Here is a 140,513-nt window from a genome sequence, read left to right on the forward strand (position 1 = left end):
GCACGTGGAGGCAGAGGTAGAGGGGATCCCGAAAGTTTGAGGCCAGCCTGGTCTATGTAGACAGGGTCAGGCCAGCCATAGCTACGTAGCAAGACCTGTCTCCAAACAGAACAGATTTAATGACTGAAAATGTGATTATTTGAGGATGACATAAACCCATTTGTCTATTTTTCTCTTTTGCTTGTGCTTTTGGGGGTCTTAAAAAAAAAAGGCATGGCCTGTTACAACGTCTGATTTGATTTGGACCTTTTAAAGAGCTTGTGAAAACAGAGACGGATATAGAGAGGGGCATCTGAAGAGTGGTAATGGCTGCCAAACTTGAGCTTGTGCTGAGGATGTGAGTCGTGTGAATTCATGAATCATAGGTTTGATTTATATGCATTATATGGTGAGATCTTATCTCAGAACAAAATGATAATAACAAATATTCACAAGTTTAAAATTAGTCACTGGGAGTGAAAATGACTACTTACAACAAAAATCAGCATTCCCTTAAGAAAGAGAACCTGGGCTTAGGATGTAGCTCAGCCACAGAGCACTTATTTACCCAGCTTGTGTGAGGCCCTGAAGTCAATACCAATATAGATGGGGTTGGGGCAAAACAAGTTATCCATAATAAACAGCATACACAAAAAACATTTCTAGGCATGTATATAAGAAGGAAAGTTGCTCAAGATTACAAGGAAAAGCTGCCAGTAGAAAATCATCCAAGAGGTCACAGATGTTGGGAGTAACAACAAGAACTTTGAAACAGCTGTTGTTGTGGCTGCATTGTGAGACCCCCAAGCAAGACCACCACCGAGCCAATATCCGATGCAAAACACACAGGGGTTTATTGATAACAAGCAAGCCTGGGCTTGATCCGTGTCCAACACTCGACACAGCGGGTGGAGGAGGACGGCCCTGAGCTCTCAGGATGAGGGGTTTTTAAAGGGAAAAACTGCAAGCAGCGTGGTACAAGTCTTGACATCATATGATTGGGTGAGGGTGTGTAACCTTCCAATTTACTGACTGTGGGTTACAGTTATCATTTTGGAGCAGGCCTGGACAAGTCCCAGGCTCTGTCCTTGAGCTGCTATGGGGGCTAGCTGGCCTCACACGTTCACATTGACCGATGCATGTAGCTCTAAGTTGGTGACGGATCCCAGACAGTAAACAACTGGCTGAACCTTGAGCAGTCAGAGTACGTGCAGAAAGGGAGCTACTGCAAGGGCTGTCTTTTGTTCATGGCCCTCCCAGAAACTGCTTGCTCAAGTCTCAGGAAACTGAAATTGAGGCCTGATCTCTGAGAGAAGACTGAGCAGCCTGTTATGGCATCTACTTGGTCCTTTCACTGTTAGAAATACGTAAACACTGGTGGGGAAAGTCGATTGTCATAGCAACTAAAGATACAGGGCTTTCAGTGGGAAGCCATTTAAAATGGAAGTTCCTTCAAAGGTCCAAATTAAACAAGAAGTCACCACAGGCAATGAGATTTATAGAGGCACAATTGTCAAGAGCTGAAGCAGACAGAGGGATTTAAACCAAACTGGAAGACTCCGGCAGGGCAGATGTGCGCCAACGGAGGTAAGAAGCAGTGGAGGAGCAGCTCTACAGTGTATCTCTCGGACAAGGGAGTGATGTCCAGAATAGCCTAAGCATTCTAACAACTCGACAGGGGTGGAGGATATGAGCCAATCTGATTAAAGATGAACAAATGACACGAATAAACGTTTCTCAAAAGCAGATATAAAAGTGGCCAATGTGTAAATGAAAAACTGTTCAGGATCAGGAAAAGAAACTAAAGTCTACAGTGAGACTTCCTCCCACCCTGGGTTGAATGATTATAAGCAAAACAGCAGCAGCAACAACAAAAAGAAATGTGGACCAGATGCAAAGAAAGGAGAAGTTATATGCATATATATATACACATATATAAAATGTGTGTATTATATACACTTATTATATTATTGTTTATATATGTAATAATAGATGTCTATGTAATTATATACAATGATACATAATTATCTGTAAAATAATGATTATATAATTATATTATAAACCATAATGTTGTTTTATTATATTATATATTATATAATATTACTGCTTATATGCATTTGCTATTACTGTATATGTCATATATATATATGTGTGTGTGTGTGTGTGTGTGTGTGTGTGTGTGTGTGTGTGTGTATGTATACACAAAGGTAACTTAGGGCCCTGATGAAAACAGTGTAGGGATCCTTAAAAAGCTTAGTATAATAAAATTACCATTGTAACAAAATGCCCATCCCACCCACCAGTTCTAGCCAGTGTCTCCTCACAGTAAACAAAATTAATGTCAGCTAGACAGACCTGTTTACTGCTCTTTGCTGCAGTGATGTTCACAATAGCTAAAACACAGGATCAAACCAGGTGTCCATTGTTAGAAAAATAGATCTTGAAAATGTGATAACATACATTTGGAGTATTACTCAACCACAAAAGGATAAAATTCTGTCATTTGTGGCAATGTGGATCAAATGAGGTGGTATTATATTAAGTGAAATGGAACATGGGAAGACAAAAAACACCATGATCTCACAGATAGAAGCTTAAAGCATTGATTTCATAGAAGTTGACATTATGGCCACTAGTAACTAAGGAGGGGTCAAAGAGGGAAAAATCAAAGGGCTCTGGTTGTTGGGGGGTATTTGTTCACACCGTGAAGCCTGTGTTAGCATTTGTGTTAATTAGATAAAATTAACCTTGGGTCAGGAGGCTGAGTTAGCAACTAGTTGACAGAAAGTAATCATAGAGCATCTGAGTGCATCTGGAAGAGATAGAGAGACACACTGGAAGTAGTAGGGAGAGATTTTGAGTGGCATGGGTTTTTTTGTTTTGGCACAGCGGAAGGACAGGCTTTTGGGAGCCGCCAGCAAGGAGAGAAGGTCAGCTAGTTGCTTGTCAACCTCGCTGAGCTCACAGGTTTTCACCCCAGCCTTTGAATCTCAAGGCTTTTTTATAAATAGAGGGAGAGAGCTCCCTTCAGCTGCAGAGACAGAGCTGGTGCCTGCAGGAACAGAATTCCCACCAGGCTGCGGCCTGAGCTGCTGGGCCACTGCCAGAGAAGCAGGCTGGTAACTGCTGTGTTGCAATTTCTGGCTGAAATAGCAGTGGATTAAGGCGCAGCCACTGTGCCCAAGATAAAACAGCATCTGGTTATAGTACTTAAGTGCAGTTCTCTGGAGGAAATGGCTCTAGTGTTGTACAGCACAGAAGGGCAATTAGCAATGATTTAACATGTGCTTTGCAAATGACTAAAAAGGAAGCATCCAAGGGCTCCCAGCATGAGGAAATGGACAATGTTCAAGAGGTTGGGTGTGTTAGGTACCCTGACTCCGCTATTGCACAGTGTGTACATGAAACCAACCATCATGCTGCACCCCCCTAAATATGTACAACCAGAAAACTCAAACAAAGAAGGCTAGAGCTAAAAATTAAACATCTGAAATGGGAACAAACCCCACCGCAGGACAGGTAAACAACAGATTGGTAGAAGTGTCCTCGAATGTGAAAAGTCTTTTATAGACGTCATTACCTGCTTGAAAACTGCTTTATAGACATCTAGCAACAATAAATACGTTAGTTTGTCCATTAAATAAAATGTGTGGGCCAAGTGTTATTGATCACTAGGAAAATGTAAATTAAAGCAGAGATTTTTATAGCCAATAGAATGGCCAATTTGTTGTAATGAACAATGATTAATATTAGCAAAATGAAGGACTTGAACTCCTGAGCACAGACAGCTGGCAGAGTCTCCCCACAATGCAGATATCCTAAACCATTCAACCCAGGCCCATTATGACCCAGAAATCCCACAGACACCCCAAACAATTAAAAATATATTTCCACAAAGTACAGAAGGGGTTACCATGGCGACTTTGTACTAACCAAACACGGACCAACAAGAGGCTGACTAAATCACAGCTGGCAATTTGGAGCATGAAGTCCTAAGAGCCAGTGATCTCAAGAGTGAGCCATGGCTCACTGCTGCTTTGCAGGTGAACTTCAAAAGTCGTGTGTTGAGGAAAAGTCATGAGACATGAAAGAGTGTAGGCTCCATGAGTCGGTTTGTGTGAGACTGTACAGTGAGTCACTGTGGGTAGAAAGTAAGAGGTACATGAATGCTCACAGGCTCCAAGAACTTCAGGGGACTGTGGAGAGTGCATGCTGACCAAGGTTGTGGTGACTTGGATGCACAATTATAAAAACACAACAAAGTCTGTAGCCAAGATCTGGCGTCTCATTGTACTTTTTATTTCAAGTTTTTTAAACATGAATTCTTTGGGTTTCCCAGAATTAAACAAGAACCTCTGTATGAACAGTCATTGCCAACGAGTCTAGAAAGGTGGAGAGTCTCAGGTCCTTCAATCCTGTTCTGCATGTGTTCGTGAGAATTCCTATATGGCTGAAGAATTAAGTTTTAATGTATATAACTGGGAAATGTACATAAACTTTCTTCCATAAAGGACTATAAATGTACTTAAATACTAAAGACCTCTAAAGCCTCAGAATGGTGTCCTATAAAAGCCAGAAAGGCTTGTGCAATGGTATCTTTTCATGTGAAAGTCAAGAGTTGCTTTCCACTCTGAAAAAGAGCTGTATAGTTTTCTGGGGATGTTTCATTAAAAACGTATCTCACACGAATCCCATCATGACACAGCTCAAGGATTGTTCATCTTAAGAAATCAAAAAGGCTGGAGGTGAGAACTAGAATTTCATCCATCGATGGGCTTCATCATGGCCCTTGAGTAAATTTTAAATCGTATTTCAGAGCCCTTGAACTTCATCTGGAGCAGTGACTGGATATCACGTTACTGTAAAATTTTCTAAGTCAATGAACAAAACTATAAACAAAGTCAGTGGCCCTAGAAACGTGTTGATAGCGATCAGTTCCACAGTGTTGTTTTGACAGAAGCAACACACTTGAGGTGATATAATTGATTACTTCCTCCCAAGCAAGCCAACCTCAGGACTGATCCCTAGATGGAATGAAGCGAGCCGGACAGCGATGCCTGCTGCTGACAGACCAGGTCCGGGTTCCCAGCCCTCCCCTGGGGCCCATGGAGATTCCAGGAGTGTCCCTTAAAGATGGTTTTGTCTCTTTCACCAGGTGTTTTGATTTTGCTGTCTTTTGATCTTCTAACTATGGACCTGCTCTGACTCTACAGGCCCTGGGAAGAGCGTGAGGCAGGTGTGGAGGGTCCCAGTCCTGCTATGCCATTCAGCCAGGATGCTGTTGACCATCATTCTTGCTCTTGTAGAAGACAGCGAGCATCTTTACGCCCTTAAAAATCAACATACTGTTGCTACAGGGAAAACCCTACCCAAAGGGGGAACTGAAGTGACTTGTTTAGAAGTCCTTTGAGAAAGGTTTGCATTTTTTTAACTTTCTAACCATTGAACAAGAACTCCGCATCCCTCATGCCTCTCCAGCTTGGCAATCTCATCCTTTCTGCTTTCTACGGTATTTTAGATACTCCGTCATCACGGAATGTCACAGTATTGGTTCTCCTGTGACTGGCTTACTTCATTAGCAGGAGTCCCCCATGTGTAGCAGGTAGCTGGATTTCTTCTTTTGTAAGGCTGAAAAGCACTTTGCTGTCTGTTTGTGCCAACATTTCCTTGTAGACCATCTGATAATTAGGCTGCTGTGAAGAATACGGCAGTGAATGTCCTTGCAAAGCTGTGTGGAATCATGATCAAATGTCTTAAATGTATGCAAAATTTTGAGTTACTAGAGCAAATGCTATCTCTGTTTTAAATATGCTGAATAATTTGCACATGCAACTCAAAATAGAATGTATATTCTAGATGCGATCCCAGATGAGAAAGAGAACATAAGATAAACACCATGGACTTTAGTCTGGGCCAGCAAGTAAAGGAGCCTGCCACCAAGCCTGATGAAGGACAGAATTTGATGCTGGGGCTCACGTGGTGGAAGGAGAAAACTGACTTTCAAATGCTGCTCTCTAACCTTCACAGGCACACTAATCAGAAGAGATAAGGAAGGATATTACATAGTCGTCAAAGAAAAAAATTCAAAGAGGACATTGCAGTTCTTAATATCTATGACCAAACACAAGGACAACCAAATTCCTAAAAGAAACACTATTACAGCTTAAGTCACATATTGACGCTCACACACTGGTAATGGGAGACTTTAGTACCCCACTCTGGCCAATAGACAGGTCATTCAGGCAAAACTAAGCAGAGGAATGCTGGAGCTCCCTGATATCATAAACCAACACTTCTCAACCTTCCTAATGCTGTGACCTTTAACACAATTCCTCATATTGTGGTGACCCCCAACCATAAAATTATTTTTTTGCTACTTCATATCTATAATTTTGCTACTGTTATGAATTATAATGTAAATATCTGATATGTGACCTCAAAGGGGTCATGACTCACAGGTTGAGAACTACTATCATAAACCAAATAGACTGAACAGATATTTACAGAATATATTACCCAAACACAAAAGATTATACCTTCTTCTCAGCACCTCATAAACCATTCTCCAAAATTGACCACATAATTAGACACAAAGCAGATCTCAACAGATACAAAAAAACTGAAATACACCCTGCATTTTATCTGACCAACACAGATTAAAACTGGGTATCAACAACAACAGAAAGATCACAGACTTATGCAAACGGAAAAACTCACTACTAAATGCAAAATAGGTCAAGACAGAAATTAAGAAAGAAATGAAAGACTTTGTAGAATTGAATGAAAATAAGTACAGAACGTAGTCAAATTTATAGGACACAATGAAAGCAGTTCTTAAAGACAAGTTCATAGCACTAAGTACATACATAAAAAAATTGGAGAGATCTCATACTAGTAACTTAACACCACATCAAAAGCTCTACAATAACAACAAGGATTCAAAAAAGGAGTAGATGGCAGAAAATAATCAGGGCTGAACTCAATAAAACAGAAACAAACAATAAGAACAATTGGTTTGTTCTTTGAGAAAATCTATGAGATTGAAAGACTCTTATCCAAATTATATGAACAGAGCGGTAATGAACATGGTTGAGAAAGGGTCTCTATGGTAGGATGAAGTCGAGCTGGTGCCTACACAGAGCCTTCATCCCTGTGTGCTGGCATCTTTGGTACAGGAAGGTACTCTGCATGCTACCAAAGAAGAAATGTAAACTCCAGCCCAACCTGTGATCTAAACTGGTATCCTGCCTTCAAGTATGCTAGGGTACTGTAATGGTGGCACAAAGTTTGAGCAAGTATCCAACCCATATCTGACTTAAGGGCCACTCCAGGAGATGGATTCCATACTGGACACTGCTTGGGGGACCAAGAACCTAGACTAGATAGTCTAGGAATCTTAGGGCAAAACCACATACGACTGATCTAAAATATACATACTCATAGATCAGTGCCTTGCTCAGCCATCCTGTTCCTCCTGCAGCAGATGGGAACAAATACAGAGACCCACAATTAGACAATATGCAAAGAGTGAGAGATCTTGAAACACTAAGCACAGGGCCTGCACAGGTCTGCGCCAGGTCCTCTGTGGATATAGTGTGGCTTCCAGTTTAGTGTTTATGGAATTCCTGAGTGTGCAAATGAGTGGGTCTCTGATTCTTGTGCCTTCTTGGGCTCTTTTCCTTCTGTTTGTTTAATTTGTCCAATTACTGTTAGTTTTGTTTTATCTTATTACACTTTATCTTATCTTATTTTATTTTATTTTATTATTATCCCTTAGACTCCTGTTTGTTTTCCAATGAGAGACAGAAAGGGAGTGAATCTGGGTGGGAGGAGAGGTGGGGAGGAACCAGGAAGAGTGGAGGAAAGGGAAACTATAATCAAGATATATTGTGTGAGAAAAAAAATCCATTTTCAATTAGAGGGGGAAAAAATCAAATATTCAGACAGGTACGACAGCTCACACCTGTAATCTCAGCACTCTGGAAGCTGAAGCAGACATATTGTTATGATTTGAGATCATCTTGGGCTATTGGCTGGTGAGTTCCAGGCCAGTCTGGATTACAGAGTGAGACACTATATCAAAATACATATAATAAAATAATTATAGAAAAAGAGGCCATAAATTCTTGAGCGAGTTTTGGGGGGAACAAGGGAATAATTTGAGGAGGGAGAGGGATGAGTGTAAATATGTAAATATAATGTACTCATAAATGAAATTTTCCAATAAATAAAAAAATGAAGAAAAGCAAAACCTCCTTAAATAAATTCGAGAGGAAAAATGCCATAGAATAGTGCCACCTTGTGGCCATATGTGATATAGCATGTAAGTAAGACTCGAGTTTTCTTAAAACCAACATCACCTAAATAATAATTGTGACAAGTACATTTAGCTTGAACAAAATTTAAGAAAAACATCAATAACACTGGTACTCTATGTAATTGTAGTGAGGATGAACATCCTCAGGTAGGATGACGCATGAGTGGAGTGAGTAGCCCATTTGAAAGACTGGGACCATATACTACAGTTTTGGTGTTCAGTGTTCCTCAAAGGCTCTTTTAAAGGTTTGGACCCCTCAGGGTGCTGAAGAGATGGCTCAGAGGAGAGTGTTTACTGTTAAAACTCCAGGAACCTAGTTCGAATCCTTAAAACCTACATAAAACGCCAGGTGTGGCCACATGTGCCGATAACCCCAGTGCTTTGGGAAGTGGAGACAGGAGGATTGCTGGCCACCTGCCTAACTCAGGGTTCAGCGACAGACCTTGGCTAAAGGGGATAAGTCAGAGTTATAGACTGTGGTACCTGGCACTCTCCTTTAGCCTCTAAGTATGTATGAGCGTGTATGCCTGTACATGCGTGTACACACACACACACACACACACACAGAGAGAGATTTAGGGCCCAGTATGTGACATTAGTGAGAAACAGTGAAAGATTTAGAAGGAGAGGTTCACTACTGGGAGGAAGAGTTAGTTGTCTCTGTCTCAGTCTGTCTGTCTGTCTGTCTGTCTGTCTGTCTCTCTCTCTCTCTCTCTCTCTGTCTCTCTCTCTTTCTCTCTCCCTCCCTCCCCCTCCCTCTCTCTGCCATTGATTAACAGCTCCTTCATCATGTACTCTCACAACTCCAGCACAGACCCAAAGGCAGTGGGACATGTGACCCTAGAGTGCACCCCCAGAAAGAGTTAGCGGAAATCAGCCTTTCCCCTTTCCAAACTGAGTGTTCAGGGGCAGGAAGATCAGCAGGCGAGTCCAGCCTGAGCTACAGCCAATCATGTCTCAAAACTCAAAAAAAAAAAAAAAAAAAGAAAAAAAAAAAAAAAGAAAAAGCTTTTCCAATATATTCCATATTATGCTTAGAAGATTTCTGCACTGGGTGGTTTTCAGTTTTGCACCAGCCAATATCTCATTTGTCTCGACATCAAAAGTAAGAAGAGAGCTGGAGGATAGCTCAGCGCCAGAGTGAGTGGCTCCAGGGTGAGTTCCTGGCAATCTTTTAACCTTAGGTCCTACCACTTCAGTCCCGCTGGCCGCTGTAATTACAGGGGTGCATCATCATGTTGACAGAGACACAAGCTCAATGGCTTATTGCAGATCACGTGACTGCCGTTCATTTCAGTCTGTCAGTCTTTCTGGAGCACGTTAGTCCATCTTAGGTCTCTCATGTATTACAAGTGGGTTGTTCGGTGATATTTTGTTGGTGATTGTTTTTTGTTTTCTTTGACTTTTTGTTTGCTCTTTGACAATGACATACATGTAGGTATTGATCATGTTCCCCAACCTCTACCTCTTATTCCCCCTATTCTTTTTTGACATGATTTCACTTTATATGCCAGGCTGTCCTTGAACTCACTATGTATCTCAGGCTAGCCCTGAACTCAAGACCCTCCTGTATCATACTTCAGAGTGCTGGTATTACAGGAATAATCTACCAGGTCCAGTTATCAATAAAATCAGTTTATTGAATTATTATAGTATCCCTCTCAGGGCTTCATGGGAATTTGTGGATTGACGGGAGAATTAGCACCTTATGATTTGAAGTCTCCCCATGCAGAAGCATGCTGCTGCTCTTCTGTAGCTCTTTCTTTTTTCTTTTCTTTTCTTTCTTCTTTTTCTTTTCTTTTCTTTTATTTTTTTTCTTTTTTTTTTTTTTTTGGTGTTTTCGGGGGAAGGTTGTTTGTTTGTTTGAGACAGGGTTTCCTGTGTAACCACCCTGGCTGTCCTGGAACTTGCTGTGCAGACCAGGCTGGCCTTGAACTCACAGAGATCCTCCTGCCTCTGCCTCTGGAGTGCTAGGATTAAAGAAAAAAAGTACCTGACCTGAAGTGTATAAGTAAAAAAAAAAAAAAAAAAATGGAAGTAACTTTGGAAGTAACTTTTGAAAACAGACCATTACAGCACACTTTCCATGGGATGTATTCTAAGAATAAATGAACATGCAAATAAATCTTGACTTCATGGAATAGGTTCATTGTTAAGGCATGTGTTGAAACCTGACTGTCTTTAGTACACTGTTGCAGTCATTTCCATACAAATTGACTGCTTGATAGACTTAATGTTCAAATATGGGATGCCAGGTTTTCTAACAGAGAGAAGGGAGAGAAAGATACAAGATAAGGGAAGGAAAGAAAGAAGCCTATGTTGCCAGCAGTGATGGATGAACACGTGATTCCCTAAAGCTATTTTCTTCCTCTGTCCACTGAAAGCCACTAGATTCGGTAGTACTACAGTAGCAATGAACATGCAAACATTGGGGACTAGGGTTTGCAAGCATGCACAATTACTTAGAGGAAACAAGAATATCTAGAGAAATGATTAATTCCAAGTCTGGGGAGCGGAAAGTCCTAAGTAGCCCTGAAATTTATCAGACTAACAGAGTCTGAACCTATTACCTGTAAATTCTATGAGGATCTTCAGATCCCTGGATCTACTATTAGATCTTAGAACTAATGCCACCTGATGGTTTAGTCCATAATCCCAACACCAAAACCGACCTATTACTACATCACCATCCCTCCTGGTATTTCACCCTAAAGTTTAGCCCTTAGAAGTTCATTTACATTATGTCCATTGTTGAAAAGTGTGTGTGTGTGTGTGTGTGTGTGTGTGTGTGGTCCCCCACTGAGTGCACATGTGGAGGCCAAAATTCAATGTCAGGTGCCGCTATTGCTTCCCACCTTATTTTTTGAGACAGGGTCTCTCTCTGAACTGGAGCTCACCAACTGCTTAGACTGGCTGGCCAGGGGTCTCTGGGAATTGGCTGTCTCTGCACTCCCCACCCCTGTCCCAGCCAGCAGCACTGGCTGCTACACTGCCTCACTTGGCTTTCACGTGGGTTCTGGGAAGCCTAAGTCACACCCTCATGCTGGCACCAAGCACTTCCTTGGCTTAGCATCTCCCCAGCCACGGTTCCCGGATAATTTTCTAGTTTCTCATTCAGAGCTGCTTCTGATGAAACCTGGGTCAGCTGGCTGCTGTACTGAAGTGGTACTGCTTTTCCTTTGGCCACCTGTGCCTTTCCTGCAGGTCTGGGGCTCCTGTGTGGGCATCAGGCACTTTTTAGAAGGGTCGATGAATGCTGAGAGCTCTATCCTTCCTATCACAGCAGTGGGATAAAGCCCTGCTTTAAGCATGCAGGTTGTTAGGCAGGATGTTCCTGTGATGCTCTAACCTGCCACACATCATCTCCTTTTCATCAATCCTTTTCTTTCCTGATGACCTCACGGTCCTCACTCTGAAATACCCTATATCCCAGGGTTTCTCCCCCCGTTACTCTACTTTTCTGCCCATCCATTTTTTTTTTCGAGACAGGGTTTCTATGTGTAGCTTTGGAGGTTGTCCTGGATCTCACTCTGTAGCCCAGGCTGGCCTCGAACTCACAGAGATCCACCCGGCTCTGTCTCCTGAGTGCTGGGATCAAAGGTATGCGCCACCACCACCCGGTTTGCCCTTCCTTTTTTAAAGATGGGGTTTCCTAGAACCTCAGTCCTCTTTTCTTCATGCAGCTTTACCTGTCCACATCCACAGCTTTATCCACAATATCCCAGATCCAACATTATATTTCAGATGGACGCTAAGTTGCTGTGGGATGTTCTTTATGGCAAATGTGTTGCTCTGATTGGTTAATAAATAAAACACTGATTGGCCAGTAGCCAGGCAAGAAGTATAGGTGGGACAAGGAGGAGAAGAATTCTGGGAAGTGGAAGGCTGAGTCAGAGAGAAACTGCCAGCTGCCACCATGACAAGCAGCATATGAAGATGCCGGTAAGTCACGAGCCATGTGGCAAGGTATAGATTTATAGAAATGGGTTAATTTAAGATATAAGAACAGTTAACAAGAAGCCTGAGCCATTAGGCCAAACAGTTTAAATAATATAAGCGTCTGTGTGTTTATTTTATAAGTGGGCTGTGGGACTGCTGGGGCTTGGAGGAACCCGGAGAGAAAACTCTCCAGCTACACTAAGTGACAAACATATTTTATCAACCAGCTTCTTGTAATCTTGGATTGAATAGCCTTCAAACCAGACTTGTTGCTTACACTCTTCATCCTCGGATTCCCTATCTTCCGATGTTGCTCATCTTGGCTGCATGCACCACTGGCCACTAGTCATCTAGGGCAGATGGTCCTGTCCGGTTCAACTCCCAGGTCTCCCTGAGTGCTGCTATGTCCTGTTTCCAACCTCTCTGCTGTCTTTGGCTCCCATCATTCCTTCCCAATCTGTTTCAATGGGCTCCTTCTCCTCTTCTAGCCTCCAGATGGACTACTCAGTCCTACATCAGCATTCTCCTCTGTGCTTACTCACTTTGATGAAATGCGTATCTGAATGCAGATCACTTTGCAGGATTTCCTGGTTTCCTCATGATGCATGCTAAGGATTAGGATCCCGAGAGAGCAAGACCTCTCTGATCTAACATAGGCTTTTTTTTGTTTTGTTTTTTGGATTGAGGGGGTGTTTATTTTATGTTATTGATGATCTTGTGAACCCCAGGCTGGCCTTGAAGTTCATCATGTAGCTGAGGCTGCCCTTGAACTCTTGACCCTCCCACCTTCACGTCCCTAATGCTGGTGTTGTAGCAAAACGTCATCATGCCTGGCTCAAGACACTGTGTAGCCCAGGCTAGCCTAGAACTCTCAATCTTCTTGATCTCCTGCGTGCTGGAATTGCAGGTATGTGCCATCACTCCTGCCCAACATGTTTTTTATTTCAACTGCCTGCTTCACTGTAAGCCATGACAGAGTCTGTGCTCTCTGCCTTGACACCATTTCCAGTGGCAAGGACACAGTCTAGTGCCTAACCAGGTATCTCTAAATGAGCCCATCACTGCCTCTTCTACCCCACTTCTGGCTCACTCATCCTTTGGCCAGGCCTTTTGTGTCTTTTTGCAGTGACACCAGTGTCCCCTCCTCTCATCCTGAACTAATTGCTATTTGCTCATTTTGTCACACTTTTGTTTTCTTGGTCTTACCATACCCACTGTCTAATCCTGTACTACTGTATGTGTTCTCTCCCTCCCCCCCCCCTCTCTCTTTCTCTCTCTGTGTGTGTGTGTGTGTGTGTGCGTGTGTGTGTGTGTGTTTTGAGTGTAACAGTCCTGGCTGTTCTGGAACTCAATTTATAGACCAGGCTGGTCTTGAACTCACAGAGATCTGCCTGACTCTGCCTCCCGAGTGCTGGGATCAAAGGCGTGCACCACCACTGCCCAGCAACATTCTCTTAATGAATAAATGAAAACAGACTTAGGAGCCACATGGAAGGAAAATAGACCCACAGAGTTGAGCAATATAAGGACCTGAGATGCAAGAGCATCTATAGGAACAAGCACCCAGAAAGCACAAGGCCTCTCCCAAGCTTTTCAGCCTGAGGACCAGATTTAATGAATCAAGACTTTACAGAATGAATCTAAGGAAAACCAAAATAAAAAGCAAGCCAATTGAATTCTGATGATGTGACTGGAAAAGGTAATCAAGACTCTCCTTTCTAGGCCAGCCTGGGATACATGGTGAGTTCCAGGCAAGTCCTCACTTCTCATCAAGGAAACTTCTCTTTTCAACAGCCAGAGACCACTACAGAAAAGCATAACCAATCAAAGGCAGAGTAATGGAGTGCAGTCCCAATGGATCCATCCATGAAACAACTCCAGTTCCCTAAGGCTCAAGGAACACTGCAGAAGCAGGGCTGGACCGATCCCGAGAGCCAGAGGGTTGGGGAATGTGCTGAGACTGTGTCTCCAATAATGAAAGCTGCACCCACAAAGTCTCCCCAATGTGCCTGAAGGGCTCTCTAACAGGCCTGAGCACCGCAAACATGGCACCAACAGGTTTTCCCTTCACCCTTCTCTCTCCCTCTCTAAACTGTTAGATCACACTCCTAAAGCTAGCCACCAACGTCTATTCCCTTATTTGTCCACTGACTCATTCCTAAGACTGGTCACCAAGGTCCAACCATCAAAACACCAAGGTCCAGTCATCAAAATTCATTATTTCGACTAACCTAATTAAAATACCCAGTTAGAACTTACCAGTCCTAGCTCATTCTCACACAGACTCCCTCGCCCTTTCCTCCTCTTAAAACTGACACTTGCAAAGCTCTTTGCTGCCTTTTCTGCCCCTTTCAGATTCAGCCACCTTGTCTCTCTGCCTTGCTTAATAAAGGATCTCTTTGTGTTTGGTTTGTGTTTGAAAATTGGTGTTAGAGTGTGGTCTGTGCCTAATCTGGGGTCCAGAGGGGAGCACCCCACAGTACTCAGGTCCCTTCAATGACTGTTTAAATATGAGCTGAACAAGGACAACAATAGATTTGCCAAAATGTACTGGGCTGGGGGTTGGCTTGGGGGAGGATGGGGGAAGCCACAAGGTCTCAACACTGCACAAGACCTACAGGCAACGAAGGAACGCTGGGAGTGGGAGAAACAGTCCTCCCCAGGGAAGAGCACATCTGTTTTAACCGATACCAAATGACCATCCCTGAAAACATACACACAAGTAACTTTATACAGCCCGAGCAGGTTATGTCTAGAAGTATTCATGTGTACACACCTATGCCTGTCACAACAATTGATGAAAAAACGAGGCCATGAATTTGAAAGAGCGAGAACGATTATTCAGGAGGGTCTGGAAGGAGGAAAGGGAAGGAGAAAGGATGTAATTATAATCTCAAAAAGAAAAGAAAAAAATGAAAAATGAAATGATTTTCAAGAGTCAACTTTCTCTTTGTGAACATTGTCTATTTTTCTTCAGATCTGGCTGGATGCCTTTAACATGCCCACACGCTGCACGTTCGGGGATCTCTCTGCTGCTTCTTCCCCTGTTTTCAGTGCATTCATTTAGCTGTTCCTGTCCTAGCTCATAGTCAACACTTTATGTACAGAACTCAGTGCCTTATTTATTAATATTAACATATGACATGTAAGCTGTGCAAACTACTTCATATAAGCTATGCAAAATGACTTGATACAGAATTAAACATTGCCCTTTAAAGATAGACTTAGCTTGTTCTGCAGTATTTGATGAGTAATCTGTTCATTTTAAAGTGTCTAACATTTGTGTGTCAATTCCTCCTTTGGCTTACATATTAATATCAAGTCTGGTTTTTAACCTGTAGCCACACCGGGTTTGTGCATGGTGGGTGAACTATTCCTCCTTCGTGCCAGTGGAACATATACAGGGACATTTCCAACATGCTACATCATGTGTATCCAAGTTCACTATGCCGTGCTCTGCCGTGTCAGTTTCAATATACTTCCCACAAGATCTGAAACCTTACATTGTGAAAGCCAACAACATCTAGAAAGTCCCTATTATAGAGGCGAATTATATAAATATGCATATTTTCCAGGTGACGATTGTATAATAAAAAATGTTTTAAGAATAAATAAACGCTGTTAGTCATTTAAAAAAGGTGAATGGGTAGAGTCCCTTCGCGGAGGCGAGGCCTACGGTGGTGGGCGGGGCGTGTCGCGCCCGACCCCGCCCTCCGTGGGCGTGGCGTGAGCGGGCAAGCCGCGCGGGCCGGCGCGCCCTGGCCGTTTCCTAGGATACGAAACACACACTGCGCTGGAGCTTCACAAGGGAGCGAACGAGGTAAGCTGCCGGCGCTGGCGGGTAATCCCGAGCAGGCTGCGGGACCCAGCCCGACCTGAGCATCGAAGTCGCCCGGCATGTCGCCTCGGCGCCCTGTCCAGCCAGGGCCACTCTCCGCCGGGAGGCGGGACCTGGACGCCGGTACGGGCCGGCGGGAGGGAGGAGGGTCCCAGGGCGGAGCGGCGGGCTGGGGGACGGGAGGACGCGGGCAGAGGCCTGGCTCTGCGGGCTCCCTAAGCTTCTCAGGGTCCCTCAGGCTCCCCAGGACTCTCCCTAGGGTTCTCCAGGCTCCCTAGGGCTTCCAGGACTTGGCGCTGTCCTCTCTTGTCACATCTGCAGAGGGATCCCTAGGTTGAGCTGGTGCCCTGGGTCCCCTACTTATCTTCAGGGTGTTCCGGCTGAGGGGGAACTACTTTTAGGAGTGAGGCTCGGGACTGGTCCTGAGGGGGAAGCGGAACTGAGTCCATATCTCATAAAGTGGAATTGGAGGGAAGAGAAAGAGAAGGTCCAACTCCAGACCTCCTTGGTGCATTCCAGGTTGCAAGCCGGTGAAAGCTGAGCCCCTCGGTGGCGGTGGCGGCCTAGCTGTCCTCTCCAAGCCCAGGAGATCCACCCTTCCGGGTCAGACCCCCTCCTCCCAATCCTGTGACATCTGCTCCTAGAGACTTAGCTAAGTCACAAGGATCAGAGTGAGCCAGATAAAGCCTGGCTCTTTACCGCAATTGGGCCTTTAGTTTAGACACAGCTGTGGAGCACAGGGACTTCTGTCACTGCATAATGTCGCTTGTTGTCACTATGTCACTCGTTGTAATGGCAAAGGAGTCTCATAGAGGTCACTTATTTTAATCAGAAAAGCAACTAATGGAGTAAAAGTGATAGCGGGAACAGGAGTTAACTTTGAACCTGTGAACAGTGACGACTAGGGAGGCTTCCCTGAGGAAGGCCCCCACCCCTCTGCAGAGTGTGGACTCTCTCTCCGTGCTGTGGATTCATTCATCAATTAACTTTTAAACAATATGTGAATGTTAGCACGGAGCTATCTTTGTGGTTTTACAATCTGAGGCAGAATCTTTTCCTGCCTGGGTTGGTGGCTCAATCTGTCCTAACACTTAGAAGGTGAAGACAAGAAGACCAAGAATTCAAATCTATCAATGAGCTGCTAGCCAAATTCAAAGCTGGCCTGGGCTACATGAGGTCCAGACTAGGGGTGGGGGATCTCTTCTTTTCCCATTACAATAATCCCTCTTTTGATTTCTGTAAATATGTCTGCCACTTGACTAGTGTGGAATCTTTTTCTTTTTCTATTTTGCTTTTAGCTGGTACAGCAATTCTTAAAATGCTATAGTTTTGTTTAAAAAGTCAATGACAGCCTTAGAGTGTTATGATACTGTGTTCTCCTAAGACATATTCAAACCTTAGCTGTTGAGTGATTGGCAGGCACATTTTACCCTCCATCTGCCCTCCACACTAATCCTTTTTAATCTTATTTAAATCCCCTATTAGCTAGTACAGAATTGGCAATAACTGTGCATTTAAGTGGTAATTGTGCACTTTGGTAAAAGTAAATAAGAGAGGATGAATATTTATTCAGGTTTTATGGTTGGAACTCTAAATGAATGTCCTTTTTAAGGTCAGCATGGAACATTTGTTTAGCCTACAGGAGGGTTGATGCATGTTATGGCTGAACTGTTGAAAATGCTGAGTCCTTAATACTTGTGCTGCGTTCATAGATTTCCAGCAGTGTTGTATGTGGATGAAGACCTGAGGCCTGGGAGCTGTGCTTTTCCTTAAGTCAGATACACTGCTTCTTTTTTTTTTTTTGTTTGTTTGTTTGTTTGTTTGTTTGTTTTTGTTTTTCGAGACAGGGTTTCTCTGTGTAGCTTTGCGCCTTTTCCTGGAACTCACTTGGAAGCCCAGGCTGGCCTCGAAATCACAGAGATCCTCCTGGCTCTGCCTCCCGAGTGCTGGGATTAAAGGTGTGCGCCACCACCGCCCGGTGATACACTGCTTCTTGAGCAGTGACCAGTTCAGGGCTTTGCTGTGTTCCACAGGGGAAAAGTAGTGAATGATATGCAATCAGTGAGGAGGTGCCTGGGAATGTTGATTTCTGTCTTCCGGAATGGGAACATGCTTGCCCCACACCACACAAGCATGAGGTCCTGAGTTCAGTCTACAGAATCCATGTGAGAAACCCAGACAGACATGGTGACACACGTGTTTGTAGTTTCAAGGGCAAAGACAGATGAATCTTCCTGGTCATCTAGCCTCGCCAAATTGGCAAGCCTGTGACCAATGAGGGACTCGGTCTCAGAACAAGGTGAGCAGCATCCAGGACACCAGCGGCTGATCTCTGACCTACACACACACTACCTTCCCATCTATGCTGCCTTTTATTGTGTCATTGTCCCTATATCTTCAGAGGATGGGAGGAACGGGAAACAGCTTCCACCTCCCCAAAGAGCTGTTTATTTTATAATGAAGATGGCTCGGGAGAAGCCTTTCTAAAGCAATGTTAGGAAGCCCAGGACACAAGCATGTTTTACCTAGAGTAGATGAGGTTTGAAATTGATGGATTCTCACAGATCTGACCTTTTAAATATCTAGTGGCATCCGGATAATCTCTACTTTCTCTCAAACACATCACCAGGAAATGGCTACGATCTCTGTTGACTGTTCCTTAAGTATAACTATAGCCTCCTCTATCACTGTCCTCAAAATAGAATTTTCATTTCCATTGTTTATTCGGAGGTTGGTTGGTCTGGCTTAAAAATGAAGTTTCTAGAATAGCCTTGCCGAGAATGGCGCAGCTTCCCGTGCCATGCAGAGAGCCGTTATGACCGAGGGTCTGTTTGCTGTGTGCTGGGCACAGGGAGGCAGGGCGGCCCTCCACTTCAGCGTGGTGGTGATGGTGCTTGACGGTCTCAGTCCTGGAAGGGTGAGGAGCAGTCAGTTCATCTTCCAGGTTGTGAAGTGGGTGCAAAGTGGGGTTGCTGCTTGTCCAGGGACCTTCCTACCTTCTATTTCTACTTCCTGGACACCACCCCTGAGCCCAGCCTCTCCCCTACATCTTTGCTCATGAGTGTTCCCTCTTCTCCTCCCTTCTAAAGCAGCATGGCCCTTTTCCGGACCACCTCCGTGGCTCTTCCTTCTCATGCTCTCAATGCTTTGTGCTCCATTAGCTGTTATCAGGAAAATGATTGGGTTAAAGGATGTAGTTATCACACTGTATATCTGTGGGAGTGGAGTGTGTACAGAGGCCAGAGATGAAGGCCCGGTGTCCTGCTTTGTCACTTTCCACATGAGACAGGGTTTCTCAACTGAATCGGGACTAGGCTGGCAGCCAGCATGCACCAGGGATCCTCCTGTCTCTGCTTCCCAAAGCTGTGGGGTCACAGGCACGTGTGAGCACACCCAGGTTTTCCTGTGGGTGCTCGGTATCCAAACTCAGGTCCTCAGGGTCCCACAGCAGTTGCCCTTACCCACTGAGCCATTTCTCCAGTTCCCACACCAGTGTATTTCAGAATTAGATTTTCAAACTTGCATTTTTAAGATTTACTTCTTTTATCTTATGTGTATGAGTGATTAGCTTGCATGTACGCCTGTGTCCTGTGTATCCTGTAACTGGAGTTGTGAACTGATAAGTGGGGTGCTGGGAATCAAACTGGGGTCCCCTGAAGGAACAACAGGTGCTCTTAATCACCGAGCCACCTCTCCAGCCTCAGAATTACATTATTTTTATGACAATGCTTCATGTAGACTTTTCCCACCTTAACCTTTGAGGCCCTGGTGTCTCAAACTTTTCTCTCTTCGCTGCTTTTAAAGGCCTTTTAAGCATCCCTCTGAGAGTCAGGATGATCCAGGTGCAGCTCCAGGTTTCGGCATGGAGAGTGTCTGGTACCACAGGCTCCTGTCCACTGACAGCCACAGGCCCCTGTCCTGTGACAGCTGTATGTAGATGTTTCAAGGAGAGGAACTGGGCTGTGAGTCTTGTGGTTGTGCTATGGTACGGTGGCTGTGTAGCTTTGGAACAAAGTGGGTGGGTGGTTCCTCTATGAAGTGCAATGACTGTAAAGCCAAAGAATGGAGGTTATAAGTTGGGCATCACACTCAAACCAGAGCTTCGAGCCTGACTTGAGTATCAGACTGACTCCGTCCTAAACAGTTCATTTAATTCCCTGTGGGCTGGTTTTTACATTCTTCCTAATGGAGGAATGCTGTGATACAGCTTTCTGCCTAAGTAAATTCTCTAGTTGTTACTTAACCAGAAAGGATCAGTAAACCTCTCTGGAGAGCTCATTTCCTGGAGACAGGCATGCGCCTGTGAGCAGGGGTAGCTGGGAGACAGGGCAGCGATCTGCTGTTCTCTGATCAACCGCAGAAGCAGCTTGAACAGAAACAAGTGTATTTTAGTCTGTGGGATGGCCAAACCAGCACAGCACACTAAACAGAACAAGCATCCCCAAACACCATTCCGAATTGTGTTTGCTCATGCAGGAAAAGGAAAAATTAAGAAAAATATGTTTCAATTAAGAACCATCTACAATAATGTTTTTCTACATAAATACCTTGATGTTTTGATTGGTATTTGTATATATAGCATAAAGACTGTTTAGGAAAACTCACTTTTTTCCAGGCAAACCAGAAGCCATTTGATGGCATTCCTTAAGACATTTCACTAAGCATACGATGAGGAAGACGAAGAAACCCTAAATATAAATGGCATTGTCTTAGTTAGGGTTTCTATTGCTGTGAAGAGACACCATGACCACGGCAACTCTTATAAAGGGAAACATTTCACTGGGGCTGGCTTATAGTTTCAGAGGTTTAGTTTATTATCATCATGGCAGGAAACATGGCTGCATGCAGGCAGACATGGTGCTGGAGAAGGAGCTGAGAGTTCTACATCTTGATCCACAGGCAGCAGGAAAGACTATGCACAAGGCCTAGCTTGAGCATATATGAGACCTCAAAGCCCACCTCCACAGTGACATACTTCCTCCAACAAGGCCACACCTACTCCAACAAGGCCACACCTCCTAATAACGCCACTCCCTATGGGCTAAGCATGTGAGTCAATGGGAACCATTCCTGTTCAAACCACCACAGGCATCTTACAATTGCAAGGTCTTACCATGGAGTTGCACAGCCTAACTGTTTCCATGTGTCTTTGAAGGCAATGTTCCCATCGGAAGAAGAAGTGTTAAATTCACAGATACTCCTGTGAAGGAAAAGCCTTGTAGCATTCCTAATACACCCCTGGAAACAGAGAAGCATGTGGTTTTGCTGTGCGTGTGTGCATTCATGGGTGATTTGGGAAGCCTTGGGGACTTTGACAGCTATGACACATCCTCGTTGGGCCTCCATTACTGCCTGTCAGAGAGAAGCATCTCTGAGTTTTACCTCATGGAAGTCAAAGTGCCATAGTGGGGGGAATGTAATCCTGGAATGAAGGGCCAAACTGGAAGGGATATTTAAAGCAAGCTGTCTTCTGATGGTGCTGTTTGGGAACTAAAAGCACAAAGCCTCTAGCACAGTGAGAGACTTCTAACAGCCAGGAATTATCTAGAGACATGTGTTGAAAAGCAGTTCCTTGAAATGCAGGCTGAAGGTAGAACACTGGAGGAAATCAGTGAGCATCCTTGCTACATAGTGTACAGTTAGGTTGTGCCTTGTGCTTATTACAGTTATAAAATCAAGATCTACTAAGACTCTGACAGAACCATCTTAATATATTCACATCTGTGGTTTTGAAGCCCGCAAAGGTCTGGAAAATGAAATTTTAAATATAAAGTTGTGTAAACTCAGTCATAACAGTAGGAGCTGCATGGCATGAGGCCGTTCCAATCTCCGTCTGTTTTGCTGTTATTCTTTCCATATATTTGTCAATCGACAGGTGTCTGAGGATGCTTCTTGAAGGCATCAGTGGCATAGATATGACCACCATATTACTTTTTTAAAATATGAAAATGTCTATTCCATACTCTCCCGAGAGTTTCACATAAGTATTGGTGAGCTTTTGTTAGGTTTATGTATGTCAATAATGTTCTCATTTGACTGCTTAATAAATACAAATTAGCAGATAATCCAGAAGTAGGAAGTCAACATTTTTTGCATTGTGCTCTAATCCCAAAAGTAGAGAATTGCACACCTTACCCTCGTGTGAAAGACCACACTCAAACCTCAAGCTCACTAAAACTTCATATAAAGTTACCTGCAAAGTATGTATAGAAGGTGTATGTGAAACATGCATGCATTTCAGGTTTAGAATTGGGTCCCATCCTGAAGCTACTTCAGTATATATAAGCAAATATTCCAAAGTCCAGAAACATTTAAAACCTGTATCACTTCTGATCCTACACCTTGTTAGGAGAACACCTGGTGTGAGGCTACACTCGGCCCCTTGGATTGTTTTAATACATTTCTGTTTTTTTGAAATTTTTTAAAAGCGTGATATAAAGCAGTTAAGTTTCTGAACATATTTATTTATTGGTTTTTTGAAACAGGGTTTCTCTGAGTGACAGCTCTGTATGTTCTGGAACTCTCCTTGTAGACTAGGGTAGCCTTGAACTCAACAGAGATCTGCAAGCCTCTGCCTCCCAAGCTGGAATCAAAGGCATGTACCACCACCACATGGCCTGAATTTGTTTTTCAAATAACAGTTTTAAAGTAAATTTCAGTCATTCAAGTCGTAATGAAAAACTCAAGTTCAGTCACCACGCGTCTGAGAGTGGTTCCTTTCTGAACTACTTCCAGTTGGTCACTTGAAAAACTCTAACGGCTAAATGCAGAAAGTGACCATACTCTGGATTCTCTACTGGAGAGGGAAGGTGCTATGAAAGGTCATGATTGAATCAGCAGAGAGCATTGGAATAGGACTCACCGAAGTATGGTGTTCATCTTCAGTATGGATATGGAGCTAGAATATATGGTATGTTAACCTTAGGTATTTCAGAAAGAGAGGTCTGTGTGTGCACCCAGCATGTGTGTTTGGAGAGAGCACTCGGATAGTAAGGTGGGGTTAAAAGCTCAGAACAGGCGAATCTGTGGTCTTAGCTCTCTGTGATTTTGGTGCAGACACTATCATTCAGAGTTTCTGCATGGTTAGTGGGGGGACCTGTGGTTCTTGGGTCAGTCTCCCCTGTGATGTAGGACAAGGTATTCAAGCTTTCTAGACTTATCAACTGTCCCATCTGCATCACAGAACTGTTGGGGGACCTGTATGAGAGTGCTCTGGGAGTTCGCCAAGTGCTGTATACTGTTGTTACTAGAAAAGTCAAAAAAGCTGGGCTTGGCAGTACACACCTGTAAATCTCAGTACTCAGGAGGCATAGGCAAGAGGATTGCCCATAAGTTGGAGGCTAGCCTGATCTACATAGTATGTTTCAGAGATAAAAAGCAGAAATAACTGGGTGCTGGTAATATTCGGCTTATCTCCTTCTGTAGGGTTTGCATACATAGTCATTCTGTTCTTGAGGTATATGAATGATCATCTCGTGTTTAACACCAATTATGTTATCTCCCCTGGAAGGAGAGTGCTTCGATACTTGTGTGTTAGCCCATCTATTAATTACATGACCGTTTTAGTCAAAGGAGGAAAAGACAATAGTGATCCTGGATTATTCGTTGGTCACCGTTGCTCTAGTGACACATGATGCAACTGTGAAGCTCTGTTTCTCCTTCCCATCCCTCACAAGCTGCACTTGGCCTGGTGCTGTCGGCATTCTGCCTCTCTTCTTCATGCCAGGACCCAGGACCCAGCGGTCTGCTGGGACGTCGCACATTCCTGACCACACTGCTTCTGTTCATAGTTTATTGGCCAGAACAAGTCACATGACCAAGTGGGGCCTGGAGTGTATACATTCTTCTGCCATATGGGCTGTGGCCAGTCAAGGGAGGGCTGTCAGATTCTGTGCAGAAAGTGTAGAACTGGGTTCTCCCACCCTGTGTTAATCCTATTTCTTGGCTAAGGTACAGACTATACTAGTTTCAGTGCAGATTAGCAATCCTTTAGAGGAAAGCGCTTGCCGTCAATGAAGGACATAATGACTTTGAGGGACCTCATAGCTTTATTTCTATGACTTGGATACCTGGAAGATGGGAATTCTCAGGTGAAATGCATGCCTATCGTGGAGGGTGGGGCCATCTTTCCTGAGTGCAGGGCAAGGTCTTCCTTGAGGGAGAGGGTGAACTCACCTGCTGCAATATCCAGTGAGGGGCAGGACCAACTATCCCAGGGTCAGAGAAGGGCAGGGCGGCTCAGCACAGCATGGCTCCAATGACCCCATGCTAACACCGGCCATGGACATCACCACAGACCCCAGCTGCAGCAGGACCATGGACCCAGACATGGCCCTCAGCAGCAGCTTGGGAGCCCAGATGCCACCACAGCCCCCATGGCAACACAGGCACCTCAGATTAGCACAGCCCCAGCAGCAGCATGGCCCCCAGGCATTAACATGGTCCCGGGTGGCTGGCTAGACCCCGGGCATCCATAGAGCCCTTGGTGGCAACTGGAGCCATGGACACTATGCCCAGACCCCAGCCTCCTGCTCAGAACCCAGACATGGCCCTAGGCAGTGACTTGTGCCTGAAAGTCTCCAAGGCTCCAGGTGGCAGCACTGGCCATCCAGATCAGCATGGCTCCTGACACAGCGTAGTCCTCAGACACTGACATGGTCCAAGGTGGCCAACCAGACTCTGGTCCTCTGCATGGCCCTCGGTGACAAGAGGAGCCTCAGATGGACATCAACTCAGACCCTGGCTGCTGTAGGGCCACAGACCCAGACATGGCCCTCTGAAGCAGCCCTGGCCCAGATGACATTATGGTCCCGGGTGACAGTGCAGGCCACTCAGATCAGTATGTCTCTGGTGGCAGCATGGCCATCAGATACCCTCATGGCTACAGGTTCTAGCCCAGACTTCAGGCATCTATGTGGTTTTTGGTGGCAACATGGGCCACGGACATCAGTACAGACCCTGGCTGTGGTAGGACCATGGACCCAGTCATGTCATTACCATGGTCCCAGATGGCACTACAGGTGGCCATCCAGACCCGCATGGCCCTCGGATACCAACATGGCCCCAGGTAGCAGCCTAGACCCCCGGCATCGGCACAGTCTTCAGTGGCCTCAGGAGCCACAGACATCAACACAGACCCTGGATGTGGCAGGGCCACAGACCCAAACATGGCCCTCAGCCACAGCCCTGGTCCAGACAATACCAAGGCCCCAGTTGACAGCCCTGGCCACCTGAATCAGCCTGGAACAAAGCAGTAGCACAGCCTTCAGACACCAACATGGTCACAGGTTGTAGCCCATACCCAGGGCATCTCTGTGGGCCCTGGCAACAGCCTGAACCTCGGCAGTGTGGCGTTCAGACACCAATGTGGCCCCACCACAGGCCCCTGCACGGCCCCCAGTGACAACAGGAGCTACAGACATCAACTCAGGCCCCCTCAGCAACTCCAGGGCTCTGGATCAAGACCTGACCCTTAGTCATAGTCCAGGCCCAGACATCTCCCTGGACTCAGGTGGCCAGCTGGCCATTCTCATCAGCCAGTTTCTCACCACCCTCCTCTTTCAGGATCCTCCTCTCTCCCCAGCCCACAGACCATTCCATCTCTCCCTCTTGTTCACCTCCCCACCCTGTACTCTCTTACCACAGTGGTGCCCAACTGCCCAGCGTCAGGGCTCTTGGTTGGGTCACAGGTGGCACTTGGTTCAGTACTGCCCGCCCCAGCCATAGGGATGGCACGAAGCTGTTGCCTTTCCTGCATAGGGGCCTAGAGACCTTAGGTAGTACTTGGTATGATGGTACCTGATTGCCTGGTGCCTCTGGCTTCTGGTTGCTTGTGGCCCCCACAGACCCAAAAGTCTGGGGAGGAGGGCGGCATCTGTGTCCATTACAGATTCAGGCCAGGGTGGAGCCGGCGGATTGTGTAAGAATCATACATCTTGCAGGCAACAGGAAGCTGAATAAGACACTGGGTGGTAGCCTGAGCATAAGAAACCTCAAAGCCCACCCCCACAGTGACACACTTCCTCCAACAAGGTCATACCCACTCCAACAGAGTCTAATAGTGCCCCTCCCTATGAGATTATGGGGGTCAGTTACATTCAGACTAGCACACATGCATGTCTAACTATGCATAGGCATGAGATAGTAAGTAGTGGGTTTACCCTAAAAGTTCACTTGAGGCCACAGTTTTGCCTCCCTGTGCATGCACACCACTTCAGGCTACATCAGCCCTCCTATTCTTTATACCCGATATAAATTGGGAATATAGTTCAACAGAAACTATTAAGTTTGATCCTTAATAGGGGTGGAGAAATCTATACTGTTGTTTAGAAATGAAAATATATGTAGCCTGCCTGGTACAGGTGGAAGTCCAAGGGGGTGCTGAGTCTGCTAGATTCATTATTGGGAGAGGGTGTGTGTGCATAGTACATGCAGGTGAAGGAAGGAACTGGGGTGCCGAGTACATTATTGAAAGAGTACATTTGAGTGTGCGTAACCCCAAGTCAAATAGAGTCTCAGGCTAAACAGCATAGTCTGTCTACGCTTGTCTGCCTTACATATGTATGTGCAAATGGGGTTTGCATTTCTTTTTTTCTTTCTCTCTTTTTCTGTTTTTGTTTTTGTTGTTGTTGTTCTTATTTGTTTGTTGTTCGAGACAGGGTTTCTCTGTATATCCCTGACTGTCCTGAATCTTACTCTGTAGACCAGGCTGGCCTCAAACTCTTAGAGATGCACCTGCCTCTGCCTCCTGAGCGTGGTGATATATTGTGCACCCTAATAAAATTTGCCTGAAGATCAGAGGACAGAACAAGCCACTAGATTAAACCTAGATGCCAAGCAGTGGTAGCACATACCTTTAATCTTAGCACTTGGGAGGCAGAGATCGGTCTGGATCTCTGTGAGTTCAAAGCCACCCTGGATTACATGAGATTGACTCAGTCTAGGAGAGAAACAGAGCCAGGCAGTGGTGGCACACACCTTTAATCCCAGCACTTGAGATCTCATGCCTTTGCTTGGGAAGCACACATGCCTTTAAATGCAGGAAGTGATGGCTGGGCGGAGAAAGGTATATAAGGCATGAGGAGACAGGAACTGGAGGCTTTTTCAGGCTGAGGAGTCCTAGAGGTGAGACGTTGCTGTGGCTTGTTTCTTTGTCTGTCTGATCTTTCAGCATTTACCCCAATAATCTGGCTTCCGGTTTTTTATTAGAAAGACTGGTTAGGATTTCGAACAACACCTGAGTGAAGGGATTAAGGCTTGTGCCACTACCACCTGGCTCTTATTTTTCTGTATGAATGTTTTTCTTGGTTTAATGTAAAAGAAAGTGGCATATTATTTAAATAAAGTAAGAAGTTCCTTTATATTATCATTCTCTTCATATAAAACTAACTTGTCTTATATTTATCTTACCTAATTTGGACAGTTGTAGCCTACTGGAAATTTTTAAGTAAATAATATAATTTGAATTTAACAGACTAGATTAAATGATACAAAAATTGCTTCAAAGAATCGATATAGTTTAGATGTCTGATTTTCCCTGGCTCCTTTGGAACAACATAGATTATAGCCAGTAAAAAGAGAATCACATGAGCATTAAGACCACCTTGATGAACCATAGACAGACTGCCCAGTGCAGGCACTGTGAGTCTGTGTGGGTAGACTTCCTTCCACACAGCACAAATGGCCTATGACAATGGCCTTTTTATCAGCTTTAGTTTTTCTGTATCTAGGGTGCCAATAAATGTGGTGTGGGACCTCTCTAATGAAAACATTTTCGGTGTGGTTTTTCACAGGGTGTCCATAAGAATGGAAGCAGTGTCTCTTTGCCAGATTCCTTATCGCTGTATCTCATGAGTCTACCTGATCTCAAGGAAGAGCCATATTTAATGATGACAAGCCTGTTGCCAGTGTAGCAACAAGAAGGAAAAGGACCAAAAATAAAGAAGTATTTAGATTTCTATTCCACGAGGAAGAGATCTCCGTGAACAACCCTGCTGCGTCACCTTTTCCCAAGATGAACCGATACACAACTATGAGGCAGCTGGGGGATGGCACGTATGGGAGTGTGCTTATGGGGAAGAGCAACGAGTCTGGGGAGCTGGTGGCGATCAAGAGGTGCGTGCGCATGCGCGGCACTGCGGCGATTCCGCGGGGGTCTTGGTGTTTGTTTCCCTTTGCTTGAGCACCTGCAGCATAGGGAGAGAGTCAGTTCAGACCACAAAGTAGTTTGCCTGATGAGGAACGCTATTCTAGGAAACAGAAAATTACCGAAAAGGAATATACTTAAGTGAAGGAAAAGTCCGTATTACTTTTAAGTTCTGCTTTATTCAGATACATTAATAAACCACGTAAGTCTGAGTGCTCCGCTTTTTATGCCTGATACATTTGGGATAAAACTGGAAGTAGTGGATGTTTCTCTAGTTTAAACATGGGGAGCAAACCAGAACCTACTGTTTCTTTAAAAACAATTGTCTTCAAGATAAGGTTGGACTTATAATGTCAAATTGAATCCTGAAAAGGATATGGCATGTCACCATTCTCAAGAGCAGACACTTTTAAAATTCTGAAATCAATTTTTAAAGAATCAGCATCTCATATTTACATGTTGGAATGAGTGTAATCATTTTATTAAACTAGTTTTCTTATATGGCTTTATTTGAATTGATTTTTACCTTAAAGCCATCATGTTATTTGTCTTTTGGAAAGTAACAACTTTCTAGAAACCCATCGTACTGAAAAGTACCTTTGGGTAAGTCCTGAACTTCATCAGGCTATGTCATCAGCTCCTTTATAGAGTCTGAATGACTAATGAAATTCTAATTCCATAAGGGTCCTTCTAAAATAATAGCCGTGACACCCTTCATGTCTCATGCTGGGTCATAGATAACTCATAAAAATAAGAATATCCACTAAGTTTTCAATATGCATTGTAGTACAGTCGTGTGTACTTGATGGAAAGGCATTTGCGCCACAGAGAGGCCACCAAGGCCATCCACCTGTGAACAGCTGAGTCAGGGTTTGCACCCAGGCTGCGCAGTTCTACAGCCCACATCTTGACCTCCCTCTGTCAGTTCCTTACCCGATTCCTCACATGGGCACTATAGCTTTATGAGGCCCTGCATCATAGAAGTTAGGCCACTCAATCAAGGAACTTCCAGCTTCCTGGTGATCTATAAATCTTCCACAGGAGATGGTACCGTTTCCTCTTTTCTGTGACAAAATGCTAGAGGAAGACAACTAGAGAGGAGAGACTTGTTTGTGCCTCATGATTGGGGAAGGAATGCAACCCGTCATAGCAGGGAAGGCGTGCCGACAGGCTGCTCACATTACCTCAGCTGTTATGAAGTAGAGTGAGATGAATTCTGACGCCCAGCTCACCCTTTTTCCTTTTGATTCAGCCCAGGATCCCAGCCTGTAGGTTGGGGCCACCCACATTCAAGATACGTTTTCCTCTTCAGTTAAATTCTTCTGGAAACATCCTTATATATACGCACCCAGAGGTGTGTTTCCTAGTGATGCTAAGGCCAGTCAAGTTGACAATGACAATTAATTATCACAGAGGTCACATGACTAAATGCAGTCATGGACATAGTTGGGTGGTTTGGTTTGATTTGGTTTGGTTTGGGGGAGGGTTTTGTTTTGAGACAAAGTCTAACTGTGTAGCCCTGACTGTCCAGCACTCACTATGTATCTGGCTGTCTGGAACTCACTATGTAGACTAGATTGGCCTCAAATTCACAGAGATCCACGTGCCTCTGTCCCCTGAGCACTGGTACACACCTCCCCGCCTGGCACATAGTTGTTCTTGTTTCTTGTACTTTTGGTGACTAAAACTCCATTTACATAAAAATATACTCATCTGTTGTATGAGTAGGATAATTACTTTGTTATGCTAAACAGATTTCTGCTGTGTCTAATGGGGAACAGGGTAAGTATAGGGCAGAATGGGAGAAAGACTCTGGGGTCAGTCCCCACCCACCATCCCTGGCCCAACAAGGAAAATAGAAAGACTACTCTAAGTCTGGATCACACGTGGGTTTTGTTTTGTTTGTTTTCCTTTCTTTCCCTGATTTAAATTATTTCATGGCCCCTTACCCAAAGATGAAGTTGTAATGTAAAAGTTATTAGATTAAGTCTTTTGCTGGATTTCCTAACAAACTTTGTAACTGTCACCCTATCCCACTTCTGAAGTATAGTGTTTCTTTTTTCTTTTTTTGGTTTTTCGAGATAGGGTTTCTCTGTGTATCCCTGGCTGTTCTGGAAGTCACTCTGTAGATCAGGCTGGCCTCGAACTCAGAGATCACTTGCCTCTGCCTCCTGAGTGCTGAGATTAAAGGCGTGCGCCATCACCACCCAGCTTGTGTTTATCTTTTAAGCTACAGAAAGGAAATATGCGTGGGGGACTTTTAAAAGGAAAGTCACAGTTAAAGTGATAAAAATGGTTAAGAACTCACTGAGGAGGGAAGTTTGGCGGGGGCAGCAATGCTTGTGTTGATGGCCAGCAGAATGGCAGCTGGACACGGCACACCTGAGCCCAGACTTGGCACCATAAGGCATGAGCAACAAAGGAGGCAATTTCCTTCTGTGGAGGAAGGGTGGTCCCCAAAGTGAAGCCATAATCAAGAGCACCAGAGGTGGTGAAATTTGGTTCTTGGGGCTTCAGTCCTGAACATTAAATGTCCCCTCATTTATTTCAGGATGAAGAGAAAGTTCTATTCTTGGGATGAGTGTATGAACTTGCGAGAAGTTAAGGTAAAGAAGTCAACATATCCCCCAACAGTACACCATATCCAAGGACAGCAGCTGAGATTATTGTAGACAGTGGTTTTCAACCTTTTGTAGACAGTGGTTTTCAACCTTCCTAGTGCTGTGACCCTTTAGTACAGTTCCTCATGTTGTGACTCCAACCATAAGATTATTTCCATTGCATAACTGTAATTTTGCTACTGTTATGAATCATAATGTAAATTACCTGATATGCAGTATCTCTGATATGTGACCCCCAAAGGGGTTGTGACTCACAGGTTGAAAACCATTGTTCTAGACTCTTCCAAATGCCTCCTAAAGATAACTGCATCTATCCCCTTCCTTTCCATTCCTCCTTTTTCCCATGTTAGCGGGGAACAGACAATAACCAGGCCTCCTCCTACTTAACAATGACCTTAGAACTCACATATCAAGGGAAAAGTCAGCTTTTTAAATCGGCATGTAGTACCATTCTCTTGTGTTTTATGTTGTGTGGCTTGGGTGAGGTTTTAGATACTTTGTGTGGAGTCTGACGTGGTAAGTCAGAAAGAAACAGTTAGATCTGCTTTGGAATATGAAGAGGAAAAGTGGCCGGTTAACACTCCAGGCAGCTACTGTCCAGTTGGTTGCCTCTTTTCCCTTAGTACTCATTGCTTAAATCATTTAATATTTGCTTTAAATTAATGCTCCAAGATCTTTTAGAATTATGTAGCTAGTCACATGTAATTTATTAATGAATCTAAAGGAGATAAATGGTTACCTGAGGTAACTAGCTAGCACAAATAAGGTCCTGCACGTCTATAAATTTGCTTTAAGAATAGTACTGCTCTCCTGTTTTACAGTCCCTGAAGAAACTCAATCATGCTAATGTGATTAAACTGAAAGAAGTTATCAGAGAAAATGACCATCTTTATTTTATATTTGAATATATGAAAGAAAACCTCTATCAGCTAATGAAAGACAGGTATGTCTTTATTTTATGAACATTATATTTTCCCTGTCATTTCTTCCCATGAATTCCATCAGTGAATCACACTTGATGATATGCTGGTTTATAACTCAAAGAGGCAAATTTAAATGAATTGATCCAGTTATTTCATCAAATGGTAGCATTTGACACTGAAGAACCAGCTATGACGTCACTACCGCTCTTCTTCCCCTGTAACTCCTTAGCAGCTAACATAAAGACATCATATAAACTTACCAACCACCCCTCCCCTTTTGAACGAAGGGAATCAGTAGTCTTACATTCAAAAGTAAAGCTGGCTTTAGGCAAAAATGAGGACATTGTCTTCATTGTCCTTTCAAGCATCTTATGAAAGAGTTGAGAATAAGTGAAGAGTAAAGTAGCTTTCCAGAATCAATGAGACAGGAGCTGGGGAAATGTCGGTGAAGGCCCCGCTGGACAAGCGTGAGAACAGAGTTCTGATCCTCAGGAGCCACACAGAAAAGCCAGGTGGATGGCTGTAACCCCAACATGGGAGAAGGGGGACAGGACCTCATCTGTTAGGCAGTCTGGCCAATGAGTGAGCTCCTGATTCAGTAAGAGACTGTTTCAAAGAAGCAAGGAGGAGATAATGGAGGAAAGCCTCCAACACTGACCTCCAGCCTCTCCAAGTAAATGCACACATTCATACGTCCCCCCTGCCCCCCACCCCAGAGAATAAATGCACACATTCGTAGTCCACCCTGCCCCCCCAGAATAAATGCACACATTCATACGTCCAGAGGATAAATGCACACATTCATATGTCCAGAGGATAAATGCACACATTCATACGTCCACCCTGCCCCTCCCCCGAGGATAAATGCACACGTTCGTAGTCCACCCTGCCCCCCCAGAATAAATGCACACATTCATACGTCCAGAGGATGAATGCACACATTCATATGTCCAGAGGATAAATGCACACATTCATACGTCCATTCTGCCCCCCGCCCAGAGGATAAATGCACACGTTCGTAGTCCACCCTGCCCCAGAGGATCTGATGAGCTCGTTCATTAGAGATAAAAGAGTGATGAAACTTAATGGTACAGCCCAAAGGAGATTCTCACTTTAATTTTCAGATGTTGATAATTTTAGTTGGTAGTCTGACTAAATTTTGCACTCTTAATTCAATTCTCATTGGGACCTTATCATGGATATTATCTAAGTACCACATCTAAGGTAGTAGCCACTGGACTCATGTGACTTTCAAGCCCTTAAAATGATTAAATTGATCTGTGCTATAATGCAAAATAAATTATACACCAAATTTGGAAACTTAGTATAAAAATCATTAATAATTTTATATCAGGCAGGTATGGTAGCTTCACACCTGAAATCCCAGCACTCAGGGGATGCAGGAAGGAGGACCAGAAGATGCAGAGTCATCTTGAGCTATGTAGCATCTTCAAGGACAGCCTGGGCTTCATAAGACCAGGTCTCACAAGCCTGAGAATAAGGGCAGTAACAACTTTGTATTGAGTGTGTGTTTAAATAAACACACTTTTTAAACTAAGTGCAAAGATAGACATGGGGGAGGCCAATAAGTGGGCACTAGGAAGTGAAAAGTTCTGGAGGTTCCATGGTATAATAATAGTTGTATAATAAATTAGGTAACAATTACAAATTGCATAGTTCAAAAGGTAGTAGAGAGAATTTGGAAGTTTTTACCATAAAGAAACATAAATACTTACCCTGATTTAAACAATATATAATGTATACACATATGAAAATGTCACATTATATGCATATTTTTGTATGTTTTATATTTATATAAATACACATTTGTAATACTCAGGCATCAATCAAAATAAACTTAAAAATAAAATTTTTAATTAAGTTTAATGTTTCCTTCTTGTTAAATGTAGCTGCTAGAAAAATTAATCAGGGCTCATATTTAGCTCTTAACTGTATTTTTATTGGGTGGTACTGATATGCAGCATAAAACTGAAGCATGGTGGGACGTAGTAGGAGAACACTCGGGAGGTTGAGGCAAGAAGATGGTAAGTTCAAAGCCAGCCTCAGGCGTACAGCAAGACCTTATCTCAAAACAATGAGGACCTAAAATATGCAGGTCCTACTTCTCAAAGTCTACTTACTTGTTTCTTGATACTGATAGTTTTCCAGGGTAGTTTGCTCTTATTGAGACAGTTTAGATTTTAACTCTTGAATATTTGTATAAGACATTTGCTGTTGGAGTTGAGGTTTTCTGAAACATTAAAACAAACAAACAAATCATTATTTTCACATTTTGAACCTACAGCATTTAGCACAACTCTGTTAATTATACTGTTAGCCAACAGAGGCTACAAGGCAAAAGGAGTATCAGCCATCTTCATTTTTGGTTGGTTAACAGATATTCATTTCTTCCAGAAACAAACTGTTCCCTGAGTCAGTCATCAGAAATATTATGTATCAAATACTACAGGGGCTGGCCTTTATCCATAAACATGGTAAGTTGCTTTGTAGTCGCATTTCCCTGTGGCTGTAGGGTATTATCAAGACCACACATAGGAATAGTACTGTCATCTGCTAAGTTATGCTAAACACACTGAGGTTGTCATCTAAACATTATAATTTTTATAATTGTGTATAGATATCTATTATCTATAACAGACTTTTAAGAAGTTTGATCATCAATCTTCTGCCTTATACCCCTCCCCCAAAACTCAATCAGAGAAAGTTGAAAAAAAAAAAAAAAAGAAAAGAAAACAACAAATTCTCTCTTGTGGGGTTTGGGGCAGGTTAGTGAAGGAATTCTCTTTTTAGACAGAAGTAGAAGGTAAACAGTTTTATTTGACAGGCTACACAGAGAACAGCAAGCATGGCGATCACGTGTATGGCGCTAGGCTACAGGGGACCCATCTTGGAGAACCCCTGGGTGGTGTGCCGGCTGTTTCCTGATGTGGAAAGAGGGCAGCAATGGGATTTGGGGTTGGGATTTGGGATTGTGGCTGATTTCGTTTTCTCCATCATTCTGATTGGACAGGATAGAGCTGTGGGGTTTTTGTTTTATTTTTTGTTTGGTTGGTTTTGGTTTTGGTTGTTGTTGTTATTTTTCTTCTGTGTAGGGGAAGCTTTCTGGGGCAGACTTGCCCTTGGGAGACCTCTTTCTGTTCTCTCAATGACGGCCTTCTATCCAAACTTACTTTGGAAAAGATTAGACGCCTTTGATCAAGCATGGCTACCCGTGGGGATGTAAATAATGTGCCGTGCCTGTGTGTCATGTTTCATAGTGTCCTTAGCGTTTACATTTTTTATAGTTTACAGTTACTTCTATTAATGGAAGCTGATATTTATGTTCTATGAATCTCTTACTCATTTACTTTTAGTTTATGTGATTTTGTTTGTCTATGGAACCAAAATAAATATTGGCTCAGAAATCGAATATGTTTGCTGTTAATGAGAGTCTGTTTAGAATCACTGGCCATTTGGATATTTAGTTAGACAAGATTTGTAGGTTTGTGTCACAGTATCGCTGCACTTGGAACCTAGGCGGGCAGTGGTTTAAAATGTTGACGCTTAGCGAGCCGACACAAACCTCTGCAGAATGCCTTTGGTCCTAACCACAGTTCTTCTCCCTAGTGGGGTCTTCAGAATCGAACGCCTGAGCCCGCCTTAGGGAAGAATCCCCTTAAAGCTTACTTTCAAGGACAGCCCTCACAGTTTTCCTGTTCCTGCCCATTTCCTCCGGGCTGCCCATTAGCCTCTGTAACTGACCATTATTTCATATACAGAGTTGGTAATAATGAGCATTTTCATTACCGGGTTTTTCAAAGACTTAGCCGTCAGGAAAAAATAAACTGTTAAATAAATGAGGAGATTAGTTAAAATGTCGGGGTCTCTTTTGTCCAGCGGACTTTTCAAATATGTGATTAAACTCAGGGAGTCCTGTATTAAGCCGCAGGAACGAGACCAGCTACACCGAATCAAGCTGAGTCAGGAAGCGATGGCCAAGCTTCTCCAGTGCCTTTTCCTTCTCGTTTGTCACACAGCAGTCATAACAACACATCCGAAGTCCATAAGGTTGTGGAACAGTAGGAGCCGGTCCCAATGTGTCAGGATCTCCCCCTCATATACATCTACTAAAGTCACAAATTAAAAATACTTGTCAAATGGGCAGTTGTTTTTAAGGACCTTATATGTTGTGTGCAGGTTTCCGTACCGTTACTTCTTCCACAGAAGGCATTTCCTCTCCTAACCCCATGTTGCTAGTAGGAGGGCTTGGTTCTTTTTATACAAACCAAAAGGTCATATGATGATGATAATAAACAAGATAACTTACTGCATTTTTCCTCTCTTGCTTGCACAGGCTTTTTTCACAGGGACATGAAACCGGAAAACTTGCTTTGTATGGGTCCAGAGCTGGTGAAAATTGCTGATTTTGGACTTGCAAGAGAATTAAGATCACAGCCGCCATATACTGACTATGTGTCTACCAGATGGTAACGTTTATGTCTAAATTTTCCTATGTTAAATAGTTAATTATCTTTCCAGAGGGTCCAAATTTGGTATTTAAAATGAAATGTCGAGATTTTATGTTCTTTACAGAGAGGGAAGAATTGGCTCATGGCAATTCCGATAATGAAATAAGAGAAGGAAATAAGATTTCACTCAATCATTCATTCAGCAAATAACACTGAACACCTACTGTGTTCTGTGCTACACATTACTGTAGGCACTGGGAATACAAGGCCATGAACAAAACAGAAGAGAAGTCTCTTCCCCGTGCAGCTTACATGACAGCCAAGCACAAATATGCTAAATAGTATGAGTTACCAAAACCCTGTCACGGTCCCAACTGCCTATCAACATAGCGCATTCTACTCAATGGAAAACTATTCAGCAGGAGAAAGGGACAGTCTACGATGACATGCAATACCATGGCTGCTTCTCAAAAGCCACACAGAAAAAGAGCTTCTGTATGAATACCATCATTTGTACAACGTACAAGACTAAAGAAAGCTGCCAGTTAGAGTAGTGGTTTCATGAGCCTTTGAGGATACTGGTAGCATGCCTTTCTTGATATGTTTGTTGGGCCCATGAGTGTGTTCTATTTGCGGAAAATTCATCAAGCTATACTTGAGAGTTTAAGTGTGTTTTCCTGTATATATTTGTAAAAGCAAGTGTGCATGTATATCACATGGCAATACATTATTATAAATGAAATAACATGGAGAAGGGATGGGAAGTGGAGTCGGTGAGGAGGGAAAGAATGCTGCTGTTATAATGGAGTCTCGCTGACAATAGCCCTGAAGGAGACACTAAAACAGATGCTGAGAGTGAAGGCCTTGGGACAGGAGCGTGTCTTAACAAGTTCTGCAGAGAGCAGAATCAGTGAGAAAAGCAGTTGTGGGAAGTGAGGTCAGAGCAGATGAGGGGTGTCTGGTCACATGGGGCCTTTTGTACACCATATGAGGACTAGCTTTTTAAAATTGTGTTTGTTTTATTGGTGTTTTGCTTGCATGTACGTTTGTGTGAGAGTGTTGGATCCCCTGGAACTGGAGTTACAGAGTTGGGAGCTGCCATATGGGTGCTGGGAAATGAACCCAGGTCCTTTGGAAGAGCAGCTGGAGCTGTTAATGGCTGAGCCATCTCTCCAGCCCCGAGGACTGGCTTTTGAACCTACACAAAGCAGGGAAGCGTGGAACAGCTGTGTGGAGCAGTGTGCTGTGCTTGGCTGGGATTTACAGCCATTCCTCTGGCTGCCACAGTGAAAGATTTTAGGAAATCAAAGACAGGAGTAGGGAGACTCTCAATCAGGAAGCAAATGGTATGGAGCTGGACCTCCTGGCCATGGAGGGGATGAAGTGTATGGGATTCTGAGTCTGTATCAGATGGGGTGGGGTGGGGGTGCTGATAGAAAGGAATCAGAGACTCAAAGGTTTTTGTCTGAAGGATCTAAAAAGATGACTCACTGCTAAAAACTGGGGTGAATATCTGAAAGTCGACCTCTGGATTAAGGACTGAGAGCTGGGGCAAGGGCTGAACTGGAGCCATATGCTTATGAGTCCTCAGTGCTGAGGACATGGTACAGTTGGAGAAGAGAGGAGATCTGAAGACCGAGTCTAGATCGAGAGAGCAACTGGGTGTCCTGATTTGCCTAGGTCAGTCTTAGCCAGTGTCATTAGCAACTGCTTCACTGAAGTAAGCTGGGGTGGACCTGGTAGACCTCTGCTGTGTGTGTGTGTGTGTGTGTGTGTGTGTGTGTGTGTGTGTGTGTGAGAGAGAGAGAGAGAGAGAGAGAGAGAGAGAGAGAGAGAGAGAGAGAGAGAGATCCTTGAAGTCTAACCTGGTGATGTTAGAGACATGCCTGACATGAACCAAGCCTACACCTTGGCACATGGTTAAATATAAAAGATGAGTGCAATTTCCCATCTCCCCTTATCCAACATTTTCCCAAAATCATGTGACAAAGTTTATAAGACAGAAGTGGTCCTCCACTTGCTCCTCTGGTTGGGGTGTTGGCAGAAGTACTTGATACTGCTACCCTCTAGCAGGCATAGGGAATGCCAGCCACCATGCCACAAGCCTTTGGAATGTCAGTTGGTGACATCATGGCACACAAGAACTAAGCACTAAGTGCTGCCTGAATGTTCAGTCTTCGAGGAGTATTACATCGTATGAACCTACAGCAATTTCATTGTTTGATGTTGTAGGTTAGGTTGTGTGTCCTCTAAAAGATATTTTGAACCTTGAACCCCATGTATATGACCCCACTTGGAAATTAAGTCTTTGTAGATGTAATTAAGTTAGACCAAAGTCAGATAGGCATAAGATGTCTTCGTCACAGCCTGGAATTGGCTTTGCCCTAGACCCTTCCGAGGTCACAGCCATGCCACATCTTGACATTAGAATTGTCGCTCTGGAGGTGTTAAGAGAATAAACTGGTGTTTTCAGTCATTTAGGTTGTGGTACTTTGTGGCAGTATCCTTGTAGTGAGGAATGCATGCTTTCTGAAGAAATTATTTTGAATGAACTCTCCCATCAACAACAGTCTCCAAAAACAAAGTGTATCTTTAGTGAAAAACTGGTACTTTTCTGTTTATCAAGAGAAGCAAATGCAAATACTCATTGGCATTTGCTTTCTACCACAAGGGGTCATCATTGCTGATAAAGGGCAGACCAGAATACACCAATGTCCCAGGTAGTGTCAGGATACATTTGAAAAGTTAGTGAATGGAGAAATAAACTATATATACACAGTGGAGTTGTAGGCATCTGTTAAAAAGAATGAAATTATGTCCTAAATTCCTAATTATATTTAGGAAAATGGATTGAGCTGGAGATCATCGCATTAAGTGATAGAAGCCAGAAGATGTGGTTCAATGGATATAAAAGCACAATGTCAAGCCACATGGATATTTCCTCTACATTTGTAGCCAGCTCCAATAACTGTGGTCAGGAAGTAGGTGTCACACCAAGTCCCTGATAGACAGAAGGCACTTTGTCCTTGGGCCTTGATGGAAACTCGGAGCAAACAGTTGACTCCTGCTGTCCATCCACCTGCAACATTACCCTGGAAACAGCCTTTTCCATGTTGTTTTCTGTTTCCACAGGTATCGTGCTCCTGAAGTGTTACTAAGATCGTCGGTGTACAGCTCTCCCATTGATGTGTGGGCTGTGGGAAGTATAATGGCCGAGCTCTATACCTTTAGACCGCTTTTCCCAGGGACAAGTGAGGTTGATGAAATCTTTAAAATTTGCCAAGTGTTAGGGACTCCCAAGAAAGTAAGTACTCTAGCTTCCGAGTTCTCACGACCTTTGAGTACTACTCCTTGCCACTTTGCTTTTTCATTTTATGACTTCTGTTTCTCACTTTAGCAGAGATGTGTGATGTTTTCAGTTTCAAATAGCTTTATATGTTAATGGCTGTCTTACAAGCATTTTTTTTTAATTGGGGAGCAATAAGGAATGCAAGAAGTCAGAATCCCACCAGATTTGAAGGGAGAAAAAGGTGGTTGCTTTTCCTTAAGAAATGTAAGGGGAGAGTCTGCCTAGAGCTTAAGTTTGGACTGACGATCCTGACTCCAGGATAGCCCACTGAGACTGTGCTGCCTGTTCTGTGAATGCCCATCCCTCATTCATTAACCCTTGGGACCCTAGACCTTATTTTCTCTTAGCCTTTTTTCTGGTTTCCATTTTTATCTCTGCTATGGTTTTAGGTCTACTGAATTCTGAGTACCTCTCCATGGCTATTGCCTTTGGGGTAGACCTTACTGTCTAAGATGCAATTAATAAATATAACATGGAATTATAGCCTAATGAAGCCAGCACTGGCCTCACAGTTGACAGATAAATGTAGATGCTAAGGCATGAATGACGCTGATGACCATTTTCCAGCTCCAAGTGCTTTAACAGTAGACTTGCTCTGGTGTGTAGGGATCTTCATAGGACGCAGCCTCTTTATAACGCTTCTGTCCTTATTTATTCAGTCACTAAGTTGTCACCAAGACTAAAAACCAGAAAGAGTTTGATATTTGGAAATCTGTAGATGTACTCTTTCATTTTTACCCCCTCTCAGTTCCATGTTCTTTTCATAAGGTGTAGAGTCTGGTATTTTATTTACACATTTATTTATCTGACTCAGAGTTGAAGTTTCCCCACATGAACGGTTTCTATGTCACTCCTGTGTTTTTATATTAATTACAAAAATCAATTTTCTCTTTGCATATATCCTTAAACAGAGTGATTGGCCAGAAGGATACCAGCTTGCCTCCTCCATGAATTTCCGCTTTCCTCAGTGCATTCCTATAAACCTGAAAACTCTCATTCCCAATGCCAGTACCGAGGCTATTCAGCTTATGACAGAAATGTTGAGCTGGGATCCAAAGAAACGACCAACTGCAAGCCAGGTGAGGAGTTCCCGGGGACAGCTTCTTAACTAGTGAGGGTTTTTAAAAAGTATTTGTTTCAAAAAAAAAAAGTATTTGTTTCATGTGTATGTGTATATGTGTGTGCCTCAGTATATGGATGTGCACCACGTATGTACAGGAACCCACAGAGGCCAGAAGAGAGCATTGGATCCCCTGGAACTGGGGCTGTAAATGGTTATGAGCCACCATGTAGGGGCTTGTAGCAGGCTTTTCCTTGGGCCACCAACCAGCTCCCAAATCATGACATGGAAACGAAACTTATTATTAGTTCTGAATGTTTGGCCTTATCTTATGCTTGTCTCACTAGCTCTTATAACTTATTTTAACTGTTTCTCTTCATCTACATTTTGCCTCGGGGCTTTTTACCCTTCATTCTGTATGTCCTACTTCTCCTGCTTCTTCCATGTCTGGCTTGCTGGCCCTGAGTGTCTCCCTCTTTCTCCCTTGTTTTCTTTCTCTTCCTCTTCCTCTTCCTCTCCCTCTCTCTCCTTCTCTCTCCTTCTCTTTCCCTCTCTCTCCCTCTCTCTCTCTCTCTCCCTCTCTCCTAGATTCCTCCTCCTACTTATTCCCTCTGTCTGCCAGCCCCACCAATCCCTCTACTGCCTATTGGTCATTCAGCTTTTTATTAGACCAATAAGGTGCCTTAGGCAGGCAATGTAAAACAGCAACACACCTTTACATAATTTAAACAAATGCAGCATAAACAAATGCAACACACCTTTACATAGTTAAAGTGATATTCTGAAACATAAACAAATGCAACACACTTTTACATAGTTAAAGTAATATTATATTCCACAACAGGGGCTGGGAACCCAACCCATGTCTTCTACAAAAGCAGTAAGTGCTTTTAACCACTAAGCCATCTCTCCATCCTCTAAATTTGTGAAGTTTTGCAATTTTAGATTTGCAATTTTACAAAGGCATCGATTCTTGACCCATGTTTTACCAAGATCAATAATCACTGAAACCCAAGACACCCACTATATGCAACAAAGCAATAGTGAGCCATGGGAAATTTGGAGAGTATTGCAAATGGAGCCACAGCATGATGGTGTCATGTGGTCCCAATGAGCGAGAAAGGAGGCCAGCACTAATGATAAGTCTGGTGTGACCTTTGAGTCAGGCAGATTCCTGTTCTCAGCAGCACACAGTGGACTTCTTTGGTTGAGGGGCAGGATTCTTGTTCACGGTGTGTATCAAGAAACGAGACGTGGCCGAGTGGTGGTGGCATGTACCTTTAATCCTTGCACTCAGGAGGCAGAGGCAGGTGAATCTCTGTGAGTTCAAGGCCAGCCTGGTCTACAGAGGGAGTTCCAGGACAGGCTCCAAAAGCTACACAGAGAAACCCTGTCTCGAAAAACCAAAAAAAAAAAAAAAAAGAGACTGCAGTATTGGGGTTTAGCTTTTGACTCCCACAAGAGGGTAGCATTGTGGCACTTTGTGCCACAAATCTCATCATCTTTAAAATGTCATCCCTTTATTTGCCAAAGGCTTAACAACAACCAAAAAAAAAAGAAAGAAAGAAAGATGATTAATTTTATTATATTCTTTAAATTTAGCATAAATTTCATGTGAAAATTACCCCTCCCTCATTAAAAAAAAATGAACTTAATGTGTTTCCTAAAGACTAGCTACAACAACCAAAGAGCAAGAGTAATCCAGGCGTATCTGAGCACAGACAGGTAATCAGAGTGGTGGCTGGAGTGTGGTTGCCCCGTGCTATAGAATGTTGTTCTAAGGTGTGTTACTTCTGTTTATGTTGCATTTGTTTAACTCCGTGAAGCTGTGTTACTGTGCCTGTGCAAAACACTGATGGTCTAATAAAGAGCTGAACAGCCAATACAAAGGCAGGAGAAAGGATAGGTGGGGCTGGCAGGCAGAGAGAATATACAGAAGGAGAAAACTGGGAGGATAGAAGAAGGAGCCGGAGAAGGAGGAGGACTCCAGGGGCCAGCCACCCAGCTACACAGCCAGTCACGGAGTAAGAGTAAGATTTACAGAAGTAAGAGAACGGGAAAAGCACAGAGGCAAAAGGTAGACGGGATAATTTAAAGCTACGGAAAGCTGGCAAGAAACAAGAAGCTAAGGCTGGGCATTCATAATTAAGAATAAGCCTCTGTGTGTGAATTTATTTGGGAGCTGGGTGGCAGGCCCCCAAAGAGCAAAACCCTCCAAGAACAGCCCTGTGAGATAATCACCACAGCAATGGTCCTGGCATAGGAAGAAATCACTAAAGATTGTGCGTATCTACTTAAAAACCAAGCCATTAAAACCAACAGAAAACAAGAAAGAGGGGCCAGCGAGATGGGTCAGCAGGTTCAGGTACTTACTGAGGTCCTGAGGTCAATCCCGAGAACCTGAATGTGGTTGTTTATAATTTGGTTAGAGAAAAATTCTCAATGTGTTCACCTTGCCTAGTTTATTTAAAAAGATGAGACAAAATCCAAGGAATGTGCACCTGTGGATTTAGCAGTGTGCTTCAGTTCTGGAAGGCACTTTCTCCTGGGAAGTTTGTCTTTTGGCTACAGGGTTCTCAGCATTGCCTAACCTTGTATCTCCTACACAGATCCTACTTACTTGGGCCTCATTAGTGCAGAGTTCATGGTTAGCATGTATAAGACCACAGGTTCAATACCCAGAACTCCCACCAAGAAAATCATTGTTAATAATGAGCAGTATGCCCTACATTAAGGATGCACATGATTTAAACTTGGAAACATTGATTAGTATGACATTTTGCATGTTATTTTCATGCTTTTCCAGGCACTGAAGCACCCATATTTTCAAGTCGGTCAGGTATTGGGCCCTTCCGCACACCATCTGGATGCAAAACAGGCTTTAAACAAGCAGCTACAGCCACTGGAACGAAAGCCATCTTTCTCTGAACGGGATCCTCAGCCTTTGCCAAACATACTTGATCAGCCTGCCGGGCAGCCCCAGCCAAAACAGGGCCACCAGCCACTGCAGACCATTCAGCCACCACAAAACACAGCAATCCAGCCACCTCCAAAGCAGCAGGGTCACCAGAAACCACCACCAGTGATGTTTCCAAGTATCGTCAAAACCATGCAAACGGTGAGTAGCCAGGAAGGATACCTTAAATGGCGTGGCCTACAGTTTGGGTAGGAAGTGGCCAAGAACCACACTTTAGATTGTTGGTGCAATTCTAACTGTGGAGTATGTGTGGCACTTGTTCTGGGTCGAAGCCCTTGATTTTCTTGGTTGAGGTTTGGCAAGAGGTAAGGTAATATTTTAAGATGACGATGAGAAGTTTCCAGAATAAAGGAATAGTATTCATATGCTGCAGGCATCTTTTAAGAATTCATAGAAGGAATTGGACACTCTAGAGCACTGATCCTAAATTTTAAGGATTTTCCCAAGGATTGCATACTGTTTTTCACTGATAATGAACACAAACAGACTGGAAGGTTTTAAAAATATATTGTTTTAATATATTTTTAAATTTTTGAGATTATAATATGATTACATTATTTTCTCCTTCCTTCCCTCCCTCCAAACCTTCTTGTATCCTTCTTAGTATCTTTTAAAATCATGGCCTCTTTTTCATTATTGGTGTGTGTGTGTGTGCGCGCGCGCGCGCGCGCGCGCGCGCGCGTGTGTGCGTGTGTGTGTGTGTGTGTGTGTGTGTGTGTGTGTGTGTGTGTGTGTGTGTTCCCAAATATATAAATACAGCCTGTGCAGTCTGTACCTGTATGTTTGTTTTCAGGGCTGACTATTGGCATTGGACTTCTTCCCACACAGATCTTTCCAAACACTGTGTCTAGTTCCTGGTCCACCCCTTACTCTCACCATCTTTAAATGAGCCCTCCCATCCCCCACTAATACCAAACCCCTCCTAACACACTGCTAATTTCTGTTTCTAGTGTTGTTGTATAGCATTTCCCCCTTCTACTGGAGTGTAAGCTCTGTGACATCAGAAATATGTCTGATTTGTTTACCAACATAACTCCAGAATTTAGAAGGTTCCAACCTTCCAAAACCGAAGGGTCACTCAGGCCACGGAGCGCTGCATTTCCTTTGCCCCCTTCAGAAGGCCATCGGATGCTGGTGCACACTGAGAGGAAAGAAAAGGAAGTTCGTATTTATTAAGCAGTTTCTAAGAACTGTGCACGGTGTTCAGCCCCTGGGCTTATTCACCAAGTTAAAGTGCCTAATAAGTAGCCCTTCATCATTATATAGCTAACATATTCCAGAACTGGGATGGAATGTTCTATCCATGAGAATTTCTGAGTCTGTTTTGCTACTAAATGTTTCTGCAGATCACATATTCTGTACTTCAACTTGCATATTCCATCTCTAGGGTTCAAGAGTTTAAAATTTCAGTTACCTCCCAAACTTGCTATTCTTGAATACTGATTTTCTCTCCTGGGTTTAACAGTCCTGACATCTGTGGGTTTATTTAGTTGTCTCTTTCTTCTCCTGTATCTGCATGACGAACAGAAAAGCAGGATGCTCTTGGGCAGCAGCTAGAACCTTCTAGGTAGGCATAGATCTGCTGATCACTGGTTAAATTATCAAACAACATACTGATCCACATTCACTGGCCTCTGATTGTTCCATGGTTGAGGGGATTGTGATAACCCATGACACCAGTTTGACCAGTGCTCCCATGTACTCCCCACCACATCAGATGGAGTCACAGCTCTGTGAAAAATGGTGGCTTGTATGATCCACCAATTTCCTAGAATTTTTGCCCTCATTCTGTAACAAAGTATTGATGGATGGATTGCAAAATTTCACTTTCTCTTTTAAAGGCATTACTTATATCTGCCCCCTTCCAGTCTCTCCAGATGTGCAGGATCACTCTGTATTTCCTGACATGGCTCGGCAGAATCGGCATTCTGCTCACGCTAAAAGGCAGTCCAGCTGAGGACGGTTGAAGCTCAGCTGTGTTGATTCTGTGCATCCAGAGCTTTGGATCTTTTAGCCCTGTTTGTTTTGGAAAGTGTTCCTCCTGGCTAAGTAAATGATGGTGCAGAGGTTGGCAGGCATCATTTCCTGCCATCCCATCCAGATGTCACCAGCTCCGTGCACTTCTGAGCCCTTCTTCCAGCATCCCCCTGCCCACGGCGCAGCCAGCCTTCCTTCCCTGCTCCGTTCCTTATTTTGAACTGTGTGTGTGTTTTTCCGTCACATGCCTCAGACCACTTTCTGATCAGTTTATAGGAAGCAGCTCACTGTCTGTCCTGGGCCACAACTTCTCCCTCATTCCTTGTTCCTGCTAGCAGGAACACTATTCAAAGACAATTAGACATAAATTTTAAATTTTTAATATATGTATTTATTTCTTGGGGAGGGGCACTCGTGGCGTTTCCAGGGCAACCTGCAGAAATCTGTTCATTCTTTCCATCCTGCAGTCCCTGGAATGGAACTCGGGTTGTCAGGATTTTCAACAAGTGACTTTACATTCCAGGTCACCCCAGCTGAAAGACACAGGGACTTGACAACCACAGTCTACTCCATAAGGCTATTTCCACTTAAGGAGAAGGGCAGGAAGGCTCCCAGCCAAGTCTCAGTTTTTTAGAGTCTGTCTATGAGAGGTCAACCCAGAACCTCAGACCTCTGGTACCCAGTGATGGTTGGTTTGAATTGTCAGTGTGACACACTCTAGAGTCATCTGGGGTGAGAGTCTCCATTGAGGGACTGCCTCGATCAGGTTGGCCTGCGAGTATGTCTGTGGGGAATAATCTTGATTATGTTCATTGATGTGGGAAGAGCCAGCCTGAAACTGGGTGGTACTATTCCTTAGAGTCCTGTACTGTATTGAAACAGAGGAAGCAAGCCGAGCAGCCTGTAGGTGGACATGTATTTATTCTCTTTCTGCTCCTGACTGAATGCAGCTAGCTGCTTCAGGTGCCTGCTGCCCTTTTCCTCTATTTGGGGGGTGGTGGGGGTGTGGTACTAGGTAGCTGGGTTGGATCTGGGCCGTTGTGTATGCTACAAGTATGTTCTACCACTGCCTCTTTACAGTACCTTGTCTACATTTACATATGCTTGGATACACAAGTAGTAACCATCCCCTACAGTTATCAACTGTATTCAGTATAATAGCATGTGAACATATTTGTTGTCAATGAACAGAAAGCATCACTGGGGGCCTGGAGCATCTAGGTTTTCGTAAGTACATTCTGTGACATCCACACGATGACAGTCACCGTGGATGCATTTCTCAGAACCTGTCCTTTCATTAAGTGACACCTAATTGCGAAGGGAAGAGGAGTTGGGAATTGAGACCCTTGCTGTCTAATGGCTTGTGTGAGTCTTAGATAATCTAGGACTTTAGCGGCTGACTCTTTCACCACAGAAGCCAGTCAACACACTGGGCCATAAAGGAGCCCGGAGACGCTGGGGCCAGACTGTCTTCAAGTCCGGGGACAGCTGTGACGACTTTGAGGACTGCGACTTCGGAGCCTCCCATTCCAAGAAGCCGAGCATAGGTGCCTTCAAGGAAAAGAAGAAGAAAGAGTCTCCATTTCGGTAAGAGTGTACGTTTTCCGGGGAAATGTATCTTGCCACACATCACCTTTATTTCACCATGCATCAACCTTATTTCACCCATTAAATATGACAACAAAGAATTAATACTTTCTTCTACAAACCCCAGAAATCTTAATTCATACATCCAGAAAGGAATGTGAGAATCTTGACTTTTCACAGTAATGAATTATCGGTGTGTTCATGTGTGTGTAGGGCAAAGTTCTTATTCAGCTTTTATATTGCTCTGCGGGTTTTTTTTTTTCATTTCGTTTTGTTTTTGAGACAGAGTCTAGCTATGCTGCCCAGGCCAGGTCTCACACTTGTAGACTGGAGTAGTCCCCCACCCTGTCTCCTGAGTACCTCAGACCACAGGTACAAGCTAGCCACACCCAGCTCACTCCAGGGAATTGTGAATGTCTTTATTCCCACCTGAAGTTCACATTTCTGTGTACAGAATGCAGAACACCACATACACGATTTTCTGATGATGTTAAGGGTTATTTATTAGATTGCTTCTTGTTAAAACATTGGAAAATCATTTCTGAACCTTTCCCGGAAGTTCAGCAGGTCCTTGTTGTCAGGAGTTAGGTTGTCCTTCCTGCATTACTCGGCTCTGATTAGGGAAGGGCTAAATTTTGTTGAACATTTTGGGAACATACTTTCATTTTCGTTTCTCCCTGGAACAAAAACAAAGAAGGGCAGCCATGTCACCAGTCAGAGGAACGCTGGCATTGCGTAGCGCAGACATCTTCTCTTTGCAGTTTGTATACCTCTGATGACACATAAAAACCCTGTCAAGGGCACACACGGGTGCGTCATTCCTCTGAAGACACATAAAGACTGTCAAGGGAGCACATGTGTGGACCACTCTAGCTCCTAATCTAGACTCATACATTTCCTTCCCTACGGCACTTGAACTTGGGAAGAACCCCATTCAGTCCCATTAGACAGGAGCCATACTACTCGGCCACTGTGGGTTTTGTGTGGTCCTCGGATAGAATCTGAGGTGCTAAACAAAGGCAGAATGAGGAGGTCGGCATAGGCCGCTCCAGAGGCTCTGCTGGAGCTCTGTGTGCATCCTTCTTCTAAGGAGAAAACCGCTGGACATTTCACTGGCTGACGCCTGTAGTCCCAGCTGCTCTGGAGTCTGAGGAAGAAAGATACAAAGGTTCAAGGCCAGCCTGGATTATACAGTTGATACTTGGTCTCAAAAAATAAACAACCCAACAACAAAAAAGCCCACCCCATAAAAACAGGTCAAAACAATAACAACAACAACAACAAAACCAAACCAAAACAGGCTTGATGACACATACCTGTTATTCCAGCACTTGGCACCAGTGACAAGGGCATCTGGGATCAGAACTTCAAGGCCACTTACCTACATAGTGAGTTTAAAAAGCCACATTTTAAAATAACAACACACACACACACACACACACACACACACACACACAGAGCAAGCCTCCATGTAGCACACACTGTAATTCCAGCTACCATAGAGGATAAAAACCACAAGTTCAGAGCTAACCTGGGCAACTTAGGGACATCTGGTCTCCAAATGAGAAAGGGGTTGGAGTGTAGTTCAATGTAGAGTGTTTGCCTTGTATGTACGAGAGCCTAGTTCAGTCCCCTGGGAGAGGTGGGTGGAGGATAAAGCATGGGGAGAACTTCCGGAAGTAGTAAAACTACAGGGGAATAAGAGGGCAAGAAGCCAGATATGGTGACCCATCCCAATCAAACAGTGCTGCTGTGTCTAGAGCTCCTCTAGAATGGGCGGCCAGTGTCCTGCCCAAAACAACCTGCCTAGATAGAAATGACTTTAGTGGCGGGTAGAGGTGGCCGTGGCTGCCGTGTGGTCTTCTAACATTATGACTGAAGCAATTCCAGAAGAGTTCAACTAGATTACATACCCATAAACTGCTATAGAGGTTCTACCGCATCCTGTCCAGTCAGAAATGGGCTCTGTGCTGGCAGAGATATGGAGGGAGTTGGCATTCAGCAATCCCGACAGCAGACGGCCTCGTGCTTTGCATCAACTCATTTGAGTCACTGAAGGAGATGGGGGAGAACTACTGGTTTTCACACTCTGACTGGTGCTTTGTGTTGACTTTCAAGGTTTCCAGAGTCGGGACCGCCAGACTCCACCCACAAGGGGGAAAACAGGAGTTTACATGCGGCTGTTTCCTTAAAGTCCGATACAGACTTGTCAACTGCTTCAACAGCTAAGCAGTACTATTTGAAACAATCAAGATACCTTCCAGGTAAGTAGAGAAAATTTACCACTTAATAGTTAACCACTTAATCCAGCACTCAGAGGTGCTGGAGGATTAGGAGGATTAGGGATTCCAGGCCAGCCCGAGCTATCTGATACCCTGGTTCAAAACAACAAAAATGTTTAATGTTAGTCAGAGTCTTGATAGGGTAAAGTGCCTTGGTATCTCTGGAAGGGGGCACCAGAGAAGGAGAAGCAGAGTCCCAGGACTCCTGGGAAGCTATGCCTCTTGCCATGAGCTTCTTGTGTCTGTGACTAAAGGAAGTAAGTCTGTTCAAAAATACAGAGCCGAGAGCTGGGAAATAGCTCAGTGGCAGTACACTCGCCTAACATGCACAGGCCCAGCTTCTACCCCAGCACCATCAGAGAAAAAAAGAAAAAGAAAATGCAGAACACCAAACGATTCGCCTGCTTCCCCAAAGCCTCTCTAAACAATGCTGTCCATTTATTTAGTACGTGTTCAATTTTATTAAAGTAATTAGACACCCTCATCACAAGTTTTTACAAAACATAAATTTAAAAAAATATTGTGTCCTAAACAACATGCTGTATGTGTTTACAAGCTGCTTCTGGCTGCTGGGAAGAACAGGCTAGAGGCTCTAGTAGATGAAGAGACAGTCAAGATGGTATTGCATGTGTCCACAGCAGAGGCAGCAGAGGTGGAAGTGGGTATGATGCAGATGTGGTGGTGAACAATGGGCTTTGCTGATAGGTAAGCCTGGGTGAAGATATGGAACAGCAGGAAAGAGTAGGTTTACATGTGGGAGGAAGTGGTCCCTTGTGGATGGTAGAAACTGATGATTCAGGAGAGGACGGGATGAGTAGGGGGTTGCAGTCCTTCAGGAAGTGCGAGGAATCAAGAGCAAGCATTCAGGTATCCCAGAACAGATTTAGGGGGACTACTCCCTGTTGAGGAAAATACAAAGTAAGGAGGTGCTGTCACATGCCAATAACCCCAGCATTTGGGAGGCAGAGGCAGGTGGGTGCCTGGTCTACAGGGTGAGTTCCAGGACAGCCAGGGCTACAGTACAGTGAAACCCTCAAAAAACCAAAAGGAAGAAAAATAATGTAAGGGACATTTCTATGAAGTTTAGTGGTCTCTGATGGTAGGAATGACCTACCGTAAGTCACTGGCAAAGGATTAGGAGCTCAAAGCACCCCTATTTTCATGTTCCACTTCCCAATATGGCTTTTAGGAATATAGGTCAAGCTGTCCGATATGTCCTATCACTTCCTTTTTGTGAAGAAAGACCTAACAGATTCCACAAGTTACTTCAAATGGGAAGTATAGCTGTAAATGAGACCTGAGAATTGGACTCAATGACAAAAGGTTGTTTATAACTGAACTTGAGCCTGGAACAGGCTGGAGTGTCCTGAGATCTTCCCTCAGGCTGGATGAGACTGGGTTAAGTTCAGGCATTTGAACAACCATTTATGATTATCTGGTCTGAACCAGCAACTCTGAATTAGCAGACAAGGAACAGGAGAGAAGGCCATTGTTGGTGCCTGTGTTGACTCATAGTTTTTGTTTGTTTGGTTTTTCGAGACAGGGTTTCTCTGTGTAACGGCCCTGGCTGTCCTGGAACTCACTCTGTACACCAGGCCGGCCTCGAACTCAGAGATCCACCTGCCTCTGCCTCCTGAGTGCTAGGATTAAAGGCATGCGCCACTTTGCCCAACTTCCATAATTATTTTTATAATTGAATATCTTTATAACTAAAAAAGAATAATACATTGAGGGCCTACTTTTTAACCCTAAAGCCAAGTACATGAAAAGTCTTAGATCAGTGGTACTCAAACCTGTGGGTCTCGACCCCTTTGGGGTTACATATCAGATCTTTACATTATGATTCATAACTGTAGCAAAATTAGTTATGAAGTAGGAGTGAAATAATTTTATGGTTGGGGTCACCACAACATGAGGAACTGTATTAAAGGGTCGCAGCATTAGGAAGATTGAGAACCACTGCCTTAGATCAACCCTCAGGATTATAGGAGTCAGTTGGACCCTATGGTTGCGAGAAAGCCTGACCTCATCCTAGGACTGATGGATCTGTAGCACTGGCCTTCAGGAAAGAGATGCCAGTGTTGTAGGTGTGACCTGCTACCGACCAGCGTGTGCACTTGGAGTGAGGCCTTGAGGGCCGGTGTGTACTGCTCATAATGGGACCGAAGTCGCCTGACCTCTCACCCTGTAAGCCTTAGACACTTAATTACTGAAAGATGGCTGTAGATAGAGTATGTAGCAAAAACACTAACACTTCTCAGTCTCAGTGGTGCCCCCTGGTGTCACCCTAAAGCTAAGACTCGCTCCAGGAGCCAGTGTCACCACTGCTGGACACTGGAAGGATTCATTCCGTAGCACCTTTGAAATCCTGTTCCGTGGAACCGTCTCTCTCCCCCTCATCACTCTCCATCGTCCCTCGAGCCTGTTAAGTCTGTGCGCTTTGACATTCCTGGGTTAGCCCCCCTGATCCAGTTTAACGTGTGGCCACAGAGCCCGCTCCCCGCTCCGCTCTGCACCACTCTGCCCCGGCCGCCTCTGCACTGTGCATCTCTTAGCCCTCTCCCTGGATAGACAGATCCTTAGCTGACCCTGATGCCCCACCCAGGAGCACACCCCTAAACCTGATTGTGGTCATGGCTTAGCTGAAAATTGCTTTTCTTACTTTTTCTCACTGATTTTTAGAGTGTGCATGTGTGCACACACAGGGCAGAGGATGACTTGTGAGTTCTCTCCTTCCACCACGAGGACCACCCAGGTCAACTTCAGCTCTCTCAGCTAACACAAGAAGCACCCTTACCTGCTGAGCCATCTTGCTGGCCCAGAACTGCTTTTTTGAAAAGGAAGACTTGGTTGCTTCAGTTATTGGCCTTCTTGAGACCATATTTTTCTAAGCAATTTGACACTCCTAATCATCCAGTGAATAATAGTGTCGCCCTCCATATTAGACTGTAAGAGCCCAAGAGCAGAAACTGGTCTGTCATGCTCAGTACTTTTCTCCTGTCCACTGCTAGGCACACAGTAGGTGCTCTGCCAGTATTTCCTAACAGACTTCTTAAACTATCCTCGAGGCAAGAAATCGTTATGTAGTGATGTATTGTATCATTAGCACATCGAACTGTATTTCTGCCTCTTCCTAGTTGGTCCATAGATGTCCAGTCAAGGCTCATCCACTCACAATTTGCAATTCTAGCCTGTATCTGTTTCCAATAAAATCAGAATATTTGTCTTAAAAACTTGAATTAAAACAGTTATCTTCAGGTTGGAAAGATGGCTCGGTGGTTAAGAGCACTGGCTGTTCTTCCAGAGGACCTGGGTTCAATTCCCAGCACCTACATGGCAGCTTACAACTACCTGTAACTCTACCTCCAGGAGATCTGACACCCTCACACAGACATGCATGCAGGCAAAAAAAAAAAAAACAAACCAAAACCAAAACCAGTTATCGTCAATAGTGGATGTATTCACTTTAAGGAAAGTACCTGCCTGGGGCTAGTGAAGTCAAAGAGGAGAACCTAAAACCACCACCTTCTTAAACCAGCATGATGTCTAATGACACTCTACATATTTGCCTTTATACCCACAGATAAGTGTAGTCCTCACCCCTCATCAACGAAACCTCTTTGCAACAAACAGAGACCACTACAGAAAACCACAACCAATCAGAATGCAGAGCTGTGGAGCCCAGTCCCACTGGACACATCTGCTACACAACTCCCACACCTAAAGCTCGGAGAACAGTGTGTAGGAGGGGTGGGAAGATTGTGAGAGCCAGGGGACCAGGGAGTCTGCTGGGAGACTGTGTCTCCTAGGAATGTCAGAAGCTACACCCAGAAAGTCTCACCAACATGACTGCCTAACCGTGAGCTGAAGGACAATAGACATACCTGAAAGGGGGGGGGGCAGGGAGACCCTGAGGCCGCAACCAAAGAACCACAGGCAACTAAGGGATGCGGAGAGTGGGAGAAATCGTCTTCTCCAGGGAAAAGCACACCAAACGGTTATGCAATACCAAATGGTCAGCCCTGAAAACATACAAATCACATTATACAGACTGAGCGGATATATTTAAGAACACACAGACACACACAGACACACACAGACACACACTCACACACACACACACACACACACACTCACACACACACGTACATAAATGCATGTAACAGTGAAAAAAGAGACCTTGAATTTGAAAGAATACAAGAGGGAATATTGGAGGATTTGGAGAGAGGAAAGGGGGAAATGATGTAATTATATTAGCAAAAAATAAAAGGAAATGTAAAAAAAAGTTTTTTTTTTTCCTGAAATCTAGAGTAAAATTCTACATGGTTCAAGATATCCTACAGGCTGTAAAATACAGTTTAACTAGAGTGCCATTTTTTTTTGTTCAAATGATTTTAATTATTGGAATGCACAAAAATTTATATAAGTAGAAAGGTTGTCTTTCTTTGTTTGTTTTGGTTTTGGGTTTTTTGTTTTTGTTTTTGTTTTGTTTTTGTTTTTCAAGACAGGGTTTCTCTGTGTAACAGCCCTGGCTGTCCTGGAACTCGATCTGTAGACCAGGCTGGCCTCGAACTCACAGAGATCTGCCTGCCTCTGCCTCCTGAATTCTGGGTTAAAGGCATGTGCCACTATGCTCACTTTTATAAATAGAAAGTTTTCAGACCAAAAATGTACCCATTTAAGATTATTGCCATGGCTGCATTAACAAAAGAGTTTGAATATTCATAAGCCATTCTTTATTGAACAACATTTATGAACACTGTGTTCACTGAAAGAGATTTCTAATCTCCCCCACTCACATTTCCTTGTGTGAGTATGTGTGGTGTATGTCCATGCTTGTGCAGGTGCATGTACCTATGTATGCACATGTGGAGGGCCGAGGTCAACTTCGGGTTTCTTCTCTCACGACCTTACTCTTGGAGGTACTGAACCTGAGCTCACAGGTTATCTAGACTGGCTAGCTAGCAAGGCTCTGGAACCTTCCTAAACCCACCTTTTAGTGCTAGGATTACAAGTGCGCACCACTGCAACTGGCTTTTTACCTTGGTGCTGGGGACCCAAATCCAGGTCCTCAAGCTTGTACAGAGAGTGTTTACCCACTAAGCCACCTCCCCAGGACCACACTTCCTTTTGAGTAAACTTTTTTTTTTTTTTTGAGACAGGGTTTCTCCGTGTAGTCCTGGCTGTCTTGGAACTCATTCTGTAGCCCAGGCTGGCCTCAAAGTCACAGAGACCAGCCTGCCTCTGCCTCCTGAGTGCTGGGATTAAAGGCGTGCACCACCACGCCTGGCTGAGTAAACTTTTTTTTTTTTTTTTTTTTTTTTTTTTTTTTTTGGTTTTTCGAGACAGGGTTTCTCTGTGTAGCTTTGCGCCTTTCCTGGAACTCGCTTTGGAGACCAGGCTGGCCTCGAACTCACAGAGATCCGCCTGGCTCTGCCTCCCGAGTGCTGGGATTAAAGGCGTGCGCCACCACCGCCCGGCCCTGGCTGAGTAAACTTTTTAATAAAAAAAAAAATGTATTTTATTGCACCTTCCTTTTCAATCTCAATTTTTTTAGTTTGTATAAAAATATGACATTTCATGTATGTCCAAGGCTGGCCTTGCTCAGACTTGCTCCTTCCTGACCTTTCCTTGCTCCTGACTCCTCCTGTCAGCCCTGTCCTCCCCTTTCACCTACTGCATCTTCTTCCTCAGGTAACTGCCCATCGAAGCTCCATTTGTAAGTGTTCTGTCAGAAGCTGGATCCACAGGGGTTAGTCCTATAAGAAAGGGAAGCTATTTATTCAACTAGTGCTTCCTCCAAGAACCAATCACGTGCTCTTCAAGCTCCGTAATTCTGGTTTCAGAAGAAACACTAATTTATGTCTCATCCACAGGAAGTCTTCCTAAGGAAGTCAGGATGTGAGCAGGGAAGTTCTGCCTACCAGGGAACAGTTCTAACTCCTTCAGTGATGACATCAGCATTAGCTAGGAAGGGCTTGTAACCCACAGGCTTAGACCCTGTAAAGTGTCCACATTCCAGTTCAGCTGAGTAATAATCATTCAAAAGCAAACAGACTCAGGATGTGCTCAGACCTTTTAGAAACACGTTGGAAAGACTCCCTTTGACCAATAGCACAAAGCCCAAGACGGAACTGACATTTCAGACTTCAGAAAAACATAATAAAAACCATCCTTCACAGCTGATTGGTAGTGGTGCACACCTTTAATCTCAGCACCCGGGAGGCAGAGGAAGGCAGATCTCTGTGAGTTTGAGGCCAGCCTGGTCTACAGAATGAGTTTCAGGACAGCCAGGGCTACACAGAGAAATCCTGTCTCAAAAAACCAAAAAACAAAAACCATCCTCTTCCCAAGTGCATCTTCAACACCCTTTCAACCCCAGGAGATGAGCTGTAGGTATTTGCTATATCCTGTAGTAAGAACTTCTTGGGTTTCCCTAAGTCCCAGAACACATCTTTCTTCCCTGTTATGCCAGCTGTTTACCAAGGGTCTGGCCCAATATGCATTTGAAGCAAGTAAGAGATATCATGGTTTTGCAGGAAAATGTTCCTCCTTTTTTTTATGAGGTATCTCACAGGAGTGTCAAGTGTTTATTGCTATGTATATTGCAGGTGGTGAAGTATATGCTGTCAGTATTCTAGGTTTGTGCTCAGGGCTCAGGACCGTGATAGAGTTCACTAAAGGGAGCAAACATTGGCTATGCTTTAACCTATATTTATCCCTAGCCTCCCATCCCCAGGATGTCTAGACTGTGTTTAAACCTATCTTCCTTTGAGTTCACATTCACGCTCTAACCTTGAAAATGACTGCTTTGTTCTTTTTAGGTGTGAACCCCAAGAATGTATCTTTGGTAGCCAGTGGCAAGGATATAAACTCACACGCTTGGAACAATCAACTGTTTCCTAAGTCATTGGGATCCATGGGAGCAGATCTTGCTTTCAAGAGGAATAATGCAGGTAATAGATACATGCAACCTATCAATGTTGGATGTTTGGTTGTAAATATACCACGGGCATTGTTGTCCAGTGGAGATTTGTGTGACCCTGGGGGATAACGGGGTACGCAAAATTATCCAAATCATTCTTGAACACAGACAGTTTTCAGTTTGTCAGCCCCTCATCCAGGGTCCTTCCTAAGTGGCTCCGCCTTCTTAGCAGACCATGTTAGTTCTCCCACTTCACAAATGGAGAAGACTTCTCACTGGCTAAGTTGAATAAAACTCTTCAAGGTCCCAGTCAAAGGGACAGTTGGATATGTTGAAAAAGGAGGTAACCCTCATGAATGGGGAGCTAATCCTTATGAAAGCTGGATTGCTGCTGGAAAGATCTAGAGTTTGAGGCCATCCTGGGCTACACAGAGAACACATTACCTTCCCCTCCAAAGTCAAGGGGTTTCTAGTCTTTAGCATTTAGAAAATTAAAAAAGGACATCATTGAACTGTTTGCTGACAAGGAATTAGAAACCATTGTCATAAAGCACTACAAATTATGGTCCATAAATTTCCAGTGCAGAGATTCTCAGCAAAGTATTCCCATTAACAAGGTCTCCCCAGGCTTCTGTCTGTAAAAGTGAAAATCAAGACAAGAGAAGAGAGCTAGGGTTGAGCTTCACCTGCTCTAACAAACACTCACTTCCTGGAACACAGACAACTTGAAAGAGCACACCTCATTAAACTGTGCTCCCAACAATATTTACCTTCCATGCCTAGTAATCAAAATGTATAATATTTATCTTTTTTATTAGTTATATGCAATGAATCATTATAATTTAACAATATAGAAAATGTATTTACTACGGTTACAGAAATCTACATTTTTTTTCTAACATACACAGTTTTTGAGTGATGGGTTTATACTTTTAGGCTGAAAGTTCTATTTGGATAAATCTGGAAGCTAAAGTATGATTTAGGGGTAAGGGATGAATGTGAAATTTTCACCCATGAAAAGGTGCTAGCTCATGTGCTTTTCCATCAGTGTTGATGGACTTTTACTCGTTATGACATTTAGATTTCATTTAAAAGAGAGATAAAATTGGTTTTACAATGTCCATGATGATGATGAAAAATTTTAGATATCAACTGAAAAGTGTTGAAGTGTTGAGTTTTTTAAAATGTGAATAGTATGGGTGGCTTAGTTAGGGTTTCTATTGCTGTGAAGAGACACCATGACCATGGCAACTCTTATAAAGCAAAAACATTTCATTGTGGTGGCTTACGTCTTCAGAAGTTCAGTCCATTATCATCAGGGTGGTGAGCATGGCGGTGTGCAAACAGACATGGTGCTGGTTACATCTTGATATGCAGGCAACAGGAAGTGGACTGTGACACTGGGTGTAGCTTGAGCATTGGAGACCTCAAAGTCCCCCTACACACACACAGTGACACACTTCCTCCAACAAGGCCATGCCTATTTCAACAAAGCCACATCTCCAATAGTGCAACTCCCTATGCAATTATGGAGGTCAATTACGTTCAAACCACCACAGCTGGTCAGAAAAGTTTGATGATAGTGGTCACAGCACATGAACTGTCTAGTAACACTGATGTCACATCACCACCCAGGACTTGTTCACATAAAACTCTGCTCTCACTTCAAATGAAGGAAGAGGTAGTTTATTCTTGAGCCACATAGGAGTAACCATGGCTGGGAAACAAATTCAGGTTGCCCTGGGTAACATGTTCCAACCTAAAAGTGTTACATGAGATTTCATCAATTACACAAGAAATTCATAAGTCAAGGCATTTGCCAAATACATTGATGGGAGGGCAAGTGTGTGTGTGTGTGTGTGTGTGTGTGTGTGTGTGTGTGTCTGTGTGTGTCTGTGTGTGTCTGTGTGTCTGTGTGTGTGTGTGTGTCTGTCTGTCTGTCTGTGTGGTGGCAGCTGAGGCAGGGGACAGAACTCTGCAGTAAGTCAATGACATCTTAGCTTTGGGGTTGGTAGACACCTGTGATCTGGGAAGAATACATTTTATAGGTTTTATTAAGTTCAAAGGATGTTAGGTCAGACACTGGGGGTAAGCAATAAATGGCTTTTAAACGGACTAAGAAAAGACAAAGATCATTGGCTCTGGGTTGTAACATTCTAACTCTCCACAATCTAGAGGTTCTAGTCAGTCATCCGGCATGGTAGACTCCTTGCCATAAGTGTGGTTTGGGTTTCCAGTTTGGGAGGAACTTTATAGACTTCTGACAAGTTCTGCAGACCCTCTAAGAACTCAGCTTGTCCGTTTAACAAGGCTGGGGCACCAGCCTACACCTCTTGTCATCTCAGCTATTTCCAGAGAACATTTCCAGAGGCTGTGAGTTATAGAGATCAGTTCAAATGACAGTGCCATGGATTTGAGTGTTGTAATTAACCGTCAGCAGCACCACAGGGAAGCTGTAGCGGCACCTGGAGACATTTCTCATTGTAGAGCTCTTTCTGGATCTTTCCACTAACCATCTAACCCATTTTCCCTCCTTTAACACTCCCCTGCGGCTCTTTCTCGCACCCACCTGCTTTTAGAAGAAAGCATAATTAAACCGATTGAAAAACTGTCATGCACTGAAAAGTCGCCTGAGAAGCTAGAGGACCCACAAGGTAACTTCTGGGCACTGTAAATGAGCTGACTGCTTTGAATCACCGGTTTTCGGCCTCAGGCCCAGTCCTCTCACAGGGGGCCAAGGTGACCTGCTTCAGTCAGGTCAGGGCTGGTGGGAAGAGCAGCTTTTTCGAGCCGTGCAGAGTGTCTTCCTACCTGTCAAAAGGCTCTGTGCCTGCCTTCCCAATTATGCCGTAAGTTAGTTATGGCAACTTCTGGAAATCACAAAAATCACTCTACTGAAGGTAGAGAAGAACTTCTTGTTTTGTGACTAATATTCCTAGGATTTTGAAACAAATTCTGGTGTTTCTTTTCTTACACATCCATAATCACTGTAAAGAATGGTGGATTTCGGGGTGGGGGTGACATTAGTGGTTTCCACAACAAATGCCAATGACTAGCTTCCAGCCTAAAAACTTTCCAGTCTAACATCCAACGCTGCCGCAAACACCTCACATAATAATCTAAAAGAACTTAAGAATTGATTGCCAGGCCTGTCTATTCCTAATAAAGTCTTGGCAATAAGACACCATAGTTTAGCTGCCCAGCGCATGGCTTCCAGTAGCTGCCTTGTTCCCATTGTGCTACGGTTTTATTTTCAGTTAGTTGTTTTAGCCAGTTTCTCCGTGTGCAGGACGGAAGAGATAATCTTTACTTAGTTATCATTTCATAGCTCTGCCTAGTGCTTGTGTCATCCAGTAGTTCCTGCGTTTGCCATGGTGAAGAGGAGGTGAGCAAAGGATGTGAACGTGGCTTTGAACTTCCTTCCAAGTCTTTTGAGGCTTTGGGGGACCTAGCTCAGCTTGTCTAACATACATGAAGCTGCGGGTTCAAGTCCCAGCACGTCATAAATCAGGTGTGGCGGAATACACTTGTAATCTCAGCACTCAGGAGAGTAGAAGCAGGAGGATCAGAAGTTCAAGGTCATCCTTAGGTGCACTGTATCAGGCCAGCCTTTGGAAGTAACAGGATGGATTAGTGAGTACTGGGGTAAGAAGGCTGCTCAGGGTAGGCCACTGTACTTGCATAAATGCATTAGTGTTAAAAGTTGTACAGATGGAACAGTCGCAGGACTGACAATACATCTTCTGGACGTCACTCATCTCCAAGCCAACGTCCTCATCCTGGCCTGAATATCCTCCTCTACACCTCCTCCCCCCAAACAATCTCCTCCCAGATTGCTAATGCTAATATTGCTAATGTCCAGTCACCTAGGCTACAGACACAAAGGCTCTAACCCCTCCTCCTACTCCCTTCCCGCTGCCCCCCCTCCTGACAGACACACACTCACACTCACACACACACACCATTAAGAACTGGTGTCATCCAAAGCCTAGTGTGTTCAGGGTTCAGATCCCGGCTCGGTTCTTTACCAACTGTGGGAGCTCAGGCAAGTCATTCACTACCAGAACCACAGGGGTATCAAAATAGTGCTTCTGGCCTGTTCCAGGGACCGAGTGAGAGTTTCTGTGACTGGCGTAGCATGGTGCCTAGAACACAGTAGCTCGTAAACCAGTATTTTGAAGTAAGAAGGGTAGTATTCAAAGTCACTCTACAGCACCTTAAAAACCTCCTTCTGACCCAAACCCCTGATGCATCAGCAGGAAACCTTGGAAGCTACACCACTTACAACCAGACAGGATACATGCCTTCCTTTCTCAAGAAAGAAGTGGGGTCTGCTGGCCAGAGGATCCACTTGGCACCTCTTGGGGCGACGGCTTCGGGTAAGAGTGATCTCCTGATACAGTCTGAGATTTCGTCCTGGAAGAGGCTTGCCCTTCTGAGATTATGAGGTCCATCTTCTTGAGTGAAGACATTTAAATTAGTCTCACATTATTAACACTTCAAAGTGGTTCCCTCCCACAATAGTTTGTGCCTAGGGCTTGGCCCCAGAGTAGACCCCAAGGAGCATCAGCATTGAGAAAGGAAGGCGGGTTGGGGATTAGCTCAGTAGTAGAGCGCTTGCCTAGCAAGCGCAAGGCCCTGGGTTTGGTCCTCAGCTCTGGAAAAAAAAGAGAGAGAGAGAGAAAGAGAGAAAGGAAGGCACAGAGCCCTGTGAGGAGAGAGGTAGAGAGTGAAAGAGGAGGGCTCAGAAGCGCAGCCAAGGAGCAGCTAGTGAGGCAGAGGAGCCTCAAGTGCCCAGCACTGCCCTGGGGCTATGGCGACCAGACAGCCGCAGGACACAGCAGCATCCAGCAGTGACACGAGACAGACTGTGACAAAAATACAGTTCGTACACCTAGTGATTTCAAGAGCGGTCTAGAGTGAATGGCGTGGGTACCATGCTCAGCCTTGCCTTATGACGGAGACTCCCCTTCGAGGAGGAGGAAGCTGACATCTAGTCATGTTACCCGAGGCCACAGAAGTAGTAGAGCCAGGGAAGACACACACTAGCTGATCCCCTCCTAAGAGCCACCTTACTCTAGTGAGATGTGAGAAGATGTATTCTTCAGAGCTTTCTGCCTGATGCTCATATACAGCAAAATCTTGACAAATACGGTTTACTTGTGAGTTATCCTGTGGTGCTCTCTCAGGGGTTCTGCTTAAGAGGTCGATCCGTGACATAGTTCCTCCAACCCCCGGCTTTCGTTAAAAGAAGCAATATCAGATGACAGGACGGTTGTTCCCTCCACCTCTGAGGTCATCGTTAGCTGGAGTCGGCTTGTGCTCTAACAGCACAAGGCATGAAGACCACATGCAGAGGCGTTTCCCTGAAGTAAAGGGTGAACAAGCCAGACACGGTGATATTTGTCTCAAATTCCAGTACTTGGGAGGCTGAGGCAGGAGGATCTGAAGCCTGCCTGGGCTGTGTAGTAAGAGAAAGAAGAGAGATTGGAAGTGTCGGTTCTGAGCCTCCCAGATTTGATGATGAATAACATTGTCTAAAGGATTTGAATTTAAAATAGATATCCTCAGTGAAGCATCTAAAATGAAGAGCAAAGCAGATGATCTAAAGTTTGGTTTAGGATTCCTTGTTATTCCTAAGTCCAAAATGCTCTCTCGCTGCCCGGCCAGGCCCTCACGCTGAGATGGCTGTTTAGATTTGCCCACCTTTTACAGGACAAACCACCGAGGCAGCTGGAAAGAGAGAAAGCAAGGGCAACAGGTCGCCTCGACCTGTTCTCACAGTAGGCTGCTTCCACGGCCCTCATTCGCTGTATCTGTCCTAAACAGAATGATTGTTCCAGTGTCTGTCCTTCTAAAACAATATGCACCCATGTAGGCAAGTACATTATAGACAGCAGTGGATTTTAGGAAGCCTCAGAAGTCTTAGGCCAGTTTTACAATGCGTCATTTATCATGACTAAACATCCATCTTTAATATCAAAAGCAAAACGTGATGTTTAGAAGTACTTCGCTATCTGGGTACTCACTTTAGAAACCGAGAGTGGGTCTTTTTATTTAAAAAATTAAAAATAAAAATGAAACTACCTAAGGCTTTTCTGTATCCAGTCTTGAGATTACCGTGCATATTCCTGCTTTCCCTTTTTAAGTAAATTGTTCTCATAACTCTTCATCTCTTCGTTTACTCCGCTTATCAGATTTCCCTCGAGGTGGTGATAGGAGGAGAGGCAAAAAAAAGAAGTAAACATTGCTCCCTCCCAAGTGCTGCATGCAACCCATTAGGAAAACACTGCCACCAGGTCATTACCGTATTTACTCGACTATTCCCTCCCCCTCATAGGTTCCCTCTCTGCCCTCCTTCCTCACCCTCAAGTTTTGGAAGAAAAAAAAATCAAACTAATGTCTTCATATTTTCCCATATAACCTCTCCTTTCAAAGCCCCTAGTATCTCATCATCCCCTGCCTTGACAGTAGCAAGACCAGAGGGCATGGCCTATGTATCCAGCCACCCACAGAAACCACAGGGCTGGGTGATTTTCCTGAGAAGTCTCTTTCATTCGCCCCAGATAGCGAGGGCAGCCACAGATCCAGGAAGTGATTCCATCCAAGTTGAGCTTGGGGAGTTTACTGGGGGTAACCCCCGCACCTGGACTGTTGAGAAGCCAAACCAAGCATAGGTGACAACTCACAAAAGCTGTATCTCTGGGTTTCCTGCCCGACTAGCATCCGCCCACCCCGCAACTCTTGCTTCCATGGCCTCTGGGAAGGACCTCTTTGAGCCTCCTCTCCCATTATCCCTGCACCGGCTCTGTACTCCACTCATGGCTCCGTTTGGACCTGAGGCCACCTGCGTTCGCTCACTACCTGAGATTTCCATATTCCAACAGTTACAGCTATTTCTGGAAAACGGGGTGCCTTCACGGGCCCTTCTAGATACATAGCCCTGACTTGTTAGGCAGCTTATTCACTTTGAGCCCTGTAAGAGCAGTGTGAAGTGACCTGCCAGACCACTGACAGCATGCCCCCCGAAACCCCAAACCCCATATATAGCAGCCAGGATGCCAGTCTGGCCCAGAGCTTTGCTCATGTACATGGAGGTCAACACCTGTAGACCACAGGCTCATGTGGTTTCGTCCTTCACTCTTAACATCACAGTGCAGTGTTAGAAAGGGTGGGAAACCAGGCCAGCGAATCCATCATAGCTATGGAAGGTATGAAATGGCCAGGTGCATCTCAGCATTGATGCCAAGTTTACTCTAAGAGCATCAGCAGCTGCACAGTGTGAAAAGACAGGTAAATCCAGTGGAAAGACTGGTACCCTCCCCATGCAGACTGCCTGTGAAGCCTGACTCAGCAGGAAGTGAGGAGGAACTGAAGAAGACATTCTAGTCCCCTAGATATGATTTATGCCTTGGTTTGTGGAGATCTTTAACCAGTTTCAGCTTGTTCAGATATCAAATGTTTAACAAATTTTAAATCTTTCTCAAATCATGGGCTAACATTGGACCAGCCTCTCTCACAAATCATTACACCGTCAAATATATGAATAAAATAAGCGTTGTGCTTAAAGATTTGGGCTCCTCTAAAAATTACTGAATACAGCTCAAGTTCAATTCCCATCACCCACATGGCTGTTCACAACTGCCTGTGACTCAGGTTCCACAGATTCAGACACTCACTTCTGACCTCTCTGGGCATTGCACACACATGGTACACGTACAACGTACATATATATATACAGGCAAAACAGTCATACACATAAAACAAAAACAAATCTTTTTAGAAAGATTGCTCTTTAAGGGTTTGTGTTATCACCCATGGTTTTACCATAAAAAAAAAAAAAAAAGAAGTTTGTGAGGCTGGGTTATGGTTCACTGGTAGAGCTCTTGTCTATCTAGATGCATAATATCTGGCTTCTTTTCCTAGTACTAAAAACAAAGAGAGAGAGAAAGAAAGGACGGGAGGGAGGGAAGAAGGGAGAGGGGAGAAAAAAGAAGAGAAAAGAAAAGGAGGGGCTGGAGAGATGGCTCAGAGGTTAAGAGCATTGACTGCTCTTCCAGAGGACCTGAGTTCAATTCCCAGCAACCACATGGCGGCTCACAACCATCTGTAATGAGATCTGATGCCCTCTTCTGGTATGCAGGGATACATGCAGGCAGAATACTGTATACATAATAAATAAATAATTTTTTTTTAAAAAAAAAAGGAGGAAAAGAAAAGGAAATAATAGAGCCCAGTGTGATAGCGCACACCTTTGATCCCAGGACTCAGGAGGCAGAGGCAAGCAGATCTCTGGGAGCTCTAGGACAGCCTGGTCTACACGGTGAATTCCAGGCCAGCCAGAGCTATATAGTAATACCTTTTTTAAAATATTAAGAGAAATCTAAATTCTAGACAGCACATTTTCACTCAAAAAAAATTAGACTATAGAACTTCATATGTACAGCTCCATGAAGCCTGAGTTCCACACCCTTCCAAGTATGTCTTTAGTACTGATACCATGTGTGAATGCTATTTAGGATGTAACCACAGTGTGAGATTAGTTACCACACTGAGTTCTGCTCATTGACTAAGGAACCACAAATGTCTCCTGGTCATTTTACTCCCATTTAGTGGCAGCATCTGCATGACATATCATTACACTATGGAAAATTCTAGTAAATATCCGTGTAATACTCCACTAGAGTTTTTGCTTTAACTAGCATGATGGTGAACACCTGTAATCAGTACTGGGAGAGGAAAGCTGAACTGACCTTGACCGAGGCCAGCCTAGGCTACATAGTGAGTTCCAGACCAGTCTGAGCTACATAGCAAAAACTTGCTCTCCCGCCTGCCCCCACACACACAAAAAAAAGAAAGAAAACTAAATGCAAGCCTTTACGTTTGCTCTACAGCTTTTAAAGATAAATCCACACTTCCCTACAAAATGAAGATGAATTGCTTTATTTTGAATGCGATAACCAAATAAATGAAATTCTGATTTCTTTCAGAATATACCTGGAACACAAAAACTAGCCGAGGCCAGTTTTCAGGACGAACTTACAATCCCACAGCAAAAAATCTCAATATTGTGAACCGCACACAGCCGGTCCCCTCGGTGCACGGGAGGACAGACTGGGTGGCGAAGTACGGAGGCCACCGGTAGGAGTGGTGGAAACCCTGCAGCATTGCTCCGCAGAGGACTGTCAAGCCCCTGATCCTGGGAGACGTCTACACAGTCTATTTCTACTGAGTTCCACAAGAAACACGATCGTGGGTACCTCCAAGAGCAGAAGTCCGCTCCCGTTTTCTTTCCGGGAAATGCAATGCGTTTCCTTAACTCGGGCCCACAGTGCTGGTGCAGCACCATGCTGAGACTTTCGAGCAGGATTTTACAGAGTATTGAATAAACTATTTGCCAAAGTATCAAGTATTTGATCTACAAATTACTAGATAAGTACATAAGCTTTTAAAGATAGGACTCTGGGAAGTAAGGGCACAGAGTTTCACTCTTGCTTGCTGCCTATTAGCCTAGGCTGTTGAGGTTCTGGTCACTGCAGAGACCAAATGGCCTGAGCAGTTTGTCTCTGCTCACTTTGCCCAGTGGGAGGCAAGCTTCTGGGCTGACTTGGTAGAGGCTCTGCCCTTCCACCTTGGCAATGTCGGAAAGATGCTAACTACCTTTTGGTTTTCTACATGTGGAACTATGAGATGAGTGAAGGGGCACATCTTAGCAGAAAATAAACTTCTCTCCAGCCTCTGGAGATCAGCAGAGTGTGCCAGTCTGATTTTAGCACTGTTGACAAACTGAACTCTCATGATAACTGTGAGACTCTGTAGTTGGATAAGTTCTACATTAATCACGCCAGGGTTCTCGTCATCTCTGAAACCGTATCTGACGCTTGTTCATCTCACTCTCCAACTCCTGTCTCTGTGTTCCTACCAGACACAAAGGTGAAGTGTGCCAGCTGGTCCCCGACAAACGCTGCTGCAGGTCACTAACTGGGTTCTGACCTTCATGTTCCAGTCTCAGGGCGAACACGCTCAGTTGCCATGGCAAGGTTTCATGTAGTCCACTGTTCTTCTTAGTTTTTATTACTAAATTTTTTTAAATAGATATTTTGAAGTTAGGGCTACTTTAAACCTGCCACTTGCTGGGCTGGACATGATTAGTACTGTACATTCTTTTGAAAGAATAATGTTATTGCCTGCTGATATTTTTTATGTATTTATGGCTTTGTAATAGATGCTGATATAATTGACATCGTTTTGTGGGCATTGCCCAGAGGCACATTATTATCAAATCATATATTTTTGTATAGAAGATATAGCTGTTCATATTTTACATGTTTAAAATGTTGAACTTGAAATAGTAATTTATCCTAGTCCTGATGGTTATGTGTATTTGTACAATTTTATTGTCTCAAAGCTAATAAAAATTCCTTGGCATTTCTGAGAAACATGGACTCTGAATAGATATATGGTTAACTAGTGTGGTTTTCTACTATTAAACTTTATATTCTGTGGTTCTTTTTGTTGTGGTTATTTTTCATCTTTTTATTTTTTTAATCAGCATATTATATGTTCAGTATCATTATGACATTTTTGAAGAATGTGTTTCTGTGGCTCTCCTTTTTCCCCATCTCCCCCACCCCTCTGCTGCTCCTTTTCCCTGTCATGTCCCATCTGCCCACTCCTACCCTTCCTCCTCACCTAATAGTGCCCTCTCTCGGTCTCTTTTCTAGGTCTGTAGACTTTACCAACCCTTGTCCTTTTTACATACATACATGTACACATTATAGGCTAGGAGCCACATTGGAGGAAGTACATGCAGTTTTAGCCTGTGTTTGGGCCACCTTGCTTGATATTATACTTTCTAGATCCATCCATCTTCCTAAGAATGTCATTTCATTTTTTGTTATAACTTAATTTTTCATATCTGCAGCATATTTTCATTATCCATTCATCTGTTAATGGTTATCTTAAGCTGGTTTCATTTCCTTGCTAAAAGTATAGCAGCAGTAAATGTGTGTGCAAGCGTCCCTTGCTATCATAAGTATAGCTGCAGTAAATATGTGTGCAAGCATCTCTTGCTATCATAAGTATAGCTGCAGTAAATATGTGTGCAAGCGTCCCTTGCTATTCATAAGTATAGCCGCAGTAAATATGTGTGCAAGTGTCCTTGCTATGGTAAGTGTAGCAGCAGTAAATGTGTGTGCAAGCGTCTCTGGCAGGGGATGAATCTTTCGCAGGGGTTGTTACTTTAACTTCTTTGTGGCAGTTTCAGGTTTAGAGTATGAATTCCCATGTACCCTTCATCATCTTCCCCCAACTTTCCCTATTATCAGCATCTTGAATTGCTGTGGGACCTCTCCCTCCCTCCCTCCTTCCCTTCTCCTTTCCCTTTTCTTCCCTCTCCTATGCTGGGGATGGAACCTAGGGCTTCATACATGCTAAGCCACACTAAGTCATACTCTCAGTCCCTAGAATCTATAATATCTCTAATTGTTCTATTCTAGAACTCCCCATAGCTGGAATCACAGAATACGATAACTCTTTCATAGTGGCTACTTTCATTTAGCAATTGTGCATTTAAAGTTCCTCCGGAGCTATTTTTATATTTATGTCTGAATCAAATTTTGATTAGTATTTAGTCACATACTAAAGGACATTTTCAATGATTCCATATCTGGGCAAGGGAATTGCAAGTTCAAGTCCTGTCTGGGTCATACAACAAATTCAAAGCCAGCCTGGACAACTTAGCAAGACCCTACCTCAAAATCAGCAAAAGTCTGGTCAGTGGCAGAGCGCTTGCCTGCCATGCACAGAGCTCTGGATTCAAGACCAGTGCCACCAAATGACAAAAATTTCCTATCTTCTTTTCCTTTACAAGAACATACAACACAGAGGGGATGTATTCTGGCTCATTGTTCTGGAGGTACTGACCCAAATTCCAGCAGCCCCACTGCTTTGAGCCTCGTTTGGGTAGTGGAAATGGAGGTGCGGTAGAACACTTGCCTAACACGTATGAGGCTCTAGGTCTAATGCTCAGCACTGCTAAACAAAATCAAAAGCACAATGAAATGAAAAGCAAAGCATACATGTATAGCTAAGATTTGCCTAACACATGCGTGGCTCTACAATTGATCCTCAGCACCACAAACAATATTCAAGCTGGGAATGGTGGCACACACCTGTAGTCCCAGGTACTTGGGAGGCAGAGGCAGGAGGATTACTTGAGCTTAAATGAACATGACCAGCCTGGGCAACATGGTATAATCAGATCTCAAATTAAATTATTTAAATCTGAATCTCCAGAGAATGGAACTAAGCCACACACCACTCAACTGTAAACAATTTTTTTTTTTTTTTTAACGCCATGGGTTTGGTACAACTACCTGTGGAAGGCATCACTATGACAAGGAGCCACCAAATCATTTCAGATCTAATTAAAGTGTTTAAGACAGCATCATCAAGCACCTGTCCTTTCACTAAAGCAGACTCTACAGCAGGCCGTGAAAACAGACCTGGGGGCTCAGATGAGAAAATGAGTCAGTGCTCCGTTACAGAAGCATGCAGTCCAGAATATAGTACCCTGGTCGGATGCACAGAATTCTGGGCATTACAATTCAAGAGTGCTAAATCCTCTAACACCAGCATACCTGTAACACTAGCACTCAGGAAAATGAATTGTGAGTTCAAGGCCACCCTGGAGTATATAGAAAGATCCTGCCTTAAAAAAAAAAAAAAAAAAGACATGCATGTCAAGACATATCCTATCTATGTTATGAACATGGTGCAGATATTCAAAATCATATTCAAGGATGAGTTGGATGGGTGTTGCATCTCTAATTCTAGCACTTGGAAGATAGATGCAAGGTGGTGAGCAGAGGTGGAGCTCAGGCTACAAAGGGAGACTGCATTTGAAGACACAAGCACAGATGTGACATTAAGTCCGTTTCCATTACAGTCCTATCTTAGAAATTCTCAAAGGATTTTGTGTGTGTGTTCGTTTTTGTTTTTTGAGACAGTGTTTCATATAGCACAGGTTAGCTTCAACCTTCCAAAACTAAATATGACCCTGAACTCATGATCTTCCTGCTTCTCCATCCAAGGTATTGGGACTATAACCATGTCCCACTACATCCACGTAGTTCATAATTTTTTTTTTCCCCTTTTGTTTTTCGAGACAAGATTTCTCTGGTAGGTTTGGTGCCTGTCCTGGATCTCGCTCTGTAGACCAGGCTGGCCTGGAACTCAAGAGACCCGCCTGCCTCTGCCTCCCAAGTGCTGGGATTAAAGGTGTACACTATCACCACCCGGCTCACAATTTAAAACAAGCTTCCAGGCAATGTAGAGTCAAACAATTCCTTGGTCATTCCAAATGGGGAGTCCCTAACTATGATGTTCACAGGATCCCCTCACAGCTCTGCACTCTCCTACATCTACATCTCAAGCTACATCCCAGACACTCTGACAAAGGAGACACCAGAGAAATGTTCTTAATAGCAAACTTTATTTTCACTGGTATTTCATTGCGACATAATTTCATAGCAGACCTACGCAAAAGATCCCACATCACAAATGTCACCAAGAAGTTTCACACACTTCTGGGCAGCACATGTAGCTCTGGGGCCCCCTGTGTTGACACCCAACATTTTACCCCTTGTTTACTAGTACAGAAAGGTGAGATGTCATCACACAAGAATGAAACTGCATGAAGGTAGCAGCTGGTCTCAGGTTCAACACCTGCCACTGGGTGAAATCGCATCTTCTACCTCAGGGAGCTCAGGGTATGTTTGTAAAATGTCAGAATGTGTAAATATGCTGCATTTTCTCTTCAGACATTATAAATGTGGACTTTTGGAGAGCTTCAATTCTTCGTGAGCCCGAGCAGGGGTGTGGCTACTATGGATGGGGAGAACTCAGCACACTAATTCCAAGCTTGGCAACCATCAGCAAACTGTTTAAAGAAAAAACAAGTCATCAGGAAAAGGACACAACAGGTGACTGTTTGTTTTTTTAAAGGATCAAAGCCTGTGGAGCCCTCACAACTGTGTATGAAGGGAAGTTCAAAAGCAGAGCAGTCGGGAAGAAAACATCCTCCCCCGAGGAGGCACAGAAAAACCACAGCAGGTCTTACAGTGGCACATGGTACTCCTCGCCCAATGACAGTAACTTGGCAGGGCTGAGGAAATGAGGGTGAGAGAGACCAAGGCCTTAGAGGTCACAGGCCGGTTAATGCAGGAATCCTGCCTCCCAGTTAGTGGTCGTCATCTTGGCCTCTACTACAGACTGTTTGGTTTCCAGTGTAAAAGATCAACAGCATAACCAGCAAAGACAAGCAACTATCTACTTTTCTGAGACAGGTTTTGTTATTGTTTCTTTTGTTTTTTTTTAATTCTCTTACCTCCAGAATGTGTTTATTATACTTAAGAACGTGTCAATTTAAAACAATTTGGGTTAGGTTTCACAATTAAAATTAGAAAATTCTCTTTTAGCAAAACTTTCAATAAAGGACACTCAAATAACTAAGCAACAGGGAACCAACACGGACATTCTCACACAGCCACACCCAAGGGTTTGGACAGAGGCTGTGACAGTGTAGTAATGCAGGAGAGTCTGGGACAGTCCTCAGAGCAAATCCAAGATCAGGTCTACAATGAATGAACATACTTAAGTGCTGAATCAACCACAAAGGCTTTTGTAGCCTTTCCTACTTATACACAACCTTAAAAGAATGGCGGTCGAAGTCTAGGATCAGGCACACTGAAGTGACCAAATTCTGACCGTATGAAGCGTCTGGAGTGAAAAACTGACCACTGTCTGGGTAAAGAGAGATGGAATGTAAAGTACCTGGCACCCGCGATTAAACCCGCAGGCATAAATTTCCCAGAGTTGTAGAATCTCATCCCCATGATGCCAGCCAAGGTCCCAGATGTAGCTGAGAAAAAGAAGTCAAAAAGTCAGCACATCCTTCCTACATGCAGGGGAGGAAGGAGTCCCACCCACCTTTCCAGGCCCATAAAACAAAGGCTGAAAAGCGAACAGCGAGGTTTGTACACACATAGGGGCCTGTGAGACTGGGGGGGTCAGTATTCTACAGTCAAGGGAACAAAAACGAAGCCTGAGTGGACCCACGATGTCTGAGAGTGGAAGAAACGAGGAAAAGCTTCTGAAAGGGAGGGGAAAGCCAGTGACTTAAGAGGAAGTGGGCTCAGAGCCCCTTCCTTTTCTAAAGGAGTCAAAGTTGACAGCATGTGAACTTTATGTGTAGGACCCCGCAACAGAAGGGATCCTACACAAAAATACAAACAAATGATGATCCTAGACAGCTCACAGTTCAGGAGCCAAAGCCCTGATAGAAGAGCCGCCTTGGAGGAGGAGGGAAATGGATAAAGGGATGGCCTGGAAGCTGAAGGCTGTAACCAACCCCAGTGGCTGCTGCTTCTTCAATCAAGCACCCGTGGGATCACCTGAGAGCAAAACGCTGGGATGAGAGGGGCAGATGCGGTCTACCAGCCATTCTAAACCATGAGGAAGCGGTTGGGAAGAACTGACAGCCCAGTTCATCCTCCCCTCAGATTGCCCAAGGCGGGCCCCCCCTCCTATCCCACAGCCAGTGTGCAGAGTCCTCTCCGTGATACCTTGCAGAGGGTTCGAGATGCACGTGGGTATGAGAGGCACAGAGGTGCCACAACCCTGGCAAAAGCCAGCACCAGGGTAGAGTCCAAGAAAAATGTGCCAAAGATCACCGTAAGAAGCCATCATCTGCCCCCCACCCGGGGCTGCACCAGGGCACACTTATCTACAGTTCCACAGAGTCACATTACCCGACTTCCCAGTGAACTTGAATGGTCCCCAAAGGCAAGGTCTGTGTCTTACACAATTAACTGACTATAAAAGGGGAGAGATGTCCAACTGCGGAAAAGGTTACATGGACTCAGGACCTCGTGGGACATGTGAGATTTCTCTAAGTTTCAAGCAGGCTGTCTTTAGTATGAAACCTCAATAGTTAAAACATACTGTCTAGTCCAGTTTCAAACAAATCTCACCGGGAAAATTAAATCCATGCTGCATGAAACCCTTCTGCATTCTGTACAGAAGGGACACAATCCAGGCTTCTCCACGACGAAACCCACCTATACCTTGGCAGAAGCAGGTGACCTGGTAGTAAGAAGAACCTGCCACACATGCCCACCAGAGTCTCACAGGCAAGCAGAACACAGCTGCAGAGCTTGAGGCAAACCTACCTAGGAAAACCCACACATTCCTGGGATCCTGAGACAGCTGGTAAGCACCAAGGCCTGCTAGGCCCCCAAAGAAGAGTCCAGCAGCCAGGGACGGCACACTACCTGGGGAAGCAAACAGGCACACATCTGGGTTGTAATGTCAGACGTTACATACGGAATCTACAAGACCGCCCTCCCCTGCAGAGGAAAACTGCAAAAGAGAGTTCCCAGAGGAGTAGAGCCACAGGGTTCCCAGCATGGGGGAGTCTGGGGAGTCTTCCAGAGAAGTCAGGGTCTTACCATCCCAGCCCTCTCTCCTTTAGGAGGTATGACTCAATACAGTGTTTGGCCCACACAAAGAAGCTTGAGGCTGGTGTTAAACAGATAATACAGAGAGACAAGAGGTTTCCTACTTGAGGAGCTGAGCGCACATTGGGATCTGGTGTATGGCAATGGATGATAACAACCATCACTACCACCGCTGCCTATCTGTATGTAAACAGGCCAAAAAAAAAAAAAAAAAAAAAAAAAAGAGAGAGAGAGAAAGAAAGAAAGAAAGATGCCTGGCTCAATTTGGCCAGATAACCAAAGGCCAGGGCAGGAAGAGCCAGGAGCCTGACTATGCAGGTTGCACTCCGGGGCCTAAAACAAACCTGAGTCAAGCAAAATTAGGCTTCAAGGACCCTGGGGGCCCACATTTCACTGGACTAAGGTGACAATTTTAAGAGTAACAGGAAAGGCTTACCTGCTTTTGCATAGCCAATAATCCCACCAGTAGCAACCAGGGCTGCATAGCCGAAGCCCAGATAATGTAAAGGCACCCTGAAATGGCAGAAGAGAGAAGCCAGTGCCAACCAAGTTTAAAACCCGAAGCACAAAATCATGGATAGGGCCAGTGTGATGCCCAGGATTGGTAATGATGTGCCTCCAAGGCCGGCAGTCTGAGTTTGATTACATTACAGGGCAGAAGGAGAAAACCAACTCTGATACACTGTCCTCTGACCCCTACACATGCAACATGGCACAAATGCATCCACACAAACAAACATAATTTTTTAAATTATTGGTTGGGACAAAAGGGTCATTTCCAGCAAATCCTGTCACTGTATGGATAGGAATAAAGCGAGGCTGGGTGACATGCCTACTCACAGAACTAGCCAGTGGCTGAACTGGATTCAAATCCAGGTCCCAGGCCACGAGTCCAGGGATCATGCCACAACCCATGCTGCCCCTAGGCTGTGCCAGGCTGAAGGCTCCTGTCACATGCTCTGGTTTTAGAAGCTCCAGGCGATTCTATTCCTACGCATTGGGCACTTACAGGGGGCCACTGTCCTTCTGCATTTTTCAGTCACTTTGGAGACCAACCAGGCCTGCACCTGTGGAGGAGTGGTCAGAGCAGTTAGAACACTCAGGCCTCTAGCAGTCAGAAAGACATGAGTTCAAAGTACAGCTCTCGGTGCTGGTGCAAGAGGTCCTTGGGCACGCAACCTCTGGTCACCCTAGTTCTGCTACCCAGTGAAGGTAACTGGGTAACAAGTAAAGCCTTACTACTGTATGTACAGAAATGCTGGACAGGCTTCTAGCATTTTTACTACAACTTCCGCTATAGCACGGGCCCACAGAAGTGACTCCTGCTCCTGCTTGGCACCTGTCCAGAGCTGTTTCATCAGTTAATTGATTGGCTGCTGAATCAGAAACCAAACGGCCTTATGCCTCAACTCAACTCTGCTTATTCTCTCCGAGGGTCAGGATGAGTGTTGCTTCCTCGCAAACGTCAACACTCAACTCACAAACTTTTAGAAACGCTTGGATCCGACCCTCAACTTCTGTTAGGCTGGAGCGAGGGACCAGAAAATGCCCGGGAACCTGAGTCACAATTGCACTGGACGCGACACGCCTACGAAGTAACTAACTCCGGCTGTCTTACAGAAGAGCCCTCCGCAGCACCAGCAAGAGCGTTTGGGTTTGCACTCTCGGAAGGCGCGGAGCCTCCGGGTCCGGCGACATTCAGAACCGCGGAGTGACAGGATTTTAGAGGCACGGAGAGCGGGCCGGTGAAGCGGGCTCAGCAGAGTGCCCCGGCCAGTCCCGCGCGCCTGCGGGCCGGAAGGCCGCGTGCGGAACAATTCCCGAGTGGCAAAATACGCAAAGTAAGTACACACCCACCGCCACCGGAGTCGGAGCCTGGGGGCCTGCGCTGGAGAACCGAGGGCGAGCACACAGCGAGGAAGGGAGGTCAGGACTCCGGTCTGGAGACGTCACGGCGCGCGCGGCGTGCGAGCGGGAAGGGCGGGGCTTGAATCGACGGGCGGAGCCTAGGGGGAGAGGCTGGGCGTCATCTAGGGCGGGGCTTTAGGGGAGAAGGGCGGGGCTTGGTTCCGGGCTAGTTGTGTTTTGCATTCCCCTGAGCAGCGGCTTCTTCTTCCCGGTCTGGGTCCCACAATAGCTGGTGAGCCAGGAGACCTGAGGACCTGGCAAGGCGGGCGAGAGGGAGGTGCAGTGCCTGGCACGTAAGCTGCCATTGGGAGGATGAGATGGAGGGGTGGTTAGCAAAGAGAAATGTCAAGACAACATCCAAAATTAGTGGCCAGTGTCTCTGTTATTAAATCAAACGTTTACATCTGAGTTTTTTTATCTGCATAAATGCCTCAGGATGAAAGCCCTTGGGATGACTCCTTGAGCCAGCAGGAACATAGATAGCAGCTGGAAAAATACCCAGGATACCAAAGAAGGAAGAAAATCCTTCACATTGCCCCCACAATTGCTATAGAAACTGCAGGAGGGAAGAGGAAGGGCAACAGGAAACAGGCAGAGTCCCAGGCTTGGGCATCATAAGCCACGGGAGCTCTCTATTCTTTAGCTGGATGGTTCCAAAAGCAGTGCAGGGTGTGGCCTCTACTGGTGCCTTCACCACACAGGAGTGTGGGTTGTTTTTTTGTTTTGTTTTTCTCTTTATTAATGTAGCTTGTGGGTTAGAGTGGCCTTGTCTTATCTTTCACCTCCCTCTGCTCTCCAAATTCTCTTCTGAATAGTATTGGCCTTAATCAGACAAACCTGTTTCTTTGTATAATCACACACACACACACACACACACACACACACACACACACACACACACGTTTACTTTCTTGGGTTCAAGGTTAGCCTTGATCTTGCTCCTAGGTAAAGGTCTTTCATCTTACCTTTTCTGCTGGAAATGCCCTTCTTATATTCTAAAAATTCAATCTCATCTCTTAGATTATTTTATAGCAAACTGTGGTATCCAAAGGAAGTTCCCCAAGCCACACAGAAGAAAGGCCACAGGCCAAATCACCGTGCTGGAAAGGTGGGGTTGAAGGTTTAGCTTGGTGGTAGAGTACAAGGCTCTGGGTTAGGTTCTCAGCACAGGTGGGGTTGGGGGAGGTTAGATTTGAGATGCCTAGTTTAAAATCAGTTTAAATCAAACAGGGAAAACAGGATAAATAAGAGCCATCAGGAGAGGACGGCAGCCTGGTAGAAGAGGCATGTTAGCCACATGTCGAAGCGACTCAGTATTTATATACTGTTACCCACCTACCCCACATCTGTCATCAGCCTCTGTGCTGCGGATAGATCTTAAGTGGAGATGTTTAAACAGTGATGTAGCATGAATCTTAGAGAATCTTATTAATAAAATCAAACCTGAGGCCAGTTATTGGGGTGAACACTGGAAGATCAGAGAGAACAAGCCACAGCTAACCTTACCTGGCCAACTTCTCAGCTGATCTTGTTTCCTCAGACTGGAAGCCTCTGTGTCCTCATATCCGAATGGCTCTCAGCTGAACTGTGCTGCTCAAAACCTAAAAGCTTAACCAGCCAAATGCTTCTAGTTTCTGGTCTTCACGCCTTATATATCTTTCTGTTTTTGCCATCACTCCCTGGGATTAAAGGCTCACTTCTCGGGATTAAAGGCGTGTGTCACCATGCCTGGCTGTTTCCAATGTGGCCTTGAACTCACAGAGATCCAGAAGGATTTCTACCTCTGGAATACTAGGATTAAAGGTGTGAGTGCCACCATTTTCTAGCCTTTGTATCTAGTGGCTGTCTCTGACCCCAGATAAGTTTATTAGGGTGCACAATATTTTGGGGAACACAATACCACCACACAGTGAGCCAATCTATTTCAAGAATTTCTGCCCTGGGGATACTAGGCAACATTTACTCCTCATAAGGTCTCAAATACAAGCCAAAGCTCACCCTGAGGAACCAATGAATCTATTACGGTTGCTTACAGAGAATGGCGGAGGGGTTACAGACAGGAGTGTGAGTGGCCCTGAAGCAGTCACACTATAAGGCCTGCACCCAGCATGAACGGCTTCCTTATAGCTGCATAGATAGAGCCCTGTTGCAGAATATTTATTTACACTGTAAAGATGTGTCTCTGCCTAAGGCACCTTTTGATTGGTTTAATAAAGAGTTAAATGGTCAATAAGTAGGCAGGAGAGGATAGGCGGGATTTCCAGGGATAGAGGAGGAGGAATCTAGGTGCACAAATTTTGCCAGCAGACTTGGAGCAAGTCAGACATGCTGTACTGAGGAAAGGTAAAAGCCATGTGGCAGAACATAGATTAAAAGAAGCAGATTAATTTGAGTTATAAGAGCTGGTTGGGGAAAAGCCTAAGCTAAGGTCAAGCTTTCATAATAAGTCTCCATGTCGTTTTTTGCAGGCTGGCAGTCCAAGAAAGTCCAACAAGAAAGCTTGTTACATTTGGTGCCCAACATGGGGCACATAAATCCACATAAGACCTGAGAAAGATTTCTGGTGGCCTCAGCCTCTCGGGTAGGCTCACTGCTCATGGCATACAGAGACACAGCTCCTTTAAAAGACTCTGCTGTGCAGCAGAATACTTGAGCAGCTGATATACTAGGTAACAACAACTGCTGCATTTCGAACACAGAAATTCTCAGAGCTGGGGCAATAAATGCGGCTCCCAGTATGAGGCGAGGCTCTTGATGAACCAAGGGGGCAGAGCCAGCTGTGCAGAGGGAACCTAGCCATTTGAGGTTTTAAGGTTTGGCTCACACGGTCAGAGAAGGCTGCAGACTCACAAAAAGTCAAGTCCAGACCAAAACAAAACCAAAACACCTTTGAACAGTTATGATATTTTTAATATGCTTAGGTGTTGAAGAAAAAAGATAATGGGTATAGACAGTCATTAAAAAATAGTTTGAAAATAATAAAGTGAAGTCTTTAAAGAGAGTGAAGTAATATAAAAATAAGACATGTTAATGATAAAAACATACAAGTGTCTGGATCCTGTATAGTGCTTTGTTGACTTTAAATTTTTTAAATGCTATAATACAAAAACCATAGCTGCTGAGAGACATTGGATTATGGAAACTGTTAAATTAAACTAACCTATATATTTTAAGAATGTCTTTTTTTTTTTTTAAAGCAAAACACCAAAAGAATTAATATTTTTCCACTTCATGGGTATAGATATGGTACTACCATTTGGGTAATAAATATTCGTTTGAGAAAAATGTTTTTGAGTTACAAACATGGTAAAAGACCAATTTTGCACAGACTTGGAAGAAACCAGGCTGACCATCCTTCATGGCAATTATGTTGAAAACAAGAAGGAAGGGCTGGAGAAGTGACTCAGAAGGTAAAAGCTTGCTGTGTAAGCAGGATGACCAGTTAGATCCGCAGAACCTACATGAGAAGTCAGCTGTGCTGGTGGACCTCTGAAATCCCAGCAGTCCTACAGAAATGGGAGGTAGAGAAAGGAGTTGGCTCAGGGGCCATGTAGCCTGGAAAAACAAGAAAAACCCCAAATTGCCAAGGTACAAAGTGAGTACTGATCCCTGAAAGTTATCTTGTAGCATCAAAGGTGTGCTGTGGTACACACACACACACACACACACACACACACACACACACACACACACACAAATAACAAAAAAAAGGTTAAATAAACATGGATGCATTTTCCTTTCGTCATAGAAACAGCCACTTAGATAAGACTTTAATTTCTTCTCTCAAATCTATGTATTTCTGAGAGGTAGAAGATGCTTATTTTACATTTTCCATAATGAAATTAAATAGTTTTCAGTGTCTGTCTGTCCTTCCAAATATGCAGTCAATAAAGGGAACCAGCAATGCATGAGAGACGAGTCTGATTAGTGTGTCTGCATCTTCAGTACTCAGAACTGGGTCTCATAATCACCTTGAGAATTTTGCAAATATACAGATTTTGATTCAGCAAATGGACTTTTAAAGTTGACAGATGTCTTTTACCTGCTCAAACATAAAACAGAAAATCATCTTTAGCTGACTTGAGCATACCAGGCACTCCATACTTATGTTAATGCAGATGTTACCTTTAAAAGTTTCTGTATTTTCAGACAAAAAGGATCAGACACCAATGAAGGCAAGTTGCCCAGGTGATCCAGCCTCTCAGAATGCCTCTGTTGCAGTTTCCCCAAAAATCTACATCCAGAACAACTTCAAAGCTGCTGAGATCGTCCAGCCTCACAGACTACTCCAGCCAGGACTTCAGATAAGCTCTACATTTTCCCATTACACAGAGACCGGACAACAAATGATACAGCTAGCTCTCCAGGACCTGACCATTACCCCAATTTTCTCAGCGTCCCCTAAAGATGTCATCATCCCCAGACAACAGGAAGTCTAGACAAAATGATGTCCACATTCCCAAGAGGTGGGGTGAGTGGTTTTTATAGCCATTCAGTCAATTATGGGTGTTTGGGGGAGTTATTTGCAAATTGTTACTGGTCATGGTCAGGCAGGAAGAAAACTAAGCAAACTAGGTTAAATTCAGGAATCTCTTTCTGAAAAGAAAAAAAGGATATAGGAATGATAAAATAAAAGGTAGATTATTGAATCTACTTTTAAACTGAAAAAAAGCAACTACTAGTCTCCAATATTTTATATTGGTATGGAATTTTGTATACTGATACAAATTTAAGGTTATTTTTTGTTATAAGGGATTTATGTTTCTACTCTTGTTTAAGGTATTGTACCAATGCAGCTTATTAAAAATGTAATGTAAAGTTCTAGTTCTTGAAAGCTATTACTATAAACTGCTTAGGATAATTAAGAAATGTAGGTCTGTAGTCATCTTTAACAATGAAACTTGTAGTCATGTTAGGTATGTTTTCAAGGTTAAACAGATATATTTTAGAAAGACAGACCTACAGGATATGGCATTTAAGGTGCTTAGAAGCAGAATTCTGAAAAATCCCCTTCATCCATTTCTGGTAAAGAGTTGTTGATGACAGGTCTGCGCAAGGAAGAGGGGGCTGGGGGCTGGTGGTGCAAAGGCAGAGTCTGCTAGCATGCAAGGCTCTGGGCTTGATCCCAAGCATCACCAAATAAAATATTAAAAACTCTATTATCTTAAATACAGTATTTTCAGACCTTTACTTGCTGTAAACAGTAAAAAGTGTACATTACAATTATGATATACTACAATATATAACAAAATGCCATCTGCCAAAAATAATTTTACTATTTGACAAAACAAAGTACCACCTGAAAGTGGTTCTTTTTTAAGCTACAAGTTTTCTCCAGAAGGAGAAAATCTTTTGTTTCTCACATGGAAAAAGTTAGGTAAAATATTTGAAAAGGAGAATTTTGTCAAAGACATTCTCTTAGGGAGGTGCTGTCTGGGATGTGCCATGGGAATTACATTTTCTTTTTTCTCTTCTTTTCCAACACGCCTGTCATTTTCCTCTTCTTGGCTGACACTGGGCTATTATTTCCTTTTGCTGGCTCCTTGCTGTTACCAGTCAAACCAGATTTCTTTGACTTAGGTCCTGATGTTTCTTCCTCCTGAATCATGTCACCAGATTCCTTTTTGATCTTTTTGGGTTGTTCTTTATTTACTAAAACACAAGAGACACAAGAGATAGCACATTAGGGGCGGTTTCTCACTCTCCATGAAGTTTAACAAGAGAGCAGACTGCTCAGTCTTTCAAATGACTGACTGAATTTACCAGGCGCGGGCTCTGCTGCTGGAGGAAGGCTCGCTTTGTCACCTGTCACTCTGTCTAACCACACTCCAAGACACGTCAGCCTGGCACCAGTATTCACCTCGCACAGCAAAGATGGGGGGTCTTTCTGAAACACAAGGAAAAACCTTATACTTAACCCGGAGGAATTTTTGGATAACAGCTTTTCTTTTTCCATACTGAAATAATCCTAACTGAAGTTTTATTATACCATATGTACCACAAAAGAATGTTTCAGTCAGTGCCAGAAGGAGGGTACCACACCGGGTGTCACAGTATCCATGCACAGTAAGGTGGTCCACCAGTGCTTCTGTGAATGCACTGACGAAACTGCCCAGCGAGGCATCTTTCCTAACACAGCCCCTGTCAGGTGACATAAGCCTGTATTTTCCTGAGCATGCGATAGCAATACTTAGAGGTAGCTGACTACCATGGTTAATAACTGATCTGACTAGGCTGTTCACAGCCAATTTCTTGAAACTATAAAATTCTAAGGACACAAACTGTGTCTTACGTAGACAAACCACATCTGCAGAGTTGAGAATAGACAATACTAAATTAAGACTATAAGGAAACTAAAGAAGGGAATTTAATGTTTGATTATCTGGTTCAAAATTACTGGTAGTTCCATAATTGATCAAGACCTTTCAAATTGTTTCTAATGGCACTCTTTTTTTTCCTCTAGTATTTTTTATTTTTTTTTTAGTAGTATTTTTTTTTTTTTTTTTTTTAAAGATAAAGACGATCCAATGCACACAAAAAAAGCAAGGAGCGTTAAAAGCAAGCCACATTTCCATGATGGGAAGGGCAATAGGAGGCCTGAGATCCCATCTTAATGAGCTTAAAGCCTCCAGGAAGCTCTGCAGCAACCCCAACTTTAAAACTACCAACAGAGATCATGACTGCAAGAGATTTTAAAAGCTTAAGGATCTATCTTTTACGAATCTCATTAGACAAACAAACACTGTTAACTTAAAGTAACACTTTACTACAGTAACATTATATTATCACATAGTAATATAACACGGTCAAGCTTGCACTGCAGCGTGTTGACCCTGGGGGAAGACACTGACCTTGTCCTGCTTCAGCATCCACATTTTGATGAAACCATCATTTGATGCTGTGACAAGAACATGATGGTCTGGAATTTCAAAACTGAATATGTCTTTTACCCTAGAGTAGAAACATAAATGCCAGAGATCATTTCTTCCAAAGGGTATATCATAAAACTACAACAGTCTCATGCTTTTTCAATGTTTGAAGTGTTTTCAAAGTTTCCAATACACAGTAAGCTACGATATAACAAATGCTACATATTCCGATTGAACAGTGAGTTTTCAGGCCAGACTATGGGCTAAAACTGTCCGTATCGTAAAGACAAGCTGAATTGACAGTCTAGGTCCTAGTATCTAGGAGACAAGAATGTGCAAGATGAAGCCTGGTAACTCAAGCAAATGCACATCCAGAAAGGAAAGGTGCTGACTTCAGGCTCACTCAGAGGAAGAGAAGAGGAAATTTCTCCAACTCCAGGGCAGCCACCACTTCGAGTCTAAGCTGCCTTTTTGTTTATGGATTGTGGCTATTGCCCAAGAGACCACTCACCTTCCATTGCCATTGCTGCTGGATAAATGTTTCAAATGGAAGGAAAATCATGCTATCATCAGGCCTAAAAGCCCTCAAACTACGATTTACTTTAAAATAACATGGATGGACCAGGCACGATGGCTCAGTTGTTAAAGTACCTGCCAGGGAAGCCCGGTGGCTGAGTTCAAGCTCCAGAATCCACATAAATGTGGAAGGAAAGACTAAACTCCACAAAGTTGTCTTCTGACCTCCAAACACACACTGAAGGTGTCCCCCACCCCACACACACATCACAAATGCACAGCACACAATTAAACAGTAATAATTAAAACCCCAGAGGAGGAAGTGCCTGGGGTAAAAATGGAGCCCCTCAGGCTGGTCCTGAGGTGGCAATGCTGAGCTGGTGGTGGCTCTACAGACAGGCTCCTCAACTGGCCTGTCAGCCTGTTTCCTGTAAGTCAACCAAACAGACTGGGAAGGAAGCTCGGCCGGAGCATCCGCCCAGGTACCCACTGCCTTACTATAGTGTGAGCCGTGGCAGCACGAGCTCCCAGATGTTCTGCTCATCACTGGAAAAGAACGGTGAAGTAGCACTGTCAGGAATACATTAGAAACGGCTTTCCTAAAATGAGTTTACTTCCTGATACTGTGGGAAAGCATTGCCTATACACCAGCTGCAGGACTGAATGTTTACAAAGACAGGTTTCTCAAAACAACCATTCCCAGAAAGCAAGAACTAAGACTTACTGGAGACATAGAAGAACACACTGATGAACCACACTGGAGTGCAATGCTGTATGTTATTGCCTTTCTCAAAATTATACTAAAAAACCCAAGCACATTAAGCATCAGCTGGCCTGGATTTGAGAGATCTCTTACTTAAGTGTGGAATGATCCTGGCCAAGTTAATGATCTACTTACTCTGAGACTATCTATCCCTTCTATACACACTGTAAGCACTTGGAGATGGAGCGCAATAATGTGATTTCATTTTTCCTACTGAGGAAAACAGCAGGGAAAGGGGAAGGGGGCAAAGAGAGGAAGAAAAAGGATAAGCGTAGTCAGGAACAAAAGCTCAATATTAATTTTTGCTTTGCTCAAATATGCTTGCTATTCGGCTCCAAGTCTAAGAGTTATTTTAAAAGTACAAACTGACTGGCCACAGTCACTTCACCCCTCCTGCATTATGAAATCCAGGGAAATAATAACACTTTAAATCATCTCCTTAGATGCCAGGTATCACAGACATGTGACATGTCTCAGTGTTGTTGCTCATAACACAGACACAGACAGACAGACAGCAGATATACACACACAGATTTATGAAATATTGCCTGTTAAAATTCAGTAAAACTACAGATTGCTTTTAAAAAAAATACCTGTTTTCATGAGCTTTAAATTCACAGAGGCACACTAGTGAATTGCAGTCAAAAAACCTTACAACTTCTTCATCTCCAGCCACTGCAAGGACAGAGTCCTAGGAGACAGAAAATCAACACTCAGAATGTCTTCAGGGACTACGACACCTCAGAACTTCCACCCTGCTTTCTGGAACTCACTGAAAGAAACGTCACTGCCGAGATCCTCTTTCCATTTGTGATGGTGCCGCTCACGGCCGCCGTGTCCAGCTGATAGACATCCACCTTATTCAGCACAACTACTATATACTTCTCTCCGCTTGGGGACCACTCCACTATGTGAGCATCTGTAAGGCAAAACTATTTTTATCTTGTGGTGGCCCACACCTGTAAGCTCAGCACTTAGTAGGTAGAGAAAGGAGAACTGAGGAGTTCAAGGCCAGCCTCAGCTACACAGCAATTTTGAAGCCATACTAGTATGGAGACTCTGTCTCAACAGCCCTACCCTATCTTATAAAGAACCTTTAAAAAAAAAAAAAAAAAAAAGATCATAAAAACAGGAAAAATGCATTTTTCCCAAGGGAAAATGGTCTCAATCTCACAACAAATTCCTAATACATACTTCAGAAGTTAAAGGAATTACTGAAGGTCATAAACATGGTGTGGCCGAACCCAGATCTAACATAAGAAGAGAAAGGAACATGAAACTCTTGTTCTTATATGGTACCATCTAAGCGGGAAATACACATGTACACACATGTACAGAGAACATGTGAGCATGGGCTGGAGAAATAGCTCATCAGTTAGCAGCTCTTCCTACTTGCGGGGGACCCAGGTTCATTTCCCAGCACCCACATGGTGGCTTTCCTCAAGCTTCTCTAGCTCCGGTTCAGGGGATCGGACAGTCTTTTCTGGCCTCTAACACCAGGTCCACATATCTACATGCAAGCAAATTACTCATGTACATTAAATAAAAACAAATACATCTTTTAAAAAATGGAGCTGGAGAGATGGCTCAGCAGTTAAGAACATTGACTTCTCTTCCAGGAGACCTGGGCTTGATGCCCACACCCGCATGGAAGCTCTCAACTGTCTGTACGTAACTCAAGTTTCAGGGGATCTGATGTTATCTTTTGGCCTCCAAGGGCACCAAGGATTCAAGCAGTACACAGACATACATGCAGGCAAAACACCCATACACATAAAATAATCAATGTATGAAAAATGTATCTGCATACATCCATAGTCTGGCTAGTTATTATAAAATGTACAAAACACTCACTTTGTTTTATATTTTTTATGAAAGCTGATCTTCCCTCTACAAGATTCCACGTTCTGCAAAACAGGAGGTTTGTTTACAGCATGATCATCATGTCACTAAATGAAAAAAAAATGCATCACAGGCCTCCACACAGGACAATGTCACTACATACTATACATTTAAAGCACCTGCCATTTACTTTGTAGCAATGTCAATAAATGTTTTTCTTCAAGTATGACTAAAGCTTAGCCCTTTCCTGAAACTTTAAACATGTTAACCATTACATTTTCATCTGTTCAAACATTTCTCTTCAGATCACTCTCCTCTTCCATTCCCTTTATAGTAACTGAAACATGGGCCTTTTTTTTTTTTTTTTAAATTTTTGACAGGGTCTCAGCCTGGAACTTGATGTATAGACCAGGCTGGCCTCAGATTCACAGAGATCAGTTTGCCTCTGCCTCCTAAGTGCTGGGGTTAAAGGCATGAACCACCTTGCCTGGCCAATATAGATCATTTTTACACCAGTGTTATGAAATAGTTTCCACTGACTTTCTGCTTTGCTCTTGTTCTCCTTGTTATCACAATAACTTAAAATGGTTGAAAACTTTGGAAAGATATGGAAACAGTATTTTGTTATTGCTAAGTAAAAGATACATTGTTGTTGGTTGTTTTTGCTTTTTTGGGGGGGTGCCATCCAGCTTCCAAACAAATCATACTTGGAGGCTTATTCTTACTTATAAATGCCTGTCCTTAACTTGGCTTGTTTCTTGCCAGCTTTCCTTAACTTAAAGTATCCCATCTACCTTTTGCCTCTGGGCTTTTCCCTTTTTATTCCTAAATACCTTTCTTTTTTACTCTGTGGCTTGCTGTGTAGCTGGGTGGCTGGCCCCTGGAGTCCTCATCCTCCTCTGGCTACTTCTTTCTTTCTCCCAGATTTCCCCTTCTATATATTCTCTCTGCCTGCCAGCCCCGCACCCCCCATCCTTTCTACTGCCTTGCTATTGGTCATTCAGCTCTTTATTTGACCATCGGGTGTTTTACACAGGCAAAGTAACACAGCTTCACAGAGTTAAACAAATGCAACATAAATAAAAGTAACACACCTTAAAATAATATTCTACAACAATACATTAGCAAAGATACCCTTGGGAATGTATAACTTACCTTAATGTCTTATCGGTACCAACAGACAGAGCCAACTTGCCAGACGGGTGGATAGAAAGGAAAGTCACATGTCCTCTAAAAGGAAACGGACAGTTAGCCCTCAGCTTGGCTGGCACAGTAAGAATGCCGACAGGACCAAGTGGACTCACTTGTGAGCTTTAATGGACTTCAGGCATTCCCATTTCTTTGCATCCCACACACAGATGAGCCCGTCTTCTGCGCCACTGATCAAGTGCCTGCTGCCATAGAATTTCAGGCAAGTTATGGTGCCTATGAAAAAGTAAGACACGCAAAAGTATACTCACTTTGAAAACAAATTCTATTTCTGGTTGGCAGTGCAGGAGGATGAACGCAGTCTGGAGGTGGCTCTGCCTAACACATACCAGATCCATGTTCAGTCCCACAAAAGCAAAGAAAGCCAGTGCCTTGGTACTACTGAATCATACCTTAAAAGTTTTAGGTGAAGGAACTTGAGTTTTTCTTATTAAAACTAACAGTTTTCATTTGTTCTGGTGGCTCTAGAAGATTAAACTCAAGAGTCTCTGTGCATGCTAAGCAGGGGCCTTACCTGTGAACTATAAGAATGCAGCTTTAAGCCAGGCAGTGGTGGCGCACGCCTTTAATCCAAGCACTCGGGAGGCAGAGCCAGGTGGATCTCTGTGAGTTCGAGGCCAGCCTGGACGACCAAGTGAGTTCCAGGAGAGGCGCAAAGCTACACAGAGAAACCCTGTCTCGAAAAAAACCAAAAAGAATGCAGCCTTAGGGGCTGGAGAGATGGTTCAGAGGCTAAAAAACCACTGGTTGTTTTTCCAGAGGACCCAGGTTCAACTCCAGGACCCACAGAGCAACTCCCAACTGTCTGTAATTCAAGTTCCAATGGATCTGACACCTTCATACAGATATATGCAGGGAAAACACCAATGCAAATGTTCTCAGCATGGTGTGCCATGACTCTTCCTTTCTAAGTACTGAACCACCTATCCAGTTATCACTAATACAGAGCTGTGGTTTGTCTATGTTCTCAGTTACTGCCATCAGAATTTGTTAACAATGCTATAAAATGGTACTTTTCCAGCTCAGTGGTTAACAAATATTCCTTAATCATTTCAATCACTTCAGAACCTTCACTTCCCCCTACCAACTGAAGCCTTGTTCTCCCAAGACTTCCTCTGCCTCATTAAAGACCAAGGAGCGCTGGGATGGAAGAACCTGACATCCTCCTAGCCACAAAGCCGTCTGAACCAAACCCTTACCTCTGTGAAGCTCTCAAGTCTGTGTGAACTGGCTAGAGGTCTGGTGCTTCTGGACAGCAGCCACAGTTTACTCCCCTATAACACATGACTGCTTTTTGCAGAACTGAGAGATTGTAACACAGGTCACACACATGGTCCGCCAAGCCTCAACACTGACCATTTGGTCCTTTGCAGAATATAACTGGAAGCCTGTGGGCCACAATTTCCATCTATTCACCTCCTAATCAACCTTATCAATAATATCCTCTCTAGCAATGTTGCTTCCTAACATCTGGTCCTTCTGCCCAGGACTCCACCCACTCCTTAGAAAAGATCTTATCTATTGTCAACCATTTGAAACAACAATAATAACAAAAACAAGACTTATACAAGCAAGAGGGGAGAGCAGGAACAATGTTCATTCATCCCATCTACACTTCTAAGTCCTTTCTAACTGGTGAATGTATAACACCTTGTACATTGAGATCACTCAAAGCCTGGCTTCAGCTGAAGAGCAAGACACTTGGCAAAGATGCTCAGGACTATGCTAGAAGCAACTGCCTAACATTCTAATTTAAATCCCACAAACTAATACTCAGTGCACAGCCTCTCAAACTTGAAGCGGGGAGAAAGGGCCTTATTTTAATCTACATTTCTCTATGGGAGAAACTCTGGCTAAGTTTTCAGTACATATTGAATTAATTCTGAGGTCTCCCGCCTTTACCTTCATCTCTGTTGATGAAAAGTAACGAATAACCAGTCTTTCCTACCCTTGGCCTGCCTCTACACTGGGCAACTGTGCACAGGCGATGGAAACCCAGTCATGAGTGTACAATTACTCCTCCTTGGCCTCGGCTTCAATGGCCTTTGTTCCTCTGTATTTTACGCTGGCACACCTACAGTCTTCTGCGTTAACCAGATATAGCTTAGGCTATAGGTGTATGAGCCTCAATACAGAGAAGCCCATCTACCCTGCCTTATAGGACTAGGAAAGCAACCTAAGGAAAAGGAACATTTTTTCCCTTCATTTTCGTGGTGGTTTGAATGGAAATGGCCCCATTCACCCTGCCTCCCTATCACAGGCTCAAAGGGAGTAGCACTGTTAGGAGGTGTGGCCTTGTTGGAGGAAGTGTGCCACTGGGGGTGGGTTCTGAGGTTTCCAGTGCTTAAACCAGGCCCAGTGTCACTCTCTCTTCCTGCTGCCTGCCAGTCCAGATGGAGAACTCTCAGCTACCCCTCTAACACCATGTCTGCCTGCACGCTGCCATGCTTCTTGCTATGACAATAATGAACCAAATAGCTCCAAATAAATGCTTTCTTTTGTAAAAGTTGCCTTGGTCATGGTGTCTCTTCACAGCAATAGAACAGGGACTACAACAGACAACAGACTCACCACTATGATGCACCAGAGCCCCATGCTCTATCTTCTTCTTCATGTCATAAATGTGAATCGTTTCGTCTTTGCTCCCAGTGACTACAAAGCGACTGTTCGCTGCCACTGCCGACAAGGAGGCGGTGTGGGCATGGTGAGTGAAGTCAGCCACAGGAGTCCATGTCTAAGAAAGAATGAAACAAGGTCAACACCACAGTCACATCACAGTTCTCTGATAAAGTTATTAGCCAAGGATGAAAGAAGAAAACAACAACAAAAAACCCCAGCAAAGTTCTTTGCATATGACTAAGCTGAATCACCACACATCAAGTCCCAAAGGACCACAGCAACAGTCAGTCCTTCCATCAGCCAGGAGCAACAGGCCTCCTTTGAAGCACAGTGGACCTGGGAATGTGGCTTTCTCTCTTCTTTTTTAAAGTTCTCCCTATGTAGCCCAGGCTAGTCTTGAAGTCACGATGTAACTCAGGCAAATTTTATCCCTTTCTTTTTCTTCTTTTCTTGAGACAGGGTCTCACTGTGTAGTTAATGGCTGTCCTGGAGCTCACTATGTAGTCCAGACTTGCCCTGGGACTCACAGACACAAAGATCTGCCAGCCTCTGCCTCCAGAGTACTGGGATTAAAGGCATGCACCACCACAGCTGACTCAAACTTTAAACTCTTAATTCTCCTGCCTCAGCCTTCTGAGTACAGACATGAGCCACCTGACTCAACCACACTACAGCTTTATGTCAAACTATTACATGTTTATCCAAATGACATCAATAACATTGGTTACTTTGGTTACTGGCTAGATTTAGAAGCAGCACCTGGTAATGTTAAAAAATGTAAGCCTGGGAAACACTTGGCGGGCCCTGACATGTGGCATTTGTAAACTGTGTGGCCCTGAGCAGTCTCTTGCCCTGTGAGACATCTCCCAATTGCTCATCTGTAAAGTGAGAATGGCTGCATCTGTCTCAGGGTAGCTGTGCATCTGGAAAAAGTACACTACAAAGAAAAGACACTAAGGAAGTACTCAACAAAACAGATGTGTTTGCAATGAGTGGAACTGTTCCAGACGTAATCACCTTGGAGTATTAGGAGATCACATTTCTAGTCCTGAATATGGCCCTGTTTACTGTTTAACTACCACATTGGCAATTACCTGTGTTTTCTTAGTTTCATACCTAATAAAAATAAATCTCATACTGTGCTACACTCCATGTATTTCTCTCTCTTGTTCACCAGCCCTTCAATCAGGAAGGTTACTAGAGCAGGAACCATACCTCTGGTACCTTTTCACCCTGCCTCCCTATCCACAGTAAATTCACAATAAATAGTGAATTTGTATCACTTTCTTGGTCCCAAGCCAGCTGTAATTTTTTTACTAATCAGGACAGAAACTCAGTGAGAGATAAATTTATTTTTACATTCGACCTTGAACAGCTAAAGTCAGCTTAAATGTACACCTTACATTTACATGTGTGTTAAAAATGGCAGCTTTTTCATACCCTGAGAACGCGCAAGTTTTTTCCTTCTTAATTAACATATGACTGCATATATTTATGGAGCGTAATGTGATATTTCAATAAATACATACATAGATCAGATCTGAAAAAAACGACCAATCTATCCCCTCAACCATGTGTCATGTCTTTGAGTTTACAACATCAAAAATATTCTCTAGTAACTACTTTAAAATACACAATTTCCTTTTACCAGGTATAGTTAGTTACTAGGCAAAAAAAATGAAACGTCATTCCTCCCATCCACTGCATTTCTGCCAGCATTAGCTATCTTCTCTCCGTCACCTCCCTACCTTGGCCCCAAACTCTGACAACCATTCATCTACTTTCCACACTGAGATCAACTTTTTCGTTTCCGTCTATGGACATTTTTATCTACTATAACAAGTAGATATTCTCATTCTGAAAAGCCTTTACTCTGTACAGAGCAGTGTCTTTCTACACAGGCTTTGAACTCACTATCCTCCTGCCTCAATCTCTCGAGGGCTGGGATTACCGGCATAAGCTTGTCGGTTTTCCACGCAAGTCCTCCATCCATGAGGACCCAGCAGTGTCTGCCAGGGAGGGAACCAGCCCGCCCCTCCCCGCCCGCCCCCCGCAGCCCCGGGATCGCCGCGCCTCACCTCCCGGTCGCCACTCGTCGCGGGCTCGCGGTGCACTGTGAATCCAAACAGGACCTGCTCGTAGCTGCCAGCGACCAGCTCCATTCAGCAACACACGTGCCTAGCAGGCGAAGCCGGCGTGGGGACCCAGTGGAAGTGGAGTCGGGCTCTTTAGGCTTCGGCGCGCGAATTATACGTCATCACTCAGGGGCCCCCTTTTAGGCGCCTGCATCTGCAGCCACGGAGTACGTCCTCGGAGGTCACGTGGTCCTTCTACGTGGAGCTTGAGGAAGGAAGCCGCAGGAAGAGGGTCTCATAACAGAAAAAAAAAAAAAATGTTGTGGCAAGCAGGCAAATCCTAGGAAGCTGTGAGCTAGGCGGGCCTTGGGAAGTGGGCGGGAAAGACTCCGCGCAAGCCCCAATTTCCGGTGCGTCTATGGAAAGGGCGGAGCCACTTCCGGCTCCGGTGGGCGTTCCTGGTTGAGGCTCCTGGCTTGTTGCCGTGGTTACGGGTTCAGGAGTTAGGTTTCCTCGGTCTGCGATTTTCTCGTCGTTCGGAGGCAGGGCCTCGCTCCCTCGCCCAGGCCAGCCGCCTCCCTGCACCTGTTTTCCTCCGGCGGCTTCCGGTTGACAAAGCGAAGGGTTTCGATTTTGTACAGAAAGCAGTTTAGGGACCTTCCTGTGGGATCATCGGCACGGTGACGGTCAGGGCTCCGGGGTGCCGGAGCTGGCGGTGTCCCCTCGCTGGACTCGGTGCCCGGTCCTGCCAGTCCGTGTCCCGCCCGCAGGCCGGACCATGCCGCGCTCAGCCCTTCTTGCCACGGGATTCTCGGATCTCATAGCTAGCGCGACTGGCCCGCGTTAGGTACACGCCGGGTACGAGATAAAAGATTGTCTTGAGGGCGGAGGACGGGAACGTTCGAAATGGAAGACTGGCGTTTACTCTAGTGTACACTTCCTCCACCAGTGTTAAGAGGCAAGGAGCAAAGGTTAAGGAAAGGCTTTTTTTTAAATTCATTGAGGTTTCCATAAGTTTTGGGCAGGGGCAGGGATATTTTAGAAATGAGTTTTTCCGAGAACCTCCAAGATCTAGAGCTTACGTCATTGCGGGTGGGTTAGTTGGTGCTTATGTTTCTTTGAGACACTTGTTCTTTAAGGCTACAAATTGTTTACATAGTTAACGGGTAACGTTTGGTTTGAGTATGGAGAAATGATTTCACTTTGGAGGTTCTGATGATCTTTCAATTGTGGGAAGACTGTGTTCTTCCAGTTTGGACTACTCCACTCGCACACAGTCCGGTCGAAACCCTTGTGTTAACTAATTTATGTATCTTCAGCTAGTGCTAATTTTCCTGAGCATGGTGTTTTGCTTTTGTTTTTTTCTTTTTCTTTTTGAGACCAGGTCTCTCTGTATAGCCCCTGGGCTGGCCTGGAACTGGCTCTGTACCGACCAGGCTAGTCTTGAACGAAGAAATCCGCCTGCCTTGGCCTCCCGAGTGCTGGGATTAAAGGCGTGCGCCACCACCGCCGGCCACTGAGGATGTTTTTTAAACTTAATCATTTTCTCCAGAGAACCACAAAAGTTGGAATATGCTCCCTTAGCTTGGAACAAAGTGAGAAAGTCTCATTTCGCACTATACATGGTTTGTTACATTTAACTTCAGATCATGCTCATTTTAATGCATTGTAATAGTATCCAAAATTGGGGGAAATGAGTAAAACTGTTTCAGAATTGTGTGCTTTGTTTACTCTGTTGTTCCTGGAAGCCCCTCCTCCCCTTTGTCTCATTACTTTCAAGGAAATACCAGTCACTGTTGGAGAAATATGTGTGGGTATTTCTGAAATACCACAGAGGAAATGTGATTGTTAAAAGTTCTTCATCTCTATTTCATTAATTTCCCTATCTTCATTAGAGAAAGTTATGAAAAAATCTTCCATGCTCCTGGATTGGTAGAATTAGTATTGTAAAAATGACTGTATTACAAAAATTAACCTACGGATTTAACACAATATCAATATCAATATCATAGTTAAAGAATTTAGAAAACAATGCAAGAATTAATATGGAACCACACATACAAAAAAAAATAGCCAAAGCAATTCTAAGAAGTAAGAATACCACCTGACCTCAAATTATACTATAGAGCTATAGTGATAAAGACAACCTGGTACTGGTGTAAAAACAGACTAATGGAATAGAGGACCCAGAAATAAAATGGCAAAGTTATGCCCACTTAATTCTTGACAAAGGAAGCAAAAACACACTTTGGGGGGGGGTTAATATGTTCATTAATTAGTGCAAGCAAAATTGGATATCTGCTTGCAGAAGAATGAAACTAGATTCATATCTTTCACCTTGTGCAAAAATCAGTTCAAAATAGATTAAAGAATTTACAACCTGAAATGCTGAAACATCTAGAAGAAAACATAGAGAATATTCTTCAAGTGTTCTTGGTGTAGACAAGAACTTTCTGAATAGAACACCAATAGCACAGGAACTCCCTACTTACCAACAGTTAGGACTACTTAGAAATAAAAACTTTCCAGACAACAAAGGAAACTATCAGAGCAAGCAGCCCACAGAATGGGAGAAAATCTACCAGCTACACTCCAGACAGGTGACTTAATACCGAGAATTTACAAGGAATTGTAGAGATTAGATACCAAGGAAATAAAACTGCTAATCATTTGCAAATTAATGAATGGACAATTTTCAAGAAAGAAACAAGTGCCAATAACTACTTTTGAAAGTGCTCAACATCAGGGATATGCCAGTTAAAATTACTTTGAGATACCACCTCACCTCAGTCAGAATATCCATCATCAAGAAACTGGACAGCAAATGTTGGAGATGATGAGGAAAGGGGAAGCTTTACTCATTGCTGATGGAGGGGCAAATTAATACAGTGATTTTGGAAATCAGTTTGGAGGTTCTTCAAAAAATTAAAATAGAACTTCCATGTAACCCCACTATTTCACTCCTGGGGATATAGCCAGGATCTCCAATCCTACCACAAAGACATTGGCATCCACATACTTATTGCTGCTTTATTCACTATAGTAAAGAAACCAAGCTGTCTGTATCAACAGATGAATCAAGAAAGAAAACCTGGTGCATACATAGAATGGAATACTATTCAGTTCTAAAGATGATAAATTAAAATTTGAGAGAAAATGGATTTAGAATATTAAGCAAAGTCACACAATCTTAGGAAAAAAACTGTTCTTCCTCATGTGGATCATAGCACATAAGAATGTATGTATCATGTAATCAAATGTACATGGAGATGTAGTATAGCCTGTAGAAAGGAAAACAAAGGATGAATAGCAGGTGATGAGGAAAGACTAAATGCAGATAATGGAGAATGGACATGTGAGTCATGAAAGGATATGAAACTAATTGTTTTTCTAGTTGGGGTTTTTTGGTTTTGTTGTTGTTTTGGTTTTGGCTTCTTGAGACAGGGTTTCTTTGGTAGCATTGGCTGTCCTGCAACTGGCTTGATAGACCAATCTGGCCTCCAACTCACAGAGATCCACCTACATTTGCCTCCTGAGTGCTGGGATTAGAGGTGTGGGTTTATTCTAGTTTTAACTCTCTCATGAATTTTTTTTTCACTTTTTGTGGCGTGTAAGCGCATAAAAATGTGTTTAAAACTGTAAAATCCAATATGAAGTTCCATTGAGGTGTATAGACTTTGGACCCGGTAAATTTGACTGTATGTTTTTTATTTGCAAGTTCTTTATATCAAAGTTTTAATAAAAATCAGCGATTATTGAGATCAGTGAAGTGAAGCAGTTTATGTGAACAAGGCAAACCATGACTTGTCGCCCAGTATGAAGGAGGCAGAGGCGGGAGGAACACGGTTCCAGGCCAGCCCAGGCTCCAGGAGATCCGGTCTCAGCCATCACTCCCTTCCACAAAACAGAAACACCTGGGATCTCAGCATTTGGGAGGTGGAGACGGGAGAGTCAGGAGTTCAAAACCAGCTTTGATAGGAGAGTCTGTCTCAGTACCCCCAACACACACACACACACACACACACACACACACACACACATACACACACACACACACACACACCACACACACACACACACACACACACACACCAACAAAATTAAAACAAAAATATTAAACACCATGATTTGCAAATTGAGCTGCTTCCAAAAACAGAGCGGGTTCTGGGAACTCCAGAATACTGTAATCAAATGGTCTTTACAGAAAAATGGAAGAGTGGTGTAATTAGCTACAGCTTAGTCCTTTAAATAACAATAGTGTCATTTAATTGGCTACAAGGCATCTAGTAAGCAACTGAGGCTGAATTACTGTGAATGAAATCTACACTGCTTTGACCTGCTGGGCTTAGTGTGGGCACCGAGTCCAAATGCATAGCTCTTACAGCTCCTACAAATGTCATCCTGTACTGGAATCTGGTAGTACCGGACCATCAACCACACTTTACATTTGATAGGTTTTAGAGGAGAGCTTTGTGACTTGACAAAGTCTTCAGCTCCAACCAGGAATCATAGCATATGGTTGACTCTAGGATGTAAATCATTAAGTGTAGGTATTATAGTGATTTTACAAAAGAAAACAAAACCACCTTAGAAAGTAGTCAAGCCAGTCACAGAGCTCAGAAGACTTTGTATGTCAGCCAAAAGTTAAGTAATAGGGTGGATGAGAGCACATTGATAAATGTCAAGGGTATTTCATTCCTTAAAAGTATATGAAAATCTGTAGATCTAAATTTTTGGAGAACATTTATAATAAATAAAATTTAATTAACCTTTTTAATTAAGGGGATTACTGTTTCAATGAAGTAAAATCGGATTTTACACTTTTAGATCTATTTTTCTGTCCTTACATGTCATCAAAAAATGAAAACTCCATAATAGAGTTAAAACTAGAAAAACAGTGAAGCCCAGAGTAAAATATCCTAATTTGGTATTAGGTTAAAAATGCTAAAACACACCCAGGAAAGTGCTGTTTCCAAGGCCACACAGCCAAGTGGCAGCCAATTACTGCTCCTGTGACCTCGAACTTTCTGGTTCACAAAGAACAAAGCTGCAGCCTTTCCTTTCACCCCCAGCCAGATCAGCAGCGTCTTAACTAGCTCAGGTTGCAGGACTTACTGTGACGCTATATACCTGTCCAACGAGATTCAAACAGGACGTACTTCTAAGACTTCCTGTTCTCCCAAAACAGGCTGCAAAAGGCCACTTAATCTCGGTATGAAACTGAAGTTGCCAAGGACCAAACCAACTGTTGAGCAATCAATAACACACTAACAGGATTTTTATTGTGCTTTAAAGTTATTGATTGCAAAGCTTTTTACACTTGAGCCATGGAGCCGTGTCTTCATTCATTCATCCATCAGGTAAATATCTATTAAGGACCTGGCTTTGTTTGATTTGCCAAAAAAATACAAACAAACAAACAAACAAAAAGAACTCTAATACAGTCCTTGGCTGTATTCCTTTTTGAACAGCAGCTATTCTGTTTTGAATAGCAGTGGTTACTTAAGTAAGATGAAGTGGAGGGAAATTAGCCCCGTTCAGACAAATCCCAAGGGTGTAATATTCCCACTCATTCACCATCCTTCTTCCACGTGGAAAGTGGCGACGCTGTTAGATTCTAGGACTTCGGGGCTGTGTATAGCTGTGTTTGCAGAGGTGGTTAGTACCTTTGCATTTCGGTCAACTTCCCCGGGCACTAACAGGCACAGACAGCTTGCTTTGTGTGCTCAATCCAGCTGAACTAGGCTTGTTTTGCATTTGGGAAAAATCACAAAGCATTACTTTTGAACCCACCCTTGTCATTTTCACCTACAAGTGTTATTCCCAGAGTCCCCCCAAGACCACCAAGAGACCGAACCTGATGCAAAATCAAAGACTCTTTACTACAAGTTAACTTGGGACTCTGTCTGACGCAGCAGCAGAGCAGGAGAGACCCCGAGTAGCGATGGGGCAGGGTTGTTAAAGCAAGGGGGACTTGGGGTCTACAGACCACATAGGAACAGATTCAAGATTGGTTTATGCTAGTGGCAATCATGTTAGTAACTTTTAATTGGCTAGGGTTAGTTGGGGGTTACAGTTATCATTTTGGGGCAGGCCTGGACAAGTCCCAGGCTCTGTCCTTGAGCTGCCATGGAGGCTGGCTGGCCTAGCACGTCCACATTGACCTATGCACATAGCTCTAAGTTGGTGAGGGGTCCCAGACAATAAACAATTGGCTGAACCTTGAGCAGTCAGAGTACATGCAGAATGGGAGCTACTGCAAGGACTATGCCTTTTGTTCACGGCCCTCCCAGAAACCGCTTGCTCAAGTCTCAGGAAACTGAAATTGAGGCCTGATCTCTGAGAGAAGACTGAGCAGCCTGTTAGCTTGAGACTAAGACTGAGGCACCAGTAGCTTACACAGACGTCTGTTTAGTCAAGTGACCCTGGGAGCAGGCCAGTTCAGTGCTGGTAGAAGGAGTCCACAGTCAACAGACACCCAGACTCAGCCTTCATAAGGTTAGAGCAAAGGTTATTCCCTGATACTTATCAGAGTGGGGTAATGTGACCTTTATTCAGGGCCATTCCAGTGGCATAGAGACCACTGCATCTGTAGAGATTGGGTGCAATAATCAATACTGCCTTGGCAAATGAGACTGGGTGCAATAATTAATACTGCCTTGGCAAGTGAGAAGTTGTGAGGACATCCTTAGAAAATCACTAAGAGGGCACTGAAGGAGGACCCAGGTTTGCTGTCTTAGCCCCAACATGATAGATAGTTCACAACCACTTGTAACTCCAGTTCCAGGGTCCATTGCGCTCTTCTTGACACCACTGGCTCCTGTATGCACATGGAGCATAAAAACACACAGGCTCACTCATATACACTAAAATAAATAGTTTTAATCACTAAGAAAACATTAGAGGGTTCCTATGCACATTAAAGCTTGCATAGTGCTTGCTGTATCATGCTTTTCATTCTAAAAGAAAAAATACGGATACAGCTGTAACCCCAGCACTCAGGCCACTGAGGCAGAAGATCTTGAGTTTGAGGCCAGCCTCCTATACAAAGATCCTGTCTTAAAAATTTAAAATCTAGCCAGGCATGGTGTTGCACACCTTTAGTCCCAGCATGCGTGAGTCAGAGACAGGCAGATCTCTGTGAGTTCAAGGCCAGCCTGGTCTACAGAGTGAGTTCCAGCACAGCCAGGGCTGTTACACAGAGAAACTCTGTCTCCTTTGCTTGGACCTGCATTAGTGTAAAGTGTATGTGATACTCAGCTCCCTCTTGATAATTTTGCAGCTGGTTGAAATAATGGTTTCTTTACTTAGGTATCTAAAGAGAAAGCCACGAGGTGTTGGCTCCAGGAGTTATTCTTAGCATATCGCTGAGGGGAGAGCCTGTCAGATTGTGGTATTTGTTTAGATTGTCGATATTGAAAGTGGCATCCCTATCTACTAAGGGGTTGTGAGGAGCAGGCAATGTAGACGTCTGGCTTCTTCAAGGTTCACAACACAAATACACAGAGACTTCTGCAGGTTTCGCCAGTCCCAGCGATTCTAGGAGGTACCGGCAGCTGGAAGCCAGAGACGTTTGCACACATTTCCCCAGGTGTTTGCAGATGTGCCCCTGCCTCCTCTCACGCCTTTGCCTCTTCGTCAGGAAACAACTGCCTAGCAGGAGTTGCCACTAAATGTAATTGTCCTGTTTCATGGCTGCTTATAAGAGGTGTTTCTAAGGGTTGATCCGGCTGATGTAATTTCAGACCCAGAAATAAAAGTGGTCAAGTTGTTTTCTTCAGTGTCTGGAGAAATGGCCAGATGGGAGGATATTGTAGGCTTTGGCATGGCTCAACAAAATAACTATTACTTCATCTGGCAAAGGTGAGTGAAGTTTTATTTATTTTATGCTTCGAATGAAAGCCCCAGTGTTATTCAATGCAAGTTCTTTGCCAAGCGCCAGCCTGTTCCTTGGAACATAGGCAATTTCATTTTTAATGGTTGAAGCAGAACCATCCTGACTTGAAACTTCTGGAAGAGTGAATGTGTGGTGCTGCCACTGTGGGTGATGACTGTCACTCCATGTCCTCTTCCATCTGTCCTTAGGGAGCAGCTGGGGTCCCATGACAGCCTAGGTTGCCACTGTGGCAACAGTAGTGAACAGCCACACAGCTTTTACCATTGTTCCTGCCACAGTGATGGCTCCACAGTGAATGGAAATGGGCCCAGCCCTCTGCCTGTGTATGAGAAGCCTGAACCCCTAGCTGGGCCTTGGGCTGTTCCAGAGGTAACCCTTGTTGAAATAACTCTTAGTCATCTATGTGCCTGATAATGTAACCATCATTTCCTTACCTTTTCCCCTCCACTCCTATTTTCTCTCTTTCTTTTCTTTTTTTCTTTTTGGACAAAATGATTTAAATTCTTTCTGACTCCTCTAGAAAGTGAAATAATAGACTGATTAAATCTTGACCTAAAATTGCTTGCTACTAAATTTTAGATGACTATTGAAGTAGATTTCGCTGCCCCTTAAACTGGGACTGGAAGGAACTTTGATTAGCTGAAGGAGACATGAAGACCATTTAGAAAGATGTTTTAACACCGATCAGTGATGTGTTTCTAAGTCCCCTGAAGATGTACCTGAACCTCTCTTCTCGTTCCCTCTCAGCTTGGAGGAAAGTATCCTTGGAATGATTTGTCTTCTATATCTTTCTTCCAAACGCCTGCTAGCCGAGTTGGTTGAGCTTTCTTTCTGCTGAGGATGGGGGTGGGGCTTCATTTAAAAAAAAAAAACTCGCTTGTTCTTCCAGCTTCTTTAAAGAGAACCTTCTTTAAAACTTGCCCCTGGGGGTTGTAGCTCAGTGGTAGAGCTGATACCAAGCATCACAAAGCCCAGTACCTAAGCCAAGCTAATCAAACAAGCAAAACCAATATCCCTAAAACCTTGGGATACAGAGGCAGTAGATTCTCTGGGTTTAAGGCCATCTAGGGCTCCTGAGGGAGATTCTGTCTCAAACAGCTCAGTTAACCCTGTTTAGAGAAGTTATGAGTTTTATTCCATCTTCTCCTAATATTCAAAGTATTTTTGTTATCTGAACAACTTTTACTTTTCTTCAGGTGTTTGCCTGGATTTTTTTGTGGTATTTGTTTGTTTTGTTTTGTTTTGTTTTGTTTTAAGACAGGGTTTCTCTGTGTAGCCTTGACAGTCCTGAAACTAGCTCTGTAGTTAGGCTGGCCTCGAACTCCTGTCTCTGCCTCCTGAATGCTGGGAGTAAAGGCATGCATCACCACCGCCCAGTTGTTTGTTTTTGGTTTTTTTGTTTGTTTGTTTTGTTTTTGAGACTACATTTCCGGGAGTGGAGGGACTGAATTAAAATGTTAAGCAACATTTAAAATGTAGTTAGGGATGACGCTGTTTTAGTAAAGTGGTGGTTGAAGATTCTCTCCCAAGATCCATGCCTTCACTAGCCCTGGGTAGTTGGGTAGGTTTCCAGTACCAGGCGTGGTTTCCCTCTTGTTGAGTGGGTCTTAAGTCCAGTAAGAGAGCTGTTGGTTACCACCAAGGTGTGCGTACCACTACTGCCCCCTTAGAGTCATTGTGCCAAGCTGGTCATTATTGTGGTTCATACCCACCCAAACTGAGTAGGACGTTGGTTGCTTCCCTCCTTTGGAAGCTTGTGTGTGTGTTATCTGCTGGTACCCTGAAAGCATGTGCTGAGAGAGAACACATTCAGGGCAGTTCTAGCTCAGGGGCCTCTGGGCCCTGTGTCTGAAGTATATCTTCAGCAATAGGATGTGTGTGTATGTGTGTGTGTGTGTGTGTGTGTGTATGTGTGTGTGTGTGTGCATATGAGCATATGATATGTAATATGCATGTAATTGTAACAACAATTAATGAAAAGGGCCTTGATTTGAAAGAGAGCAAGGAAGAGTATATGGTAGGATTTGGAGGGAGAAAAGGGAAGGGGGAAATGATATAATTATATCATAATCTCAAAAATATAAAATAATAATAATGTTAAGCAACAGAATGCTCACCAAAAACCTTGAGTTTACACTTCATTACTGTCTGTGGGGGGAATGCTGGCTTCTTTGGGTTCTTGTCTGTGTGAGGAACCAATCAAATAGGCAAGGACAGCATGGATCTATTAATTGTCCAGGGTATACAGCTGCTGAAATGTTCACTGGGAACCAGGAGTGATGGTACACACTCGTAATCCCAGCACTTTGGGAGCCTGAGGCCAAAGGAACAGGAGTTGAGGCTAGCATGGGCTACACAGGGGACTATTGTCTCAAATAAGTGAGTAAATAAATAAATGTTCATTGTGCCTGTGTCCCATGCTGTCCTGTCAATTTTCTCCTTTTTGGGTGGTGTCCTCTGCTTAACCACATAAGTGATCAGGCAGAGGAAAGTGAGCTTTGCCATTGAAAGGCGATGGCTGTCACTTGAATTGTGTCCTGACGTGCACAGTGATGAAGGCCTCTTCTTAACACCAATGTTGAACTTAATACCTAGGCCTCTGGTTTCTAAAACTTTTTTAAAAAAATAATATTTTGTTTATGTATATTTCGTTTTGATAATTCAATTTTCTGACAAATGCTTTCACCTTCAACTGTTAAAGTCTTTCAGGTGTGCCTTTTATATAAGATAACTTGTTTTCTCTCCCCCACCCCGGAGGGGGGCATCCTTTTAACAGATGCTCTGTATGTTTTTTAAAAAGTTTGCCCTCTGGGGCTTGAGAAATGGCTCAGTGGTTAGGAGCATTGGCTGCTCTTCCAGAGGTCTTGGGTCCAATCCCAGCAACCACATGGTGGCTCACAACCATCTAGAGTGAGATCTGATGCCCTCTTCTGGCATAAAGATGTACATGCACATAGAGCACTCATATACATAAAATAAATAAATCTTTAAAAGAAAGTTGTAGTCTGAGGTTTGAATTCACATTTTGTTCTTTTATCCTCTGTTTGGGGATCGCCTGTATATCTTTAAGGAGACAAGTGTAGGTATTCATGTTAATCAACCTCAGAAATTACTTTTTCTCTCTACTCATGAGAGCACTAAAATAATTAACAGATTCTTTCTCCACCTTATTAACCCTTCCCTCTGTTCTAACAGTTAATTTTTATTGTTATTTATTATTATTATTATTATTATTATTATTATTGTATTAAAGGTATGAGTCATCACACTCAGCTACTTCTGTTTTTTTAGGCTTATTTTTTATTTTATGTGTGAGTATTTTCCCTGCATGTATGTCTGTTCGTCATGTGTGTGCCAGGTACCCACGGAGGTCAGAGGAGGGTGCAAGATCCTCCGGGCCTGGAGTTACAGAAGGTGTTGTGAGCTGCCGTGTGGATGCTGGGGGTCAAAACCTTCCCTTTAAAGACTACTGGTGACTCCCATCTCATGTCCCACAGATGCTCTCTCTGCAGGAATTTCTGCTTCCCAAACTCTTCAGAGTTCACATTTATCAGAGTGAGACAGGAAAGGACAGAACGTGAGATCACTTAAAGGAAAGACCCCCTTTAAACTCTGACTCTGGTGGCTTACCCACTTATAAATAGGGTGTGGGGGGGAGACACAGCTGGTGTGATTACATCCGTTACTGAATCATTAATTTTTCAAACCAGGACATGTTTCAGAGTGAAGAGGAGACTACCTTTAGGTAGATAATGTATCTTCCCTCCCAATACTATCTACTTATTATCAAGGGAAGTTTAAGTTCACTGGTGCTAGGATCTAATGTAGCCTTTCCCAATCAGGTGGTTCCTTGAAACAGCTGTACATAATTAAAAGGGAAAGCATCTTGCTGGGTGTTCTGTGTTGCTCGGGTCAGTTGAAGAAAGAAGGTCACTCTAAGATGTATTCAGGCTCTGTCACAGCAGGAAGGAACTGTTTCTATGAACTGAACCCCAAACAGCCATGCAAATCCGTATTTCTCCCCCACCCTCCTCCCAGCAAAGCCGTATTTCTTGATTGTTAACAAAAGTTGTTTTCGGGGTAAAACAAGTTCCTCGTACCAAAGCCCCTAATCTAATCTGTATGTTTTGTGAAGGAAGTCCTCACACCCCTGCAACTTTAGTCCTTACTGTAAGCTGTTTCCAGTACCCAATAATGCAGGACGATCCAGGTGTGCCAGTACCCAATAATGCAGGACGATCCAGGTGTGCCAGGACCGCCTTGTGACCAGGATCATGCAAAAGCTGTAACGCTCCTTCAGAAAAACAGCTCTCTAGATGACAGAAGACAATCACTGTTTTCTACAATGATTTCTTCCAGGTCTAAGTACTTATAGAAACCAGCTACTTCATTCTCATGGTTACCCTAGATACAGTGAAAAACAACTATTTCATTCTCGTGGTTGCCCTAGATACAACGATTCTGTTAGATTTCTGCTCCGGTGTCTAAAGCTGGGATGGCCCCCGACCCTGAATAAAGCACATGGCAGGCAAGCAAGAATACAAGCTCAGATGCCCAGCACCCACATAAAAAGCCAGGCATGGTGACACACATCTGGGATTCCAGCGTCTCTGGAGACAGAGACAGGAGGCCCTCTGGGGCTTGCTGGCCTGTCCTTCCAGCCAAACTGATGAGTTCCAGATTCAGTGAGAGACCTCACCTCTCAAAATACAGCAGGGAGAGGGGATGGAGGGACAGCTGAGGAGTTTAGAGTACTTGTGCTCGCAGAAGGCATGGGTGCAGTTCTCAGCACCCACATAGTGCCCCACAACCATCTCTCACTCCAGTTCTGGGGCATCTTCTCCTCTCCATGGACAACAGGCGTGCACATGGTGCACAGACATACATGCAGGTAAAACATTCATACACACAAAATAAATCTAAACACGTTTTAAAAAAATGAAGTTCAGTGATCAAAGAAGACACCCAATGTCAGTGTCTAGCCTCCACATACATGCATGTGCTCACATGCACACACACACACACACACACACACACACACACACATGAAAGTGTTCAGCAGGTGTGTGTAAAGGGGACATTCACATGTGTGCCACCCCAGAGCCAACACAGTCTGGATTAATCAAACAAAATTTATGCTTGAGGTGCTTCTGGAAGTTACTCTCCTCATTTGGTAAAAATGTGGTTCATTGCTTCACTGCTCTGCATCCTCTGTGACTCTGTAGATACCTTATGGGCTGGTTTTGTGCTTAGCCCTAGGTTGTTGGGTGGGGGTGGGAGGGAGTTTCGAGTCTGCACAAGGAGATTGTGTTCCTGGAGATACTGCAAATTGACTTCAGGGAGAGAGGTCCGTGTAAAGGTGGAGAACAGGCCACCTGATACAGAAATAGGAAGTCTGTCCGGCATGGTGGTAAACACTAGGAAGGATGAAGCAAGAGGATTAAGAGTTAGAGGCTAGCCTGGGTTACGCAATGAAATCCTGTGTTAAGCAAGACAACACAAAGAGCCTAATGCCGGGACCGTCTGCTGTGTGGTTCCTGGGCCCTGGGATTCTAACAGTTCCCAGAAACCGTTGTCAGCCTCATGGCCTGCCTAACATTTTTTCTGCAGTCCAGCTCACCTACCTCATGATTTGGGGAGGTTTAGTGGTTTCATGTTTTTCGGAGCTAGATTTTCTATCCCAAGAAGGCATGTATGATGTTAAATCTTTGCATCTTTTCTCTTAAGATACTCATTTTCTTTGTAGGAAACCTCAACCCCATCTGGAAACCGAAGTGAAGAACTTCTAGGAGGTAATGTGAATCCTGAGCTGCAGTGGTTGAGAAAAAAGAAAAAGAACAATTCCTAGGTACCTCAGTCTCTCAAGTTGCTGGAAACTGAGAAATCTGATGGGAAAATTCCACTATAGATTTGCTTAAAAATTCTCCTTGGAGAATTGTCATGTCTGGGGAGACTGTTTCTATGGGGTCCAATAGGTTTTCTGTGCACTCCCCTAACCCCACCCCCACCCAAAAATAAGTTTCTCTGCTGATGCACTAAGCCAGATCAAGTAGAACTGGAAAAGTGTAACAACAGGTTTATTGAGCAAAGCGACTCCTGGGCAGGTTCTCTGGTCCTAGAGATTGAGGCCAGAGAAGTTGAGTGCTCAGGCCAGGGCAGGAAAGTTTTATAGATTGTAGGCCAGGGGTGATGACCTGTCCATCACAAGCTGGGTTTGTGCCAAGTATGGTCAAAAGCTGAGTGCTTAGGAGGGGACAGGGGCCACTGGGGCAGCATCAAGGGAAGAAGTTGAATAGTCACCAAGAATGTGGGACTGGGCTTTTTGGTGCCTTTCCTTTGTTTGGAGACTCTCTGAGCAGGCAGGATTTGGAGGGAGAGAGAGAGAGAGAGAGAGAGACAGAGAGAGACAGAGAGAGACAGAGACAGAGAGACAGAGACAGAGAGACAGAGAGAGAGACACAGAGAGAGAGAGAGAGCTTTATTTCCAGTAAAGACTGGTTCCTCTCTGTCCCTTTGTGTTCTCTAGCTTTTATCATCTACAAGGGATCAACACACCCCTTAATCTTGGGCTTCTAGGACTTAGGGCAAATACATTGTACCTATTACATGAATGTCAGTGCAAATAGATTAAGGATTAATTATGCTTTAGTTTTGTCTGTGAGGGCTAAGATGGAACACAGGACCTTTCCCACACCCACATTTTATTTTTTAAAGAGAAAAAGCAGAAGGTAGTTTCTGTAGCTATGGCTTCCTGGTTTCCCTCTAGACCATTGACTCATTACTGGGTACCCAAGAGGTGGCTCTGGAGTGACAGGCTGGAGGTATTTTCTCAAGTTTTCATTTGTTCTGAAAGGAACAGACTTGGGCCCACAGAAAGTTTTTGAATGTGTCATATTTGAGGAAGGGGAGGAAATACTTTGTCACAGAAAAGAGAAAGGGAGAGATGGAGAAATGGGCACCATTGCTTATTGGTACTCACAGGAGAGATGGAGAAATGGGCACCATTGCCTATTGGTACTCACAGGAGAGATGGAGAAATGGGCACCATTGCCTATTGGTACTCACAGGAGAGATGGAGAAATGGGCACCATTGCCTATTGGTACTCACAGGAGAGATGGAGAAATGGGCACCATTGCCTATTGGTACTCACAGGAGAGATGGAGAAATGGGCACCATTGCCTATTGGTACTCACAGGAGAGATGGAGAAATGGGCACCATTGCCTATTGGTACTCACAGGAGAGATGGAGAAATGGGCACCATTGCTTATTGGTATTCACAGGAGAGATGGGCACCAAGTCCTGCTGAGCCCTGGCTGGGCAGACCCATCCTTTGTTATCCTAAGGAAGGGAGCAGGTGATTGTGTTTTTGTGCTCAGGAGGCCATCATAGAGTTTGCATGCTTGTTGTTTTCCCTTAAGAGACACGAAATATTTGTATCAGTCAGTTGTTCTAGATGTCAGTCTTTAGATTTACGTAGGAACAAAAGGTGCTTATTTCAGCTCTCAGGGGATTTATTTTGGGTTAAAATGTGAGCCTGCTCTTCTTGCCTTCATGAGCTATGCAACACACGAGGACATGGCAGTAAGCTAGGTGTGGTGTGTATCATCAATCCCAACACTTGTGAGGCAGAAAAGTGATGTGTCTGAGGCCAGCCTGGGCTACACAAAAACACTGTCTCCAAAAATAAAAACAACACCCCCAAAGACCTAGTTTCCCAATACAGACTGTCAGGGTTCCAATCCTACCTACTAGCTCTACTACCCCAGAGAGATTAATGTCTAGTTGGTTTCCTTTCTGTAAAGTGGATTGTCCTCTCTAGCTCAGAGGATATGTGAATGTGACATCCAAAGAGCTCCTGTGTGTCCTAACAGCACCTGGCATACAGTCACCACGAGAAGGGACAGCCGGGTCATAGACCCAGAGACGCATAGCTGACTAGAACTCAGCACGAAACACCAGCTGCCCGAGAGGATGAGTTTAAATTTCTAGTAGGGAAACTAACGAGAAAACTGAAGAGACCGGGAACTTGGGCATGCACTGTTTTCCACGTGACATTCCCAGTGTGCACTGATACAGCTGTCTACCTTGGCTCCTGTGCATCTCCCTGCCTTTGCATTTAATAGGCTTACTCATCACACTCCCGACCACAGGTGACAGGAGAGAGAGGGTGTGCTCACACCTAAGGGTGTTGTGTCAACCCAATACCTCTCCTCCAACCACAACATGTAAACTACACGAACCCCCCAAGCTGTGCTTAACTGCTGAGGAAAGACACCTAGAACTGAATTTAAGAAAAAAAAACTCAGAAAGTTCAGGAGAAAAGGTAGAAAGATAGAGTCTTAGACAGGATCATTTTATGTAGTCCTGGTTGACCTGAAACTTACTCACTCTGTAGACCAGGCTGACCTTAAACTACAGAGATTTCCCTCTGCCTCTACCTCCTGAGTGCTGGGATTAAAGCAAGTGCAGGCATTTGTTACCTGACCCAGACTGGAATTTCCCAGTCCTGGCCACACAGCTGAGTGGCTGGAAGTCCCAGGCTCAGGTTTCTCAAAAGAAATACGGCTCAAAAGACTAAGGTTCACACAACACACCACCAATGACTGATGCAGGTGATTTCAAAGTAATTAATGCGAAAGGGGACTGTATGAGTGTGCTAGAACTACTGTAACAAAGTGCCTCAGACAGGGCAGTTGATGCACCAGAAGCTCCTCCCCCCAGTTTCCCAGGCCCTGGGCACTCAGTTCCAGGGGCTGGAAGACCCAGGCCCAGGAGGTTTTTCGCAAGAGTTCTCTCCCTGGCATGTAGATGTACTCCTCTGAATGCCCTCACAAGATCTCTTCTTGGTGTTGATACTAAACCCGAAGAAGTAAGCTCTGCTGCCTTCTCACTTAAGGGCACTAGTTCTCTCAGACCGGGATCCTACCCCATGACCCCTCCAACACCGATCATCTGCCCCCCAAGGCCCCAGCTCCAAAGACTCTCAAAATGAGTGCTGAGACTTAGTATATGAAACTCGGGGAGGGGCACAACGTTCAGTCCCTGACATCTTTGCCACGGAATATGAACCCATGGGAGGCAAATGATGGTGCTGGATGCATTTAGACTTGCAAAAATTACAAAGAGCTTCTTCAGTTACATTCAATGCAAGGAGGAAGAAAATGGGTTAGTTTAAAAAAAAAAAAGTGACCTTGGTGTTTTGGGGAACCTCGGGAAGCCTGACACCTTGGATGGAAAACCCAGATATAGTTATATATGGTCATGGTATAACCTCTTATCATGGGTTCCAGGCTTTCAAAAGTGGAGGCCAGGTTCTCTGCTTTAGAATTACTTGATACATGAAGCTTGTTCACTTACATAGGTCTGTTTGGTAAGCAGAGATGCTGTTTACAAAGCATCCTCCTGAGTTCTCAGGCCAGAAGCTCCAGTCTCATCCTTGGCTTTCCCTTTTTCCTAAAAGGAATTCCTCCAAACACCTTTGGATTTCTGTTTCCTTCCATCTCCTCCAACTGTCTAGGTTCCTGCTGAGCCCTGTGTGAAACTGTCTTTCTCCTGTCTGTAATGGCTTCTGCACACCCAAACCTTCATTTGAATATTGAAGAATCAAGCAAGAAGTTCATGGCAGAAAGTGAAGAACTGTACGACTCCCTCATGAGCTGTCACTGGCAGCCTCTGGACACTGTCCTGTCTAACGTCCCTGGTGAGCCCCACCCCCACTCTCCATATGAAACAAGTATTCACTATGTCCTCTAACTGGCCTATTAATTGTATCTTGCTTTGGTTTCGAAGAAAAAAATTCCAGGAATATATTAGATTCTGAATATATTATTAACTTTTTTTTTTCCTGACTGGGATTGAGCCCAAAGTCTTGCATGTGTTAGGAAGGCACTGTACCACTGAGCTATGCCCTCAGCCCTCAGAAACCGTATGGAAATATAAACTTCTGGGACTTCAGTAAGAATGACATGATGATATGATATAAATACAGATTACCAGCACAGTTATTCCAATAAGTGTGTTATCAAGTCAGTTCCAGAAGAATTCACATGACTGACGAGGCAGAAGTTAAAAGATGACATTGGAAGACAGATTTTATAGAGATGGGTTTGCGCTCAAGGGTTGGTGGCCTTTGCTACTGTGTTTTGCTGACTTCCTGTAACAGTAAACTCCCACGGGGAGAAGTCAGATGCACATGGGATATAAAATCTCCCTTGGCATCTTGTCTGGCAAATGTCAATTAGAACTAGATGCTCATCTTCACTAGCCCTCAGGCTCTGTTTAAGGAAGTTGGTTTAACCATAGAAGACAACGGAGAGTCATTCAGTTGAACAAGAAGATTCCTAAGCATGAACAATGTTCACCACATCCATACAGCCTGATAGTTTTGCTAAGATCAAGGAATTGGGACTTTATACAAGCCAGTTGTGAAGCTTCAGTGGGCATCATGACTGTGTTTATGAAGTGGGAGTGGGGTAGTTGGAGAGATGGTTCAATAGTTAAGAGTACTAGTTGCTCTTCCAGAGACCCTGGGTTCAATTCCCAGCACCCACGTGACAACTCACAACTACCTGTAATCCAGTTCCAGGGAATCTGATGCCCTCCTCTGCCTTCTACAGGAACCAGGCATATATTTATGGTGTATAGATGTACCTGCAGGAAAAAACAGATAGTCATAAAATAACAAACTGTAAAAACCCAACTAGGTTTTATTGTGCTCTGGTTTACCCAACTAGGTTTTATTGTGCTCTGGTTTACCCAACTAGGTTTTATTGTGCTCTGGTTTATTGCTTTGCCTCAAATAGACACTTCAGGGAGACCTCTGGATTGAGGATATAGACTTGAAAGCTAAAAGCATATGTTTAGGAGGGTTGATCAGACCACAAGCAAAGGGATCGGACATGACCTTTGCAAAGGTACTTAGCTCATGCTGAAAGACCTGCTGCACAGGCCTTTGAAAGACCCTCAGAAAGCCTGGTGGGCTGTAGCTGCTGCAAACTAAGGCAGGGAGCAGGACTTCCCCACCCCACCCTGTCACCACTTGCCACCTGAGCCCAGACTTTCCTTCCCATAAGGATTATCTTGAGCATTTTTCCTGACCTCTGCCATAAGATACCCATAGCACTCTTGTACCGTAATGTGACTAAAGAGTCCCCAGACATAGCCATATGCCCTCCAGGGGAGAAATCGTGCCCTCACCTAAGATTATAGCGATGATCACCAGGCTCCAGGAAGGTGTGTTGAGACTGAATCAGAAAGTTTGCTCTAGGATTTGATAGTGAAATGAAAAAAACACAGACACAAATCAGCAGGGCAAGGATTTAAATTTAGTCAAGTAATCCTTTGTTAGAGAAATGACCACAAATCCATACTGTTTGCATATTTGTTTTAAAGGGACAACCAATTTGATCTCATTTACATCAATCTTGTATAGAAATAAAGGCGGGGGGTGGGGGAGGGGACTAAATGCTTACCCAGCATGCATAAAGCAGGCTTGATCCTCAGCATCCTGTAAATTGGGTATGATGGTGCATACTTACATCCCAGCCCTGGAGATGAGGGGAAAATGAGGCAAGCAGACTCTTTTGGTTGCTGCTGTTTGGGTTAAATTGGGTTTTTGAGACATGGTCTCACTATACAGTCCAAGCTGGGCTCAAGGTCACGATCTTTTTGCCTTGGGCTCCCAAGTGCTTAGAAAATGGAACTTTAAAAAAAAATGTGGCTAAATGAAGTTAGAACAAGGAGATACTTTTTGTTTTTTTCTCTTGGTTTTTTGAGTCTCACATTGTCTGTAGCTCAGGCCAGCCTGGAGCTAGAAACCATCCTCACCCCTCTGGGATTGTGGATGTGAAGCCCCACACGTGGGTCCAAAGTACTTTTTACTTTGTAGGCTGCCCTGTCTTTCTCGCAGGGATCCAGCTTTGCTCTTGAAGAGCAAATGTTTAAGGAGACAACAGAGCCACACTGTGTTCTAGTAAAACATCACTTACATAAGCAGGTCAGATTTAGTTCCCAAGATAAAAAGCCTCGCGTGGGCAGAGAGGCTCCCTGGAAAGGCAGTGGCCGAACAGTAGCGACAGACTTTGAGAAGGAACAGTTTCAGCTAAACATACTTGGCTGCAAAGGAAAGCAAAAGTCAAGGAGCCCATGGTTCTAGGGGGAAAAAAATTAACCACAGCTCAGGTGCTTGCTTTGTGGTGTTGAGATTGTGAATACCTCTGGTGTGGAGAGAGGGGAGGACTCTGAGACCTGACTGGCCACATTATGAACCACTGATAGGTTTACCAAGTCCTTGGGCCTGCGGGGAGTCCTTCTGTGGCAAATTAACAGGGACCTACCTAATTGATGGTGACAAACTCTTACGTCGGAAGCAGGGTTGGTCATAGATTACCAGCTGTGGAGGCCATTACTCTGCCTGTAATTATCTCATCTGTGAGATCAAGGGCAGGCAGTGCTTTGTGTGAGTGGAGAGGGAAAGCAGAGGCTATCTTACTCATCATCATTGATGACCAAGGCCTGGACAACTGTTCTTTTCTAGTGCGGACATGTTTTGCTTTATTAAGAAAGAGGAAATCATTGAGACAATAGGATGGAAATCCCGGGTATCTGATGAAGTAAATTTAGGAAGGCCTGGACTAGTAGTAGTCAATAGGTCCTTGTTTACTCCCTTTGGGGAGCTGGAGTTACTTTTTTGTGTGGCTGTGACCAAAATGCCTGAGAAAAGAGCTTTAGGACAGAGGGCTCGTCTGGTCTCACAGTTTCAGAGGGTTCAGACCACACTTGGTCAGCTCCATGTGCTTGAGCAGAACATCATGGTGATCAAAGCGTGTGACAGGGAAGTTCATCACCTCAGGCCAGACAGGAAGCAGAGAATGAAGAAGGAACTAAGGACCCAGGATGACCTTCAGAGCCATGTCCCCAGTGACATACTTCCTCCAATGCTACCTCTTAAAGTTTCCAGAACCATGTTAAGCAGCACTACTGTCTGGGTACCAAGCCTCAACCACACAAATGTGTGGAGGACAGTTCATTTGGATCATAACATGGTGATGGAAGGGGGAGAGTCCTGAGAGCCACCCCATCACTCTGGTGTGACTGCTGCATCATCAGGGTGGCTGGAGGCCTTGAGACTGCATTAGTTACTTTTCTCATGGATATGACAAAAATGGCTGACAGACAAAGAGGGAAAGGGTTTATTTGAGTTTTTGCTTCTAGAGAATATAATCCATCATGGTGTCAGTCACATCATGTCCACAGTGAAGGAGGAGGAGGAGAAGGAAGAGGAGGAAGGGGGAGGAGGGAGAGGAGAAGAGAAGGAGGAGGGGTCCTGGTGCTCAGTCGGATTTCTCCTCTTTCTTCAGGACAGGATTCTAGCCTAGGATGGTGTTATCCACATGTAGTGTGGGTCTTCCATCTTCAGTTAGACCTTTTTGGAAATACTCTCACAGCCTTACCATGGTGATTCTAAATCCAATCAATTCAACAATGAAAATGACCCATTGCAGAAATCTAATGATAAGTCTCCGTTTCCCCTCAATGGACTGTAATTCTGGTTTCAGCAGAAGACTCCCTAAGCTGATCATGTCTACTGCCCAGCCTCAGCCAACAGTAGGTACCATTTTTGTATGTTAAGACTGCAGGAACCCACTCCCAAAGGCTGTCCTCTGATCTCTACACAAACACTGTAGAGGGACACACACACACACACACACACACACACACACACACACACAAATAAGTAAATGCATGAAAAAAGTTATCTTGTCTTTTGTTTTTTTTGTGTTCCAGATTGGCCCTAAATTCTTAATATTTCTGCCTCAACCTCCTTAGTGCTGGGATTACAGGATTTCGTGTCACTAAAGTTTTTGTGGCAGTAAAAATACATAAGGTAAAATTTACTGTGTTAACCATTTTAAGATACATTTCAATAGTTTTAATACATGTGTTATTGTGTAATTATCACCACCATCCATATCCAGAGTTCTTCCTCTTCCCATGGTGAAACTCCGTATCCATTGGACAGTAGCTTCTCTCTCTCTCTCTCTCTCTCTCTCTCTCTCTCTCTCTCTCTCTCTCTCACATCACCTGACATCCAGAATTCTCTTCCTGTAATAACGAACTTGCTTACTTTGGACTTTTCAAGCAAATAGCATCATACAAGCTGCTGTTTTTGTGTTTGATGCATTTTCAGTTGGTATAATATTTTCAAAGTTCATTCGTGTTGCAGCATATGGGAATTTGCTTTCTCAGATTGAATAGTATTCCAGTGACTATACTTGCCACATTGTACTTATTTATCCGTGGGTGGGTATTTGGGTTGTTTCTAACCATTGGTAATTATGAATGATGCTGCTATAAATGCTTAGACATGGTGCCTAAGATGGGCTTCTTGAAGTCTGAGATGTGTGGGCGAGCAATACACCCATATTCCAGTGTGGACCACCCTTGATGTCTGGTAGAAATCAGTGTCTGGAGTGAGAAGACATGAACTGTCTTCAGGGACCAGGCAGATGTGTTTTAGGCCATGATTTTCCAAACTGTGGTTTATAGAACACCTGAGTTCTATAAAGAGATGAACAGCTCAAAACAGAGGCTGTTGAAATGTTCAAATTCATCCCAGAAAGGCTGTGTTTTTCCTCTCCATGTTTTCAGATGAAAGGCTCTGACAATGTGCCATTTCTAAGCATTTCCCAAATGGACCAGACCATAGAATAAGCCCCTTTACCTGACACACCTAGCTGACATTGGAAAGAGTATGCTAAATTCATGCACTAAAGGTATGTATGTTCTGCACATGGGATGGCTGTTGACTGCTAACACTCAACATTAAGTTGAATATAGAAATCAGGCCAGAGTAGAAACCCCTCTAGCAACGTGGCAGGGCCACAGTGTGGTTGGTTTGGTTTTTTTTTTTTTTAAACTCTTTCCTCTATGGGGGCCTGCCACCCAGCTGCCAAATAAACACATGGAAACTTATTCTTTCTTATGATTGCCTGGCCTTAGCTTGGCTTGTTTCTAGCCAGCTTTTCTTAAATTATCCCATCTACCTTTTGCCTCTTGGCTTTTACCTTTCTCTATTTCTGTATACATTTTCTTTCCTCCCTATTCTGTCTGGCTATATTGCTGGGTGGCTGGCCCCTTGTGTCCTCCTCTCCTTTTCTCATTCTCCTTTTGCTCTCCCTCTTACATTCTTCTCCTTCTATTCATTCTCTCTGCCTGCCAGCCCCACCTATTTCTCTCTCCTGCGTTCAGCGCTTTATTAAACTATCAGGTGTTTCAGGCAGGCACAGTAACACAGCTTCACAGAGTTAAACAAATGCAACATAAAAGAATGCAACACATCTTTGCATCATTAAACAAATGGTCCACAGAATAAACAAACGTAACACATCTTGAACTAATATTCCACAACACCACAGAGTCCAAGCAGCATTGTAGTTTCTAATATTTTACTCCATCATGTTTTAAAACAGCACAACTCCAAAACTGTATTCAAAGAAAATACTAATTCTCCATCACTGATGGTGAGAAGCCCTATTCCGAGAGGAAAGCAGCCTAGAGACATGTGCAGACATTTGAATTTCATGGGTTGGAAACCATAAAAGAAGACAACCATTAATATATAGTGGCCAACTGTTTTTCCCTCTAATTAAGACTTGCACTCTCTGTTCATTTCATTTTACATTTAAATATGACATTTTTTTTAAAAAAAAGGTGTTTCAAGACAGGGTTTCTCTGTGTAGCCCTGACTGTTCTGGAACTCACTCTTTAGACCAGACTGGCCTCGAACTCAGAGATCTGCCTGTCTCTGCCTCCCAAGCTGTGGGATTAAAGGCCTGTGCCAATACTGCCTGTCTAAATGTGACATTTTAATATTAAAAAAAAATGGGACATAGGCTTGACAAGGGTGTACCCTAGTGGTAGATTGGGGACTTAGTATGTCATCAAGGCCCTGGGCCCAATCCCCAGTACCATGTAAATAACATTTAAAAGAGAATCTATGGAGCTGGTCTATGCCTCAGCAGGTAAATGTACTTGCCACCAAGCCTGACAACCTGAGTTGATCCTTTGACCCTATAGGGCAGAGGGAGAGAATCAACTCCCCAGAGTTACAAATCTCCAGAACCGAGGCCAAAAGGAAGAAAGACTTCATTTCCTAACAACGTAAGACCTTTACACTTCAGAAATATCATTTTATAAAAACCTTGCTTCATTCTATCAAGGGTTTCATATTGTAGTTTGAATGTTAAATGTCCCCCACCAGCTCGTGTGTTTCAACATTCGGTCCACAGTTCAGTTGGTGGCACTCTTTTGGAAGGTTCTAGAACCTTTAGGAAGTCAATCCTGGCTAGAAGAATGGGTCACTGGGGGTGGGTTGGAGGCCCCGTGTCCTCCCTGCTTTCTGCTGCCTCATGACTCTGCTGCCATGCCTTCCTCACCACGACAGACTGTGTTTCCTCAATAAGACAAAATAAACCCCTGCTCCTTTAAATGGCCTCCAGTTCACTCAGAGCAACAAGAAAAGCCATTACCACAGCCTGTAAGAGTGGCACCTGATGGCCTTCCTCCGAAGTTGGGGAAAGTGCTGATGGCAAAGACTGAGCTCTTGGCTGCTGGCATGAGGGAATGAGAAAGTGAAGATTTCTCCACACACTGTTCTCTGAAAGTCACAGAAACAAGACAAGAGCATCTTGTTCATGTGAGTCACAAATGGGGCTTTTAGACCATTCTGGGCACTAGATGAAACAGTTGGAGTGTTCGCCTGTATGTTCTATTCACTGTGAAGACACGGCCTTGCTCCATAGCACAGGCTAGCCTCTGAATTGGGATCCTTCTGTCTCTACCCACAAGTACTGTTATCTGTGCACTTTAAATAATTTTGAAGTCGTGTGTACTGCCTAACGCTGAGCAAATGCTCTGTAACTAGTCACCACCCTGTCTGGCTCTGGGAACAAAGACCAGAAGTCTGCACGTGTTCAGTACAGACAAAATGTTTTTTCTTGACTGTTTCCTGTCCGACGCTGGCTGACTCTATGGTGTGGAGGCTGCCTGTCTAAAACATTGTCAGGCTGGCATTTATTCTATTTCCTTTTTTGCGTCCTCGAGATGTACTGATTGTACTAATGGAAAAACACTCGGCCACTGAGATGGATCCCCAGCCCTTTAAAAAAAAATTTCAAAGAATTTTGAGACAGGATCTTATTACACTGACCAATCTGGTCTTGAACTCACTGTGTTAGCCCAAATTTTTGAATTTGAATTTGTAATCCTCCTGTCTCAGCCTCCAAAATAGCTGAGATTACAAGACTATGCCACTAGGCCCAGCTCATTCCATATTTATAGGAGGGTTTCAAACAAACTACTTCTCTAAATTTCTAGAGAGAGATTAATAACTAAATTAAAACTCCTGCATTTCCTCTTGTTAGTGGGGATTACTAAAGGTGAGGACACATCAGGATCACCCCCACAGTGAGAGGAACCTAAGTGTCTTCCTCACTTCTCTACCCAGTGGGGGTTCAGATTCTGTAGGTCTCAGATGAAGGCCTGGAATTTGCATTTACGAGTTCCAGAATCATGTTGAACACCATGGGGACTGCCAAGGAACAAGAAATACCCCCCACTGATAGTCATGCAGTACATGGCTGAGTGTTTGTAGAGGATGATGGGTGGACTGAGATAGAGGGACCCACTTCTCCCTGGGCACTGGGCAGGTGTTAGCATTGCTACGATGGAATCACTGTTAAAAATCTGTTTAGATCCCTACCAGCATTACAATAACTTGGATTTTTGTAAATACCCCTTCTGATTCTCATTTTTATATATTTGTGGTGGGGTAGGGTGGGGTGGAGGGCTATGATTTCCCAATGGGTGGTTGTGTCTTGCTTCCCTGATTGCCTTCAGGAAAAGAACTTTCCATTGAACATCCAGCTTGACTACTCTTGTGCCAATACCAGCTGTTTTGAACACTCCATGGACACTTAGAAACGCTCTGCAGCTAACACCATTGCTTGCTCTGGCTCCTGAAGGAAGAGCAGTCGTGGGAAACGCAGTCCTAGCTATTTTAAACAGCACCAGAAGTTTTGCTGTGGCAACCAAGCCTTAGAGAACTCTGAATAACATTGTAACCATGTCTACTCAGTCCAGAGCGGGAGCGCTTCCCATACCGCTGCAACTGGTACTAAAAGGAGAATGTAGTGAATGGTGCAAATACAAACCCACATTTGCATGGGAGGTTTGTTGTGACTGCTAGAACACTCCCCTTCCCCTTTCTAGTTATATAAGAACAACTTCTGTTCACTTGGTGAGTTGGAGGAGAGGCCCAGACATTTGACTGCTGCAGAGAAGGCAGCTGAACAGTCTGAGGAAATGACCAGGTGAGAGCAAAGGGAACAGTGGAGGCAGAGAGAGGATGAACAGCAGAAACTGAGAAAGCATAGACAACTGTAAAGAGCCAGGTGTGGTGGCAAATGCCTTTAATCCCGACACTAGGGATCTCTGCAGAGAAAGGTGGATCTCTATCAGTTAGAGCCGCCTGGTCTATAGTGAGTTCCAGGCCAGCCAAGGCTACACAGTGAGACCCTTTCTCAAACAAACAAACAAACAGAAGAGAAACTGCAGGCCCTGGTCTCTCAAAGAGTTCTAAAAAGCTGTCAGATCTTCAGGGCCAAGGCTCTTGGTTACTTCTGGCCTGAAAGCTACACTGGGCACTGTCAAGGGGTGAGCAGTCGAAACTTCATAGATCCACACAAGTGCTATGGCCCCGGGAGAGCAGAATCCTCTTACCTGCGACCTATGTGAGAACTGCAACCCTGGAGGGCTCCACCTGCTGCTGTGCCCGCCTACCTGCTGCCAATTACTCACTGCTTTCAAATGCCAAGGGCTACAAAAATTGCCACCTACCACCACTTGAACTTTTTCTCCTTGCTTTCCCACAGTTTCCATCTGGGTAGAGCAAACTGACCCCAGCCAGCTGGTTGATAACAGTCCCAACAAGAATCCCCCATCTCTACAATCACAGAGGCATTAAAGAGTTCTACTTTATTATCTCTTTCTTCCCAAGGTATCTCTGGAGTTCTAGATATGTTAGAGAGTGTCCAATTGTCTCTACCTAGCTTTGAGGCAACCTTTTGGTCAGTCTCTGGCTTTGAGAAAAGGAAGAGTATTCAGTGGACTTTGTAGATAAAGAAGTATGTTAAGGAATGTAATGATTCTGTCTCTGTCCCACTAGCCAGCTCCCAAATAATGACATGGAGACTTATTATTAATTATGAAAGCTCGGCCTGTAGCTTAGGCTTGTTCCTAACTGGCTCTTATAACTTAAATTAATTCACTTCTATTAATCTACTTTTTGCCCTGCGGCTTTTTACCTTTTTTTCATTCTACATGTCTGACTCCCTCCATGTCTTCTTTGTGTTCTCTCCTTTCTTCTTCCCAGAGCTCCCTCTGCCCTGAAGTCCTGCCAATACCTCCTGCCTAGCTATTGGCCATTCAGCTTTTTATTACACCAATCATAGCAATATACCTTCACACAGTGTACGGATATCCCACAACAAAGGAAGGAGTAATTTGTATTCCAATACTCTAACTAGGGATCTAACTGGGTGGTAGAGCTTGAGCTTAGCATGTACAAGGCCATCTGTTCTACTTTAGACATTAGCATCAGAAAAGGAAATTCTGGTGTATCTTCATGTTTACTAGTGTTGAAGACTCAAAAGAAGACCATGCCAGAGCCCTTCTGTATTTAGTCACAGTACACCAAAGCTTTCTCCATACAGTCAGGCTCAGAATTGGCAAAAGACTTCTGTAAATGGATGTTTCCTGTCATGACCACCTGTTCCCTGTCCTGGCAGCTGCTTCCAAATTACCACACAGAGATGTAATATTAATTACAAATGCTTGGCCAATAGCTCAGGCTTGTTACTAGCTAGCTCTTACACTTAGACTAATCCATAATTCTTATCTACATTTAGCCACGTGGCTTGGTACCTTTTCTCAGTACGACATTCTCATCTTGCTTCTCTCTGTTTTGCCAGCAGCTCCTCTGACTCCGCCCTTCCTCATCCCATTGTTCTCAGTTTGACTTTCCCACCTAACTGTATCCCGTTTAGCTATTGGCCAGTCAGCTTGTTTATTAAACCAATCACAGCAACATATATTCGCAAAGTGTAAAGGAATATTCCGCAGCAGACTTCCTCCAGTCTGAGTACAAATGTTGACAGTGTGTGCAAGTACCAGTGTTTACCACAGATTGATCAGTGTGTGCAAAAACTAGCAAGTGCAGCTCCCTCCTTCAAGAGTGTAGTGGTATTTGCTCCAGCCATGACCTTGGGCTATAGGACCCGAAGGAGGTGGTGCTTCTTGCCATTGTACATGACCTCTTAAAAGGAAAGAGAGAAGGGCCACAGGCCCCTTCTCCCTGCTGCCTACTTCCTGGTCTGATCAAACTGCCAGGTGGATTGGCTCCCAGTCAGATCAGAGGACAACTTCTGCTGTCTACACCGTTCTGTAATCGTGAGTGTATTTCCTCGGTTTATATCTTAATAAATCCCCATTGCCCATTAAATAGACTCACATGGATTGCTCTTAGCACACGTGGTTTACAGCCTGAGACTGCTGGTTCTCAGACTCACACAGTATAGTTGACACCTCCTCCTGTGCTGTGCATAATAAACACACTGAGGTTCTGGGCTGTCCAGTCGGAGATGCACTCCATCTGAACAAGTGTAGCCACCTGATCCCAGTTTCACTGTACTCTGTGTCTGTTTTTTCTTTATTCCTTTGATGCCTCCAGGATTTTCAGGACCAAGCTATGCAGAGATCCTCCGGTTAGGAATACAGTCAAGCTAGCATATGACCTTCGCTCTGTGAGACCAGGCCTGATGCTGTGCTGTTGAACTGTGAAAGGATGATGCATTTGTGTTTTGAGGAGTTTGTTAAAAAAAATATATATAGATCCTGACATAAAAGGATATTTTCAGTATATTTTTCTTTTATCATTTGAGCTTTGGGGGCAGAGGTGGGGGGATATGGCATTATGGACAGAAGGTACAGATAACCACTTCTGAACCCCTGCATTCTGATAAGTAAGACATACTGACTTCAAGAGGACCCAAAGAACTAGAGGACCTGTGTTGTCAGGTGTGATGCTGTAGATGTTACTAACAAAGCTGCATCTGGATGCTCAAGGCCATGTGCAGAGATGCCTCTGCTGGGAGCCTCTGAGACCCAGACAGAGACAAACTATATGAGTGCCAAGAAGCTCAAAGGAAGAGCCATGCAGACTAAGAAACAGACATGTGCTTAGAGAAACTGAGCTCTGGTCCCTCCACCATAGCTTGTGGAGTTCTTTTCCACAAGGAAAGACCTCAGGGTCAAGATGAATGACAGGAACTTTCAAAGAAGTTGAGAAAATCATTTTCAGGAACTGAGGACTATTGTAGAAATTATTTTAAGGTGTGTTACTTTTGTTTATGTTGCATTTGTTTAACTCTGTGAAGCTGTGTTACTGTGCCTGTCTAAAACACTTGATAGTCTAATAAAGAGCTGAATAGGAAATAGCTAAGCAGGAGAAAGGATAGGTGGGGCTGGCTGGCAGAATATATAGAGGGAGAAATCTGGAAGGAGAAAGAAGTAGCCAGAGAAGGAGGAGGACTCTAGGAGCCAGCCACCCAGCTATACAGCCAGCCATGGAGTAAGAGTAAGATTTGCATAAGAGAACAGGAAAAGCCCAGAGGCAAAAGGTAGATGTGATAATTTAAGTTAAGGAAAGATGACAAGAAACAAGCCAAGCTAAGGCCAAGCATTTATAATTAAGATTAACCCTCCATGTGTGATTTATTTGGGAGCTGGGTTGTGGGCCCCCCAAAAGGACAAAAACAACCAAAAACAGAGGACAAATAGAATCTTATTGTTGGAAGTGCACAATGATGGTCAAGAATATTAATTCTTTAAAAGTCCATACATTTGTACTTCCTAATGAAATTCCATGCTTTCAAAGACAAGGAAAAAGCTACAGAAGATCCTAAAGAGAGAGAATAGAAAGCTTTCCTTGGAAAAAAGAAAAATCTCATTGGTGCCAAATTCTTCATTAGGGACACTTGGTACTAACAGTGACCAAAGCAAAGTTGCAATGGGACTTACTTTAAATTCATATTTATCTATAATTTAAGAATGGAAATGAAAACCACAAGCAGTTTGAACCACCTTCAGAACATTTATTAAATGATTACTCAAAGATGTACTCCAACCATATAAAATATTAATCCAAGGAAAAGATAAATGGAATGTAAGAAAAATTACAGCAAATAAATAATGTAAACTCCTAAATAAGCCTAAGTAATATTAATGGCCTTGCTTTTGAAGCTTCTGGTAATAATGAAGAAAATGTCCCTGAAAGCTCAGATACAGGCTGGGTAAATATGGCGAAACTTCTCTTCTTGCTTTAAATAAGAGGGGCTGGAGAGATGGCTCAGCAATTAAGAGCACTGGCTGCTCTTCCAGAGGACCCAGATTCAATTCCCAGCACCCACACGGCACTCACAACTGTCTGTAATTCCTGTTACAGGGAATCTGACACCATGGCAAAACACCAATGCACATAAAATATGAATAAATAATTTTAAAAAAAAGAATAACATGTTTGTGGTAGAATTTTGGTGAGTGGTTGTAACTGACTTGTGTGAATTGCCTCATGAACCCTCTCATTCCTTTGCTTCTTTGGAACAAAATAAAATTCATGAGCATTCTGACAGGCATTTCAGACAGCCTAATCTTGCTGATGTCACAGGGGAGGGGTGTGGGTTTTTGATACTTCTGGGGATGTCCCTTCACCCTAGAGAAGTCTTCCTGGAGTTTGTAGAAATGGACACCTTCTTGCTGTCTCTCCCCTGGCACCACTGTGCACTCTGCGGCTCTGCAAACTGTATACATTCTGCTTTGAAGTTTCAATTTCTTTTTGTTTTGTCAAAGTTACAGTTTCTAGTTCCCATACTCTGGTGGCTTTGGAGATTCATGAAAGATGGTGGTCAACTATTAGTACTTATTTGCAATGTGAAAAAGATCCCCAACTAGCCAAGACCACTTGGAGCTTCATGAGTCCATGGTATTGCATTTAGAAAGATGGACTCCTGCAAAACAATCCCTTAGGAGCTGACTGGAAATTCACAGCAGAAAGGAAAGAACTCAGAGCTATCAAGAAATGGCAGAAAACTGGGCTGCCCAAATGCACTTAAGAAAATGTTACATTAACAGCCCCATATGTGTCAGAGTGGGACATCTGAAAATGCAAAACAGTAAGAGTACCATAGACAACACGTGCAAATATTGTGATGGTACCCGGGGAGGGTTTTGTAAGATCAATGGGCTGGGAAACCCCAGTATTCTGATAGCTTTCAGGACATGTTCCAGCAGCCCCTGGGATCTATTTTGGTTCTTCCATCACTGATCTGCCATACCACTGTGGCTCCTTGAAAGATGGGCCTTTCTCTCTCAGTGTGTGGCAGAACACAGGTATACAGCAAATAGCAGCCAGTTCTCTCTCACTCTCTCCCTCAATTAGTGTGGGACAGAAGACAGATATACAGCCTCTCTCATACACTCAGAGGACACTGGCAAATCTGGACCAAGTCCAAACCGTCATTGTGGTTTTTCAGGCCATCACCATCTCCTCCAACCATTTCACCATTTCCTCTTAACCTCAACCAGGATTTCAGTAGATTCCAGCTTCCCATTGTGGTTTTTCAGGCCATCACCATCTCCTCCAACCATTTCACCATTTCCTCTTAACCTCAACCAGGATTTCAGTAGATTCCAGCTTCCCATGGATGTTACACGCAAATGGACGTAAGAGATGGGGAGCTTCAGGCCAAACTTGCAGCTCAACCCTTTTTTATAAACAAAACAGTTCTCCAAAATATGGTCCTGATTGTCAGAGTGATAGCAAGAGATTCAATGTGTTAATATTTGCACATGGGGTTGCTTAAACGAAGCTTCCCGATACCAAGACGTTGTCAATGGAATACAGTCATCTCAAGGACCACAAACTGAAGCTACTGTAGAAACAAAGGGTTTTCTTCTTGAACTGTTTCTTGGTGGATTTTTTCATAATGTTAGATGGTTCCCAATATTGTGTGATTCTCCTCCCCCTTACTCTTTTCTTAATTATTTTTTTTCCAGACTGTGTGATACTAAGGAAATCTGTAATGCCTTTCCATTCCTGTATGGAACAGGATGTCCACATACTGTCTAATGAACAAACTTTCATGTTTTCTAAGATTAAAAAATATATACACAAAGACCATATGTATGTATGTGTGTATGTATGTATGTGTGTATATAATGTATATATACAGACCCATATAGCACCAATACGGCTGAAGAAAGAGGAGAGGGAGTCAGAGACAGAGGTGGAGAGGGAGAGAGGGGCTGCAGATCCCGTCAAGGTTGCAGGCTTTAGTCTGAGTTCATGACTTTCAGATAAAAAAAGACAAAGGTTCTTGAAATGTCAGATTTGTGGTTTTCTAGCATCATATTAGTTACAAAATGGATAACAGGACAAAAGGAGGTCTTAGGAGCTCCTTTGGAAAATGGTTGCAGGAGGCCAAATGATGGATGCAGAGGGGTGTGGAAAGAGTGGTATCAGGAACACAGCAGGATGCAGGCTCAGTGTGCCCTGGTTTGTGGGGTGAGAGAGGAGTCTGGGTTACCTTGGGATATGTTGACTTTACGGTCCCAATGAGACATCCAAGAGGAGATGTTGTTTGTTTGTTGGTTGGTTGAGAAAGTCTCACTGTGTAGCCCTGTAGGCCAGGCTGGCCTTGAACTCATAAAGATCCACTTGCCTCCGCTAAGCCTAAAGGCATGCTCACCATGTCCAGTTCTTCCAAGGATAGACATACACGTTGGAAAGGGAATTAAAGTTTGGCAAATTTAAATTTGGGGTTTACTGTATGGAGGAGATGGCTCAGTGGGAAATGGCCCTTGCTGTCAAGCCTAACCACCTAAGTCCCATCCCCGGAGCCCACAAGACGACCTGAGTTTGATTCCTGGAGCCTATGTGCTGGAAGAAAAGTGACTCTCACAACCTGTCCTCTGACCACCAAACCATGGCATGCATGTGCCCACACACACTCACACAGGAAATAATTTAAAGAAAAACTTTAATGTAGGGAATTGCTGTGTATGGGTTGCAGCTGTGAGGAAGTAAGTCACGTATACCAGGCAGAAATTCTGGCCTAGGGCCTGGCAGTGTTCTCTATACAGCCTACAAGCTAGCTACAACCTGTATCAGCCTGTTTCTCACCGCTGAATGGAGTACCTTTGGCCAGATCTCTTATAAGAGCAATCATTTGGGTCGGGCATGTAGTTCAGTGGAAGAGAGCTTGCCTATCATGCTCGAGGCCCTGGTTTGATCATGAAAGAAAGAGAAATGAACAAGCAAGGAAAAATAGGAGTTTATGAGGGCCATTCTCATTCAAACCACAACACAATCCTCTTCATGTGTTTTGATGGTTGAGAAAACACTCCAAAGTGGGGTGTGTGTGTGTGTGTGTGTGTGTGTGTGTGTGTGTGTGTGTGTGTGTTGGGCAGGGTCTCATGTAACTCAGGCTGGCTGTCAACTTGCTATGTAGCTAAGGGTTACCTTGAACTTCTGATCCTCCTGCCTCCACCTCTGCTAATCCAGCCTCAGCTACTGAGTGCCGGGATCACCGTGTGCACCTCTAGCCTACATTTTGCTAGTGATTATTTTTTAATTAGCATGTAAAGGAATAAATTTCATTATGGCACTTTCTTCAGTTTTTTAAACTGTTTATTTATTGGGTGTGGGGAAGTTAGGTTGACATGCCATACTGTACATGTGGAGGTCAGAGGACAACCGATGGGTGTCACTTCGCTCCTACTATGTGAGGTCCAGGGATCGAACTCAGGGACATCATGCTTGGTAGTAAGAGTCCCTACGCTCTGAGCCATCTTGCTGGACCCAATATGTCATTTTCATGCTTTGATTTTGTTGATTCTCCTTATCCCCATTGTGCTGGTCAGTTCTTGTCAGCTTGACATAAGCTAGAGTCACCTGAGAAGAGGGAATCTCAATTGAGGGACTGCCTCCATCCAATTGGCCTGTGGGCATGTCTGTGGGGTTATTTTCTTGATTGGTGATTAATAAGAGAGAGCCTGGATCACCATGGGTGGTACCACTCCTGGGCAAATAATCCTGGGTTGTGTAAGAAAGCAAGCTTGGCAAGCCATGAAAAGACACCACAGTGTTCCCCTGCGCCTCTGCTCTAGTTCCTACCTCCAGGTTCCTGCCTTGATCTCCTGCCCCAACTCTTCTAGATGATGGACTGTATGTACCCTGTAGGCTGAAAGAAACCCTTTCCTCCCCCAGAGTCCCTTTTGGCTATGATGCTTACCATAGCAACTGAAATCAAATTAGGACACCCCTCTTCTCCACAATGTCCTTACCCCTGCCTTGTGCCCTTCTCCCCAAGCTGTCTCTTTTCAGCTGCCATGTTCCAGCTCCTCTTTTGTGCCCCGTCCCCTGACTCAAAACCTCTTTTTCCCCATCTGTGGTTCCCTTTCTGGTTATATGATGTCTATCCAGGCTCACACTCACACATATATGTTTATATACATAAATTAGAAGCTAGGATCCACATAGGAGAGATACCGTATGGTATTTATCTTTCTGTATCACTTATTATAACAGTGTGCTGATATTTTATCTGTGCACCCCAATAAAGCTTATCTGAGGATCAGAGGAAAAAGCTAGCCACTATATTAACATAGAAGACAGGCAATGGTAGCACATGCCTTTAATCCTATCACTTGGGAGGCAGAGATAAGTCTGGATCTCTGTGAGTTCAAGGCCACACTGGGAACAGAGCCAGGCATGGTGGTACATACCTTTAATCCCAGTGCTAACCATAAAGGTCAGGAGGTCTGTACAGACAGACAGGAAGTGACAGAGCTGGGCAGGAAGAAGAAGTGATGTAGCCGGGTGGAAAGAGAAAATGAGATGGCAGAACAGAAAGGCATATAGGCGTGGGTATACAGGAAGTAGGTCTCTTTGGTGGAGGATCTCCAAGTGGTAAGAACATGGCTGGCTTCTTTCTGCTTTTCTGATCTCTCAGCTTTTTACCCCAATATCTGGCTTCGGGTTTTTATTAATAAGACTGTTTAGCAAATGATCTACGTAAGAGTATCCAGAGCCATTCATTTTTCTACAAATTTCCTTTTATGACTAAATTAATTCCATTTTGCATTTATATTACATTTTTACTAGCCATTCATCCGTTGATGAAAATCTAGTCTGGTCCCATTTCCTTGCTATTTTGAGTAAAGTAGAAAGAAGTATAGTATATAGTAGGGCAGAGACTCCTTTAGGTACCTGAAAAAGTGGTGTTTTAGAACACACCCACCTCTTGCTTCATATGGCCCTGCCTCCCAGTTGCCCTTCTGCTGGCTTTTGGGTCATTTCCGGTTCATCTTTGGTCTCGCCCTGCCCCACTCAATCCAAATCAACCTTGGATGAGTGAATGAACCAGATCTAGAGCACAGATAGAAATACAGCCATGTGCCACTTATCATCCAGGAATGTGCTGTAAAATGTGTCACCAAGCAGTTTCATCTTTGTGCAGACGCCACAGAGTGACTTGTGTAACCTAGATGACATAGATCAATCACTACCCTTGGTCTTGACACCATTAAGATAAACTAGACATGAGATTTGCTGCCCATATAATGTGGCCTGTTACTTTTTTTTTTTTTTTAACATAGAAGGTTTATGCTTTAAAGTAACAACACAAAAGATAAAGACGGCATTGTAAATGCACAAACAAGTAGCAGATTATTGTGTGTCCATCTTCATATGTGCTGTAGTTCTTTACAGAATAGGTAGGAGGTGTGTTTGTGCCTCATTGAAACAAAAGAGGGATGCTTTGGGCTGATGTAACAGACTTGGCAAAAATGAAGATATTCTAAAGAGAGACAGTGTCTCCCAGTCTATCAGACTACTAAAACATTGGACTCTAAAGAAATGAGAACTTCCCCCTTCCGAATCTCGCTCTGGGAGAAGAAGGTCCCAGCCAGAGGGGAACTTGTCTCCCGGAAAGAGATTTCACAGAGTTCTAACAGCTTCACAGTCCATTGACAGGGTGAGCCTGAAGCCCAGACAGTGATGGGCCACACCTTTTGGGGACTGCTAGATGTGCATAGCCTTGGTCCTCGATTTAGACCTTAATCTCACTCAGGACCCCAAAGATGGACTTGGGAGGGGTCACCCGCTCACTTTGTTCTTGACAATGTGGCCACGTTGAATAAATCTCCTTTTCCAATTTCCACTATTATTAGACGCTTTTAATTGGCTTTTCAAGGATGAGTGGCTGAACCTGGGTTGAGGCACAGGCTATGACCCCCAAATCAGAGATGCTAGGATGGCTGCTAATGTCATTAAGCAGTAAGAACTTTTCAACTTCATGATAACCTCCTAGAGTCACTGTGTTCAGCCCACTGTTGTTGTATTGTTTTGAGACAAAGTCCCACTCTGTAGCCCAGGCTGGCCTTAAACCTTTAACAATCCTCTTACCTCAGCCTCTTGAGTGCTGGAATTGTGATGTGAGTTATGCACAACTCTGGGCAGTCCCTTGTTAATCATAATATCATTACACCAGATGTAGCAGCATGTCAACATGGGAAGTTATCTCTGTGATAGGACAGCAAGCCCTTTGGGTAGTTATATAGCAGAAATGGTACAGTTTGTGTCATATGGTACAGTTTTTTAACTGGGAAGCTTATGGAATAAGCTTATGTAGAATTACAGGTGAGAAACTAAAGATATTCCCATCTGCTTGTTTTGTTACTCTGATTTTGGGAGGGAGACCATCTTCAGAGCGAGGTCGATGGAGGAGGCTGGAAGTCTGGGAGTGGAGAAAATCTGAAGCAGTCATGGCATGTGGTGGAAATGTTCAGACAATGACGCATCCTTGTTAGAGCCCCGGTGGTAGCAAGACCAAGTGAGGCAGCTGGCAGTGACGGTGCCCAGCTGGATACAGCAGTACTTAGGGCAGGAATAGAGATGCTGGACGCCTGAATCCATTCTGAGACTTCCCATGTCCAGATCGATGTAACCAGTAGGTAAAAGGGAGAAAACTGGAGAAGGTTGGCCAAAGAGAGGTTTATGTGAGAGATCATCAGAAGGAAATGGAACCGTTTTCCTTAAAAAATGCAGTGGGAGGCAGTTTTAAGAAGTGAGTGTCTCAGCCTGGACACAGGATTAAAGGATTAAAGGCACACACACCTTTAATCCTAGCACTTGGGGGCAGGGGAGACACAGGTGGATCTCTGTGAGATTGAGGCCAGTACTGAGCGAGTTCCAGGATAGCCAGGGCTGTTACACAGACAAACCCTGTCTTGAAAAAACAAAACAAAACAAACAAATGAAGAAGGAGGAGGAGGAGGAGGAGGAGGAGGAGGAGGAGGAGGAGGAGGAAGAGGAGGAAGCATCTGTCTTGCCCTCTGTTTTCATGATGGCCAAACAGAAAAGCAAAGGGTCTTTTCCTCTCACCTCTTCAATTCCTGCCTGAGATGAGATGTAGGTTTTATCTTTGCTGGCTGCCAGGCTGGGCTGTTAGCAGCTTGGAGATGGTGCCAACAGGAATCTCTGGAAACAGCTCTCTTCCCTGAGTTCTCTTGCTTGGAGCTCTGAAGTTGTGTGCTCCTTTGTCTTGTCAGCATGCTAAGATTTACTGATCTGTGCTAAAATACTATTTAGAGAACTACTTCCTTGGAGGTCCCTTTTCTTACATAGGATGGACATCATGTAATGACGATACACTTGCTGCTGTTTCATTTTATCCTCTTGGTTAACCTGTCTTTTATCAACAGAGACCTGTGCCTACCATGAACTCTCAAGCTGTATTTCTCCTTTTCACACACAAGGTGAAGAAAATGAAACCAGGGAAAGACGAAGAAAGAAAGAGAAATAAGGGGGTAAAAATGTGTAAATTGGGATAGCAGACACAGTTAGGCAAGCTGCAGGGTGTGGTGATATTTTATTTGTGCTTTAATAAATACAGCTTGCCTGGAGATCAGAGGAAAGAGGCCAGTCATTATAACAAAGAAGTCAGGCAGCAGTAACACACGCCCTTCATCCTATCACTTAGCAGGCAGGATCTCTACTAAGAACAGAGCCAAGCCGTGGTGACACACACCTTTAATCCCAGTACCAACCCTAGAGGCCTGTAGGTCTGTACAGACAGACAGGAAGTGACAGAGCTGGGTAGGAAGAGGAAGTGATGAAACTGAACAGAGAGAGCAAATCAGATGGCAGAACAGCAAGGCATATAGCTGTGGGTAGACAGGAAGTCACGGCTTTTGGAAGCTGCAGTGTTGGTGAGGTAAGGTTGGCTGGTGGCTTTCCCTATTTCCCTGATCTCTCTAAGGCTTTTGCCCCTATATTTGGCTCCATGTTTTTTATTTAATAAGACCATTTAGAATTCGTCTACAGCAGGGAGATGATGAAACAGCTGAATCGACATGATGTCTTGGGGTGATGGGTAGATTGGAGGAGGATGTGATTATAAATATTTCCTTTATCATAACATCCCTATTCTAGAAACATCAAACTGTCTTCCAGCTAGAGAATTTTATTATGGAATCATGCAATGGGGCCAGAAAAAATGGCTGCATGTCAGATAGTCTGGTCTGAGTGTTCTATTTTCAACTTGTTGGTTGCGTGACAATGTCTGCCCCACAAAGGGAAAATCATAATAGGACTTGTATTGGGGGTCCCTTGTGACAAACTGAGACAATCCACCGAAAGCTCTTAGTGCAGTGTTTCTCAACCTTCCCAATGCTGCAACCCTTTAATACACAATTTCTCATGTTGCCATGACCCTCAGTCATAAAATTATTTCGTGGCTACTTCATAACTGTAATTTTGCTACTGTTAAGAATCACAATTTAGGGCCAGGCAATTGTGGCACAAGCCTTTAATCCCAACACTCAGGAGGCACAGGCAGGCAGATGTCTGTGAGTTCCAGGCCAGCCTGGGCTAAACAAAGAATCCCTGTCTCAAAAACAAACCAACCAACCAAAACCAAAACCAACCTACCAAGCAAACAAAAGCACCATAATGTAAATATCTGCTTTATAGGATATCTGATATGTGACTCCTGTGAAAGGGTCCTTTGACCTCCCAAAGGGGTCGTAATCCCCAGGTTGAGAACCCCTGTCTCAATGCTACACCGGGCACATACACAAATGTGGGTCCAAACAGGTCTCTTTAATTGAAAAAAGTGTGATGTCTAATCTTGGTTGTCAACTTGACTACATCAGGGAGCAACTAAAACCCAAGCAGCCTCTAAATCCTCTAAAGGATTTCCTTGATTGGATCATCTGAGGTGAGAAGACTCACACCGACCCTGGGCAACCCCTTCTGGTGACAGCCCACATAAAAGGACATGGAAACCGGAAGTTTGGCTTCTTGCCTGCTTGCCCTCACTGTTGCTGGCAATTTCACCTACCCTGCTGCTCAGACATCCCTTCGCTGGTGTTAGAACCTACTTCAGGATGCCAACATGCACTGAAGACCGGCTGAGACATCCAGCCTCTTGGACTGAACAACTACTGGGTTCTTGGCCTTTCTGTCAGGACACAGCCATTGTTGGACTAGCAGGACCACAGCCTATAAGCCACTCCAATAAATCCCATATATATATATCCCATAGTCTGTTCCCCTAGAGAATCCTAATATACAGTGATATTTGGGGCACCATAAGTAACTCTTTTGTACATATACAGCTGATCCCCAGTATCCCTAATTTACCTCTGGACATCAACACAAGTTCTATGGCAGTCACATGGGCCTTGTTGTTAATGGCTACTGTAAACATGCCCCTCACCCTCAAAGACCCCTAAGCATCATCACTCTAATAGCAGATTACAAATTTTTCTTTCTTTTTAAAAAAGATTATTTGTTTTTATTTATGGGTGTTTTGCCTCTATGTATGTATGTGCACCATGTTCATGCCTGGTGTCCAAAAAGGCCAGGAGAGGCCATCATATCTCCTGGAACTTGAGTTATAGACAGTTGTGATCTGCCTTGTATGAACCCAGGTGCTTTGTGAGAGCAGCAAGTGATCTTTTTTTTTTTTTGCATTTGATTGAATTTTTTATTAAGAAAATTCCTTATTCATTTTACATACCAATCACAGATCCCCCTCTTCCCTCCTCCTGCCCCTTCATCCTCCCCTCGACAACCCACCCCCCATTCCCTCCTACAAGAAGGTAAGGCCTCCCGTGGGGAGTCAGCAGAGTCTGGCACATTCAGTAGAGGCAAGTCCAAGCCCCTCCCTCTGCCTCAAGGCTGTGTGAGGAGTCCTACCATAGGTAGTGGACTCCAAAGAGCCTGCAGCAAATGATCTTAACAGATGAACTATCATCTCTCCAGCCCCTGGAAATTTATCTTATAGCTATATAAAATTACCAGCACAAAACTAAATTTCTGTCTTAAACATTTAAGTACTATAAAGGCATGATGGGAAAGATAATACTTTTTACTAACTTCATTCAAATATTTATTATTACCTGTGAGGAGGTATCTTCGTTCAACAATAAACATCATTTCTTTTGCTTTCTTTCTTTGTTCTCTCTCTCTCTCTCTCTCTCTCTCTCTCTCTCTCTCTCTCTCTCTCTCTCTCTTGAGACAGGGTTTCCCTGTGTACCAGCCCTGGTTGTCTTCCATTTGTCAACAATGCTGGCCTCAAACTCACAGAAGTCTGCCTGCTGCTGACTCTCCAGTGCTGGGATTAAAGATGTGCACCACCACTGCCCTATTGTGTTGTGAAATTAAGGAACTGAATAAGACTTTGTGTACTCTAGAAGGTAGTCAATCTGGATATGGAGAGAACCACACATTAACTGTAATGTGAGAAACCCAATCTCAGAGGAATAACAAAAGTGAATGGGAAGGGAGAGGAAAGGTTGGTTATTCTGCCTGGGAAAATCAAATAAATGAACCTGTCCTTCAGTAGTTCTGTTTATGTTAAGCTTGTTCAAATGCCTTCTCAGCTTAAAGAGTGGATAAGAAGAATCAAGGACAAAGGAGGATTCTGGAATGTGGGAGCCAACCTGGAAGAAGTATGTAGGCTGTTTCAGAAGGTTCTGCCTGGAGGGAAGACAGGTGAACGCAGAAAGAGCAGCGTGGGAGGCAGTGGGTAGATTCTCTCCAGCCCCGACTCTCTATATTTTTAATATTTAGAGAACTTTAAAGTGAGAACTCGATTAATTAAAGGAGTTGATCTTATCCAGGTGACGATGGCATTATGTTGGGTGAGAAAGATCCTAGTTTTTTTCTTCCTGTAAGATTCACAATGAGGTACAATTACATAAAGTCCTAGATATGCTTTGGAGTACTCAGGTTGTGTTTTTAGGTGGAAGGGGATAAGTATAGTATCATACAGACAGTTGTGAAGTTGATTGATAGGGTTGTGAGAGTTCACTGAGTTCTATTTAAAAGGATGCTGAGAAGCTCGGAATTAAAACAGTAAAAGTAGGCTACATCTGAACAAATACGTAACATTGTCAGGAGGAGAGAAGACATAGGAGGTGGTGGAAATGCAGACCTGAGAAGCTGCTCCAGGGGAGCAGAGTTCCCTGGTGTACGTGTTACCTGGTGTTGCTAGAGTGGACAGCAGAAGCTGTCTAGTGCCCACCAGGTAACAAGACTTTGTTGCTATCAATTTTCTAGTGTGACTACATAATGAACTGATTCAGATGTCCCTATGTATTTCCCAAAGCAGAGCCTTGCCCTGAGGACAGCAGCTTAAGAAAGGGTTTGATTTGGCTCACAGTTCAAGAGTCCTCGTATAGCAATTGCCTCTGAACTGAAATATCTCATCCCTGAGGGAAGCTCACTGAGACACAGGAAATCACTGTAAGCAAGTTATGGTGGCCACCAGTAAGGACAACTGAGGAGAGACCTTCCTTCGTGTCGACTGCCTGCAAGATGCAGAGAGCACCTTAAAAGCTCAGCTTTTATGAGTCACCACCCACCATCAGGTGATACAGCTGCTTTTGGGCCACCCCCACTCCCATGAGTCACCTGTCACTCATTCTCGTGGAAGAACTCATTGGTTCACCAAGTTGGAGCTCAGTGGTGTTATTACTTTGGCCTGTAGTCAGTTTCCTATCTGGGGTCACTAGATGTTTGTTCACGTCTCCCAGGAACAGTGTCACACAACAAGGGTATATAGTCAACCATAACAGGAAAGTCGTAGCAATAGGAGCCTGAGATGGCTGGTCACCCTGCATCTGCATTCAGAAAGTAGAGACCACTGAATGCTTATGTCCAGCTCACTTCTCTTTTCTATGTAGCATAGGATACTGCACACAGTATCCTATGTGCAGGTGGTGGGGTCTTCCTAACTCAATCTAATCAAGATAATCCCTCAGGATATGCCCAAAGGCCCATCTTCCAGGTAATTGTGAATCTCATCAAGTTGACATTTAAGATGAACCATCATGACTACCCAACATATTGCCTGAAGTATTGACTGTTGGAGAATGTCTCTTTACTGTTCTCCTGGAATGTGGAACACACACTGTCTACTACATTCCCTGAAGCCATAGCACATGGGTCAGGGAATCAAAACCTTCAATGGGAATGGCTCCATTGTTGTATTTATTAATTCACCTTCACTGTTTTCACCCTGGCTCTTAGCTGATCAGTAGAATTCATCGGGGGGGGGGGGGTGTGTGTTTTAATCCCAAAGATGGGAGGAGAAAGACCACCAACCCAAATCATCATGACCAAATTAATGAAAGTAAGCAATTAACTAAAGTAAGCTTTTTTATTTGTGTTCATGGACTGCCTCCCCCTAAGGCGAGGTTTGAGAGGTTAGCATTGAATGTGAAGAAGACAAGGCTTTCATAGCTCAGGTGTAGGGGATTTCCAAATGGCGGCGGCGGGGGGGGGGGGGGGGGGGGGGGCGGGGGTTGGCAGGCAAAATAGGCAGGGTTATAGGAGCAAGACAAACAAGTCAGTCCTAACAAACAAAGACATGATGGTAAGGTGGGCGTAACAAGGTAGTCATAACAACAGTTAGTCATAACAGGGTAGTCATGGGTGGTCATAAAAATCTTTTGAACCAAAGGTAGGGTTACAAGTGGTTATAAACAACTTTTTGAAACAAAGACATGATTGCCATTCCTGGAACAGGCAGTACAGGACCATTTGTAGTTAAGGTTACAGATAGGGCATAGACCAATCCTTGAGAAACAGGTTTGATCATAAACAGAATGAAACTAGTTTGTCTATATATAAGATGGCTTTTGAGCCTAAGATGGAGGCAGGCTGGTTCTTCAGTGTGGTCATCAGATGCACAATAGATCCCTGGCTTCCAAAGATGAGGTACTGCTTGGTTATTCCAAATTGTTAATCCTACTTAACCAAAACTACTGGTGAAAATGATTGATCCAATTCTTCAAGAAAGCACACTCCCAGTGGAGGGGGTGTGTGTACAAATCAAACACTGGAACTCAGATAGGGTACCTCTTAGCCCTTCCAGACCCAATCACAAAGGTTAATTGAAAACTACGGCAGCCTAAAGGAAACAAAACTATTGGGGGTCATACACTTCAGAAAAGATGATTTCAGTCACTCCATGAGGGAAAGAAATTTAGCTGGCTGAGGCCAGGCTGAAGGCAAGGGGAATGTGGATGGTGGAAGAGACCCAGAGACATTCTACAGCCTTCTGATGGATTGTAAAGATAAGGATTTAGGAGCTTTCTGTGCTTCCTGTTTGCTTGTATTTCTGTGTATATGGTAACCATTTCTAATCTCTCTCTTGCTCACTATTTATTTATCAGCTATGGGAGATTAACTTTAGATTTGTACTGTAAGGAAACAGAACATTCCATTGGGTTGTGATCGTGTAGTAGAACTATAGCTTCAGTTTCTGGGGAGAAAGGAATTACCATGTATTCACCCCAGATAGGGCATGGATGACACACCAAAGATCCCATCCCACACTTAGAGCTTCGTGAGCCAATCGGTGTATTCTGGTTATTAACAGGAGCATGGCCGGGGTGGGGGGACACCTCAGGGCAGTTGGAACACTGAAGAACTGTGAAGGCTAAAACAGGCTGCATCCCTGGAGCTGCCTGTTCAACTTGCAGGTGGTCTCACCGAAGAGTGTCTTCCCCACAGCAACTGCTCACTGCCCATATGACTGTGGAGAGGGACCCGAGTCTTGTAACCTTCTGCACCTGAACATGCTGGTTTTCTATAGTTTTCCAGGTCCTGTGAGCATCCCTCCTCCCTCCAAGGATGTTGCAGCATGGAGGAAACAGCTGCACAGCAAGGGATCATCTGCTGACTCTAGGACAACCCATCTTCCAGTTGGGGGGGGAGTGTCTTTGTTGTGGGATATTTGTACACTGGGTGAAGATGCATGGCTGTGATTGGTGTAATAAAAAGCCGAATGGACAATAGCTGGGCAGGAGGTAGAGGCGGGACTTCTGGGCAGAGAAAGGAAAGCTGAGAGGAGGAGTCTAGGTGCACGATTTCGCCAGCAGATCGTTTTGGGAGCAAGTTGGATGTGCCATACTAAGAAGAGGTAACCCAGCTACGTGACAAAATGTAGATTAAAAACTGTGGGTGAATTACATTATAAGAGTTAGTTGGGAAAAAGCCTAAGCTAAGGGCACGCTTTCATAATTAATAATAAGTCTCCAGGTCATTATTTGCTGGCTGGCGGTACAAAGATAGTCTAACTGAAAAGCTTGCTACATGTCTTCACTGAGGGGGCATCGTGGATGGAAACAGCACTGTGATGTTCTGGGGGAGCTGACAAGCAATGGAAACAAGAGCATGGGGGTGGACAGTGCTGGGTACAGTTTCTTCCCTTTCAGCTCCCATGTGTTTCCTTCCAATACAGAGCTGGGCCCTTGAAACACTTCTCCTTTGCCAGCTCACACATTATTTCATCAGCAAGGGCAGAAAGAGGGCTCTCGCAAGAGGAAGTGGTCTCCTTCCTGGTCATGGTCCTTGAAGGCATTGGCTTTGAGTCTAGAACTTAGAGCAGAAGTTCTTCTCAGTTAAACTCAGCTGGTGGAAGGGCAGATTTCTCATGAGTTTCAGTAATGCCCTGCAGGTGGCTTCTGAGTGTCACTTGGGCACTCTAGTGAGCCTGAAAGACACCCAGTGCTGTTCACCTCTGGCGAATTGTGTGGGCATCCCAGAAAGTAGCTTCTGAGAGAATGTTGGCAGCATCCTAGTTGTTATCTTCACAGAAGGGTCTAAGTCATCCTGCTGAAGGGCTTTTGTAGCCAGAAGTTTTCCTGTGCCCCCCACCCCCCCACCCCCAGTCCACAGCCGCTCAGACCCAAGTAAATACACAGAGGCTTATATTAATTAAAACTGCTCAGCCATTAGCTCAGACTTACTACTGACTAGCTCTTACATTTAAACTCAGCCCATTTCTGTTAATCTATATGTTGCCGCATTTTCCGTGGCTTTACCTGTGTGCCATTACATGCTGCTCCCTGAATGGCAGGCAGGCGTCTCCTGACTCAGTCTTCTTCTTCCCAGAATTCTCCTTGTGCCTTCTTCTTCCCAGAATTCTCCTTGTCTGCTTATCCCACCTATACTTCCTGCCTGTCTACTGGCCAATCAGTGTTTTATTAAACCAGTGTACAAAATCATTATCCCACAGCAGGCTTCCTATCATATTACCTGGGGAGCCTTGCAGATGCCTGCCCTGCACATTTGGTGGTGCCCCAGCAGGCGACTGAATCTTGCTAGCACCCCAGTGGGTGGTTTTACATTTTCAGCCTCATCATGTGGCACCTTAGCACACTTCTTAACCATCCAGTGAGCCTCGGCTACACCCCCTTACTGAGTTCTGAGCCCCAGACTAGATCAGGGTCTTACTCTGTAGCCTAGACAGGCCTCAAATTCACAGCCTTCTTACTGCCTGTGTTCTGGGATTTGAGCATGCCCCCTATGCCTGGCCGATGTGTAAAATTCATTGATTCTGCATGTATAGTCAAAGTGCTCAGTAAATAGCCCTTAGACTGGAGAGCCATTGCAGCCCATACTTAAGTTTCCCAACAGCTTCAGATAAAGAGATATAAATAGGAAAGCGCCCCCCTCCACAGATGTGTTGTTTTAAAACTCCCACCTTTTCCTCATGGGAGATTTCCCTGCAGCAGCTCAAGCAGACTCCATAAGCTCTCTTACCCTGCCAGGCTTACCCAGCTCTCCTTGCTCATTTGGATGAGCTGTTTAACCATGCCTTAGACAGAGATGTAACCAAAGTCTAGAAGCCAGCCTTCTTTCTGTGTGTTTCCCTCCTCCTGGCTGGGGATTGTGGGTGGGAGGGGCACTCAAGCATTCCCACCAGGAGGTAGTTCACACCTAAGAGGATGTTCTTCCGCCCTCTTTGGGCTTGACACATGTTAGAGAAGGATTGTGTAGAGTAGGAAATCACAGTCTGCAGCCTGTGAGAGAGGGACAGCTTTATTAGCACACAGCCCATGCTCATACCTCGTCATCTACAGGTCTAACAGCAGAAGTGAATAATTGCAATCGAAACCATGTGACTCACAAAGCCCGAAACATTTGCTCTCTAGGCCATGACAGAACCAGTTTGCTCAGCCCCAGGTGAGACAAAGAACCATAACTGATTTGTTGGTTGATTGCTGGAACCAAGAGCAGGAACTCAACTTCAAGTCAATAGCTTCTTACACATTTTAATTATGAGTATATTTTATACGTGCATTTATATATATGCACATGTGTACATATGCATGTATTATTCATGCTTGGGTTCTTATTGTAGTTATTGGGTCACAATATATTACTGTCATAATTTTGATGCAGTAGGAGAGTTCAAGGTAACTCCTGAACCTGTGACACACGTTGTCACCCTTTTAGGACTCTTGTACCACACGTCACAACAGCGTGTTCTGGGCTCATCTCAGGGCTTCCCTGCCTAAGCTCTGGAACGAGTTATGTTCCAGGGAGACTGTGACTGACTGGAATTTTCCCAGGGCTAGAAAAATAAATGATGAAAGCAAACCCTAACATCCAGGTAGTCTTCGGTCACCTGCAGATGGCAAAATTGCGGTGCAAAGTATCTCATCAGGCAGGCCTTCCTGACAACCTCGTCTAATGAAGCCCTCATCCCCCACCCTACCCCACCTGTGCTCCTGTGCCACCACATTGTTCTGGTGGCTTTGGAGTGCTCTGTTAAAACTTCATGGTATATTTCAGAATTTCGCTTTCTCTCTCCATCTAGAATAGAAAGGACCTGCCTTCTTCTTCTTTTTTTAAAAATGGTGACTAAGAGAGATCACACTTGACTTGTTTCAAGTATCATATTTGACATGTGACTCATATCAAAGGTAGATCACTTGGTATCATTCACATCCTGTTGCTAGACAACCTGATGCGAACTGCCCCTGACAAATCGCCAACTTACTTGTGATAAGTTCTGTGATTTTGCCTGTTGGTCTCCAATAATGAGCTCAGCTGCCTAGCAGGCAGGAAGCAGCTGTCTTCGCAGATAGCCAGAATCAGATGCACAACTTGACGTGTAGAGTTGGGAACTCCTTGGAGGAAATAGATTGCAGGGAGCGTATCTTTGTGACCTCTATCTTGTTTTGGCTCCCACCTGCATCCCTTTTCTGTTTCCCAGATGCTCTGCTACGCCTTTTTCCCCTAGGCTAGACTGACACTTCCAAATACTGTGACCCTAAACAAATCCTTCTGCCTTTAAACTGCTTTCCTTGAGCTTTTGATCATAGTGACTGACAGAAAGCCTGACCAGCACAGCAGACTATTTTAAAATGACTTATGCCTGGTAAAACACTTGCTCACTAAACATGACTACCTGAGTTTGGATACCCAGCATCCATGTATAAGCCAGAGAAAGGGGGGCATGCCTAGAACTCCAATGCAAGGGAGGAGTGGAGACAGGTGGATCCTGGGGGCTCATCAGCCCACCAGTCCAGCCCCAAATGGCAAGCTCAAAGTTCTATGAAAGACAGCTTCCATGCATACATACATACATACATATATACATACATACATATAACACTCACAAATGCATAAATAAAACCAATTTTCTATTTCACTCTGCTGTTCTCAATCACTCTCCCCTCACCCCACAAAGGGAAAGGTCCATTATTGTTTTTAGTGGACAGATGATTTTAGACAGCTACACATACATAGAAGTGTTTCTTGTGTCCTTTTTAAAGCTGGGGTAACTGAACCATTGAGCATGTTCCTTAGTGCATACTAACCAGGTATGAAATAAACACACATACTATTCCTGAAGGTGGAAAACAATATATTAATTTATTTCCAAGAAAACAAAAACAGAAAACATCAACACCAAAACAGATACCGTAGATGAGGGTACCTCCACAGCTAGCTCACTGGCTCAAATGCTACTCTCTTCCAATATTAAAGTATGTACGACAAAGAGGTGACCAGCAATAGGCATGTAAACTTCTATTCCAGAAAATTTTCTCATTTTCCATGAGAAATCCAGTGTAAAACATATCTTTTCAGGTGCTACCATCCAAATAACATAAAAAAGAGACCCGTCTTAGACTTCACCATGACCAAGTGCATCCCTGCCTTTTGACCCTTTATTACTCAACACAATCCCATTTTGTTTTTCAGTAGAAGGAAAAAGAAAGTTTTACATGAAAATGATTCCCTTTAAAGATGATTAAATGCAGCAGGCACAATTACAGCACAAGAATGACATTGTGGTAAGTGACATCATTTAAAGCAAGCATTTTTTCATTAGAACAAGTAAATATTTATGAACACATTTTTTAAAATTATATCTATTCATTTGTGTGTTAGGGAGTGACTATGTGCAACAACATGTGTGTTGTGGTCAGAGAGTGACTTGTGGGAGTGAACGCTCTCCCTCCATTGTGTGGGTCCCAGGAATTGAACTTGGGTTGTTAGGCTTGGCAGCAAGCACCTGCACTTGCTGAGTCCTGACCTCACAGTTTTCTGAATGACAGAACTTTTTCTCCAAATTAACATTGAGTCCATTCTTAAACTCTGCCTTCTCTGGAGATATTAAGTATGGCTTTATTTGACCTTCTCTCAACAACCCTAAGGAAATGAGCTGCGAGGATTAGCCTAAATTCTTAGAATTTGCTTCCTAATGATCATTAGCTATTCTAAGGCTTGTTACATCATCTGCAAGATACAGATACGTCACCCTTGAGAGAGGTGTGAGTTTTGAATAAATGAGACAAGGAGGAGCTGGTGGGGGACAAGAGGCTTTAACTTACGTTTCCTCCTGCCCCCACGTCTCTGGATTAATCTGACTGTAATTACTGATCCCTACGGCCTGATGGAATATGCAGTCAGAACGGGCATCTGTGCAGTGTAGCCATTTTGTAAGACTTTACAGCAGGGTTTCCAAAGCCAATACCACTCCCCAGCTTTATAGCGGAGAAAATACCTTGTGTCAACATGTGTCTGGAGGACCACAGATGTTCAAGAGGCATTTAGTGAATGCAGGCTCAGTCAATGAATAGTGAGTGAGTGAAAAAGGACATAGGCGTCCATCTACAATCGAAAGCTCTTAAGCATCCAGGAACACCTTTCAGCACCAATCATTGCAAGCTACCTGGACGCCTTCCTGGCGTGGTTAAAGCTGTGTACAACAGAACCAGGTCCCTATCTCTCATATAGAAACGGAACCCCAGAAGTGAGTTGCTCACAGGTTCCAGACCCACACAATAGCACCTTTCCTGTGGGAAAGAAAACAGTTCCCTCATTCCTGTGAGGATGTGTCAGTGTTCTCCATGAATATTCTGGAACAGAACATGGAAATGCTCGGCATCCCTGAGGTCCTCTTCCTGCAGCCAC

General features: G+C 44.0%; 4 protein-coding genes across 8 annotated transcripts; 2 read left to right on the forward strand and 2 right to left on the reverse strand.

Annotated features, from left to right (window-relative positions):
* Window positions 1-15,947: 15,947 nt before the first annotated feature.
* On the forward strand, window positions 15,948-65,793 carry Mak (male germ cell associated kinase). 4 transcript variants are annotated; one of them, XM_059263133.1, is made up of 14 exons: window positions 15,948-16,055; window positions 27,866-28,187; window positions 30,770-30,824; window positions 31,661-31,782; window positions 34,178-34,257; window positions 36,117-36,249; window positions 39,364-39,535; window positions 40,492-40,659; window positions 43,447-43,758; window positions 47,009-47,181; window positions 49,300-49,445; window positions 56,288-56,419; window positions 60,645-60,767; window positions 65,379-65,793. In XM_059263133.1, exons 2-14 carry the CDS (start codon window positions 28,087-28,089, stop codon window positions 65,531-65,533), a joined length of 1,872 nt encoding a protein of 623 aa, XP_059119116.1. In that variant the 5' UTR covers window positions 15,948-16,055; window positions 27,866-28,086; the 3' UTR covers window positions 65,534-65,793. The 4 variants fall into 4 exon arrangements, with proteins under 4 accessions (XP_059119116.1, XP_059119118.1, XP_059119115.1 ...); XM_059263132.1 differs by having other exon boundaries at window positions 16,010-16,196; XM_059263134.1 differs by having other exon boundaries at window positions 16,010-16,196; window positions 60,648-60,767.
* Window positions 65,794-69,864: 4,071 nt separating this feature from the next.
* On the reverse strand, window positions 69,865-74,873 carry Tmem14c (transmembrane protein 14C). 2 transcript variants are annotated; one of them, XM_059262301.1, is made up of 6 exons: window positions 74,766-74,873; window positions 73,918-73,975; window positions 73,345-73,421; window positions 72,621-72,722; window positions 71,224-71,311; window positions 69,865-70,330 (listed from the first exon to the last, which is right to left on the reverse strand). In XM_059262301.1, the coding sequence occupies exons 2-6, from the start codon at window positions 73,938-73,940 to the stop codon at window positions 70,276-70,278; spliced, it is 345 nt and encodes a 114-aa protein (XP_059118284.1). In that variant the 5' UTR covers window positions 73,941-73,975; window positions 74,766-74,873; the 3' UTR covers window positions 69,865-70,275. The 2 variants fall into 2 exon arrangements, with proteins under 2 accessions (XP_059118284.1, XP_059118285.1); XM_059262302.1 differs by having other exon boundaries at window positions 74,762-74,866.
* A 5,112-nt stretch (window positions 74,874-79,985) lies between these two features.
* On the reverse strand, window positions 79,986-91,257 carry Pak1ip1 (PAK1 interacting protein 1). Its single transcript, XM_059263136.1, has 10 exons — window positions 90,713-91,257; window positions 88,587-88,749; window positions 86,111-86,231; window positions 85,962-86,036; window positions 84,819-84,871; window positions 83,738-83,883; window positions 83,558-83,655; window positions 81,668-81,767; window positions 80,580-80,703; window positions 79,986-80,459 (listed from the first exon to the last, which is right to left on the reverse strand). The coding sequence occupies exons 1-10, from the start codon at window positions 90,794-90,796 to the stop codon at window positions 80,269-80,271; spliced, it is 1,155 nt and encodes a 384-aa protein (XP_059119119.1). The 5' UTR covers window positions 90,797-91,257; the 3' UTR covers window positions 79,986-80,268.
* A 4,779-nt stretch (window positions 91,258-96,036) lies between these two features.
* On the forward strand, window positions 96,037-108,361 carry C5H6orf52 (chromosome 5 C6orf52 homolog). The gene is made up of 4 exons (XM_059262630.1): window positions 96,037-96,069; window positions 98,727-98,975; window positions 104,353-104,398; window positions 108,183-108,361. The coding sequence occupies exons 1-4, from the start codon at window positions 96,037-96,039 to the stop codon at window positions 108,359-108,361; spliced, it is 507 nt and encodes a 168-aa protein (XP_059118613.1).
* The last annotated feature ends 32,152 nt before the right edge of the window (window positions 108,362-140,513 follow it).

Source organism: Peromyscus eremicus, chromosome 5 (genome assembly GCF_949786415.1).
Source record: "Peromyscus eremicus chromosome 5, PerEre_H2_v1, whole genome shotgun sequence".
In the NCBI taxonomy this organism is placed as follows: domain Eukaryota; kingdom Metazoa; phylum Chordata; class Mammalia; order Rodentia; family Cricetidae; genus Peromyscus; species Peromyscus eremicus.

Coding starts and splice junctions, on each gene's coding strand:
- Tmem14c (XM_059262301.1), bottom strand. CDS start 73,940: ATGCAGAAGGACAGTGGCCCCCT. Junction 72,723..73,344: donor TATTGGCTATGCAAAAGCAG/GTAAGCCTTTCC, acceptor TTGCTTCCCCAG/GTAGTGTGCCGTCCCTGGCT. Junction 71,312..72,620: donor GAATGTGTGGGTTTTCCTAG/GTAGGTTTGCCT, acceptor TCTTTTTCTCAG/CTACATCTGGGACCTTGGCT.
- C5H6orf52 (XM_059262630.1), top strand. CDS start 96,037: ATGGAGCCGTGTCTTCATTCATTCATCCATCAG. Junction 98,976..104,352: donor GGCCTTGGGCTGTTCCAGAG/GTAACCCTTGTT, acceptor TTTTCTTTGTAG/GAAACCTCAACCCCATCTGG. Junction 104,399..108,182: donor AAGTGAAGAACTTCTAGGAG/GTAATGTGAATC, acceptor TGGCTTCTGCAC/ACCCAAACCTTCATTTGAAT.
- Mak (XM_059263133.1), top strand. CDS start 28,087: ATGAACCGATACACAACTATGAGGCAGCTGGGGGATGGCACGTATGGG. Junction 47,182..49,299: donor AAGAAAGAGTCTCCATTTCG/GTAAGAGTGTAC, acceptor TTGACTTTCAAG/GTTTCCAGAGTCGGGACCGC. Junction 49,446..56,287: donor ACAATCAAGATACCTTCCAG/GTAAGTAGAGAA, acceptor TGTTCTTTTTAG/GTGTGAACCCCAAGAATGTA.
- Pak1ip1 (XM_059263136.1), bottom strand. CDS start 90,796: ATGGAGCTGGTCGCTGGCAGCTACGAGCAGGTCCTGTTTGGATTCACA. Junction 86,232..88,586: donor GGCTCTGGTGCATCATAGTG/GTGAGTCTGTTG, acceptor ACTTTTTCATAG/GCACCATAACTTGCCTGAAA. Junction 83,884..84,818: donor CATAAAAAATATAAAACAAA/GTGAGTGTTTTG, acceptor TTTGCCTTACAG/ATGCTCACATAGTGGAGTGG.